The sequence below is a fragment of the Solanum dulcamara genome, chromosome 10 (genome assembly GCF_947179165.1).
Source record: "Solanum dulcamara chromosome 10, daSolDulc1.2, whole genome shotgun sequence".
NCBI classification, from domain to species: domain Eukaryota; kingdom Viridiplantae; phylum Streptophyta; class Magnoliopsida; order Solanales; family Solanaceae; genus Solanum; species Solanum dulcamara.
Window position 1 is genome coordinate 26,906,506 of NC_077246.1, and position 144,179 is coordinate 27,050,684.

General features: G+C 36.1%; 4 protein-coding genes across 5 annotated transcripts; 2 read left to right on the forward strand and 2 right to left on the reverse strand.

Annotated features, from left to right (window-relative positions):
• Window positions 1–2,982: 2,982 nt before the first annotated feature.
• Window positions 2,983–6,242, forward strand: LOC129869728 (uncharacterized). Its single transcript, XM_055944363.1, has 6 exons — window positions 2,983–3,186; window positions 3,316–3,388; window positions 3,563–3,776; window positions 3,864–3,876; window positions 3,922–4,207; window positions 5,992–6,242. The coding sequence occupies exons 1-6, from the start codon at window positions 2,983–2,985 to the stop codon at window positions 6,240–6,242; spliced, it is 1,041 nt and encodes a 346-aa protein (XP_055800338.1).
• Window positions 6,243–31,280: 25,038 nt separating this feature from the next.
• On the forward strand, window positions 31,281–49,038 carry LOC129870906 (probable uridine nucleosidase 2). The gene is made up of 9 exons (XM_055945783.1): window positions 31,281–31,467; window positions 31,708–31,823; window positions 32,015–32,074; window positions 41,365–41,550; window positions 41,881–41,985; window positions 42,081–42,177; window positions 44,259–44,366; window positions 44,455–44,590; window positions 48,490–49,038. The coding sequence occupies exons 1-9, from the start codon at window positions 31,419–31,421 to the stop codon at window positions 48,596–48,598; spliced, it is 966 nt and encodes a 321-aa protein (XP_055801758.1). The 5' UTR covers window positions 31,281–31,418; the 3' UTR covers window positions 48,599–49,038.
• Window positions 49,039–50,074: 1,036 nt separating this feature from the next.
• LOC129871427 (la-related protein 6B-like) lies at window positions 50,075–68,029 on the reverse strand. Of its 2 annotated transcripts, none has more exons than XM_055946336.1 (10): window positions 67,508–68,029; window positions 53,070–53,151; window positions 52,871–52,965; window positions 52,644–52,715; window positions 52,403–52,482; window positions 52,204–52,303; window positions 51,826–51,912; window positions 51,669–51,737; window positions 51,024–51,170; window positions 50,075–50,832 (listed from the first exon to the last, which is right to left on the reverse strand). In XM_055946336.1, the coding sequence occupies exons 1-10, from the start codon at window positions 67,883–67,885 to the stop codon at window positions 50,494–50,496; spliced, it is 1,449 nt and encodes a 482-aa protein (XP_055802311.1). In that variant the 5' UTR covers window positions 67,886–68,029; the 3' UTR covers window positions 50,075–50,493. The 2 variants fall into 2 exon arrangements, with proteins under 2 accessions (XP_055802311.1, XP_055802312.1); XM_055946337.1 differs by having other exon boundaries at window positions 51,826–51,873; window positions 67,508–68,028.
• A 10,968-nt stretch (window positions 68,030–78,997) lies between these two features.
• Window positions 78,998–79,549, reverse strand: LOC129869729 (uncharacterized). The gene has a single exon (XM_055944364.1). The coding sequence runs from the start codon at window positions 79,547–79,549 to the stop codon at window positions 78,998–79,000; it is 552 nt and encodes a 183-aa protein (XP_055800339.1).
• Between the last annotated feature and the right edge of the window lie 64,630 nt (window positions 79,550–144,179).

Genomic DNA, 144,179 nt, shown 5'->3' on the forward strand with positions numbered 1-144,179 from the left:
GCGACCCAAACATCTGCTTTTAATAGAGCCGATAAAATTCTGGGAGTCGCTTTTGCAATCAGGACTTCACTTTAGTGATGGTCACTTTAGCGATAACCTAGTCGGTTTAGCGATGGTCGAGACAATGTTAAGTGCTAATGAAGGAATTTCACATATTTTGACCGCAAATTCTCACAAAAGCTGATGGGGAAAAATAAATATTACATATTTTGGCATCTCGAAATTTTGAAGAATAATTCATAGCTTGAGCTTAGATTTTGATAGGAAGTATCCTTACAATTCGAGATTGAGTTCTCAATTATAATCATTTTTATCCTTTCTTCATTTTCTTATTGCGACGTCCATGAATTGTAGGTGTAATTGATCATAGAAGGATTGGCGTTTTATGCTAGAAAAAGTCATTTAATGGGTTGTTAATTTTATTCTTTTGCTTTCATAATTAATTGAATATTTTCTCATTTATGAAATGGGTCTGATTATCCAATCAATTTTATGTTTTACATCCTTTCCTAATGGATTTAATCACTCTCTGGGCTTACCCATTTACTTTGATTGGCATAAAAGAGTCAATTGAGGTTGAAAAAAGTTGATTGGTGCATAATTTGATGAGTGACGACTCTTATATCAGACTATAGCTAGAGATAGTGAATCCATGCAATACCTATAATTGGATTGATTGTGTTGTCCCTGCTACACTCAGTAAAATTACCAAAGTACCCTTAAGTGGAAGAACGCTCGCACAATGCCTCATTATTAACTTTTTCAGCCAATCTGAGGCCAAAATATCAATCAGGGGGGGAAATCATATGAAAAAGTGGTCTCGATTGAATTTTTGGCCAACCGAATCAAAAGATAAATTTTTGGAGTGAAGTGGCGGAAAATAAAAGAGCGGGCGATAGGTCTGCAATGCAGACCTACTGCGGACTTGGACTTAATCTTATCCTAGTTATTTTCTACAGGGTTAGAATTCAATCGGAAGAATTTTAGAAAAAAATACAATGTGAGGGAACCAGTCCGTGTCGTGGACCTAGTCCCCCACAGACCAACTTTTCCTACCCATTTCTATTTTTAAGAAAGGGGCATTCCGATCTTTTCCCCACCCTTTCTATATTTAACCCATAACTGATATAGGTCATTTTTGACCTTAAAAGACTTTCTAAACATTCCTAAGTCACTTTTACGCTTTCAGGCAAAAGAAATTAGGGCTAAGGAGAGGAGAAAGGGCTAGGATTCAAGGATTTCAAGCCAGAATCCTGCCAGTTTGATTGTTTTTCTTCATTCCAGGTATTTAAGGCTAAAATAAAGCATGGACCTTGTTCTTCCATGTGCCCCATGATTATGATAGATTAATTTGTGAAAGAATTAAATCCTCATGATTGTGTTTCTTGAGAATTTTGTTTAAACTTAACACATTTTTACATAATATTGCGTAATTGATGTTTTCTATGAGCTTGTTCTTGAACAAATAATTTTTGATTATTTAATTCATAAACCCTCATTATATTTTGACTAATATTGGATTAATATGATTAAGGATTGAGTATAGAGCCTTCAACTTGTGAATTTATGATTGTGATTGGGATGTGAGCAAGATAATAGTCTTGATGAATCTTGATAGTCTTTGCATCTTCATTATTAAATGCAAATGAGTGGTATCAACTAAATTTTTTCATAAATTATTGTCCCAATTACTCATAAATGAATGAATTGGGAAAGATTGGTAGATTGACTATCCGAAGAGATTGATAGGATAGAACCAATGCACTGATAAAATTTCATATGAGACTTGTTGATTGGTTTGATTGGAAGTGATTGTCTTATGAGCATTGAGTCTTGGAAGGAATATCGAGCACCGAATTGGGTAAGAGTAAGTAATAACTCGAACTCAATAACTATGTCGCCACACGTAGCAGAGGATTGAACCGTTAAAGTTGGATATTTTCTAAATTATTGTCCTAACATGATAGGACTTGATTGGTTATAGATCCATGATTGTTGATTAGTTATTACCCTAGAGAGGTAATGGACGAATGTGGCAACAACATCGGCTTGTCTCATAAGTGATGGTTGTCAAATAAGAGAAACTCCCATATAGGTCTTCATAGTACTCTTGTTTGAATTGGATTGGATTGTATATGATTAGACTTTTTCTAAATCTTATTCTTACTTTAGACTCTGAATATCTTGATTGTGTTGTTCACCTTTCCGATTGGAAATCTTTGAGTTGATTTGATTCTATCTTGATACATATTTCATTCTGCTATTTTATGATACAGAGACAGGTACTAGAGATCATCAACATGTGGATCGTTGAGGATCTATTTGTATTCAGCTATTTGGTGAGTCCTCCCTGCTTTCGGAGGATACCACATTTCTCTTTCAAGCTTTGAGTTTAGTTTCCTTTATTTGATTTGAGGTAACCATGAACCTATCATTGGCACCACTAAGATTATTGATAGATACATCATAAACTAGATTGATGATGATGTTGATTCATTTCATTTTGACTAGATTCACTCTTACTAGTTCTTGATTGGATAGATGGTTGGCCTTTGTCCTTATTTTTGTAGCATTCTTAATGGGTTGAGTCTTTCGCTGATAAAATGTGATTGAGTGAATATGTGATTAGACTAAGTAGTTCACTTGAGGACCAGCAATGTTCTTCGAGTGTCGTCCACGTCTAACGTGCCCTCTCAGGGCATGACAAACTTGGTATTAGAGCACAAAGTTCAAGCATTCTAGGAAGTCTATAAAGTTGTGTCTAGTAAAGTCTTGCTAATGGGTGTGTTGTGCACCACACTATAATCAGGAGGCTATAGGACATTAGGAATTTTTCCATTTCTTTTATACTCTGAGTTCGTGCTAAAGAGTTAACTCTAAAAGTTCCTTCCTAATTTGTACATTACACGTTTGCAGATAATGCCTCCTAAATGCACCCCTAGTCATAGGAACGCCACCAATACTGATATTCCATAATCTGAGATGCCCCTACCATTTGCAGTGAGGACTAGGGGCCGACCTACAAGGTTTACTGAGGCACGGAAAGAGCCTACTACTCAGCCAGCTCCTACTTTAGAATTTGAGTTCAGAGGTGCCATCATTATGCTCACCCAACTGATAACTGACCAGAGGGGTAACCAGAGTTCACCGGCTCCCAATTCTAGCTCTCAAGAGCCATCAGCTTTGGTGAGAATTCAAGACTTCTTGAGGATGAACCCACCTATCTTCACGGGTTCCAAGGTTGAGGAGGACCCCCAAAATTTCATTGATGAGATGTAAAAGATACTGAAAGCTATGGATACTACTGAGATTAAGGGGTTTGATTTTGTTTCCTATCATCTCAAGGATGTTTCTAATGTCTGGTACAACCAGTGGGAAGAAAGTAGGGGTGAGTAGGCTGAGCCTGCCATGTGAGATGAGTTCGAGGGAGCTTTCCTTGATCACTTCTTTCCCAGAGAATTGAGGGAAGCGAAAGTGGAAGAGTTCATGAATTTGAAATAAGAGGCTTTGAAAGTGAAGGAGTATAGTCTAAAGTTCATCCAATTGTCCTGATATGCTTCAGAGATGATCCCCAATATGAGATCAAAGATGAGGAAGTTTGTCTCCAGCTTGGGAAAACATGTGAAGAAGGAGTGCAAATCATCACTACTTATTTATGACATGGATATTTCTAGGTTGATGGTGTATGCTCAGCAAGTAGAGTATGATAAGAAGAGAGACAAGGAGAAGAACCTGAGCAAGAAGGCAAACTCAGCTGGGCATGAGAATACACAGAGGTAGAGTAAGGGCAACAGGTCCTTCTTTCAGAAGAGGTCCTCCAACTATGCTCCATCAGTGGCAAGTGCACCTATGCCATATAACAGGTATGATCAACAGGTACAGAGTCACTAGAATTCCATAGCTTAGGGTTCTCAATCCCAGGCTAGTGTGGCTCAAGGTTCGAAGGGAAATATGCCTTGTAACAAGATCGGTAAGCTCTACTTGGAAGAGTGTAGAGAGGGGAATAATGGTGGTTATAAATATGGCCAAGTGGTTTATTTTCAAAGAGAGTGTCCAACCTGGGGAAACAAATCCCATTGCTCTACCACAGCACCCTTGGCTAGAGGTAATCAAAGGGGCACTACTTCAGGTATGGGCAGAGGTGTAAACCGTCAATATGCCATAGGTAGTCGCCAGGATCAGGAGAACACCCCTGACATTGTGAAGGGTATGATTCGAGTCTTTACTATTGATTATTATGTTTTGATAGATCCGAGTGCTACCTTATCCTTTGTATCTCCTTATGTGGCTAGTAGATTTGATACAATTCTTGAGTGTATTCTTGAGCCTTTCAGTGTATCTACTCCTGTTGTGATTCTATCTTACCTGAGAGGGTCAATAGAGATTGTGAGGTGTCTATTTATCATAAGGATACCATGACTGACTTAGTTGAGTTAGACATGATTGATTTTAATGTGATTCTTGGCATGGACTGGCTTTATGCATGTTATGCCTCTGTTGATTGCAAGACTCGAATTGTTAAGTTTCAATTTCCAAATGAACCTATCTTAGAATGGAAGGGTAGTCTTATTGTGCCTAAGGGTAAGTTTATCTCTTACCTTAGGGCCAGAAAGTTGATCTCTAAAGGGTGTATTTATAACATTGTTAGAGTTAAGAATGATAGTGTTGAGTCCCCTATTCTCTAGTCAATCCCGATTGTAAATGAGTTTCCTAAAGTGTTTCCTAAAGATATGTCTGAAGTCTCTCATGATTGGGAGATTGACTTTGGGATTAATGTCCTTCCTAATACGCAGCCTATCTCTATTCTGTCATATAGAATGGCTTCTACTGAGTTGAAATAATTGAAAGAACAGCTAAAAGATCTCTTAGATAAGAGATTTATTATGTCGAGTGTCTCACCTTGGGGCGCTCCTATCTTATTTGTGCGAAAGAAAGATGGTTCATTAAGAATGTGCATTGACTATCGTCAACTGAACAAGGTCACCATAAAGAACAAGTATCCTCTCCCTAGGATAGGTAATTTATTTGACCAACTTCAGGATGCCCCCTATTTTTCAAAGATAGACCTTAGATCGAGTTACCATCAGCTGAAAGTGAGAGAATATGATATCCCAAAAATAGCTTTTCAGACCTATTATGGCCAGTTTGAGTTCTTGGTAATGTCCTTTGGGTTGACTAATGCATCTGCAACCTTTATAGATCTCATGAATTGGGTGTTCAAGCCATATATTCATATGTTTGTTATTGTCTTTATTGCTGATATTCTGGTATACTCCAAGAATGAGGACAAGCATGCCTATCACCTTAGAGTTGTCCTCTAAACTCTTAAAGAAAAGGAATTGTACACAAAGTTCTCCAAATATGAATTTTGGCTTGCATCAGTGGCATTTCTAGGCCACATTATATCTGGAGAAGGTATTCGGGTTGATACCCAGAAAATTAAGGTAGTGAAGAATTGGCCCAGACCCACATCCCCAACTGATATAAGAAGTTTTTTGGGTTTGGCTGGCTATTACCGAAGGTTTGTAGAGGGACTTTCACCCATATCATCACCATTGACTAAGTTGACTCAAAAGAAGGCAAAGTTCTAATGGTCCGATGCTTGTGAGGAAAGTTTTCAGAAATTAAAGACCAAACTAACCATTGCTCATATTTTGACTTTGCCTGATGGAATAAAGGGTTTTATAATATATTGTGAGGTATCTAGATTCGGTTTTGGATGTGTGTTGTTGCAAAGGGATAAAATGATAGCTTATGCTTCTAGACAGCTTAAGAAATATGAGAGTAATTACCCAACTCATGCCCTTGAGCTGGCAGCTATAGTATTTGTACTTAAAATTTAGTGCCACTATCTGTATAGAGTACATGTTGATATGTTCACTAATCACAAAATCCTGCAATATGTCTTCAGTCAGAGAGAGCTCAACTTGAGGTAGAGGAGAGGGCTAGAGTTATTTAAAGATTATGACATGAGTATTCTCTTCCACTTAGGTAAAACTAATGTTATTGCAGATGCTCTTAGAAGGTTGTCTATGGGTAGAACTACCCATATAGAGGAGGGAAAGAAAGCATTGTCTAAAGAGGTGCATATATTGGCTCGATTGAGAGTTCAACTTGAGGAGAATAATGAAGGAGGAGTTAATGTTCAGAATGGGCCTACATCATCCTTTGTGGCAGAGGTTAAAGAGAGGCAAGATCAAGATCCTGTCCTTCTTCAGTTGAAGGAATTTATCCATAAATAGAATGAGATAATTTTCTCCAAAGAGCGAGATGGTGTGTTGAGGTACCAGAATAGATTGTGTGTCTCGAATATTGATGATGTCCGAGAAAGGATTATGGTCGAACCTCATAGTTTTAGATACTCTATTCATTCTGGTTCTACAAAGATATACCATGAGTTGAGAAGTCTATTGGTGGAGTGGAATGAAGAGAGATATTTCTGAGTTTGTTTCCAAGTGCCCGAATTGTCAACAGGTTAAAGTTAAGCATCAAAGGCCATGTGGGTTTACTCAGAACATAGAGACCCCGAAGTAGAAGTAGGAAATAATCAATATGGACTTCATTACAGGTTTGTCAAGGTCCCTAAGCAGCATGATTCGATTTGGGTAATTGTGGATAGGATGACTAAATCATCCACTTCTTATCACTTAAGACTACTAGCACTGCAAAAAACTATGCAAGATTGTATATTCGAGAGATTGTCAAATTGCATGGGGTTCCCTTATCTATCATCTTAGACAAAGGAGCTCAATTCACTTCCCAATTTTGGAGATCCTTTCAGAGAGGACTAGGTTCAAAGATGAATGTTAGTACAACCTTTCATCCCCATACAAATGGCCAGGCAGAGCGCACCATTTAGATATTGGAGGATATGTTAAGGTCACGTGTACTTAACTTCAAAGGTAATTGGGATGACCATTTATCTCTCATTGAGTTTGCATACAATAATAGCTATCATGCAAGTATTTAGATGGCTTCCTATAAAGCTTTGTATGGGAGAAGATGTAGATCACCAATTGGATGGTTTAAAGTTGGTGAAAGTGAGTTGATTAGGCCTGATTTTGTTCACCAAGCTATGGAAAAGGTGAAGGTTATTTGAGAAAGGCTAAAGTCAGCCCACAGAAATCATATACTAATGTGAGAAGGAGAGACTTAGAGTTTGAGGTGAATGAATTGGTGTACCTAAAAGTGTCACCCATGAAGGGTTTCATGAGGTTTGGTAAGAAGGGAAAGCTTAGTCCCCGATATATTGGTCCTTACTAGATTATAAGGAGGATTGGAAGTTTCACTTATGAGTTAGAGTTACCATCTGAGTTAGCCACTATCCATTCGGTATTTCACATATCGATGTTGAAGAAGTGTTAGGGAGACCCTTTATTGGTAGTCCCCATAGATAGTATTGGATTTAAAGATAGCATGTCCTATGAGGAAATTCCGATTCAAATTCTTGATTGTCAGGTTCGTAAATTGAGAACCAAAGAGATTTCCTCAGTCAAGGTCTTGTAGAGAAATCAATTTATTGAGGAAGCCACGTGGAAAGCTGAGGATGATATGAAAGTTAAATACCTGCATCTATTCATGCTAATGATGAGAACGTTGAAGTAATATCCCTACTCTTGACTTGAACTGATTTATCTATTCTTGAATTTGAATAGTTGATTGTCTAGATTGTTTGATTTGGTTGATTGGTTGATTTGATTGAGTCTCGATTATTATTCATGTATTGAGTCCTTCTTTAGTTGCTCTTCATTTGAGGATGAATGATTCAAAGGGAGAGATAATGTTACACACAGTAAAAATAACAAAATACCCCTAGATGGAAGAATGCTTGTACAACGCATCATTCTTAACTTTTTTTCGCCAATCCAAGGTCGAAATATCTTGATCAGGGAGAAAATCATGTGGAAAAGTAGTCTCGGTTGAATTTTTGGCCAATCGGATCAAAAGATAAATTTTTGGAGTGAAGTGACGGAAAACAGAATAGTGTCTGACAGGTCATGGACCTGCTGCGGACTTAGACTTAATCTTATCCTAGTTATTTTCTACTTGGTTTGAATTCTATTGGAAGAATTTTGGAAAAAATTACACCATGAGGGGAACCAGTCTGCGTCGTGGACCTAGTGCCCCACAGGCTAATTTTTCCTACCCATTTTTATTTTTAAGAAGGGGCATTCCAATCTTTTTCTCACCCCTTCTATACTTAACCACGACTGATATAGGTCTTTTTCGACCTTAAAAGACTTTCGGAACATACCTAAGTCACTTTTAGGCTTTCAAGCAAAAGAAAATAGGGCAAAGGAGAGGAGAAAGGGCTAGGGTTTAAGGATTTCAAGCCAGAATCTTGCTAGTTGATTTTTTCTCTTCATCCCATGTATGTAAGGCTAAAATAAAGCATGGACCTTGTTCTTTCATGTGCCCTATGATTGTGATAGGTTGATTTTTGAATGAATTGAATCCACATGATTGTGTTTCTTGAGAATTTTCCTTAAATTTAACACATTTTTACATAATATTGTGTAATTGATATTTTCTATGAGCTTGTTCTTGAAAAAATAATTTTTTACTATTTATTTCATAAACCCTCATAATATTTTGACTAATATTAGACGAATATGATTAAGGATTGAGTCTAGAGCCTTGAACTTGTGAAGGTATGATTGTGATTGGGATGTGAGCATGATGATAGTCTTGATGAAACTTGATAGTCTTTGCATCTTCATTATTGAACGGAACTGAATGGTCTCAACTAAATTTTTTCATAAATTATTGTCCCAACTACTCATAAATAAATGATTTGGGAAAGATTGGAAGATTGATTGTCCGAAAGTATTGATTCAATAGAACTGATAAAAGTCCATATGTGATTTGTTAATTGGTTTACTTGAGATTGATTTTCTTATGAGCATTGAGTCTTGGAAAGAGTATCGAGCATCGAATTGGGTAAGAGTAAGTAATAACTCAAACCCAATAACTACTTCACCAAACATAGGAGAGGATTGAACCATTAAAGTCAGATATTTCCTAAATTATTGTCTTGACATGATAGGACTTGATTGGTTATGGATCCATGATTTTTGATTCGTTCTTACCCTGGCAAGGTAATGGACGGACGTGGTAACAACGTCGGCTTGGCTAATAAGTGATGGCTGTTAGATAAGAGAAACTCCCATATAGGTCTTGATAGTACTCTGATTTGGATTGGATTGAATTATATATGATTGGTCTTTGTCTAAATCTTATTCTTGCTTTAGACTCAGAATATCTTGATTGAGTTGTTCAGCTTCCCGATTAGAAATCTCTGAGTTTATTTGGTTCTACCTTGATACATGTTTCATTCTGCTATTTTAAATACTTAAACATTCCATGTACTGACATCCATTTAGGCCTGCATCATGTCATGATGCAGACACAAGTACTAGAGATCATCAATAGGCGCATTATTGAGGATCTTTTTGCATTTTGCTATTTGGTGAGTCCTTCCTACTTTCGGAAAATACCATATTTCTCTTTGAAGCTTTGAGTTTAGTTTCCTTTATTTTATTTGAGATAGACATAAACCTGTCATTGGCACCAATAAGATTATTGATAGAGGCTTCATAGACTAGATTGATGATGATGTTGATTCATTTCGTTTTGACTAATTTCACTCTTACTAGTTGTTGATCGGACATATGGTTAGCCTTTGGCTTTATTTATGAGTAGCATTCTTAATGAGTTGAGTCTTCTGCTGATAGAATCTGAGTGAGTGAATGTGTGATTGGACTAAGTGGTTCTCTTGAGGTCCAACAATGGTCTTCGAGTGTCGACCACGTCTAGGGTGCCCTCCCGGGGTGTGACAGTTACTTAACTAGGTTAGGGAGAACTAGTTAAGAAGTATTTGCCTATGTTCGAAAGAAGTAGGTGAATAATTTAGATTTCAAGAAATATATGATTTAGCCAGCATGAGTTTGGATTGTAGTATCATTTATGGGGAAGTCTTGAGTACCCATTTTGTGTTCCAATGATGTGAAAATAGGTTGTCCACCAAGAGTTAGATAAAATGCTCATGAGAACTCAAATCTGATTTAAGAAATTTTGATGATAAATTGATTGAGTTTTAAAATTGCCTGTTGATTGTTGTTGAAATCGAATTCGTATGGATTGAACTTTGTGTGCAAAATTAAGTGGAAAAAGTTGGAGCTTCATGATTGGGGAATACATGTTGTAAAAGTGGGCCTATATGCGCTAAAGCAACCATCACTAAAGTGGTTTCCCCTCACTTTCATGGTTCTTGCTTAAGCGGCCAACTACCGCTAAAGCGATGTCCGCTTAAGCATACGTCTTGTCGCCTTTGCAACATCGGAGGCCTATCTATGCAGGTTTTCTAAAGGTTGAAATGTGACAATTTTGTTCCGAATTGGTTTCTAATTTATTTCTTTGGCCTCTATCAGTATCATTACATTTTTTAATGCATGTTTCTTACATTTTCATGCTAGTGTGATATTTTCAGGGAGCCCTTCGTATTCTCTTTATGATTTTCATGTTTGTACTATGAGAAAATAATAATTGTCTTTAGTTTGGGGTGATCCTCTTGATTGATGTTTTTGTTTTATGTTTGAATTTATCATTTTGAATTGTTGTTTCGATTTAGATTATATGTGTACCCCTACCGGGCATCAATTATTGTGGGGTTTATACTTAATAATTCACAAAATGACTTCATCGATCTTCAATTGGTTATTAAAAAACTTAGTTTATACTTAATAATTCACAAAATGACTTCATCGATCATCAATTGTTATTAAATGTCTTAGTTTATATTTAATAATTCATGAAATGACTCCATCGATCATCATTTGTTATTAAACGACTTAGTTTATATTTAATTATTCACAAAATGACTTCATCGATCATTAATTGTTATTAAACAACTTAGTTTATACTTAATAATTCACAAAAAGACTCCATCGTTCATCAATTATTATAAAACCACTTAGCTTATACTTAATAATTCACGAAATGACTCCATCGATCATCAATTGTTATTAAACGATTTAGTTTATACTTAATAATTCACAAAATAACTCCATTGATCATCAATTGTTATTAAACAAGTTAGCTCATACTTAATAATTCACAAAATAACTCCATCGATATTTAATAATTATAGAAATTGTCCCAACAACTATTAGAGTTGTTAGACAACTATGCAGAGTTGTTGGACAACTCTCCAATATCATTGGACAACTAATGCAGTTGTTTGAAGGACTTGACCCCTTCAAATGTATCAGTTGTCCAACATTTGAAGTTGTTGGTATACATATTATAAAAAATTCAACAACTATATAAGTTGTTTGAACTAATAATCGTATCATTAAGTACAAATTATAAATATGATAAAAATTCATGAAATACACCATTACTTGTTCCTACAACTCCATTCGATCTTGTAGGACATGTAGTTTTTTTGTGGTCAAATCTTTTAAATAGAGAGCATTTATTTCTCTTCTTTGAAACCACTTCTCCTATAGTAGGTACCCGTTTCATTCCCTTCCTTCTCAATTTAATTTTCTTTTCAGGTGAAGTTATTACTCTCTTTAAAATTTATGAAAAAAGATTCTAAAATTCTTCAGCTGGCACCGGATAAATTGTATTTGCATATGCAAGTATATACGACTCTACCTTATAATATGAAGAAGAGTGCTTGTAAATCATCTTGTCATATTCATCTCCAAACTTATGTTTGAGTGTTGCCATAGCATGTTAACAGGGTATTTTGTTCAAGTCAAACTCTCGACACAAACACATTTTACTTTTAAGATGGACTATTGCGATCCTATTGTCCGCAATAACGTTGAAGGTGTCTTCATCAATTTGATGAATCAATGACTTGTTTCCCAGACTCTAGCCATTATTTTAATTTCAGCTGAAGGGACAAAGGTGGTTTTTAACTTGGCATATGCCATCCGTCTCTCATAAAAATTTTCTAATCATCTCTTACTTATATCATTCAACAAGGCAGTAATGAAAAAATTTCTTGCTTAATTGAACATAGCATTAACAGATTCAACAATATTTGAAGTCAATACATTATACCTGAAATATAAAAATTAAAAAATATCAAGAAACTAAAGTACAAATGATTACAGATTTTCAACAACTGTAGTTTTAGAAAAATTATTTTAATGTCCTACAACTTCTGCAGTTGCTGAAACAACTGTGAAATTTGTTTCAACAACTACAAAATTGATTCAACAACTATATAATAATTGTTTCAACAACTATAATAATTGTTGGGGACTTGCATTATTTATGTTTGAACTAGTATGAAAGTTTTCTTGTTTCTTGGGAACTATGCTCTACTCCATTTGCGAAATCCAAGATTCTCAAGATAATCAAGGACTTCTGCGTTGATAATTCTGAATTTTTTCAAAATGATCATGAAACACATCTCTCCGATATACTTTTGTTGCATGATAATAATGTCCAAGAAAATCTTTAAAATGAAATTTTTTATGTGCATTTTCATCAAGATGCCTCGTGCAACATCCATGGTGTGCCTCAGAGTAAAATTTTATTATTTGTTTTCTTATGCTTGGATACCTATAAGAAATTATGCACAAATCTGAAATATCAGGGACTATGTCTTACAGATTCTCAAAAAAAAAATTGGTATGCGACAGGGACTATGTCGAACAGATTCTCCAAAATATATTTGTATGCGGCATCACACTCCTTATCTACTACACAAAATGCAACAGAAAAAAAATATTTTTTGTATTATGTACGACAGCAGCCAACAAAATTCCATCATAATGACCTCTTAAGAATGTCCCATCAACAACTAAGACTTTTCTCATATGCACAAACCCCTTAATCCAAGCTTCATAAGATACAAAAAAATATTTGAACCTTCCGATGTCATCAAGCTTCAATGATGTCTTGCTTCCTTTATTTACCATCATAAACATACAACGATAACCATCTAAAATTGCATATCCGTGCTTCGGTATCCCTGTTATCATAGCCTTTGTAATTTCACTGCTTTTCCAACACTTTCAGTAGCTAATCTTGCAGCCCAAATCTGCTTGAACTACAATTTTTATATCTTTATGGAGGGGCCTTTTCCATTCAAGAAACTAGATTGCGTGTATTCTGTAATGACCTCCGCTGAAGAATGTGGATGATGACTTGTAAGGTGTTGTACCCCACATGAGTGAATATTGCAATACTTAGTAATTTCAAATCTATTACAACTTTTAAGCTTTATACTCTCAACCATCAATAACAATTTTGATCTACATATATAGTACAATACACATGTTTACAACTCTTCATTGATTTGAGTCTTTGATCTTTCTTCACAAAAGCAAGGTTCAACAATTTAGTTAATTCTCATTTGTCGTTCAAAATTTTATCCTTTTAAAAATTTGTTTCGTCATCATTTATATGGTTTCCTTGTGTTGGTATAGAATGTTGTGAAACTTCTTTGCTTATAGAAATATTCATAATACCAGGATGTTCTTTATCATCTGCAATTGTATTCGTTGTCTCTTCTATCTTTTCAATCACAGATATCCTTAAAATAGGTCTACTTCGATCATGTAAAAAAATCACAAATCACGATCGTCCCTTATCCTAGAAGGAGCTCATTTTTGCTTTTCAATGAAGCCAAGCATGTAACTAATAGAGAGATCATCTTTATCATAGTTTAACTCAATCCTAGAAATAATAATCTCAACCAACTCATCCTAAGTAACATTATCGCTTATCTTTATTGGTATTGTTCTCGACCCTTTGAATGCCAAGTATAACGAGTAGGATTCTCGACCCATTCACCATGTAAATCAACTGCTATCATTATTTGATTTTTCATAGATGGACACAGTACCTGAAGAGATCAAAAAAGGTTTTAGTAACTGGAACAAGTGAGACATTCATCAAACAACTTCAAAATCGCTAAAGAATATTGAGTACTTGTTTTTACACCTATTTCGTTGTTTCATAACTATCAAAAATAGATAGAACTTTTAGTAGCTTTAGGGACTTCTATAATTCTTTAACTATTTATTTAAATAATTAATAATTTATCCACAATAATATTATTTATCCTAACAACTAATTAGTTGGCGAACAACTGAACACAATTGTCGAACAACTACAATAGTTGCTGGGACAACTTTTGTAATCGTCGGACAACTAAAAATAGTTGTTGGACAACTTATGTATCTGACAGACATATTTAGTTATTCCTACAAATAACTTCAGTAGTTTCCCAGACAACTATGAAAGTTATTGACTGCAACCATCAGTTTGAGTTCGTTAAACTCGACTGAAGAATAGACACAATGTAATTTTTATACTTATCAATTATGCTTTTTTGAGTTAATTTCAAATTGAAAAGAAACTAATGCAATGCAAAAATAAATATAAACATATTTTGATATTTTTTTTTCCACAAAAAAAAATTATTGATCTTTTCAGAAGAAGAAGAAGAAGAATTAGAAAGGGATTGAGAAATATACCTGGTGCAGTAGTTGAAGAGGATCCGATTGAAGATGATGAAGCTTAGAAAGACGCACCTTTTATTTTGGTGTATTTTTATAAAATTTTAAATATAAGGTAAAAAAATATAGAGGCAAAAGTGTAAAAATTAAAAATTTGGGACTGCTGAGAAAAGATCTTTTAACCTCATTAATACTAACTATTTATTTATCACTTCTACCCAATATTTAAGACTAGGACTCCTACCTAACTATTTGCCACTTTTAATAGACCTTAAAAAGGCCTCACAAGTCTCCAATCAAAAAAAGGGACAAGCAGGGCCTCCTCTTTTTATCTCTATTTATTTAATTCTTAATTAATATAAAGGACTACATTGGTAATTTTAAAAAACTTAATTTTTTTTGAATTGTTAAGTATACTAGCAGAGCAGAGGGGTTTCTAAGGAATGAAAGTTCATCTTCTTCAATATTTTTTAAGGAGAGGATCTTTTTTAAAAACAATTCTTCTTTGTCTTCAAAATCATCAAATCTTCTCAATTGTGTTTTCTTTTTCAATCATTAGCTTCTAATAGAAGAAATTTTTTCTTCTTTTTTCTATTCCACAGAATTAAAACTAGGGTTTAATAAACAAGAAAATTATCATCATCTACCTATTATATTTTTTTATTTTTTTGCATTACATTTATTCCGTTTGAACTTGAAATTAACACAAAGGGCATTTTTAATAAGCATGCAAATTATTTTGTGTCCATTCTTCAACTGAGTTTAGTGAATTCAATTTAGTTGTTTCAGTCGACAATATTTTTAGTTTTCTGGATAGTACTAGAGTTGTTTGTAGAAATAACTGGATATGTCTGTTAGATACAGAAATTTTCAAATAACTGTCTGTAGTTGCCGGACGATTACAGAAGTTGTCCCAATAATTACTACAGTTGTTAGATAACTATGTTCAATTGTTGGTCAACTGATTAGTTGTAGGATCAATAATTTAATAATTTGTCTATAATGTACTACGATTGCCCCTTTTCTGCTGATCCTATTCAGTTAATTTTTTACTATGTACTAATTTTTAACTATTTTAGTGTAGATATAATGATTCAATATAAGAGGAAGAGAACTAGAAAATCTTCACCCAATTCAGATGCTAGAGAAAATGTTGAAAGTTTAACTGCTGCTAGAAAAAGTGTGTAACATCCCTCAAAATTTGAAAAAAAATTTATATATATACCCTAAGAATTCCTTGGAAATAGGCCACTCATGTAACGCATTATCCTTAATTTTTTTGAAAAATCTGAGTTCAGAATATTGATCAGGGAGTCAAACCATGCGGGAAAATGGTTTCGGTGGATTTTTAGGAACCGTAGAACGGAAGAAAAAATTTCGAAGAAACCACAAAATAGTGTGGTCCGAGATAGGACCACGTCGCAGACCTGGAAAGCCACACAAGACAGAGTAGTCCGCGACAGGACCGCATCGCAGACTTGGGAAGGTGTTTTGGCTGAATTTTTTTTTAGGGTGTTTTAGACTTTTCCCAAATTATTAGTTAATGAACCTAGACATTTTTAGGACCTAATTCAACTCTATAAATTTACCTAAACCTCTAATTCAATTCATTCTTTTACAATTCATCTATCAAATATTTCTCTCTCTACAAAAAGGCTCTCAAGGGTTTCCATTGAAGACTTCAAGCAAATTCACTCAATTTCTCCATCAAAACTCTCAAGTTCTTCCCAATTAATAGGTGTTCTCACTCAAGGTATGTGGATATTGATTCATGGATACTTTCATCTATGAAGCCCAATCAATTTCTCAAAGTTTTCTATCAAATTAATGTATGATATTTTATGGGTTTTGTGATCTCTATCTCAATTGCATGAATTTTGATTGAAAGCATGATCATAAGTCTATTTTGATATAATTTGATGGTTATTGAATTAAATTGAAGAGTTTTTTTCCATTAATTCTCCTACTTTGATTTCTAGGGTTCTTCAAATAAATTTCATGATTTTCAAGTCAATTGAACATGCATTGTAGTCATTCCCTAATTTCAAGATTCAAGTTATGGTCATGAATATTCAAAGTATGAATTATGACTATGTGTTTCCATGATGATCATGAATTCTAAGTATGTTTCAAGGTATGAATTTCATGCAAGTTATGAAGTAAGATGACTTAGGATTCTATGTGGTGACCTAAGGCCTATTGATATGAATTATGCGAAAATGATTATAATGATGAAAGGACAATTCTCACATTACAAGTATGTTATGAAAATGAGTTACTCTATGATTTCAAGCCTATGAACATGACTATGATATATGATATTATGATCTTATGTTATGTATGTATTCCGTGGGATTTGACTTAGTACCAAGTGGACTTGAGGTGGGGGCCCTACCAAAAGCCTTAGTAGTATCCTCATGTCCCATAAACTAAGTTCCACCATAGGTTGCCTTGATGGCCTAGCTAGTGGATCCACAAATAGCACATGTTCATGATTAGGAGTCTACCTTGGCAAAGTAGCCTCTCCCTTCTCGATGTGGGGATCATCGAATTCCATGTTATAGCTCGCATGGTCTTATTGTCAGTTATAGTTCATATCCCACATATGTATGATTTCTTAAGTATGTTATGATTTTGAATTTATGCTTTTAAATGCTTTGATCAATATGATTTTCTCATAACTTTATGTATTCTATCTTATCATGTGATTTACTTGACCCTTTCATTTCCATGATTTACGTTGCATGTCACGCCCTCATACTTAGTACATTCCAACGTACTAATGCATACTTTTTGCCTACATTGTCTCATAATGTAGGAGTTGAGGTTGAAGATCCTAATCATCCACGAAACTAGTAGGCATTCTCTTTTTGACTGTGTTGTGGTGAGTCCTCATTGATCGGGGACTGGTTTTCAAGTTGATTACTATTTTGTTTCAAAAGACTTTTGTTTACGTCGTATATTAAGGGTGAGCTAGGGACATGTCTTAGCCCCCGCCCATACCCATGTTTAGAGGCATCTCGTTGGACATATGTTTGAGTCTATGTTGTCATAAAATATTTTTTTCAGATTTCTATTAATGGTTTAGACTCTCTTATGATGTTTCTGCTTTTATATTTTACCTTATGTATGCTTATGATATATACAAGAGACTTGGTTGAAGCCCTTCGGGGCTTCGATCGCCATGTTACGAATAGGCCCTAGGTCGGGTTATGACAAAGTGGTACCATAACACTTCAAAGTATTGGTGGACAACCATCTGGAGAAGAAAAAAATGATCAAAATGGTGACGAGCAATTTAACGAAATGAAAAAAAATAATAAGAATAGCAGTGACCTATAAGATGAAGAAAAAAGTGATGAAAATAGCAACGAAAATTCAAGTGAAGAGAAAACAGATAGTGAGAGTGATGGAGATAAATCAAGTGAAGAGAAAAATTGTGAAGAAAGTGAAAGTGAGCAATAGGATGAAAAAGAAGATGAAGGAAATGAATCCTCTCCAAATTAAGTCAAAATTATTTCCAATTATAAGTATAAATTTAAGACCCACTTGTATGTGTCTGGGCCTTATAATTCAAGAATCAATGCGAGAGTCAGTTTTGGTGCTCAATTTGTTGAGTTTAGAAAGATTTTAATCGAACAACATATTAAAATTAGTTTCAAAATTTCTTGTTTTGATCACTTTTTCAAGTTGGATAAAGTTGTAGCAGTACAACTGCTAATAAAATTATTACATGACATTTGTCTTCATCGTATATTTTCTGAAAAGAAAAAGGAGGTTTGGTTGATTATAATGGTTTGCCTACTTGTTTCGACATTAATGAATTAGCTATTATAACTGGATTACGATGTTATTTTTCCCTCCTCTAAGTCAGCAGTCAGCAAAAATTGAAAAAGAAGGTGAAATTTTGATTGATATAGTGGGTTAATCTGTAAATATTGTTGCACTCATAGAAAAGATGTGTGATCCAGACTTGACTAAAAGCAAAAGTTTACTATTAGTATAATTTGATTTTTGCATTGTGTATTGTGTTCAAAAAGTGCAGATAAGAAGATAGAAACTCATTGGCTAAAGATAGCGTTGAAAAAAGTGTGTTTGATTCATATTCATGGTGTTGAGTAAGCTTTGATACTATTACCTATCTTTTGAAAGAGTTAGATTCAACCAAATCACAGTATAATTTCCATGGCTTTCTACGGGCATTTGTCGTAAGTAATTAAATTGGTATTTTCATTCTATGATTATTAGTTAAACTATTATTTGACTTTATTATGTATACTAAGCTATTTTTAATATTATATTATAGGCTTGGGTGTTTGAAGATATTTCGACACTTCAACGATTTTGCCAATGATTCTTCACCTAAAAAGATCAATTTCAAGAATGATTAAATGGATGGTTGCAACACCCGCTTACAAGAAAAGTATTAATCCTATTTATCAAACAAAAAAACAAGTAAAATTATATCTACATAATATTATTAATTGTGTTATGCAATAGTTAAACAACAATTATAATTATTGGACAACTGAACTTATTATTTCCACAACCATTTCTGCTATACAACAATAGTAAAAGTTGTTCACGTACCACTGAAATTGTTGTTAGACAATTGAATTAGTTGTTTCAAAAAAAAAAAATATATATATATATATACTTAATATCGATTGTTTTATGTAATAGTTAACTACTACTATAATTATTACACAACTTGTCACGATCCGACCTAGGGCCTAATCATAACATGGCGATCGAAACCCCGAAGGTCTTCAACCAAGCCTCTTGACATATCATAAAGCATTCATAAGGTAAAGTAAGTGCGGAATATAACATAAGAAGGGGTCTAACTAATGAAACATTAAGATTATAAGAAATCGACAATATAGACTCTAAACATATGTCCAACAAATGCCTCTACTACATGAAAATAGCGGGGACTATGACATATCTCTAACTCACCCTCGACATGAAAGAAATATAACAAAATCTTTGAAATGAAAACAACTAACTTATAACTAGTCCTTTATGGATGAGGACTCACCAAAACTTTGTCGGAATAAGCTCTACTAGCCACATGTGGGAATATGGTCCTCAACACCTACATTATGAGACAATGTAGGTAACAATATGTGTTAGTACTTTGAATGTACTAAGTATGAGAGCATGACATTCAACGTAAATAATAAGATGCAATGATCAAGTAAAGTACATGATAAGATGAGATGAGTAAAGTCATGAGAGAATCATAATGATCAAAGCATTTGAAAGCATAGTTGAAATCATGAGAGTACATAAGAGATCATACATATGTGGGATATAATCATAACCGATAATAATATCATATGAGCTATAACATGGAATCTCGGTGTCTCCTCACACAACGCAAGAAAGAGGAATCTACTTGCCAAGATAGAATCTACCCCGCTAGGTGGGTCATGTACATACGATATATGTGGATCCACTAGCTAAGACATGAAGACAACCTACAATGGAAGGTAGTTTAAGAGACTTGAGGTGCTACTAAGGCTTTTGATAGGGCCCCAACTCAAAGTCCACTCGGTGCTAAGTTAAATCCCACAAAATACATAACATAGTAAATGCACTTAGCATATGTCATAACTTGTTCATAAAATTCATAATTCATAGAATAGCTCATGTCATAACATAATTGCAATGTGAGAATTGTCCTTTCATCATTACAAATCATACGTGCATAATTCATAAAATTAGGTCCTAGGTCACCACATAGGGCCCTAAGTCACCTTATTTCATATCTTGTATTAAATTCATATTTTGAACATACTTGTAATTCATGATCATAAATCATACTTGAATTTAGAGTAAAAGTCATATACATAATCAATTTGAAGGAAAGTTAATACCTTGAAATCATTGAATTAATAATCATACTTCATAATATCATCATTGAAAATAGGCTTTTTGTATGGTAAATCATAATTCAACTTAATTAATGTTGGAACATACTTATAATGATCAACTATAAAGATTTAAAACATAATTTAAATAGTCCGATGCAATTCATTAAATTAGGGTTACAAACCCAATTGAAAATAATGAGATTTTGAGTAAAAACCTTGGGACCCCATGGGTGAAAGGTGCCCATGGATCAATCTCTACACACCTTGATTGAATTTGACCTTAGAATTGAAAAATGGGAGTTGTTCTTGAAGAAACCCTAGCCAAACTTGATAAAGAAGATGAATTCTTGAATGAACCTTGAGAGAGAAGTCTTAAAGTTGATTGGGAATTAATGAGGGAAAAGAATGGATTTAGAAGTATTTAGGATATTTTCGTAATGAATCTAGTCCCAAAAATGTCCACATACAATAATAAGAGAATAGAGAAAAGACTGGATTACCCCTTATTAAACTATAACTGGGACTCACTGCGGAGGACCTATCACGGTCAGTGATGCTCATCACATCCCATGGTGGTTTTCATGATGTTGGACTTAGACATGGAATTTCTCAAGTTGCAGGGGAAGATTTCAGAACTTCCTCCATGGGACCCTTCACAGTCCGTGGAGAGCATTACGGGACGTGAAGAATGTGTGTGGTGCAGGACCTGCAGGTGGGTATGCAAGAGTGACCACCATGGTCCGTGAAAAGCTACAGGACTTGTGGTGGCCAATCGTGGTCCTAGCCTTGGTATCATATTTTGAGGTCTTAGGGGAGGGGTCACCACAGAGGGATTCACGGCCTGTGGTGCATACCACGGTCCGTGGTTCCCTATCGTGGACCTTACCTTGCAAGAGTAAACCTCAGGGTCACCACCACGGTGGATCACCATATGGCGTGGTGATCACCACGGTCCGTGATGGCCTTCGAGGTCATCAACTAGTGCCAAAATTGCAGTTTTTCTGTAATTTCATGTTTTTGATCTTTGTTTTCTGACTTTTCAAAATTTGAGGTCTTACAATATCTCCCTCTTGGGAACATTCATTCTCGAATGGAAGTAAAGCTAGCATGAATGGAATAGGAAAGGAACATAGCATCCCAACATGAATGCAAAACATTTCGAAAATGCATAAAACGTGACATCTTTAATCTCAACTCAAAACATAACTTTAAAACTCATTTCATGAACACGAATGCATATAAAACCATGAAAACAACTGAAATGCATGATTTGGGCTGGTTGGATCATGAAGGAGCTAAATACTTTAACTAGGCATGAAAAGAAAGATATGAGGATATCGGGACATCATATCGGCCTCAGCCTCCCATATAGCACCCTCAATCTCTTGATTCCTCTATAACACTTTAACTGAAGCTATTTCTTTGTTTCTTAAATTTCTCACTTGCCAGTCCAAAATCTCAACCAGAACCTCTTCATAAGAAAGACCCTCCTTCACCTCGATGTTTTCCAATGGCATAATGGAGCTAGTATCACCAACAAACTTCCTCAATAATGACACATGGAACATCGGATGCACCGATGCCAAGTCTGAAGGCAAATCAAACTCATAGGCTACTTTACCAATTTGCCTCAAAATCTTATATGGACCAACATAGCGGGGACTTCACTTCCTTTTCTTGCAAAAATGCATCACACTCTTCATGGGTGAAATTTTCAAATAAACCCAATCATTAACTTCAAATTCAAGTTCCCTTCTCCTCACATCTGAATAGGACTTTTGTCGTCTTTGGGCCATTTTCATTCTTTCTCAAATGATTCTAAATTTCTCCATAGCCTCAAATACCAACTTGGGTCCTATTAAAGTAACTTTACCTACCTCAAACTATCCAATAGGGGATCTACACCGCCTACCGTACAAAGCCTCAAATGGAGCCATCTCAATGCTAGAGTGATAACTGTTATTATAAGCAAACTCTATTAACGATAAATGGTCATCCCAACTTCCTTTAAAATCGATCCCGCATGCTCTCAACATATCTCTAAGCTATTAATAGTTCATTTGGCCTAACCACCCATTTGCGGATGAAAAGTTGTACTAAACTTCACTTGGGTACCTAGACCCTTTTGGAAAGATCTTTAAAACTAAGATGTAAATTGAGTACCTCGATCAGAAATGATAGACAATGGGACATCATAAAGCTTCATCAATTCTCGAATATACAATCTAGCATAGTCCTCGGCTGAATATAAGGTCTTAACTGAGAGAAAATGAGTTGACTTAGTCATTTGGTCAACTATCACCCAAATGGAATCATGTTGCCTATGATTACGAGGCAAACTAGTAACAAAGTCCATATTTAAGGCTTCCCACTTCCAAGCAGGAATCTCAATATCTTGAGCCAAACCTCCCAGTTTTTTATACTCAACTATCACTTCTTGGAAATTTAGACACGTAGCCACAAATTCCGCAATATATCTATTCATGCTATTCCACCAATATAATTCTCTCAAATTTCGATACATCTTTATGAAACTGGGATAAATAGAATACCGTGAACTATGAGCCTCGACCAATATCATATTTCTCAAGCCATCAACATTTGATACACACAATCATCCTTGACATCTCAAAACTCCATCCCTCCTTTGGAGAAAGCCTCAATGGCTTCTTCAGCAACCGCTTTCTTTAATTCAACCAAAGCGGGATCATAATCTTGCTTTGCCTTTACATCCGCCACAAAAGATGACTCAGAACCATTTTGCACAATAATACCACCATCTTTGGAATCAACCAATCAAACACCCAACTAGGCTAATCGATGTACATCCCGAACTAACTCTCTCTTTTCATCCTCAATATGAGCAACATTGTTCATGGACAATCTACGAAGAGCGTCAACAACCACATTCTCCTTACCCGAATGGTATAGCACACTCATGTCATAATCCCTCATAATTCAAGTCACCTTCTTTGTCGAAGATTCAAGTCTTTTTGAGTGAACACGCATTGAAAACTCTTGTAATCCATGAAAATATCTACATGGACACCATAGAGATAGCGTCTCCACAATTTCAAAGCAAATACCACTATCACCAACTCCAAGTCATGAGTTGGGTAATTCTTCTCATGCACCTTGAGTTGCCTTGAAGCATAAGTTATCACCTTACCATTTTGCATTAGAACACAACCAATACCAACTCGTGAAGTATCACAATACACAACAAAACCATTGGAACCTTCCGGTAAAGTCAACACTAGAGTGGAGATAAGTCTATCCTTCAACTCTTGGAAGATTTTCTCACATAACTCGGACCATTGGAACTTCACCTTTTTTTAGTCAAAGCAGTCACGGGCGATGCAATAGAAGAGAAATCTTCCACAAACCATCTAAAATAACTGGCTAAGCCCAAGAAACTCCGAATATAAGAAAACTCAATGATCTAGGCGAATTCTTAACTACCTCGGTCTTCTTAGGATCAACCATAGTTCCTTCTTTGGAAATAATGTGACTAAGAAAAGCAACCGACCTTAGCCAAAAATCACATTTGCTAAAATTTGCATAAAGCTGTCGGTCTTTGAGAATTTGCAACACAATTCATAAATAGTTGGCATCCTCTTCCTCACGCTGTAGGTAAATCAAAATATCATCAATAAAGATGATCACAAACATATCCAAATACTGCCTAAACACACTATTCATCAAATCTATAAAAGTTGTAGGGGCATTTGTTAGTCCAAAAGACATAACCACAATTCAAAATAGCCATAAGGAGTTCTAAAATCCGTCTTTGGAATGTCACACTCCCTCACTAGGAGTTGATGATAACTCGATCGAAGGTCAATCTTTGAAAAGTAACTTGCTCCTTGAAGTTGATCGAACAAGTTATAAATCCTTGGGATGAGATACTTATTCTTAATTGTGACCTTGTTTATTTGTCGATAATCTATACACATTCGGAGTGACCCATCTTTCTTCCTAACAAACTACACGGGAGCACCCTAAGGTGAAATGCTTGGCCTTATAAAACCCTTATCCAACAGATCCTTCAATTGCTCTTTCAACTCCTTATTCCGCCGGAGCCATACGGTAAGGAGGAATAGAAATAGGTTGCGTACCGGCTAGAAGATCAATACCAAAGTTTATTTCCCTATCGGGAGGGATGCCCGACAGATCTTTGGGGAAAACTTCCAAAAATTCATTTACAACTGAAACTAACTCAAGAGTAAGAGATTCGGAATCAACATCCCTAACTCGCACTAAGTGATAGATGTACCCTTTGAAAATTATTTTTTGGGCCTTAAGACATGAAATGAATCGACCCTTAACCACTGAATCATTACCCTTCCATTCAAGAATAGGCTCATTAGAAAACTGAAACTTTACTCTATAGGTTCTAAAATCAATGGTTGCATAAGAGGCATGTAACCAATACATACCAAAAATAATTTTGAAGTCAGTTATGTTAAATTCAATAAGATCACAAGGGATAACTTTATACAAGACCGACATAGGACACTTTATATAGACTCTTTTAGTCATAACCAACTCATCTACGGGAGTATAAATGGAAAAAGGATCCATCAATATTTTGGGGCGAGCATAAAATCTCATAGCCACATAAGGTGTCACAAAGGAAAAATTTGTACCCAAATCAAGCAAGGCATAAACATCATAGTGAAAGACCCATAACATACCAGTAACGACATCGGGAGTCTCCTCTACCTCTTGCCTACCATGAAGAGCATAAATTCAGTTGTTGCGTTGACCACTCTTAGGTTGAGCTTGGTCACCTTGTGGAACTTGGCATTCTTGAGCAATTTGGCCTTGAGGATGACCTTTTCTACCCTTGTTGGTAGCATGAGGGCACTCAAATTGCCAATGTCCCATTTTTCCACATCCGAAGAAAGCACCCATTCCCATCAAACATCTCCCTCCATAATTCTTCCCATATTTTGCACACTTGGGAAATGAAGGGCTAGTAGCAATCACACCTCCTCCTTGAACCTTAGGGTATGACACCCTATCATTAACGAACTACTTTCCCGAACTTTGGCCTTATTGAGAACAACTACTACCACCACCAGACTTAGCATTTGAGAACCCACCTTCATACCGGGCTTTCTTAGAATATCTCATTTTTATCACTTTGAGTTTCTCTCCCTTAATTTTCTCAGCAAAAGACATGATCTAAGATATGTCCATCTACTTAATAATCATAGAGGTACGACATTCTTTATCAACTAAGTCGGATACCCCCGATATGAATTGACTTATTCGAGAACGTGGATCGGCAACCAACGAAGGAGCATACTTGGAGAGCTTGGTGAACTTGAGGGCATTGTCCCTCATACCTATGTTGCCTTGTCGAAGGTAGATGAGCTCCAACACCTCGGCTTCCCTTAGATCAAGAGGGAAAAAGCAATCGAGGAAAGAAAGTTTGAACGATTCTCATTCAATAGGTCCTTTATCTACCCTCTCTATCTTTCATTGAGTGTACCAAACTTGAGAACACCCTTGAGTTGGTAAGCCACCAACTCCGCTTTCTCTTACAACGACACCCACATAATGCTAACTATCTTATAAACTTCATCAATGAATTCTTGAGGATCTTCATCAACTTTTGAGCCATGAAACTTTGGAGGGTTCATTCTTGCAAAATCCCTCACCTGAGAAGCTGGAGTGGGAACATTAGAAGGAGCCGCAACCTCTTGATTTACCACAACTTGGCTAGCATATTAATAGCGATCCAAAACTCTGCATTGGTTATTTGGTTAGGTAGGGGGCCATTCTCTTGAGGAGCTAGGAGAGATTGAGCTTTGTAAGTATATTTTCCCCTTGGCAAAGGTGGTCTTCTTGGAGGCATAGTCATAACACGATAATCGAAACATCGAAGAGATCCAACCAAGCCTCTTGACATATCATAAAGCATTCATAAGGTTAAGTAAGTGTGGAATATAATATAAGAAGGAGTCTAAATCATGAATCATGAAAAGTATAAGAAGTTGACAATATAGACTCTAAACATATGTCCAATAAATGTATCTACTACATGAAAATTATGGGGACTAAGACATGTCTCTAGCTTACCCTCAACATGAAAGAAATATAACAAAGTCTTTGAAATGAAAACAACCAACTTATAACTAGTCTTTGATGGATGAAGACTCACTAAAACTTCACCGGAATGAGCTCTATAATCCATGCATGGGAATATGATCCTCAACCCCTACATTATGAAACAATTTAGGAAACAATATGTGTTAGTACTTTGAACGTACTAAGTATGAGGGCATGACATGCAACGTAAATAATAAAATGCAATGATCAAATAAAGTACATGATAAGATGAGACGAGTAAAGTCATGAGACAATCATAATGATCAAAGCATTTGAAAGCATAGTTGAAATCATGAGAGTACATAAGAGATCATACATATGTGGGATAGAACCATAACCGACAATAAGACTATGCGAGCTGGAATCCCGATGTCTCCTCAAACAATGGAAGAAAAGAGAATTTACTTGTCAAGGTAGACTCTACCCTGCTAGGCGGGTCATGTATATATGCTGTATGTGGATCCACTAGCTAAGCCATAAAGGCAACCTATGATGGAACGTAGTTTAATAGAATTGAGGGTACTACTAAGAGTTTTGGTATGGCCCCCACCTCAAAGTCCACTTGGTGCTAAATTAAATCTCACGGAATACATAACATAGTAAACGTACGAAGCATATATCATAACTTGTTCATAAACTCCATAATTCATAGAATGGCTCATTTCATAACATAATTGCAATGTGAGAATTGTTCTTTCATCATTACAAATCATACTTGCATAATTCATATATTTAGGTCCTAGGTCACCACATAGGTCCCTAAGTCACCATACTTCATATCTTACATGAAATTTATATCATGAACATACTTGTAATTCATGATCATAAATCATACTTGAATTTAAAGTAAAAGTCATATACATAATCAATTTGGAGGAAAGTCATGATAATACCTTGAAATCATTGAATTCATAATCATAATCCATAATATCAGCATTGAAAATAGGCTTCATGTATGGGAAATCGTAATTCAACTTAAAATCATATAATTCATGTAGGAACATACTTATAATGATCAAGTATAATAATTTAAAACATAATTTATATAGCCCAATGCAAATTATCAAATTAGGGTTACAAACCCAATTAAAATTCATGAGATTTTGAGTAGAAAGCCTTGGGACTCCATGGGTGAAAGGGACCCATGGATCAATTCCTACATATCTTGATTGAATTTGACCTTAGAATTGAAAAATGAGACTTGTTATTGAAAAAATCCAAGCCAAGTTTGATGAAGAAGATGAATCCTTGAATGAACCTTGAGAGAGAAGTATTAAAGTTGATTGAAAATTAATGAGGGAAAAGAATAGGTTTAGGAATATTTAGAATATTTTCATAATGAATCTACTCCCAAAAATGTCTACATATATTAGTAAAAGAATAGAAAAAAGACCGGATTACCCCTCATTAAATTGTAACTGGACTCACTACGAAGGACCCATCACTGTCTGTGATGCTCAACACGGCCTGTGGTGGTGGCCGTGATGTTGGACTTAGAATTGGAATTTCTAAAGTAGTAGGGGAAGGTTTCAGAACTTCCTCCATGGGACCCTTAACGGTCCGTGGAGAGCATTACTAGATGTGAAGAATAGGCGTGGTGCAGGCCCTGCAAATGGGTTTGCAGGAGTGATCACCACGGAACTCACCACGGTCCGTGAAGAGATATACGGCCCGTGGTGTCCAGTCGTGGCCCTAGCCTTGGGATCGTAATTTGAGGTCTCAGGGGAGGGGTCACCACGATGGGCCTCACGGGCCGTGGTGCACATCAAGGTCTGTGGTGCCCTGTCGTGGACCTCACCCTGCAAGAGTAAACCTCAGGGTCACCACCAGGTGGATCACCATGAGGTGTGGTGATCACCATGGCCCGTGATGGCCTTTGTGGTCATTACCTAGTGACAAAATTGTAGATTTTCAGTAATTTTATGTTTTTGATCTTCGTTTTCCGACTTTACAAAATTTGGGGTCTTACACAACTGAACTTGTTGTTCCCACAACTACTTCAATTGTCCAACAACAATAGAAGGTGTTCCCACAATCACATACAACTAAAGTTGTTGTTGGATAACTGAATTAGTTGTTCTAAATTATATATAACTTATTTTTTTAAATGCAGACGGAAAATCAGATTGTTTATCCTTTTCTTTTTCCAAAAAACATAGAGAAGAAATATATTTTTGTTCAAGATATTGAGCCCTATGAATATAGTTTTGATCTAAAAATTGATGTTTTAAAAAAGAGTTGGCACTTTTAACGGCTATAAAATGAATATAACTGTAAGTGAGGAGGGTCTTGAGACAACTGGTGGAGAGAATAGTGTTCTGAGAGATTATGGCGTTGAGAGACGGTGATGGTCAGATTGCTTTAGATACTTGTAGATCTTTTGGTGGAGTAGAAATAGGTGACTCATATTTAGCTAATATTGTGACATACACAAAGTAAAAAAGTTGGCTCATCACACACATGAATATTGAAATCATAAACTTGAATTAAGCCTTTCTCCATCAAAAATTCCAGTACAATATGAGTCACCTCTTTCTACTCCACCAAAAGAGATAGTATTAAAATAATCTGATCATCACCGTGCCTCTAAACACCATAATCTCTCAGAACACAATTCTCACTACCAGTTGTCTCAAGACCCTCCTCACCAACAGTTAAATTCATTTTTATAGTTGTTACAAGTGCCAACTCTTCTTTTAAAGCATCAATTTTTAGATTCGAACTATTTTCATAGGGCTCAAAATCTTGAATAAAAATCTATTCATTCTTTATTTTTGTTGGAAAAAAAAGGGTGAACATCCTGATTTTGCATCTGCATTTTAAAAAATAAGTTATATATAATTTAAAACAACTAATTTAGTTGTGCTACAACAACTCCAGTTGTATGTGATTGTGGGAACAACTTCTATTGTTGTTGGACAACTGAAGTAGTTGTGGGAACAACAAGTTCAGTTGTCTAATAATTATACTATTGCATAAAATAATTGATATTATGCATATATATATATATTTTTGAAATAACTTATTCAATTTTCTAACAACAATTTTAGTTGTACGTGTACAACTTTTACTGTTGTTGGACAACTTAAATAGTTGTGGGAACAATAAGTTCAGTTGTTCAATAATTACAATTGTTGTTTAACTATTGCATAACATAATTAATAATATTGTGTAGATATAATTTTACTTGTTTTTTTGCTTGATAAATAGGATTAATATTTGTCTTGTAAGCGGGTGTTGCAGGCATCCATTTAATCATTCTTGGAATTGATCTTTTCAGGTGAAGAATTATTGGAAAATCATTAAAGTGTTGGAATAGCTTCAAACGTCCAAGCCTACAATATAATATTAAAAATAGCTTAGTATACATAATAAAGTCAAATAATAGTTTAACTAATAATCATAGAATGAAAACACCAATTTAATTACTTACGGCAAACGCCCATAGAAAACCATGAAGATTATACTATGATTTGGTTGAATCTAACTCTTTCAAAAGATAGGTAATAGTATCAAAGCTTACTCAACACCATGAATATGAATCAAACACACTTTTTTCGACGCTATCTTTAGCCAATGAGTTTCTATCTTCTTATTTCTTATTTGCACTTTTTGAACACAATACACAATGTAAAAATCAAACCATACTAATAGAAAGCTCTTCCTTTTTGGTCAAGTCTGGATCACACATCTTTTCTATGAGTACAATGGCATTTGCAAATTAACCAACTATATCAACAAAAAATTCATCTTCTTTTCCATAACTGTTGACTTAGAGAAGGAAGAAAATGACATCGAAGTCCAGTTATAATAGTGAATTCATTAATGCCGAAAAAAGTAGGAAAATCATTATAATCAATCCAAACCTCCTTTTTCTTTTCAGAAAATATACGACGAAGACAAAGATCATATACTAACTTCATTGAAAGTTGTACTGCTACAGCTTTATCCAACTTGAAAAAGTGACCAAAACAATACTTTTTGAAACTATTTTCAATATGTTGTTCGATTAAAAATCTTTCTAAACTCAACAAATTGAGCTCCAAAACCAACTCTTGCATTGATTCTTGAATCATAAGACTCAGACACATTCAAGTGGGTCTTAAATTTATACTTATCATTGAAAATGATTTTGACATAATTTGGAGAGAATTCAATACCTTCTTCTTCTTTTCATCCGATTGTTCACTTTCTCTTTTTTCACTATTTTCCTCTCCACTTGATTAATCTCCATAGCTCTCACCATTTTTTTCTCTTCACTTGAATTTTCATTGCTATTTTCATCATTTTTTTCTTCACCTGATTGGTTAGTGCTATTTTTACCTTTTTTTTTATTTCGCTAGATTGCTCGTTGCTGCTTTGGTCACTTTTTTCTACTCCAAATGGTTGTCCATCGATACTTTGAAGTGTTGTGGTACCTCTTTTTTTAGCAACAATTAAACTCTCAATATTTTCTCTACTATCTGAATTGGATGAAATGTTCTAGTTCTCTTCCTCTTATATTGAATCATTATATCTATACTAAAATAGTTAAAAATTAGTACATAGTAAAAAATTAACTGAATAGGATCAGCAGAAAAGGAGCAATTGTAGTACATTATAGACAAATAATTAAATTATTGATCCTACAACTAATCAGTTGACCAATAATTGAACACAGTTACTAATTTTGTTCCTTATATTAGTTAAAAATTAAATAAATAAAGATAAAAATGAAGAAGGCCCCACTTGACCCTTTTTTTAAATTGGAGACTTGTGAGCCTTTTTTACCTCATTTTTCCGTCTAACTGTCATTATAGAGTCAAACTTGTTCAGTTTTAAGACTCAAGTAATTAACAATTATATATATATATATATATCAAAATCTCCAATTTCCTCGATTCATCATCACTCCGATTCCAGATCTATTCAAATTCCAATTAAGATTCAGAAAATGGCTGCACAACCCCAGAAGATCATCATTGACACTGATCCTGGCATTGGTATCCGAAAGAAAGATTTTAATATACCTCAGATAAATCCCAATATTTTGAGTTGAAATTTGTCAAGATTTATCTCGGTTTTCGTTTTCTCTAAATTCTGCATTAGGATTGACATGGGTTTTCCATTTCCTATAGAAACTACTACTACTACTTATGTCTTTTCAGCTGAATTAAGCTTTCCAAGATTTATTTTTAGAAATTGTATTGTTGAATTAATTGAGCTATTATGAATATGCCTAGATGATGCAATGGCGATATTTGTGGCATTGCAATCTCCCGAAGTTGAGGTGATCGGGCTTACAACGATATATGGAAATGTCTACACAACTCTAGCTACCAGAAATGCTTTACATCTGGTAAATTTTCATTTTCTTGGATAATTGCTAAATGTGTATGCCTTATTTGTTGTTGTAAGTGTAAATTTTAAAAGGCAAAAGACTACTGAGTCAGCTTTGCTCCTCAGTTGGGCACTATCGTAGTGGTGTATCCGATATCTGTAAACTTTAGCTACACTTATAGTTATTGATTTGAGGTCATAATGATTCAGTTGGACGTAGCTGGGAGGACAGATATTCCGGTGGCTGAAGGCTCTCATGTTACAATCACTGTATGTAATCCTGTCCTTGTTGCTCATTTTAACTTGCCTAGCTGTTACATACTCCAAGCTTTTTAGTTATTCTTGTCACTCTAATTTACTTGTTAAATGGAACTCAACTCTTTGGCACTACTGTGGTGTATCATTTTTGGTTTTTTTATGATGATCCACACTAGATATACTTGCCTTGGTACATACTCTGTCTCTCTATTTCTCTCCTCCTCCCCCCCCCCCCCCCCCCTTTCCTTTTGCTTCCCAGGTGAAACTTTCTTTGAGTTGGTAAAAATAATAAGAGAAAAGGAATAATAGGAAGAATAATCAGTAGTACCCTGTCCCAGAAAAGAAAAAAGGTCGAAAGCAAAGACATTGAGCTTGTTTATCATGGGGTCTGAGACATGTATGTGGTTCTGGGAAGAAAGAAAAGGTTCTAGACTTGTCCTTTCAAATGTTCAGATCTAGGAACAAAGCTAAAAGAAGGAATGAGTGAAGGTGGAATTTGGTATTAGAAACACCTGGTAGTTAGGAATGCAACTATAGTCAATATAAATAAAGAGAATGGGGGAGACAGATGAACAATGAATATATATGAAGCACTTTTGGTATCATTTGAGGCGTGACGAAATGATTTTTCCATGCTGTTAGCGAAAGCCGTTAAAAAGATGCACGAAACATTGAAGTGTATTTCATTCCTTTGCAATATTTTCAGTTTTTTAATCAAAGAACCACTACGTTTTACTCTTTGTTTTTTGGTCTCCTCCACTGTACTCATACAAAACAAATTTGGGACCTCTTCCTGAACTGTAGTGGAGTAAATTGGGTGATGTTATACAGGGTGAGCGGCTTGCTGAAATGTTGGTAGAGTCATAAAGTCATCAAAAACTTGAAGAAAATCTGACATACCATCCCTGTTTGCATCTTTTGGACTATCTGGATAGAAAGAAATGAGAGATGTTTTTGATACTCAGAAAAGTCATGTTTTCTGTAAACAATAAATGTCTTCAGAATTAATATTTTGGTGTAGGAGACATGGTAGATGATATTTCTCAATACTTGTAGTTCATTGAGTCTTTGAGAATGTATCAGCTTTGCTGTGTTTTTTCCTTGTAATTTTTAGTTCCTCGGTACTTGATTAATGAAATTACATTACCTTATCAAAAATAAAAAAACATTTTGCTTTTCGTTCATACCAACTTGCAGTGCTCCCCAGCCATAGTGACCATATATAGTAATGTATTTTATCTTATCGTGGATGTAAGCATACTTTTGCTAAAAAAACTTATATCCTTCTGTCTGTCTTGTTCAGTAATATTTTGTGTTCATTAGTCTTTATAACTTTGCTGTGGTTTTGTCATATATGATTCAACCATGTTAGCACTGTGCTTTTGCGGCAGTCTGAGCCTAGTTGTATAACAAGTGGTATTAAAGTATGCAGTTGAGCTACAGTTGGTAATCCAGTTTGCCCAGAAAATGACTTTGATTAGTTCTATGTTGTCAAACCATTTGATTAAAATGGGCAGGCAGAACCAGGGAGGTATTTTAGGGGAGGGGAAAAAACAAGTTGTAGAATAAAAGAGAAACAAGTCATTGAAATTTGTATGGAAAATATGTTTTCAAATCTTTAAATTTGTATTATATGATCATTGATTTTTGAAAAAAGAGCAGAAGAATGGTCACTGGTCCCAGCAGAATACTTCGATGGAAAAACTAATATTCAACAAAGTGAATATATGTTATGCTAAGTACTTCTATTATCATGTTTAATTTGTGGTCTTTCATTAAAACTGTAAATAGCAATTAATAGTGCATTAAATTGATTTGTACTTCTAGCGAATTTGCCCTAATGATAAAGGTAGCAGAACAAAGAGGAAAAAAAAGAAAAAGGATGGGAAACCTAGCAAAATGGATGGCTAAATAAAAGAGGTAAAAGTGAAGTGAATCGAGCATATAAGCTTCTTTTAGTGATTATATGGTATTTACTTAAAAAAAGCCCGTAACTTTCTTTGGGGAGGGGCAAGGAGCACGAGGACTTGGATTATTATCGTTAGTATTTTGTACACAAAGCACATAACCTTAGCTTATGTGTAGAGGTGGAGGCCAATGGCCTAGCCACCCCTCTCCACTTCCGCCATGTCGATGATGACTTTACTGTGGCAAACTAGAGTGTAGGATATTGTGGTGCAGCAGAGTTCGGCAGAAGCTTTGGGTGGAAAGAAGCCAGCAGAGATCAAATTTGACGAAAGGGAAGATATGGTTGTGCTCAAGCACAAAACTTATATCCAAGTTGTAAATAGCATTATAGATAATAAAGAAATAGATAAGGAAACCTGTTGTGATTGTGGGAGAGCCTGAAGAATCTCTTTCCAGCTAAGAGTTTGTCCAAAAGGCTTTTTCTGCAAAAACAATTTTACCATTATGGAGGAAGGTGTGAATAGCATGAAGCACTTGTACATGATCAATGGAAACTTGCGATCAATTTCAAAGATTGAGAAAGATGATAAGGCGGCTTCTGATTTTTGTGACTAACTTTGTTGCATGGAAAGACATGCAAGTTTGGCGCTGGTGTGTGGAGGAAGACTCTTGATACTAGCTACTAAGCCATCTATTGGTGTGTCAAAGAGAACTCTTGCTTAGCAAGATTGTAATTTCAAAGGATAGCCTGGGCGAAGCAGAACACACTACGGATGATCTCGAGATGTCAAGTGGACAGTTGGCACATTCAAAGACCGAAGGAATGCGTAATTTTCTAGCCAAGGACCTCCATGATCTTCAATTGATGATTCGTGGAAGCTTGGGAGGTTCAAACCATGATAGTATGACTTTGTTCCACAATTGGAATGTTTATGTGGTTGAAGTGTTTGGAGAGGAATGCTTACATCTGGTATCAGACAAGTTCTGTAGCAAAGAAAATGCGAAGGCAAAGGAATAAGCTCCCTATCTGAGACTATCTGAGCTTGGCCAACTTGACCATGTAGGAGATCCAGCATGTTGCACTATCGGAGCATGATCAGCTTGACCATGTAAGAGCTCCAACATGTTGTGCTATCTGACACTATCTAACCATGGTCACACAACTATGTTCCGAAAAATTATTTTATTCATGGGCTATTTTTGAGATTTCTAGCCATACCTCAACCTATATAAAGCTCTAGGCTCGTCCTTAGTAAGTGAATACAAATATTTTTGCATATTTTTGTTAGGAAAAACAAGAGATAACACTAAAATATTCACAGTCAAAATAATGGAGATAAAATGAAAAAATAATGACACCAAGAATTTTACGTGGAAACCCTTTTAAATAAGAAAAAAATCACGGGCCAAGAGGAGCAACAGATATCACTATAGTAAGGAATTTTACATTGTGTAGTCACAAGCTATGTTGCTTGGACTCTCCAAAAAATTGTTGCCACACCCATGTTGGATTCTCCAAAATGCACTACTTTTGGAGTATCCGACACGCACCCGTCAATATTTTTAAACAGTCCGAGCAAGATAGGTCACTAGTACAATACTTAAAGTGACCACTACACACTTAAAAGAAATAATTCTCTTTTGATTTTTCATTTCACTAACATATCACTCACACTCTATTTTTCTTCACAGACTATATCGTGTAATCTATGGTATACCTCACTCTACTCTCTAATATTTTTTCTCATTGTATTAGTGTATATTTAGTGTTGCATTGGATGAAGCGGACGTGGAAGTAAAGCTTGCCACACAGACTATCCCTAAGAGAATTTTTTAAGTATCTTGGGTCTATAATCTAGGGTGGAGGGGACATTGATGATGATGTCACACATCGCATTAGGGCGACTTGGATGAAATGGAGGCTTGCCTTTAAGAGTTTTGTGTGACAAGAAGGTACCACCTAAACTTAATGTCAAGTTCTATAGAGTGGTGGTTTGACCGTTCTTGTTCTATAGGGTGGAGCGGTGGCTAGTGAAAAACTTACATGTTTAGAAGATGCATGTTATGGAGATGAGGGTGTTGAGATGGATGTGTGGGCATTCTATGAGTGATAAGATTAGAATGAGGTTATCCGGGAGAAGGTGAGAGTGACCTCTATGGAGGACAAGATGAGGGAAGTGAGATTGAAATAGTTTGGACATGTGAAAAAGAGGTGTGTTGATGCCCTAGTTAGGAGGTACGAAAGGCTAGCTGTAGGGGGTACGTGGAGGGGTAGAGGTAAGCCGAAAAAATATTGGGTAGAAATGATTAGACATGATATGGTGTAACTTCAGATTAGCGAGAACATGACTTTAGATAGGAATGAGTGGAGGTCGCGTATTAGGGTAGAAGGTTAGTAGGGGTAGAGTGTTGTCTTGCTTTATGAAGGTTTAGACTTGTTAGTGTTGTTGTAGTACTAGTCGTACCTTTGTAGTTCTTGCTATATGTTATTTATTGTGTTTCGATTATCACACTATTTTGTTGTTGCTATTGTTTCTTTCTTGTAGACTTTACAATGTTTTTCTTTACACTGCTATGCTTTTTTTTTTATTGTTTTCTTCTTCTTTTACTTGAGTTTGATGCACTTGTACTGAAGGGCTTTTGGAAACAACCTTCTACCTCCACGAGGAAGTGGTATGGTCTGCCTACCCACTTAGTGGGATTTTACTAGGTATGTTGTTGTTGTGTTGGTGTACATAAACTGGTGTAGAGGTCCCGATTTATATGCACGAAATGTGCCCATTTTTCTACCTTGTATTAATTGGCCGGTAGCCAATTTCAACAAAGGTGTGCCTATTTTTTTACCTCGTATTAATTGGTCAGTAGCCAATTTTAACAAAGATGTACCCATTTTGTTGCAAATCTTGCCAAAGAAAGGAAAAAAAAGTCCTTGAAAGATGGGATCCGGATCCCACAATATGGGTTGGAACCCACATATCTCCCCCTCCAGTCTCATGCACCTGAAGGAGATATCTTTGTCTTCTTAAAGAGAGTTCATGCTGGCAAGTTCTCTACATAGGTCAAACTTGTCTTTTGGTATCGCCTTGGTTAGCATACCCGCAGGATTTTCACTTGTTTTAATATTTTTGACATGAATTGATTCACTCTATACTTGCTTAGGAATCTAGTGATATCTCATGTCTATGTGTTTTGTTCTTACATGGTACATAGAGTATTGGATTTTTTTTATCAAGGTCACCCGCCATATCAACATTTGTATAACCCTTCAAGATTGGATTTGATCATCCAAAAACACAAGCATTTATCTGAACTTCCTCTTAGATACCTAACTATCCACTCCACAGCTTCCCAATGCTCTTTCCCTGGAGTGTCAAGAAACCTGTTGATAACACCAATTGCGTGAGCAATATCAAGTCTAGTACATACCATTGCATATATTTAACTTCCGACGATGGAGGAATATGGAACTCTGGTCGTGCTCTCTTTTTTCCTCCCTTGTTGTAGGACATCTTCTTGCTCAACTTTATATAACTAGTAAAAGGTGTGCTAACAAGCTTAACATTCTTCGTGTTGAAGAGCTCAAGTACACATGCACTGTATTTCTCTTGTGACAAATAAAGCTTCCTTTCGTCTCTAAGACGCGTAATTCTCATGCCTAAAATTGCTCTACATGACCCAAGTCTTACACAACTCTTTCTTCAACTCGTCAATGCCCACAGTTAACATATCATCCACATATAGAAAAAAGATGATAAAATCATCATGAAATTGTTTTTGTACAAACACACAATGATCTGAGGAAGTCTTCCTGTAGCCTTGCTCCCCTATAACAGATTCAAACTTCTTATGCCACCGTCTAGGAGCTTGCTTTAGGCCATAGTCTCTTTTTAAGTTTGCACACATAATTTGTTTTTACCTTTTACCTTAAATCCCTCAGGTTGTTCCATATAAATTACTTCTTCTTGGTCACCGTGAAGAAAAACCGTCTTCACATCCATCTGCTCAATAGCAGCCAAACCAAAAGTACGAATGAAGGACATTTTCATAGCGGGAGAAAATATTTCGTCATTGTAAATACCCTTTCTTTGACCAAATCCCCTAACAAGGCCACTAGTCAATTTCAACAAAGGTGTGCCCAATTTGTTGCCAATCTTGCTAAAGGAAGATTTTCTTCCTTATTAGATGGGATCTAGACCCCACAACTTGAAGCCTAGGTACAAAGTTAGATTGGTTGTTAAGGGATTTGGTCAAAGGAAGGGTATTCACCTAAATGAGATATTTTCTCCAGTTGAAAATGTCCTCCATTTGTACAGTTTTTAGTTTGATTGCTAGTCTTAATTTAGAGATTGAGAAGATGGATGTGAAGACGACTTTTGTTCGCGGTGACCTAAAAGAAGAGATTTATATGGAACAACCAGTGGGCTTCAAGATAAAAGGTAAAGAAAATGATGTGTGCAATCTTAAAAAGAGTCTCTATGGACTAAAGCAAACTCCTAGACAGAGGTATAAGAAGTTTGAATCTGTTATGGGGGAGCAAGACTACAAGAAGACTTCCTCAGTTCATTGTGTGTTTAAACAAAAACAATTTGATGATGGTTTTATCATCCACTTGCTATATGTAGATGATATGTTAATTGCAGGCGAAAATAATTTTAGGATTGACGAGTTGAAGAAAGAGTTTTGTAAGAGTCCGTTTGGATGGGCTTAAAAAAAGTAACTTTTATGTATGAAGTACTTTTAGAACTTTAAAGTGCTGAAAGTTATTTTTATAAATAAGCAATTGAGTGTTTGGATAAAAGTGCTTAAATAAAGAAAATTATGTGAATTTTAGGGTTAAAAGAATAAAAAGGGTAGTTTGGGAATTTAGTTAAAATATAAGGGATATAAAAGTAATTTTCATGGTCAAAGAAAATGACTTTAAGCACTTAGAAAAAAAAAAGTTAGGAATCCTAACTTTTCATTTTTGACTGACTTTAAGAACTTTCTGACTTAAAGTTAGCATTAGGCAAACACGTCCAAAAGCTGAAAAAGGGCTTTAAGTTGGTTTTGACCAACTTAAAGCCAATCCAAACGGGCTCTAAGTCTTTTGCTATGAAAGACTTAGGTCCTGCTAAGCCAATTTTTGGCATGAGAATTACTTGTGTTATAGAGAAGATTTATTTGTCACAAGAGAAATATATTGAACGTGTACTTGAGCGCTTCAACATGAAGAATGTTAAAGCTTGTTATCACACTTCTTGTTGGTCATATGAAGTTGAACAAAATGATGTGTCCTACAACAAGGGAGGAAAAAGAGAACATGGCCAGAGTTCCATATTGTCCTTGAAAGTTTAATATATGCAATGGTATGTACTAGACTTGATATTGCTCACGTAGTTAGTGTTATCAGTAGGTTTCTTGACACTCCAAGGAAAGAAAATTTGGAAGTTGTGAAGCAGATACTCAGCTATCTAAAAGGAAGTTCAGATGAATGCTTGTGTTTTGGAGGATCCAATCTTGAAGTTCTATACAGATTTTGCTATGGCAGGTGACCTTGATTAAAAAAAAATCCAATACTAGATATTTGTTTACTTTTTTTTTTTTGGGGGGGGGGGTTGTATTATGGAAGTCAAAGTTACAAAAGTGTGTTGCACTGTCTGCAACTGAAGCAAAGTATATTGCTGCTATTGAAGTTAGCAAAGAGATGATATGGCTCAAACGATTCCTTAAAGAACTTGGATTGCAACAGATGGAGTATCTTCTCTATTGTGACAGTCATAATGCAATAGACTTGAGCAAGAACTCCATGTACCATGCAAGAACAAAACACATAGATGGGAGATATCATTGGATTCATGAGCAAGTGGAGTGTGAATCATGTCACGTCAAAAAAATTTACCCAAGTGAAAATCCAGTGGATATGCTAACCTAGGGGATACCAAACGACAAGTTTAACTTCTGTGGAGAACTTGTTGGCATGAGCTCTATTTGAGAAGACAAAGATACCTCCTTCAGGTGCATAGGACTGGAGGGGGAGATTTGTGGGCTCCAGATCCTATCTTTTAAAGAAAATATTCCCAAATCGGGCATATCTTTGTTGAAATTGGTTGCCGGCCAATTAATACAAGGTGGAAAAATGGGCACATTGCATGCCTATAAATAGGGACCTCAACGTCAGTTTATGTACATCAACACAGAGAGAAAAAAATATTAGAGTGCTGAGGTATACCATACACTATAAGAAAATAAAGTGAGCGATATTTTAATGAAGTGGAAATCAAAAGAGGGTTATTTCTTTTGAGTGTGTAATGGTCACTTTGAATTTTGTACTTGTAACTACACAATGTAAAATTTCTTAATATAGTGATATCAGTTGCTCCTCTTGGCCCATGGTTTTTTCCTAATTCAAAAACGTTTTCACTTAAAGTTCTTGGTGTCATTTTTTTCCCATTATATTCACGGTGAATATTTTTGTGTTATTCCTCCTTTTTCCTAACAATTGTGAGATCGGAAAACTCCATTTGAGACACGATTAGATCTCTTGGTTTGAGTTGGACTCATGATTGCCTGTTTTCATGAATTAGGATTTCTGAGGGTAATCTTCTTGTTTCTTTATATCTTGGGTTCTATTTTTTCGTTCTTTGGAAGCGATCAAGCTCGTATATCGATTGTTGCCTGAAACGTTCATATAGAGTTCTAGATTTCTTCTTTGTTTTACTATGCAGGTTATTCTCGATTATTTTAATTGACTTCTATCTTATCTTTGCTTTCAATTATTGTTACTTGATATTCCACTGTGGTTTGTATCTCGGATCGTATCAAGAAATCTTGCTTAACGAGCTTGTGAGTAATACTTCAAGATGTATCCTCCATATTCCAAGTGTATGAGGTAACTTTCAAGAGCTTTTTCCATGTACCACTAGCTTTCTTGCTCCATATAACAAGTGGGACTGAAGATGCTCTCTTAGGAAGACCAGAAGGTTGTGGCTCAGAGGAAACTGCTTTCTAAATAGCATCAGAATTTATTTTCTAACCTACAATACCTGACTTAGCAGCAAAATATATCCGCAGAATATCCACAGAATAAGGCATAGGTGGTAAATATGATAAAAGAAATGGTGAAGTGCATGCTGGAGATTCTTATTTTAGTTTCTTGCATTTTCTTCTGTATGAGAAAAAATCAATTGCAACATCAGTCCTGGATGTGATGATTGTTGCAGAATTCTCATATGGTTTACCAATAACATTTCCTTTTTCTAAATTTTATTGTGCTTTTCTTCTGATTACTTGTTCATTTAGCGAATAGGCAGCAAACCTTTTTTGCGAAAAGGTAATAGTCAGAATAGGCAGCAGACTTAGAAATGTCTTTTCCTTATGAATATGCTTCTTCTTACTTTGTTTAATTTAATGTAAAGAAAGGTACGAAACTTCGAATTGCTGATTTTGTTCATGGCACGGATGGACTTGGAAACCAAAATTTTCCTGCACCAAATGGAAAGCCTATTGAACATAATGCTGCTGACTTTCTCATTCAACAAGCCAGCCTATACCCTGGAAAGGTTACTGTTGTAGCTTTGGGTCCCTTAACAAATATAGCTCTAGTAAGTATGTAATCTTCCAGTTAAATATTACTCGATCCATTCCAGTTTATTTGGCATCATTTCTTTTTTTGTCTTCCGAAAAGAATGACAGTTTCTAAATTTGGGAACAAAAATTAAGCCTCTATAGTCGCACAAATGTTATGGCATGATTAAGACCCCAAGTTTTAAAATTCATAAATAGTCGCACAAATGCTATGGCACGTTTAATACCAAAACTTCCCTTCTTTTTTAAGCTCCGTGCTCAGTCAAATTATGCCACATAAATTGGAACGGAATCAGTTGATGATAACCTAATAGAAATCTGGTCACTGAAATGGAATATTGCAACAGGCCATTCAATCAGATCCTGATTTTGTTAAAAACATTGGACAAATTGTTGTTCTTGGTGGTGCCTTTTCTGTAAACGGAAATGTCAATCCAGCTGCTGAGGCGAATGTAAGTTGCTATGATACATCCAAAATCATGCTTTAGTTTTTCAGGTGTATTCTCTATGTTATATTTACACCTGTTTTGTTGCTCATCTGCACAAGATCTTTGGAGATCCAGATGCTGCTGATATTGTATTTACTAGTGGTGCTGACGTTCTAGCAGTTGGAATAAATGTTACACATCAAGTTGTCCTTTCTGGTACTTTCTCGGTTGATTAAGTTATTACAACCAGTTCGTATGGTACTTCAAATATTCTGTTCCTCTTACACTACCATATTCTTGTTCCTCTTACATTTCCTGCATTCATGACTTGAAAGAATGGGTTATGTATTCTGGACCATCCTCATGTCAGTTCTGAAAATATTCTGCAAACGCAGCCAGAAGTTTCCATTTTTCACTGTCTGCTTAAACTATTATAGATATTTGGTTACTGGGAGATAGTAGCACAGTTGGAGGATGGTGAATTAAGGAAGGAAAAGAGAAAATTGAGAAATTAACTTTAAATAAATTACTTTTCGTGTCTCGTGTAACATCTCTTTTTATTTAGCGAGGAACCCTTTCACTCGACGTCAAATGATCAAAGCTAAAAGCTTTAGGCATCTTTTGAGCATGTTCAGCTTCCAAAATTCCTAGAGTCCTACGCTACGGCATTATCACAGAAAGAAAACACTAACTGTCAGCATTCAACAAATAAAAATGTAGATTCATGAGGCAAACATGGAAATGAGGCTCGACAAGAGAGATAGTTTCAAGTATTTTGGATCTTTAATCCAAGGGAGTTGGGAGATTGACGATGATGTCACACATTGTATTGGTGCGGCGTGGATGAAGTGGAGGCTTGCCTCCAGAGTCTTCTGTGATAAAAAGGTACCACCTTAACTTAAAGTTAAGTTCTACAGTGTGGTGGTTAGACTAATTTTGTTGTATGAGATAGAGTGCTGGCCAGCCAAGAACTCTCATGTTCAGAAAATACAAGTTGTGGATATGGATGTGTGGGCATAATGAGAGCAATAAGATTAGAAAAGTGAGCTGAGATGGTTGGGGCATGTGAAGGGGAGATGCACAAATGCCCTAGTGAGGAGGTGTGAGAGGTTGGATATAGTGGGTACGAGGAGAAGTAGAGGTAGGCCAAAAAATATTGGGGAGAGACAATTAGATAGGAAATGACACAACTTCACCTTACCGAGGACATGATCTTAAATATGATGGTGTGGAAGTCATTGATTATAGTAGAAGGCTAGTGGATAGTGGAGTGTTGTCTTGCTTTTTGACAAATTTAGGCTTGGTGGTGTTTGCCGTAGTATTAGCCTTATTCTTGTAGTTTCTTGCTTTTGATATCTAGCATCATTTGTTGTTTAGTGTCTTTCGATTATCGTATTATTGTGTTGTTATTGTTTCCTTATTAGTTGCTATATTTTCTTCATTATCACTTTTCCTTTTCATACCTACTTTGATTTATTATATTTGAGCTAAGAGTTATTCGGAAACAACCTCTTTGTCTCTCCGAGGTAGGGTTAAGGTCTGTGTACACTCTATCCTCCCCAAACCCCATTTGTGGGATTTCAGTGGGTATGTTGTTGTTGTTGGTATAGAGATAGTAACATAGGAGCATTATGAATTAAAGAACAAAGAGAGATTTTCAGAAGAATTTTTACCTGATCCCTCTGCATGTCTCTTGAAAAATTCTTGAGCATTAGCTAAATAATAAGCAAAATACATATGTGTGGATCTTTGATTAAGTAAAGCTGCATGTGCTTTATAACAAACTCTTTTATGCATCCAATCCAGTGGGCATGCTCTGATTTCCAAAGCCATAGTTCCACCTTCCCCCTACGCTTGGGTGAAGAAAAGTTATGAAATTTCGGTTCTTGTTCAGGATTTCCACAGATAACCCAAATTTAACTGGATATTGAAACCTTTGCTTTTCTCTTTTGTTATTGGTGTAGAAGATTTCACTGGCAGATGGGTAGTCACAGTGTTTAACTTGTATGATTTATATTGACATGTTGATCATTCTTTGGGAAAAGAAATCAATTTGTGATATAGTCCAATAACTGTCGGGAAAATAATACGGTATCTCACGTAATGGTGAAATTATTACCACATAAAGTAACAATATATAGAGGAAAGTTTTATACTACTACATCGAGATGTGCTTTATACTTTCTTTTTTCTCCTCCCTTCTTTACATAGATGCTACAATTTGAGCTCCTCTGGACCATTTTATTTCACTTCCCACAAAATTAACTTTCTTATTTATATTTATTTACCTCTGTCAGATTTTGATCGAGACGAGTTGGCGAAGTCTAACGGAAAGTATGCCAAGTACCTTGACAAGATCTTGGGTGTTTATTTTGGTTATCACCATGATGCATACAGCACAAAAGGTCTGTCTCTTGCCAAACTGGCTTTCTTAGTGTATTATTCGGTGCATGCTCATTGTTCTGATTTTATGGGAACTGGGACTCCACATAGGTGTTTACCTTCATGATCCAACTGCCCTGCTTGCTGCTGTTGATCCCTCACTAATCACCTATACAGAAGGTGTGGTTCGTGTCCAAACAATTGGAATCACAAGAGGTCTGACTCTATTTTATAACAAACAAAAGAGGTAAACTGTTGCATTTTTTTTTAGAACAAGTTTATCCTCCATTCCTTTTATTGTGTTTTCAGAGCAACAAAGCTTCTCTTCCCAGCCCTACAAAAGTGTGGTTTGGTACATTTACTATTCTCTAGATTGCTTGCACCATCAGTATCAGATGGTTCTATCATTGGCTGACAATTCCAGCTGGACCTAGACACTTGCCATCTTCAAATAACACTATAGGATAGTACTTTGAGGATTCAACTTCCTTCAGTAAAGGGATAGCAGGAAAGAGAACTTCCGCAATGATGCAGAATGAAAATGGCTGAAGTAAATTGTATTGTGAGCTGTGACAGTGGTACTCAACTGTCACCATCAAGTTAGTTATGAAGTTGTTAACAATTTAGTCCCTGAAGTTACAGTAGTATTATATTTTTGTTTAATTACACATTAGCCATCTTTGTATGAGCTGGCATAGCTCTGTCAGAGGCAATAGGTGAGGACACTGTTTTAGGTAGCATACTCTATGTGAGTCAGCTAGGGTTGTGGTCCTATATATAGTACTGATGAAAATGAAATGGCATTATCTTGTTGGCCATATATCTCTTAGTTGTAAATTAGCTTAGCTAGTACTCTTTCTTCTTCTTTTTCTATTCCCCTGATTCTACAGTTCCATTGATCTCTATTCAGCAGTGTTACTACTTCATTGGATCTGCCTTACGCAACACTTCTCATTTTTGGTCCTCCGAGGATCTTGTCCTCAAGCCCGCTTTAGTTCCATGAACCCAAAAGGGGAGGTTTGTGGTGATGTACCCTAAGGCTGAATGTCATTTATATCTTCGTATGCCTTGGTCTAATGCTCATGTTCTTTCATATGATCAGAAGTGGAATAATTATGTTGTGGTCAAGAGAGGAAACCAACTCTTGTGTGCACCTAAATCTTCTTTCTCATATGTTCATCATGGTGAAGGAAGGTCAAGTGAAATCATCCATGATGATCAAAGTGTAAAGAAAAGTGGGGATGAGAGACAAAAGAAAGAGAACAGTGAAAAAAAAGGTGACAATCCTAGAGTGGAGAAAGGAGAGGATGAGTTGAGTGAGGAGAATATTCAGGGGCAGATCTAAGATCTAAGAGTTGGGAAGTTTAAAGTTCTAATGGGCTTGAGGAGTAAATGCCACTACATCCACTTCTCTCTTGAAGTGGTGTATTTGGTTTGCTTAATATATACCAACTCTATTAGATTTCACAAATATATACAAGGTTGGAGCTGAAAACATTGTGTTCAGATGAACCCGGCTACTTTAACACTAGGTCTGCCTCTAAATATATTGACTCAATGTCTGTTTGACCATTCCTCTCGAGAAAGCAACATGAATATCTTCTTGACTACCTTCGAATTCTTAATAAAGCAGCAGACTATCCTCTGAAATCTCAATCAGGCTGGAGCAGCAAAAACTAAAAAGAGAAGACAGTGTTTGCAGGAAAGTATCATGGAGACAAATGATGAGAGAAGAAGTAAAATCTAATTGGCACAATGCGCTCAGCTAAAAGGAACGGAGCGTAAGATAGCTATGCCAACGTCTTACCCACAAGTAATACAATTCAAATAGTAGACAAGTATTACAACTGTTAAATCAGATATTTTAGATATCAAGTACAGTTGGATAGGCATGATGATAATAACAATGGATAATAAACATGCTCAAATATCATCAACTGTTCAGAACAACTAAATAAGCACGATGGATATCATATACATAGCTAAGCCCTTCTGGCCAATACCGGATACTGAGAAATAACTATCTTGCTCATACTTGCCTCGCACATGAACTAGATTATTTTAAATGCATCAAAGCAACTAAAGTAGCATGCTTTTATTGAAAAGCGAGCAAAACAAGAAACTAAAGTTTCACTTACATCGCGAGCAACTTAGCACCATTCCTTCACTTTCCTTGCTTCACGACTCCAATCTATGCAAGACTAGTGTAGGAAATGTTATTTATGGATGATAAAGTTTTGATTGACGAGACTAGTGGTGGAGTTAATGTTAAGCTGGAGATTTGGAGACAAACCCTAGAGTCGAAAGGGTTCAGGTTGAGTAAGACCAAGACAAGATACTTGGAGTACAAGTTCAGTGACGTAACACATGAGGATGGCATGAAGTGAGGCTTGATGCTCAGATCATCTAAAAGAGAGGAAGTCTCAAGTATCTTGCATTTATTATCCAAGGAAATGGCGAGATGGATGAAGTATGTAACTCACCGTATTGAGGCAAGATGGATGAAGTGGATGCTCGCATCCGAAGTCCAATGTGATTAGAAGGTGCCACCAAAACTCAAAGGCAAGTTCAAAAGATTGGTGGTTAGACCAACTGTGATGTATGTGGCGGAGAGTTGGCTAGTTATGAAATCTCACGTTCAAAAAATGAAGGTGGCGGAAATGAGGATGCTGCAATGGATGTGTGCATACTAGGATATTCGGGACAAGGTGGGAGTGGCTTCGGTGAAGGACAAGATGCGGGAAGCGAGATTGAAATGGTTCGAGCATGTGAAGAGGAGATGCACAGATGCCCTAGTGAGGAGGTATGAGAGGTTGGTTGTGGATGGTTTCATGAGAGCTAGAGATAGGCCGGAGAAGTACTGGGGAGAGGTGCTTAGACAGGATTTGGCGCATTCTCAGCTTACCGAGGACATGACTTTAGATAGGAGGTTGTGGAGGATGGATTAGGATGGTAGGTTAGAAGGTAATAGTACGTTGTCTTGCTATCCGTCCATACTAGTAGTCATAGTATTGCTTCTGTAGTTTCTTGTCCTTCAATTTTTGGTATTATTTGTTGTTTCTTGTACTTCATTCATCGTAGTCTTTTACCTTATTATGCTTTTACTTCCGTCACTTCTTTTTCTGAACTGTTGCTTTGGATTGTTTTTTCTTGAGCCGAGGGTCTACAGGAAACAACCTCTCTACCTCTAAGGTCGGGGTAGGTCTGCGTACACTCTACCCTTCTCGGACCCACTATGTGGAACTACACTGGGTATGTTGTTGTTGTTGTTGTTGTAGTAGTAGTGTACCTTGATTTATAGGTTGGCATTCCACCCTCTTCATCCCAAATCTGAGAGCCTCCTCAAAACCTCTCGAAATAGCTGTTGTTTTTCATCACTGTTGTAAATATACTGATCGGGCCTTTTTTGCGATGAGCTGGGTTAACTTGCCAAGTCTTTGAATTCGCGGCTCGCAGCTCCTTGTGGTTGCATTCGCGTTGAAGGGAAACTAGGCCCATCTGGAAGATGTCCCATTCTTTGTGATTGCGGAGACCAGCCCGCATTAGCAGTGACCAGCTTTCCTCCTCTTCGTGATAGGGGCTGACCCCTCGCGATCGTGAAGCATAATCCTGCACCAGCAAAATCTGCAATTTTGAATGTGGTCTAATGGTACCGAAACTCACTCAAGCCCCTCGGGTCCTTATCGAAATCATGCTGACATGTCCAAAAATGATGTCATTGACTTATACAAGGGGTCTCAAATCATGATTTGGCACAGAAATGCTCAAAAACTGGAGTTGGGTTGTTACAATATTGTTGGATAGGAATACAAGGAATTGGATAGGAATACAAGGACTTGTGGAAGAGAAAAAATTGTCAAACCCAAAGATCTCTTTTGCAACTCTCTTTCCCATTTTTACTGAAACTAGACCATTTTAGCTGTCCTTTTCAGTTAGGCCTCTGGGTTCAAGAACTTGAATATGTTGTTTTGATGAGTTGGATTAGATATGTGTGTTTCAAATGACTAAAATATTCTATGCACCCGTGTTTTGCTCCCTGTTTTGATGCTTTGGGAAATTTATCAATCTTTGTACATATAATGTTTTGAATTGAGGGATATTTGATTGATAAGTAGTACTTACTATGTTTACTGTTGAACAAACAAGGTTTGCTGAATTCACTGAATGGTCTGATAAACCCTCAGTAAAAGTGGCAGTAACTGTTGATGCTCCTAGAGTTCTCAAATTGGTTATGGAACGGCTCATCAATTCTTAGGAGAATCTAGTAGCTGAAAGAGAGCTATTTGACGTATCTCCAGCTGCACTTTCTATTCTTTGTTCGTCTGCAACTCGGTGCTTGAAACATGAACAATTTCCAGAATTCTGTTTTGATGTGAAGGGGAAGATGATAACAAGGTTTTCTTCATACTATGATTATGGGACATATGTCGATCACCAAGAAGAATTTCGTTTTGTTTATTGCTTCGATGCCATCTCCAGACGTAACAAAATCTCCTGCTTCTGAGCTCCTTTTGAATAAGCTGATCTTTAGAACCCATCACTCATCATTATTTTAGTTTCTTTTAAACTGAACGGTCTCATATACTTGTATCTCTTGGTGATCAGAGGTATATGCTGACATTTTCTCTATACAAACAATCAAGGGTTCAAGTTTAACTATAAATATATGATGTCATCTCTGAATTCAGTCACAAATAGCCTATAAATAGAGAAATGCTACTTGTAGAATGGGGTTGAATTATACTCAACCCTCTTGAAATAATGTGTTTGAGACAATTAACCTTAAAGTAATTTTTGCAAGTGATGGTGTTTGAGACAATTAACCTCCTTAAAGTTATTTCTGCCCTCTTTAACCCAAATCCATAAGTCGTATTTTAAGATGTCAGATTCATTATAATGAAAAGAATATGATCACGTATATTGTTGTTTAGCCTTAGTTTTTAAACAAATGAAATTGACAGATTTATCCAAACAAGAACGAGTTCAACTTGTAAATAGCCTGGTTGATCAGATCATCACAAGAAAATGGGACAGCTTGTTCAACAGTAATTCAGATCTATTTATAGTTGAAGATTTTCGAGACAGAATTTGGAACTTGCTATCCTCTTGCCTAGCAGGCAAAGATTTACTTTTTCTTCGATGAATCGTTTTTTTTTTTCAAAAACCACTAGTAGGGATATGGATGGAGTCTCGCTCAGTAAAGAGAGTTGTAGGATTCAATATATGTCATAAACCGTAAATTTAGAAAACAATGTCTATTTACTCTCCAAAACGTCTACTTCTGTCCAAATTTATGGGACTTTTTTCTTTTTAGCCGGTCTCAAAAAAAATAGTTATAACTAACAATTTAATTTTAAATTTGTCATTTTATCCTTAATGAGATAAATTTATAACCACATAAACACTTATGGCTTATTTTAAATTACAAGTTTTAAAAATCTTCTTTCCTTTCGTCGACTCCATTCCTAGTCAAACATCTTTACATAAATTGAGACGGAGATAAATTTTAACATCGAATTATTATTTGTGTGACGGAAGCAATACATGCAAAAGCCAATTTACGACTCCACTTCAAGATGCTCGAGCTTCAATTATTGCCAGAGTCAAAATAGGGAAGAAAATGTTTTTTTGTTTCACATATGAAAGGAGGAATGGAGCGATTTAGGTTTATCATCAAAGCTTTATAAAAGCTTCCTTTCACCTTCTGTGTACTATACTGAGGGCATCCTGGAAGGGGCATATATCCGTTTTCCATTGCATTATATTGAAAAATTACAAAACCGTTTTACCTAAAAACATAAAATTGAGAGTTCCATCTGTTTATTCACAGTATATTATCCAACCAACATCATGTTAGACAAACACTCAGACAGAGATAATCTTTAACCAATTTTGTATTGTTTTATGTTAATCTCAGGTTCAGTGTTCCAAAACTAAATCACAGCACAGGCTCTTTGGTTTAACAACAAACAGAACTTCTTCGAGTTTTGACTCTTGCTGCTAAATCAATCCATGTATCATCTTAACTGGATCGATGGCAGTCTTCAAAACCCTGCCATCAATACCGCAAAGAAAGAAGAAACATTGCCCCCTCTATACTTGGGAAATGTTTGCTTGAACAGAGACCCTTTCCATGAAACTAGAACATCATCACTCAGTTCTAACAGCAACTGGTTTTCCTCGACCCATGGAGAATCCCTTAGTGCCATCTGGCATGCGAGGCACATAAGATTGCTTGCCAGCTGACTGGTCAGAAACTACTGCAGGCAGGCCTGCTACATTAACACCACTAGTACTCGAGGGGGCACTAGCCACACTACTTCCAGTATTCATTTTCATTACAGAACCCCCTGTACGCCCTCCACGATTGCTTTGTCGAAACTGGGGGGTTTCACGTCCCCGACCTCTCGTCTGTCCTGGTCCTGGTCTCTGTACCTTACCCCGACCGCGATTGTGCCCTTTCTTCTTCCCAACGTGGCCATGCTCCTCCTGTCCAAGTGACATTTAAATGAAGCCATAATGAATTAAACTGAATAATCATTCACTACATCCTGAAAGAAGTGTGGTATCTTTTAGAAGACCCGTCTCAGTAGAATTTATCTGGTGCAGATCCCCCCCCCCCCCAAAAAAAAAAAAAGAAATATCTCCTGGTTAATTAAAAAAATGGCAACATCACTTACTGCAACGTCATTGGACTGCACGTCAACATGGTGGGAGGAGTCTCCATCATGTTTCTCATTGAGTTCTAATGCATTTTCATCATCTTCTTTGAAGTTCAGATCACTTTCATGACCAAGCTTCTTCACTCGGGCTTGACCAGATTTGGCCTGTACAATTCAATCAAAATGTGTAAGTACCTAGCAGATCAAAATTGCAGAATACCAACATGCTTTTATGCTAAAGGAAAATCTCTCTTTGAACCTGCCTATAAGTGGAGCTAGACGTTCTATCTTTTCCCGAGTCAGGGAACTCTTCAGTTATCCTAAATGCATCTATTCAGAAACTAAATCTTGTACCCTCATGGAAAGTGTGGAGTCTAGCCCTGTAACCTTATCAGAATGGAGGAGTCAAGCCCTATAAACTCAAGAATACGGAAAACTGAAGCTTACTTAGAATTCAAATAATGGACGAGCGCAACCTGAATGCCGAGAATATCGGAGAATGATCTTTCATATATCAGTAATTTTGATATAAAAGTTAAAACTGATCTTATTATTCACTAATGTCCGTTCTTCTTTTCGCTAAATGAGTAAGTTAGAAACTAGGCCGCTTTTAGGACATAGTTTCAAATTTTATCAACAGGGAGCAGAATAATCAGGACTCACTGCGCGTCTAAGCAACAGATGGACTTTTAGACCATTTCGCCAGTTATCCACGTCATTTAGCTCAAGAACCTGTAAAATCAGGTTGCATAGTGAAAATGATGTCAGAGATAGAGATCACCAAGGAGTAACTTTAGAAAACACACTAGAAATCACTTACCGCCTTCTCAGCAAATTCAACAGCGTCGTACTCCACAAATGCGTGCAACTGCATTGAGCTGTTTAATTCAGATCTAGTAACGAGCAACTGCATCACAAAGTACCAATATAGACAGAAAATGGTGTTTCTTCTGAAGATGTTTTTTTTTTGGGGTAGCGGTAGCAAATTTTCCACTTTCTACTCAAGTTACTTTGCATTTCTTTTTTGGATATAGTAAGTTACTTTGCATTAGCAGTGTACATTATTCAAATTTAGCTCCCAAGTAAGAACTTCAGCAACTCATTACCATTGTTTCTTACTCTAATTCCGAAAGCAATTTCAAAATGTCCTACTTGTGCATAATTTAGTTATTGACATATCAAATCGTCTGATGCTTACCTTGTTACTATACAACGTGCTGTCTGATTTTGCTGATCTAGATGCTGAAGAAGCCCCACCATTTGAAGGCTGAGGGTGGCAGGTGCGTATCATTTTTACCCTGGCACAATTCATTATGCAGAGTCTTAAAAAGGCTGGATATTTTCTCTTAGCAGATTTCTCAGACTATTCTGTATACAACTACAGCAAACCAGTGTACCTTCCAACTGCTGAAAAAATCTTCATGAGGTTCTGGTGGCAGTGGTCCTCAGGCAAATTCTCAGCAACCACTATGCGAGACTAAAAAAGAAAACACACAATGGATCAAATGATAACCAGACATTAAAAGAACAAAGCCTACAAACCGAAAAGATGAACCAGTAGATGAAAAAATGAAATGCTTCACGCACTCATAAATTATTCTTGTTGTAAACCATTATTGCTATAGGAATTAAACATACTTGCAACTCTTCTAAGGCAGCTTCGGTCAGAGGATTTTGCCGTTTAACTTTCTTTCCATCTTCACTAACTACCTAAACACAGAAAAGTCAAACAACAAAATATCAGAAAGAATATTTGCAAGATGAAAATGGTTGCAAGATTTTGCACAAGGGAAGCACAAAGAGTGATTCTCTTTCAAGGGTGGAGAGAGAGATCTGAGGACAGCGAGGAGACGAAGAAAACTCACAAGATTTATTGAGCTGCGTAGAACTTCGGCAAGCTGGGCATGACTTCCTATTAGAGCTTTAATCTTCTTGAATGATGCAACCACTGATATTGGTACTATAGCAAAGCATAAAGTATAAACAAGCAAGACCATGAAAAAATAACAACTTCAAATTATCAATTAAAACATGATTAGTCAAGCAGGGAATGAGAACACTCACCATACCCCTCGGGATCCTTGATCATATGCCTTATCAAATTTTCAGTTGTTGCCAAATTAAGATCGCTGAAATAGAACTCCACCTGTAGAGAATAAGAATGCACCTGAATTAGCTGAGTCCACAAAGAAAATAGAACTTTATCCCAAACAAATTTGTCAAGCTTCCAGCGGCTTATCCCAAACAAATTTGAAAAGCTGCAAGTATATACTCCAATACTTCTTGTCAGACATCAAGAACTTCCAGAAAAAACTCATCAAGACATGTTTTTATTCTTTCCAGTGAATACTTCTTGTCAGACATCAGAACTTCCTCTTATATCAACAGATGTGACAGAGGTATAGTATGTGATGAAGTAAATTAGAGGCACAGTATTTAGTTTCATTACATAGCTCCGACTTGAATGCATAATTAGCGTTGGATAGGGCTCAATAGAAGAAAAAAATTTAGATAGGCGATACCAATTAGTTGGGAATATATTTTAGTCATGCTAATATGCTTATTAGGTCTATTCTTTCTAGGAGTCTTTTAGCCCTATTAGAGATTCTTTGCCAGTAGAACATATAGAGAATCTTTTTTATGACTGACAAATCTGTTTGGGGCAACCCTTAGGACCAACAGTAGACATCAAAACTCGGGGATAATGGGCCACCTCTTTATATTTTTATTTTGCATAATGCTGGCCTGAGATAAATTTGAATTGAAAACATGGTCAATTAGTATTTATATAACTAATCCCAACTTGTCTGGAAATGAAGGATACATTTGTTGTTGTACAAAGTTCTGGCTTCACTAAGTAGACTTATATTCATTGGTGAAAGATTCAGAGACTCACTAATGACATGCCACAATCCATTTCCCATACATTATTGATGATGAATTTCCCGTGTTCATTATCACGGCAAACATCAACCGACCAACACCAAAATACCCAGGTCCCTGAAAATATCAAATACTACTATTGACCTCTTTAAGGGTTATAAGAGGAGGAAATTCTTTTTGAGAAGGGTAATCATTTTTTTGATTGAGAAACATCACTAAGAAAGTGCCAATGGAGCATTACATATGTGCAAGGCACTGAGCAGATCTATAATTAGGTTTGCATCATATACAAAAGTAAGTCAGCACCAAAAAGATAACAAAAGATGGTTCTATTCTAAAGGCTAATTGCATATCCCATTCTCAAAGGCAAAGGTGATGAGAAGGAAAATAATTCACAGAAGTGGCTGGTAAGGAAATGTGGTAGGATATGAGGGGTATAACTATCCTTAACCAAAAACAAAAATGAGAGGGGTAACCATAAACTTTCTTCTTTTTGGTTGGGTGGGCGGAAGGGGGTTATCGTAATAATAATTAGCCAGATGAAAACCAGCACTACAAGGTACACCTGACACAGGCATGCAAAGATGTGATTCAGAAGCTCACCAGACTCCAGAGAATTTTTTTTTAAAAAAAATGGACAAGGTTCCAGATTTGAGAGCACTTAAACTGTGAAAAACACCCAACATTTCCTGTTACACATGTTTTCAGGCTAAACTCAAACAGGAACAGAACCCAGAAATACATTTGTTTTGATAGGTAGGAACCCATATAACTTATTTTGATTAAATGGTAACCCAGATAAATTGTACCCATTAAATGTCGTAAATTTCTTCAGTTGTGAAGTCCAGCAAGAAAGAGAGGGACACAGAACAACACTAAAGAAATAGTTTGTTTCCCTGCACTCTTGTTCCTGAATAATAAATAATACAAACTAAGTACAACAAAAACAACATACCTAGTGAAATCCCACAAGTGGGGTCTGGGGAGAGTAGGATGTACGCAGACCTTACCACTACCTCATGGAGATAGAGAGGCTGGTTCCGAAAGAACCTCGGCTCAAAAGTCACAGTCCCAAGTAAGAGAGAAAAACAATATATATAGCCTAATGAATATATATAACATAATGGCAATAAAACGAAAAGCTATGCAAATTTTACAACACAAGAACCATAACGATATCAAAGTAATATGATAAACAAAGGCGATAACAACACATCTATAAAGGCACGCCTAGACCTACGACCTCTCTAGACAGACACATGGAAAGACACCATTCTATTTCTACTAGCCTTCTACCCTAATCCGCGACTTCCACTCCTTTCTATCTAAGGTCATGTCCTCGGTGATATGGAGTAGCGCCATATATTGTCTAATCACCTCTTCCCAATACTTTTTCGGTCTACCCCTACTCCTCTACATAACCCCCAAATCCAACCTCTCGCACCTCCTAACTGGGGCGTCGACACCCCTCCTCTGCACATGCCCAAACCATCTCAGTCTCGCTTTTCTCATCTTGTCTGTCACAGAGGTCACTCTCACCTTCTCCCGAATAACCTCATTCCTAATCTTATCACTCTTAGAGTGTCCACACATCCATCTCAGCATCCTTATATCCGCAACATGCATCTTTTGAACATGAGAGTTCTTTACTGGCCAGTACTCCGCTTCATATAACAACGCCGGTCTAACGACTATTCTGTAGAAATTACCTCTAAATTTAGGTGGTACTTTCTTATCACACAAGACTCTAGAGGCAAGCCTCCATTTCATCCATGCTACCCCAATACGATGTGTGACATCATCATTGATGTCTCCACTACTCTGGATGATGGATCCAAGATATTTAAAGCTTTTTGTCTAGGGTATAGGTTGAGTGTCAAGCCTCACTTCCATGTCCTCTTCATCCATCTCAACACTAAATTTGCACTCCAAGTATTTTGTTTTGGTCCTGCTCAATCTGAACCCTTTGGACTCTAGAGTTTGTCTCCAAACCTCCAACCTATCATTAACTTTGTCCCGAGTCTCATCAATCAAAACTATGCCGTCTACAAAAATCATACACCATGGAACCTCCTCCTGAATAAACCGTGTCAACTCATTCATCACCAAGGCAAAAAGAAAAGGACTCAGCACAGATCCCTGATGTAGTCCCATCTCAACAGGAAAATTCTCTTGAGTCACCTCCCACTGTCCTAACCCGAGTCTTGGCTCCAGCATACATGTCCTTTATTTCCCTAATATACACCATCGGAACACCTTTAGGCTCCAGGCACCTCCAGAGAATATCCCTCAGAACTTTGTCATAAGCTTTTTCAAGGTCAATAAACACCATATGGAGATCCCTTTTTCTTTCTCTAAATTTCTCCACCAATGTCCGCATAAGATGTATTGCTTTTGTAGTCGACCGCCCTAGCATGAATTCGAACTGATTCTCTGAGATTGACACTCCTCTCCTCACCCTCATCTCCACCACTCTCTCCCAAATATTCATGGTATGGCTTAGCAATTTGATACCCTACCCCTGTAATTATTACAGTTTTGAATATCACCCTTGTTTTTGTACAATGGAGTCGCTCTCCCCCTCTTCATCCTGCTAATAGCACGTCTAACCTCCTCAACCTTAAAACACCTGCAATACCCAAAGTCTAGAAGACTACGAGAGTACGCCAAATTACCGAGTATGATGTCTCTGTCTCCTCTTTCATTTAAGAATTTGTGGAAGTAAGCCTGCGACCTTTGCTTGATAGAGGTCTCATCCACTAACATTTCACCTTCCTCGTCCTTGATGAACTTTATTAGATCCAGGCAGCGGGCTTTTCTCTCTCTCACTTTAGTGAGCCTATACAATCTCTTATCCCCATCTTTTTCCCCTAACTCGACATATAAGCGTTCAAAGGTTGTCGCCTTAGCACTGGTGACCGCGGACTTTGCTTCTGTCTTCACCTTCTTATAAATATCTTTAAGCCTACTCCTCTCCTCCTCATTCACGCACTCCAACCACTCTGTATAGGCAACCTTCTTAGCTTCACTTTGCCTTGTACTTCTCCATTCCACCACCAATCTCCTTGACGACCACCGAAGATTCCTCTCGATACCCCTAGAACCTCGGTAGTTGCTTTTCTAATGCAACCAGCATTCATGTCCCACGTGTTGTTCACATCCCCGCTACTACTCCAAGCCCCTAAACCAATCTCTCCCGAGAAAGGGCGGGAGTTATTCCCCCCATCTAATCCTCGATCGGTCATAAAGAGTCTTCTTTCTCCTATCCCTCTTAATCTCCAAGTCCATCACCAAAAGCTTATGTTGGGTAGTAATATTTTCACTCGAAATAACCTTGCAATCCTTACAAAAGCCTCTATCACCCTTTTGGAGGAGTAACTAGTCAATCTGAGTCCTAGCTACCGTGCTACTAAAGGTAACCAACAGATTATCCCTCTTCAGAAAACACGAGTTAGCAATAACCCACTCAAAAGATTAAGAAAACTCCAAGAGAGATACCCCGCCGCCATTCCTTTCCCCAAAACCAAAGCCTCCATGGACATCATCAAAATCATTGGAAGTTGTACCGATATGACCATTGAAAACTCCACCAATGAAAATATTTTCGGTACTCGGTATACCTCACTACCTCATCCAAATCCTCCCAAAAGTGCCTTTTGACTTCTTCATCCAGGCCCTCATGGGGTGCATACGCACTAACAACGTTCACGATAAGCCTGCCTATAACTATCTTAATAAACATCATCCTATCACTGATCATCTTTATCCCCACCACACACTCACTAAGATCCGTGTCGACTAGAGTACCTACTCCATCCCTATCTCTTGAGCCTTCTGAGTACCACAATTTAGATCCGTCCACATCCCGATCTTTGGAACCTACCCATCTAGTCTCCTGAACACAAGTTATATTAATCTTTCTCCTGTTAAGACTCTTCACTAGCTCTATGGACTTCCCTGTAAATGACCCTATGTTCCACAACCCTATGGACTTCTCTGTAAGTCTATAATTCAAATAATTTCCACTCAGAAGTTTAAGAAGTAATACTAGAGAGGTAGTGGAGGCAAAAACAATAGATGATTTCTTCCCATTTGTCCAAGATTTGGTGGACAAAGTTACCTGATACTTGTGTTGGTAGGAGGTACTAGGTACCTCGAAGAACTAGTCGAGGTGCGTTCAAATTATCCCAGACACACCATGGTTACAACCAAAAAGTAATACTGGAGACATCTGGTACCTACAGGCCTTGGTAAATCGCTTTAAAAAATCCCTAAAGATGTGTTTCTACAAATGAGTACATGAACAACATTTGCAGGAACATCGTTAAGGTTCACAAAAGACTAGCAGAAGATCATGGGAGGCTTCACAATTTAGGGAGCCCCTTAAGTAACAAATCCTCATCATTCTGAAAATAGCATGTTTGGGACTAGTGAGGCTTCATCTGTTGCCGTATTAATAGGAACTGTATAAAAGTATATCATATTGATATACAAGGAGTGGAGCTAGGGAGGAAGAAGAACTAGTGCTAGTCTGAAAGATCTGGAAACAAGCGTGTTATATATGGACATCAAACCAAGGCACATAATCCTTATCACATAATAGTGTTGGCATTTCAAAAAGGTGAATCTTAACCCTTATAAACCAGCTGGCATTATCACTTCAAATTTTTCAGAGAATGTGGACAAATCATTTTTCACATAAATAATCTTCAAACTTTTGATTCCTTGTTTATGCACTCACACAAAAGTCTAAACGAACAGCAACAGTTAAAGAGAATTCTGGCCAACCCATCCTAGAATTACTTAAAACATATCTCTCCACTTTTTTTCATTACCAAAAAAGTGAGATAAAGATATATCAATTATGGGCATAGATATTACAAGTGAAAAGCGAATCAAGTAGGTTGATTCTGCAAAAATATTCAAAGCCTTTGCACGGCATACCTTCTTCTGCAGGCAATTCCAATCAAGTTCTATTACATATAAATAAGATAGAAAGGGCACTCATGAAAGAACAGATCATGTATTGATGGCGGCATTTCAGCATCAAACAGATGAATGTAAGACTTTTTTGCCTCCAACTTGTATAGTTGTCTTCAAATTAAAGGTACTAAACTAAAAGCTCAACTGGAATATCATACTAAAAGTGGGGACAAAAAGTTAATTCACCAAAATAACCTTATAATGTTGACGCGCATTTATACCCTTTAAAATGTATTATCCTTTCATACAACACTGCATTGATTAACCAATAATTCACTATGTTCAGAATACGGAGAATCTAAGGAATTGGAAAAGGTAGTTCAATAAGAACCAATACTGTATATGAATGGTCATTCTTCATTCAACATTTAATGATGCATTAAAAAGAAATCTGACAAACGTAAAGATTGCAACTAGATAAATAGGGTGTGAAGATGAAGCATATTTTCAAGGTCTCCTTATTTTTATGAGTAGTTCTAAAGATAAGACAAGTAGGCAGGAAAGGAAGAATCATGATGTCTTAATTATGCCTCTTCCACTCTTCTAGGTTTGATAAAGGCTTTTGATACTTATTGTCTCTCTTTTTAATTCGGGTATGTTATATAGATGGTTAGGCGGAGATAGCTCGATGTCAACGCTATCCAATTGAAGAGATGGATGAGTGATGTTATTTCTCAGAAGTGAATTGATTAAGTTGAGCAAGTGTTTCTCCTGTAATTAAATTGCATCAGTATTATCAAAAACGCTCTTAAACCCTGAAGCGAGATGCAAAACATATTGAGTGCTTTGTTTCGCTTTATGGACGTTTCAATGACTCCATCAAGGCTCTAAGGCAGATTTTTCCTTGCCAATGAGCGTAATCCTGAAGATGTGTCACTAAACAATTGATATTTCACTTTATCTTTAAAAAAAATCAATTTCTTTCCATATATAATATTCATGCTTGTGATTATTAATCTTGGACTACACATACATATTTGTAATTTTTATCTATTTGTGCCTTTTTTCAATAAAGACCACACTTTATTTGTTTTTTGTGCTTAAAACACCAAAGGACCTTAGAGATTTTTTGCTCTTTTCCTTTTGATAGCACTAAATTGCATGCATTTCTTAACTGATATATAATTAAACAAAATGTAAAAAGTTGCAATAGGGTAAGGTGCCTTCAGAAATGTAAGCCAACTAAGGGGATAAGGACATGAGTTTTCTTCCCTCAAGACTAATATATGACTAGAATCTGATTCACATATAATGGATCTAAAAAGGAATAGAATTAGAGAATCAACATGAAAAACATCGATAATTTGGAAATGAACAGAATTAAAGAATCAGTATGAAAAACATGGATAATTTAGACCTTCTTGGACCTTGTTGCTGGCACCAAAAAGTAGTCGGAAATATATGGAATATACATGCAATTACATAAAATGTTTGAGGCATTATTTGACAACTTGTGGTATTTCTATATTCAACCAATTAAATGTTTGATTTAGTGCATAAAAAAGTTCATGATTACCATGAAAATTCTGTAACGACGACCAATTAGACCAGGAAAATTTGTTGGTACTTTAAAGTCTGTTTTAATTGTTTATAACAAATGAAACAAAAAAATAATAATGGAAGAATGGGCAGCAATTTGATCAGTGATTAATTAAATATTCCATTCAAATGTGAAGTTTGATTGAGACTTCTTATATATGGAAAGTATATAAACCTTTTATGATTTATTTAAGCCAAAACGGTATGTGTTCATTGAAATAAGATAATTTCAATGAGGTAATATTCTTCATTAGTAATTTACAATCACAAACAAAATGACTTAGCAGTTCCATTTTTTTAAAAATACCCTGAATACACATGAATGCTTTTAACTTTTACACAATTAATTTATGTATTTTACAGAGATAAAGCCACTTAGGTTAGAATAAGCTTATGTTTGACAAGTAATTTTTCAAAATGTAAAAATAAATTTATAGTGACTTATAATCAAACAATTACCGTGTCTCATTCTTAATTGAGAATTTGGATATTAAAATCAATTCAAAGATAAAAATTAGTAGAGTCTATCACTTTAAATATGATAAAATAGGAATAGTTATACACAATCCTACTTAGAATAGGAATAGAAATAGTAAATAGTATCCTACTTGGTAAAGGATTTGTATTATAGTGTCTATAAATAGGATCTCTGTGTAATAATATAGATACACTATTCAATAATATTTTTTTCTTATATTTCTCACATGGTATTAGAGCTTCTACGATCTTGGTAGAATAAAAAAAAACTTTCGCTGCTGGCGGGTGGCTATGACCCATATATGCCGCCCGTCTGGCCATTGGTTATGTTAACAAAAGTAGGATCAATGATATATACATGAACCCCACATTCAGGGAAAGAAAACTCATTCAGACAGATCACCGTGCGTTAATTTCTGGTGACTTTCTAGGGCTATTTTGAGTCAACCCCATATCCATCAATGTTTGTGTGGCGCCGTGTCATCTTTTCGATGACTACTTTCTTATATTTAACTTGTGTGGCATCGTGCCATCTTTTCGGTGACTACTTTTTCATATTTAGTTTGTGTAACACCGTGCAATCTTTCTGGTGACTACTTTCTTATATCTAATTTGTATAGCATCGTGCCATCTTTCTGGTGACTACTTTTGCATACTTAATTTTTGTAGCACCGTGCCATCTTTCTGGTGACTACTTTATCATATCTGATTTTCTTAGGAGCATGCATCTCCTCGTACTACTTCTCATATTTAATATGCGTAGTATTGTGTATTTTTTCGAACTAATTTCTCGTATCTAAGTTTCATAGCACCGTGTGTCTTTTCGGTGACTCCTCAGATTTGATTTGCATAGTTTCATGCGTCTTTCCGGTGACTCCTCAAATCTGATTACGTAAGGTCATGCCATCATTCTGACCCTATCCATATAATTCTCTTATTCAGTAGGGTTGTGCCGTCAATCCAACCCTATCCATATAATTCTCTTTCTCAGTAGGATCATGTCATCATTCCGACCCTACCCATATAATTTTATATCTAAAATTGTGATCACTTTCGGCCATCAAATCTAATAATCCAGCACATGAGTATTTTCCAACCAGTTTTACAGTGCCTTTCTTGTTTAAGATCTACTCATCTCTTGATTCGAGATGATCCATATATTTTATATCAGATTTCGAGCAATTTCCAATGAGCATTGCATTGTTTCCGACATATCTGAGTTTTTCTGTAGTGTTTTTCTGTTTCAGATTACTTTTGCCAAAAAAGGATATACTTGGATATTTGAGTTGGATTAGAGTGATGTTTTCTCTTTCGTGGCTAAAATAGCATGTCCCTTTTTTCTATCTATGGTTGTCATTCTCCATTGACCTTTTAATCAGTTGGACATTAAGAATATTTTTCTTCATGATGATCTCGAGGAAGAATATTATCTAGAGCAATCACCTGATTTTGTTGCGCAGGTGGAGTCTGGTAGCCTTCTATGTCAATTATATAAGTCACTATATGGTCTAAAATAGTCTTCTCAAGCTTGGTTTGGAAAGTTCAATATTGCAATTCAGAAATTTATCACTCTGTGTTTTATCGACATTATATATCAAATTCAGTCTTTCATGAGAATACCAAGCACATTGAGATTGATTGGCATTATACATCGAATCCAGTATTAATGAGAAGACTAAGCACATTGAGACTGATTGTCAATTTCGTGAAGTCGAGTGGTCAACTTACAAATATATCACCAAGCCCCTCATCGGTTCTCATATTAATTACATTTATAACAAGCTAGGTACATATGACTTGTATGCACTAGCTTGAGGTAGTGGTAAGGTCTCCGTACATCTTACCCTCCCTAGACCCCACTTGTGGGATTCCACTTGGTTGTTGTTGCTGCACTAGCTTGAGAGGAGTGTTAGAATAGGAATAGGAATAGGGATAGGGATAGTAGTAGGAATAGAAATAGTAAATAGTATCCTACTTGATAAAAGGATTGTATTATAGTGTTTATAAATAAGGTTTCTATTTAATAATATAATTACACTATTCAATAATATTTTTCTCACAAGATAAATGATCAGGAGAAAGTCTCTCTTTTAGTTACACATGTCACTAACTATATAGCAAAATAAATATATAAGATTATTATCTATATGTACTGAATATCCAGCATCTCTTTAACTACTTTTACCGCATCACTTTATTCGGTAATATTTATTCTTTCAACCTAATACACTGTGAGAAATATAGAAGAAAAATATTATTTGATTGTTTGTCTACATTATTACACAGAGACCATATTTATAGACACTACAATACAATCCTTTACCAAGTAAGATATTATTTACTATTTCTATTCCTACTACTATTCCTATTCTTATTCCTATTCTAAGTAGGATTGTAAATTCCTATTCCTATTTTAACATCCCCCTCAAGTTGGTACATACAAATCATATACACTTAGCTTGTTACAAATGTAATTAATACTAGGGCCGGTGAGAGACTTGGCGAAGATATCTGCAAGCTGATCACTTGACTTCACAAAATTGACAATCAATCTCAATGTGCTTAGTCTTCTCATGAAATACTAGATTTGATGTATAATGCAGTCAATCTCAATGTGGTTGGTCTTCTATTGAAATACTGGATTGGATGCATAATATCAATAAAAACCAGAGTGATAAAATTCCTGAACTTCCCAAACCAAGTTTGAGAAGACTATTTCAGACCATAGAATGACTTACACAATTAATACACAAGGCTACCAAACTCCCCCTGAGCAACAAAATTAGGTGGTTGCTCCATATAGACTTCTTCCTCGAGATACTCGGAGAGAAAAACATTCTTAATGTCCAACTGATTAAAAGGTCAATGGAGAACGACAACTATAGATAGAAAAGGGAACATATGTTATTTTAGCCATGAGAGAGAAAACATCACTCTAATCAAGACCAAATATTTGAGTATATCCTTTTTCTTTTTGGCAAAAGTAATCTGAAACATAAAGAAAACACCGCAAAAAAACTCAGATCTATCAGAAACAATGCAATGCTCGCTGAAAAGTGCTCGAAATCTGATATAAAATATATAAATCGTCTCAAAATCAAGAGATAAGTAGATCTTAAATAAGAAAGTCACTGTAAAATTGGTCAGAACATGCTCATGCACTGGATTATTAGATTTGATAGCTTAAAGTGATCACAATATGGGAAATAAAATTATATGGGTAGGGTCGGAATGATGGCACGACTCTACGCAAATCAAACCTGAAAAGTCACCAAAAATATAGCACGGTGCTATGCAACTCAAATATGAGAAAGTAGTTCGAAAAACTTCACGGTATTACACAAATTAAATATGAGTAGTAGTCCGGAGAGATGCACGGTCCTGCGCAAATCAGATATGAAAAAGTAGTCATTGGAAAGATGGCACGATACTACACAAATTAAATATGAAAAAATAGTCACCAAAAAGATGACACTATGCTACATATGAAAAGTAGTCACCGGAAAGATGACACGGTGCTACACAAATTAGATATAAGAAAGTAATCACCAAAAAGATGGCATGATGCTATATAAACACTGATAGATATAGGGTTGACACAAAAAAACCTAGAAAGTCACTGAAAATTGACACACGGTGACCTATCTGACTGAGTTTTCTTTCCCCGAATATAAGGTTCATGTATATATCATTAGCTCTACTTTTGTTAATATAATCAATAGCCAAAAGGCGGCATATATGGGTTATAGCCGCCCGTCGGCAGCAGAAGTTTTTCTGATTTTCTACCAAAATCATAGAAGCTCCAATACCATCTGAGAAATATAGGAGAAAACTATTATTGAATTGTTTATGTACATTATTACACAGAGACCCTATTTATAGACACTATAATACAATCTTTTACCAAGTAGGATACTATTTACTATTTCTATTTCTACTTCTATTCCTATTCTTATTCCTATTCTAAGTAGGATTCTGAGTAGGATTGTAAATTCTTATTCCTATTCTAACATACACAATTAAGGTCTTGTATGGATTATTGATGGACAATACCATTAACCCCAATTCCTACTTCTTGGGAGTAAAAGCCACTTGACTGTAAGGAAAGAAGCGGACATTTATGTATGTGCAGAGCCAATTGCTCAATCTTTTTGATAATTTGAAAATGTGTAAGTTTGCGACATTCAAACTGATCTTTTCACGTGTTTCCTCAAAGAACTCTAAAGGTGACAAATGGGTAGAAATGTTATTGCGAATAATGTGAATACAAGTCAATACATTGTGCCACTATGTCAGGGCTCCTCAAGCAAATACATAACCCATATATATGAAATTCCAATAGACATCGGATGACTGTTTTGGGGGTATGGTTTCTTCCTTCATTGAGTTAACTAAATATGATTAACATTCATCACTTATTTATAACTCAAAACCTAAAAAGACTTTACTTAAGAGCGGGACACTTTTTAATACCGGTGGGGCTACACTTGTATTTGCCTATAGACTAGTGATATTAAGGAGGGCAATAGTAAAGTGATGTGGCATCTGTCATGAGTAGAAATCATATTTATCTTTTATCTCCTTTTTTTGCTTTCTAATCTTCATTTTTCCAACTTGGTGCTCTTTTATGGGTAGATATTGTAATTTGAGAAGTTTTCAGTTGAAAAGTCCAAAAGTTACCTCATTAAATCTTAAATAACTGCACACTCAATGGCTTTTGTAACTTCTCAACAGTTAAGGTATTCACCATTTACTATTTAGATGTTGCTTCTTGTGAGAATGAAGAAAATCAACGAAACAAATGAAGAGAACTAGAAAGAACATGGCTTATAAAAATTCATGGTGTGAAGAAAATTAGTTGATTTGGAGATGCTGCTAAAGCTGAAAACTAGAAATTATCTGTGATCAACATTAATCACTGATACAAGATGGTCAGCAAATTAAAAAAAAGAGCGTGTGTCTCCCGAGATTTTTTTTGGTTGCTGAATCTCTTAAAAGCAATACTAATGGAAATACTCAACTGTATCCTATTCAATGGGCGATTGCTTATTCTGTATTTTGGCATCTATCTATCTTATATTCACGATTTATGGTTTGGATCTGGTGAGAATAGAGTTTCAAGAAGCAAAAGTGGTAGTATTTAACTGTCTTATGTTGCTTAATAAGTTTATAAGTTCATATTTTGCCAAAAAATAGATATTAAAACTAATTTTAAGAACATATTGATGATAGCTACAAAATGTTTGTACAAATATATTCTGTAGGTTGTCAAAACAACCTTCATATTTCTATAAATGGTAAAGGTATGCATCATTCTATATATGTTTTCTAGAATCTTCTATCTCCTGGTTTGTGAAAAGTGATGGTTATGTGGATGATTTTTCCGGTAGATTTCTATCCAAGCAATGGCATAATTTGAAAAATATTTTTCTTGGTAAACAGTGAAAGTAAATTGAAGTTGGAACATTAGTTTTCTCTTTTCATTTTCCTTTTATGATTAAGCATTGTAAGCTTTCATTAGCTTGTGTACCTCTTCGTGAAGTATAAGGTTCAAATGAAACGAATTGACTTAGGAAAATAAAGGTGCTCGAGTAAATTTCCATAGCATTATCACGTGTAAATTTATTGAGAGACGTGTGAAAATTGTTGTCAATGTGGAGTAATTAATTAAGACAGGGAAGAGTAACTAATAGTTAAGACATATACGAGATCAACATAAAAAAAAGGAAACCTGTGCACCATGTTAGTACTGAAATTTTCAAAATTTCCTTCTTTCTTTATATTTTCTCCTTTTTATATTTAATATCTATAGATCAAAAGCTGAATTTGTAAAACAGTGAATACAATAGTTTGTTTGAAACTTCTTAATTTATCTATCAATGCCATCTCCAATTTTCGGTCGAAGAATTTATCAACACTGAAAAAAGTAATGCTATTTTATTTATTTATTTTTATTTATCATTTTTTATTTTTTATTTTATGCTATATATATTATTATTTTCTCTCATACTTGGAACTGTGACTTTCGAGCCGAGGGTGTTTCGAAAATAGCCTCTCTATCTCCGTGAGGTAGTGGTAAGGTCTGTGTACATCCTATCCTCCCCGGACCCTACTTGTGGGATTCCACTGGGTTGTTGTTGTTGAAAAAAGTAAAGCTATTAGTCTAGATGTGAAGGAATATGTGCTCCAACTTAATTAATTATTTTTGTTTTGTCACTAGTTAAGTTTTTAACTCTCCATTCTTAGTGAGATCTTATGTACAGATCAATTTAAGATTTAGGATTTTTTATTTTATTCCAAAGTTAATTGAAATTGATGCTGGAGCTAAGGTTTGGTTAAAGAAAAAAAATGAAATTCTAACATTTAACCCTACTATTAATAATGTCGGAATTATTCAAGACTAACATCTAAATTGATTGTTAGCCTGCTAAATTTGCTTGAATTAGCTATTCAAGATATTAGCAAATTAGCATCAAAATTCATTATTAGCCTGCTAATATGTTTTATGATGGAACAAATTCACTAGTATGAAAATAAAATAGATGTGCTTCCAATCATGTCGTGTTACATATGCAACTTTTACAAGCACTAAAACATACAAATCAAACCTTTTTAAATACCTGATTAACGATTTTCTGAGCAGCTTCTTCAGTTAACCCTCCATTCTTAGCTAAATCATCGACATCAGCAGCAGCAGTAACCTCTTGATCAACAAATCGTCGAGCAACACTGGCATAGTAAGGTGATGGAGGAGACTGTAGTGGTAATTGAGGGGCGTAAAGGAAGTGATTTTGTAGAGGGAGATGAGTTGTGATCTGATGTAGGGGAGCAGCATAGACGCGTCCAGGAGAGGTTCTAGGAAGGAAAGCAGGAGCCTGAGCGTTAAGCTTGCTTGTATTAGAAGAGGAGGATTCAATTGGAGGGTCGAGATTGCTGGTGAGAGATGCAGAGGGTGAACTGTGAGAATCTACAGAAGCTGAAGATTCGTCCAGAGCCATCTAGGGTTTTCAAGTACTCAAGTTGTTCTTAATCCGGTTATTTTGATTATTATTATTATAGTGGTCCACAGGATAGAAACTGAAGTTGAAGAAGAAGAGAATAGAAAAAAGAAAAGAAAAAAAGACAGTGGAGAGGATATTTCGATGGTCTGCTCCTTTACTGATTTATACCGCCATTTTCATTCTACCGCTTTACCCTTTGCGACCAATCATCTCACGCCTTTTTTTAATCCTAAGACCCCATGGGTTAAACCATAAATAATTCAAAAATCACCTAATTAGGTAAATATCTATCAAATTGATTTTTAGGTTTATTTTAATAAAATTGATGATTTTTATATAAATTTATAATCGTATCAAATAATTGGGTAGATTTTTTATTTTGTAAAAATTAACCGAACTATACCGAAATTATATATGTGTAAAATATATTTTATATATATCAAGTTTAAAAATAACAAAACATTAATTTTTTTGCTTTAGACCCGAAATAATGGAAGTGACTACAAGTGTTGACATAATTAACACTCAAAGCCGTAACACTAAAACTTCTTATACTACTTCGATTGAAACTAAATTAGTTCTAACATCTCAACTCTCTAGTAGTAACTAGTAAACTACAAGGCATTCCAATGATCTTGGATAACAAGCTACAAGTTATTAAATATTTTTTGAAATGAATCTCTATTTCTCGTTTTCTTGATTCATCATCTTTTAAAAAATAAAAATATCTAGAAATTTTTGTCAAAGTCATACCAAGTATACATTGTAGTGTGTTCTAACTTTCATATTTATTTTTAGAAAATACGAAAGATTAACAGAAGTGTACTGATACTGAAGAGAAACTGAGATGATGGACGGTTTTAAAAAGTCTAATTTTAATTATAAAAATAAAATAACCAAAAAAAATAATATGGTATAAATTTAATAAAATAACCGCTCAAACCGTACCATTGACACCCCTACTCTCTATCATATCTAACCAGAGTCTGTTTAGATTAACTTAATTTCAATGTTTTCAAGCTAAAATAATTTTTAAACACTTTTGGAGTGCTTGGGTAAGTTAAAAAGTGTTTACAAACACTTAATTTAAGCTAATATATTAAAAATAAGCCAAAAGTCACGTTAGAAATTCTAACTTATGACTTTTGACTTATAAGTCAAAAATGAAAAGTAAATCATATCAGGCTCTAAGTCTCTTATATTTTAAAATAATTACATAATTTCTCTCATCCATTTTCTCTCGCTCTCTCCCTCTTTCTATCTCTCATATTTTTGCTCTCCTCCCCTCACTCTCTCCCTCAACTTTGGATCCAAGGGGTATTTTTATAACACTCTATATCTCGAATTAGTGCATGACTAACTCGAGGTCAATGAATCTATCTAAACTAGAGAAAATGAGATTGTATTTAAGCTTAAAGACTTAAGATCCTAGTATATTAAGTAGATGTGTAACGATCTGTTCTATTGTTACTTAAAAAGTTGCGATAAAATTGAGTAATTTAAACTTTTTGAGAATATTAATTTTTTCATTGACATTCCAAGTCAAAGTTGGCTAGTCAATGGTCTTCGCCATAGGAAAGAAGTCTCATCATAGCAAAGATTGCTATAGTGAAGGCCCTTCGTCATAATGAAGAAGGCCCTTCACCATAGTGAATCCCCGCGAAACAGTAAAGTTGTTTTACATAGCTTGAGAGAAAAGAGCTCAGGAGAGAGGAGATACTCCTTGCAAATCAACTTCAAGTCTTCCTCTGAATTCTTCACCAAGCCATTGGAGTACAGAATAGAAAACAAAGTTGCATAAGGGATTTGGATAGTGGCTCAATCAAGGTAGGTTATGGTTTACTTTCTCCTTAGACTTGATTAGTGATATATTCTACGTCACAGAATTGAAAGGGATAACATGTTTAGGCCTACAAGCATAAAAATTTGAGTGTCTACTTTAAAAATAGCATCAATCCAATATTATTGTTATTGTTATGATTTGTATGTATCTTGACTGTATAAATTAATATCGAAATAGTAAAGCAAAGGATTTGTCTGGGAAGAATGTAGGATTGTAAAGAATCGAACAAACTTGAAAATCAATAGAGTAAGTATGTATGTACTCTGTCTATGCATGTGATTCATGAGTAATGTTGTACTAATGATTATTAGGGTAAAGAAGGTTGCTTAGTGATATTAAGGAAAATCACTGGAACGATATAGAAGCGAGTTCATAATTTGGTAAGTAGAAATGAAGAAGGATCTACTAATAAGAATTTAAATATTATTTTAATAATTAGCTACTTAATATAATGACTAGTCACTGATGAAAACTCAACTATGTCTCGTACTTAGAGCATAGAAGGTCATCTGCAAAATAATACCCAATTTATGAGATTGGGGTCGAACCACAAGAATTGACAAATGAGACTCTTCTGCAATTAATTTAACAATTCAAACAAATTAGCAATTATAGTTCTCAAAAAACACATACATAGATGGTCACTTGCAAAACAATACCCAACTTATGAGGTCAGGATCGAACCATAAGAACTGACAAATGGAACTCTTCTTCAATTAATTTAACAATTAAAACAAATTAACAATTATAGTTCTCAACAAATATATATATATATATATATATATATATATATATATATATATATATAAGTGTGTGGGGGGGGGGGGTTAGCTAACAACTACAATTTATCACTATCAAGTACTAAAAATACAAAATTATGACAACTTTGTTTACCAAGATTGAAAAGGACTAGGGATGTGTGCATAGCGATTGGAACTTCAACTTGAATAGGCTAAAATTAATCTCAACAAACGAGATTGGTATATGAATAGCATTTGGTGTAGGCTATGTTTTGATATTCTCCCGAACTATCAAACTTATGTCCCTCGATTTCTTTCGAATACCAAGACCTTTCAAACAAAACACCAAACATTGCTTGAGTAGATGGACTATCCCTAGCTCATATCATTAAATAAGAAATAACTCGGATTATCCTATCTCTGTCTCAATCCCATAGAGTAATTTCAACAAGTCCTCAGTGTTGAGTCTTACCCAATCCATTTTGCATTTCCAAGTCAAAATGAGTTAGAGATCTCAAACAATGTTTGCAACCACTGATTTTTTGGATTAAAACTTCAAGACAACAATAGATTCATTTCATACAATCAATTTTAGAGAAGATTAATCAAAACCCATTTGAGGTTTTGACAGCCCTATCTAGACCAAACGCTCCTAGCTAAGGATTTAGCTACTCATAAAATAAGGAACAAAGACAATACTCATAAAGAAAATCTTCACTCCAAGCTAAAATGATGAACAAAATCTGAATCCAAGCTTTGGATGATACAAAATTGCAGTTTTTTTGTCTACAAACTAAGAGTTCTTCACTATGGCTATAAAAGTTCTATCTCTCTAGAATCTTCTCTCTACTCTCTACAATTGGTAAAATGGATAATGAAAATAATGGTACATAATTACAAAAATCCACATTTTGGTCCTTGAAACTTTTTAAAGGTAGCAATAATTTCCATAATTGTGTTTTTTGGCTCATCTTCTTCCATGTTGAGACTTGCATTGGAACGACGAAACACCGATCCGTTATTGTAAGACGCCAGTCTCTACCTCGCTTCAACCTTCAATGTTTCCGGAGTTGCTGTGCTGGGGTAGGAGAACTGCCAATCATCCATTGTACTGCGCCAGTTGTAGCACAGGTACTGAGATAGCTAGCTCTAGTCTAGCCGGCATTTAGCCGTCGAGACACCTATCAGGTTCCACGAGGCGCCAATTCCTTCATCGGTGTACTTCAGTTTTTTTTAGCTCCAAAATCTTTAAACTTGTTTTTTTAAGAAATGCCTGCTTATAAGAGAACTAAGTCCTAAAACCTCTTCAATTAACATTAAAATATAACAATAATTCATGAATTTGAGTTCAATGAGTCGGTAAAATACCAACTTATCAAACCCCCAAATTTGAACTATTACTTATCCTTAAGAAAAATACTCACTAAGCATAGGATTCAAGCTAAGTTGCACCCAAGATAGGATTTTCACAATCACATGCTTGACTTAATAGAAGGGGAGCCTTGGAGTAACTGGTAAAGTTGCTGCCATGTGACTAGGGGGTCACTGATTCAAGCGTGAAAACAGCCTATGGCAGAAATGCAAGGTAAGGCTGCGTACAATAGACCATTGTGGTCGGACCCTTCCCCGGACCCTGCACATAGCGAGAGCTTTAGTGCACCGGGCTGCCCTTTGCCCTTTATACTTGACTTAATAACAAACAAAAACAAAAGACTCAAAACAAAATGGTTCTAAAACAAGCAACATTCACTATTGGTTCTACCACTATCCGTTAGGCAAAGGTTAGCGAATCATTTTAAAGCATCATTTTAGGACACTTTTCCATTCAAGCACAATCTCAGAGCATCAAGTCATTGACATCAACCTTCTTAGTTTGCCTAAAGATTCACACGAACTTATCACATTCATGAAACTCAATTGAAATCAAAACATCATTATTCATATGAAGGATGTAATGTCACTCACATAAGAGAGAATCCCACAAACAATTAAGAATATAATTTCAAGGGATTATAGATCATGCAAAAATACTCACTCTCAAAAATGAATTCAAGTATACACATCTTGACCCATAGGCTTGCCTTGTATGTAGATCTCCACTAATATATATTGATAAGACTCGAAATCCCCAAGGACTTGCGGGTTTAGCTTAGGTAAGGTATCATTTGGTCAAGTGATTAAGATGTCTCCCTAATGCTTCCATTTTTCCTTTCAAACATTCGCTCACATTTTTGGTTTTGCCTTCCACCTTATTTCTCCCTTTTTATGATAATCACTACTTTCAACTTCTCTTTTTCTTTCCACTTGAGGTATATGCATATATTGAGTTGACACTGTTATATCCCGTACTTTTGTACCTTGAGACGTATTCTTAAGATTCTTAAAAATTGCCATGTGATCCCTATTATCTATCAAGTTACCAAATAACTCTAAGGAAGGAAGGATGTGATGCCCCGTGATAATGAAGGTTGGAAATAGAGTTATAAGTATTTGAAAGGAGTTGGAGGCCAACTAACAAACGTGGAACTCAACTTGCTTGCGTAAGCTACCAGCTTGGATGTCTTATATAACTAAGCTACTTGAGTACACATCGAGCTTAAGTAGCAAGAAATACATAGGCTTTTAAAGTGAGACGAGATTACAAAACCATGGAAGACAAATAAGGAGACGACGTACCTACTTGAAGCAAGTAGGTGACTCACCTACTTGGGGTGGACCCCACGCTGCCATGTGGCAGCTTTGGGTTGGAGGTATGAATGAGATGGCACCCTAGGAGGCTGCCACATGTCACCCCTAGGGGGATTCCACGTGTCACCTTCTAAAGGAGGGATATATACATGTGTAATATGTTGAAAATGTTTCATTTCTTCATCCTTTCACTTTGGAAAACTTAGACAAACTAGAGAGAAGGCTAGAGGCAGCCACAAATTTTGCCAAGAATAGGTAAGTCCTCTGATTTCATTCCATAAGTTAAGTGTCTAAGGTATTCTTAAGTTAAGCAACGGTGTTTAACAACATAAAATTTATTATTGGGGCAATGAGGAGGTTTTTATTCTTGTTAACAAACTCGTTTTTTAAATAGGACTGCTGTTAGTAATACTAGTATAACTCCTTGTGTAAAGCTTCATTTCAAGTGATTCAAGATATTTTGGAAATCTATTTCATAGGTCTATAACTTTCATTTAGCCTCTAAAATCCAGTTTTGCTTTTATCTGCTCGAAAAAGGGTGATGAAGTATAGGGGAGGTGCTGCCCAGATTTTGTTTTGGAAATCCTACACGGACTGCTGTTGGTATTTTGGACATATTATTTTGTAAAATATTGTTGTAGGGGTGATTTGAAATTACATGCGACCCTAAGATACATGTCTATAACTTTAATGGAGGCCATAAATCCTGTTTCCCTCAATTACCCCTTCGAAACTAAGCAACAATACAAGACAGTAGGCTGTCCAGAATTCATGTGTTGATAGTTTTGGCGAGTTTTGGCCAATTTCGGGTAAGGTAAGGTCTTTACTTTCAATTTGGAGGTTATGTGTTGGTATGAAGTGTATTATATGTTGTGTAAGTGGCTGGAAATGTGAAAATATCATAAAAATACTTGACGTTAATTTCATAAACATGCAAGTATATGAAAGGATGAGAATAACTCAGATGCATGAATCCAAAAAAGTAAACATGAGGAACTAATACCTCACACTAAAACTGAGATGGAGGAAAAGAGATTAGGATACTGAGGCATCACCTTCAAAGCAACATAGGGAGTCATGAAATACAATAAACATAGCTTCTAGATCTAATCAAGGCATAAATATCCAACTAAAAGACTCGTAACATACCGATAACCACATTAGGGGAATCCTTCGGATCCTGTCGAGTATGACAAGCATAAATCCTATTATGATGTTGGTCACCCAAACCAAATGAAATACCCTATTGATCCGGACGTCTTAAAGAAGTAGTCTGAATCTGAATTTGACAATCTCCACCCTTGCTAGCTAGAAAAGGGAAATATCTCACCTTATGACCTGTCTTACCACAACCAAAACATGCATCAGAACCGACTAAACAATCTCCCGGGTAGTTCCTTCCACATTTGATGACCAAGAAGTAGGATTTTTCCTTTTCATCACCCTTCCTAGAATAAGAGCCAGATGTTTCCCCCTGATAAATCTTCTGAGGTTAGAGATATTATACCCCAAAATGGTCCTCTTTCTCTATTTTTCTCATCTTACAACTAGAATTTGTAGGGACTACCACTTGTCGATTCAATTGAGTGGTCATAGCTCGAGCCAATAGTTGGATGGCATCATAGAACTCTACATTAGATATATTAGCAATAAAAGACAGATTAATCGGTGTGAAAAGGTTACCATAATGATCATACTTGGGACTGCTCTCTTCTTGAGAAGACATATTCTGAAGTTTGTATGACATGAGTTAGAAGGAAACCTTATAGAGTTTAACTCTATTGCACGATTTAAGAGTGATGAAAAGAGTGAATTTTCTGAAACATCCCTTAGCCTCCTATTCATATATGTGGCAAGCTTCACACAGATGAAAAAGACTCTACTCAACGCGACTTGTAAGACAACCTAGGACACTTGAACCATATGCTCTGATAACAAGTTTGTGATAACTCAAGCTATACCCTAAATGTGGCACGGCGAATAGAATCACAAAAAATCATAAACAATCCTCTTAGAATAAGCATGACACTAAAATGAGACAACATAAGCAAGTAATATGGGTGACAAAATGTAAGTCTCAAAATAGAAAACTCAACATAAGGGAGAAATTTGAATATAACATCTGAAAATTTTAAAAAATATACTAAGTTTGACATAGCCTCTACTATCATAAATGTGGCATAGGACAAGCCCTAGCTCAAAACAAAACTTAAATTGAATGATGTCAAGACATAAGGAATTCATAAAGTAGCCATGCTCTCAAACCATGAGGACTCACCAAGCAATTAACGTCAATGAGAATCGTGTACTAATAGTGGGCATGAGTGGGAACGTTGTGACCTATATTATAAAACAATATAGCCAAAAGATGTATAAATTGTACTGAGTATGAAGAACATGCAATGACATGACATTATATCCAAAAAATCAAACAACATGACAATTCAAAAAGATAAAAACATGATGTACCTTTATCAATATGAGTTAAAACATAGTACATAGTCAATGCAATATCCTCTTGAGTTGCAATTGTATCTGATGAATTTGTTTGGTAAGAGGAAAGATACAACTATATATGTAATCATTAACATGTCGATTATAAGGTAACAATTTTGAATTTCAGTATAAGTGCTACATTATTTATAGATTTTGGTGTTTAGATTTATATTTATGTGTAAAATTTATTAGTTTTTTTAGCTAGGATTTCGCAATGGAAGCCAAATGTGAACACAACAGTGAAGACTCAAACATAAACAGAAGTATATCAATTTGCTGATAGCATCAATGGTGTTAAAGAAGGAAAATGGAAAAAATACTCTTAGCTTTTATAAACTCAGGCTTAGAGGTATTCCGTTACTAATATATAGACCACATATCCGTAAATACACAATAAAGGGATGACTATCTTTTTCCCCACAAGATTCACTAGAAATATTGACTATTGAAAAGATTTTCTCTTTTGTAAGGAAAATAATTTATAAGGTTTAACACCTCAAAAAATTTTATGCTAACATCTGAGCCTTTCTTCTTATGCTATAGGACCACACCTGATAATTTAAATTTTATATATGTGTTACGATCAATTATTAAGTATTATAAGTTTATTTTGTGTGAATTAGAATCATCAGGAACCTCTAATACTTAGTCGAGTTTAAAGATACTCTATAGATTAAGTTTTTGTGTAAGAAAATACAAAAGTCAACTTCAAACATTCATATCTTTCATTACATAATGAATTAGGTATCCTATGACCTATAAATATAAAGGTATATGAGTCCTCTTTCCAATTCCACAAAATTTGTCTCATTTGAAGTTTGGAGTAAAAAGTAATATATATTTTATCAGAGATTGCCAGATCAGAGTTTTTAGGATCAGTAAATACGGGCTTGACCTACGGATCGTAGGTCAAGTTATGACCCATAGAGTTTACTAGTGTAAAAAGTCTTGCAACTCGTTAGGCCCGTAGAATGAAGTCTAGAACCTTGAATTTCAGCCAAGTTTCTACTATTGGCTTTCTCGTAGATGACTTCGGCAGTGTTTTAAAAAGGGTTATTTTAGTTTTTTCCCACCTCTCCCCCAAGCCTAAACCCTGATGGGTTTGCTTCTAATTAAAGTCATAGTCATTACTATTCGACCTCATTATTCTCAAAAACATTCCCAAATCTTAGAGCAAGATTTAAGAGGAGGAAAACTAGGGTTTCAAGCATATTCTTCAAAGTTCTTCAAGGTATATAAGGCTATCATAACATTGGACTAAGTTCGTTCTCGTGCCCTACATCTTCATACAATTAAATTGAGCTTTGAGTTTGAGTTTCAATTTCGATAAAATGAATTCTTTAGTTATATGTATTAATTCTATTGAGTTCTTGTATATATTTAAATGTACTTTGATGGTTATTATAAGTTTAGTTCTTGAGATATGTGTTCATGTTTGCATTCACATGAATCTTAATCAAGTTTGCATTGATTATTTTATGCATTATTTTGAGTATTAAGGAATGATAATTTTATGTCTTAATTGAGAAAGAAGTTTTTAGAATGATTTAATTCTTGAATTTGTGAAGTCTTTATTTTAACTGATTTTAAGCATGATTTCTATTAAGTCTAAATGAGTGAAAGTATTGAGCATAAACAAGAATTTGAGCATGAGTTTGAGAAAGAAGTTTGATGAGTATGCGTTAAAGATATAAGAAATCTAAAAGAAGTATTTTGAGTTTTGCTCATAGTTTAGTATAAGCATTACATTTCATATTTTGAGAGTAGCATTGAGCACCAAGTTGGACGAGAGTCAAACAACTCTAGTTCCATAAACTATCTATCCAGCATAGGATAGGATTGTACAAAAAGTCAGGCGACTCCTCATTTCCTCTGATAAGGCTCATAAGATGGATCCAGACGTTAAACTTTGTCCGATATCCCGATAAGATATAGGATGGCTCTAGCAACGTGGATAAGATATTATATCATCACGAAGTTTATAGTGGTGGTTATTAGTTAGAGAAACTCCCCAAGAAAAGAAAAGTTGTTATTTTAAGAATTGCATTTATTACATGACTTCAATTATAAAGCTTTGAGGTTTTCATTACACTTGAATGCTTTACTTAAGTCGAGTTATTTTCAGTATTATCTTTAGCATGAGTATTTAGTTAAGTATTTTTATTCAGCTTTATTACATATTATTCATTTCATGTACTGACGCCATTGGGGTTGCATTATTTTATGATGAAGATTCAAGTACTCACGATCGCAGATACTTCAGTAAGATCTCTTCTCATCATCAGTTGGTGAGACCTCCTTTCTTTCGGAGGACTCCAATTTAGTTAATTTATATTACTTGATTTTGAGTTAGTGTTAGTAGAATAGTCAAGTAGTTGTGGGTCCTATCTAGGCAAATATCTCAGTTTAGTAGAGGCTTCATATATAGTTAAAGTTAGTGAGTCAGTTCAGTCTTTTATATTCAAAAGTTTTACATTTTATTATTATTATTATTGTTGTTGTTGTTGTTATTGTTATTGTTATCGTCATTCTTATTCTCAGTGTCATTGTTATTCTTATTATCATTGTTATTCTTATTGACGTTATTCTTTTTTTTTACGAAATATGCCCTTTGGGCTTCTTATTATTGTCAAAAGTTGTCAATGTTTGAGTACACTGTAAACACTTTCCCAATTGACTTCCTAGTGTCTCTTTGTCTTCTTCCATTTTCATCTCCATTTCCTCTGTTTGTGATGATGAAAGGGCCAAATTGATGATGGTTCCCTTCTGATATGCTCTTGATATAGCTGATTTTTGTGGTTTTTAGCCTTGCATGTTGGTGTGTTGACTCGTTTTTCTGAAAGTGATGAAGAGGCTAAATCTCTTCTGATTTGTGTCTGATTTACCTAAATCTTGTGTATTTTAGCCCTGCATGTGTGTTTGCTGCTTTGATTAAAAGAGGGTCCTTCTCCTTGTCGTCTTTCCTCTTTGGTTGTTTAAGCTGGTCCTCTGTTGTTGTGGTGTGCTGATGATGAAGGTGCCAAAAGATGTTGTGTTTTGGTCTTTCTGATGTGCACCCTTCCTCTTTGATGAATCTGTTGTGTCTTAGTGATAAAGTCTGTCTAGTATATGTGTGCCTATTCCTCTCAGTTTGTTTTCCGCCATTGTAGTTACTGGTGTGTCTGACATGTCTTTTAGGAGTCGATTCGTTGTTGTTTAAGTGTATTGCTGTCCTATTCTTTGTGTTGTTTAGTCCTTTTGTGTATACCTACAAAATAAACAAACTGTTATATGAGGAATCATTTTCCTCCTTCTGGTTTTGACTTTCTTCCTGTGTCTCTTTTCCTTTTTCCTCCATCTCCTTCAGAATTTCTTGATTCTTAAATAAGGAATTTGACTTTTATCACTATTTAGGATACTTCTCATTTTTGTATTCAAATCCTTAAACAAGTAGCACTGCATTGGTCCTTTATCTAGCGCATAATTGGCTAGAGCATCAGCTAGTTTATTTGCTTCTCTTAGGGTATGCTTGAAGATGACATCCATATCCCTTTTGTATTCCTCAACTTCCTCTATCCAGCCTGCTATGTTCCATGGAGGTTTCCAATCTCCAGTTAAAATTTTTTGAATGGTTTGAGAGTTTGTCTGGAAAATGATATTATTAAGTCCTTGCTGTTTACAGTACTTCAGGGCTTCCAGTAGAGCCACCATCTCTGCTTCTATATTAGTGGCATCTCTAATTTCATCTGCTTGAGCATATATTAGATTTCCTTGTGCATTTCTCACACAAAATCCATAAGCACTCCTCCCTGGGTTACCTCTAGAAGCTCTATCTGTGTTGCAAGCACACCAACCGAGTGGAGGAAAATTCCATTTAACTTGTGTTACTTTCAATTTTGCCTTGCCTTCCTCCATCATATGCACCAGATTTTTCCAACCAGTAGGGATAGTTCTAATTGAGGGATTTCTGTGTAGTACTAGTCTTTAGATATAATTTAGGACTAGATATATAACTGAGCTATTGATCTCCCTATGTCCATGTTTGATACCATTTCTTCTCTTCCACAATTCCCAAATTATAATTGATGGCACTGCAGCGTATATCTGTTTCAATCTAGAAGTTACTGAGGCATTCCACCATTTCACAATTAGTTGCTGCAGCTGCACTCCCTCCATATTTATTCCTGCAGCCTTGCAGAAATAAGACCAAGTCCTTTTAGCAGTTTCTGATATTAGGAGCACATGATGTATAGTCTCCTCTTTAGGATTTATACAACACCAACACTTAGACACTAGATTAAAGTTCATCTTTTTTAAGACATCATCAGTAGGAATTTTGTATTTCCAGCATCTCCACAAAAAGAATGAAATTTTAAAAGGCAAACCCTTAATCCAGATGAAATTGTATTTGCTCATTTGAGGTCCCCTTAGCCTAATAAACTCCCAAGTTGATTTAATACTAAAAGCTCCACTTGTGTCTAGTATCCACCAGGGTCTATCAGAATCTTTTTCTTCCTTAGGGATGGTTATATTATTAATTATGTGATCAACAATGTCTTCTGTGAGTACTTCCATCAGTTTTCTTCTATTCCATCTCCCCTGTTCTGTCATTTCCTTGACAGTTTGAATTCTTGTATCATAAGTATTCCCTGGATTTACATAGTATAGAGCTCCTAGTCCAGTCCAGTTATCAAACCAGAAATGTGAATCTCCTTTCCTAGTTTGCCACTAAATTTGGTGTTCTACTAGGTCCCTGGCTTCTAGCATTCTTTTCCAGGTCTGTGATCCCTGTTTCCATTGTACCACTGTAGCATGTTCCTTCCTACAATATTTGTTGGTCATATACTCACTCCATAAGGTAGATTTTGTTTTGAAGTTCCACCACAATTTACAAAACAGTGCCAATGACACATCATGTAGTGATCTAAATCCTAGGCCTCCTTCTGTGGTTGGGATACACATCTTATTCCAAGCTACCCAATGTCTACTCTTGCCCCCAATTGTATTGCTCCAAAAATATTGAGCAAACATCTTATGTATTTGTCTGATAATTCCAATAGGGGGTTAATAGCTGATAACATGTGTATTGGCATGCTTTGTAGCACATGTTTAATAAGAATTGCCCTTCCTCCAAAAGATAACATTTTTCCTTTCCATCCTTGCAATCTATTCATGATTTTCAGGGTGAACTCCTTCTTTCTCCTACAGTGATAAATAGGGCAGCCCAAATACATAAAAGGGAATTCTTTTCTATTGATGCCAGTTACAATCTCAACTGTGATACTGATGTCACCTGATACTCTATTATGCATATAGACAGCACTCTTGTCCATGTTAATCTTTTGTCCAGAAGTCTTTTCATATTTTTTCAAAATTCCCATTATTTTTTGCAAAGACACCACATCTGCTGAGGTAAAGATAATCATGTCATCTGCATATGCAAGATGATTGATTTTTGGACTCCATTTAGGCATGTCGAAATTCTTAAACTGACAGTCTTGGTGTAATGCATTTAGGCTCCTTGATAGGACTTCTGCTCCTAGAATAAATAGGGTAGGGGAAAGAGGGTCCCCTTGTTTTACTCCTCTGGTCGATTTAAAGAAGCCTTGTTGTTGTCCATTTATCAACACTGAGTACCAGTTATTGTTGACAATTCTATAGATCATGTCTATACTCTTTTCTGAAAATCCTGTCTGTCTAAGAACTTTAGTTAAAAACAGCCAGGATACCCTGTCATAGGCTTTTGCCATATCCAGTTTCATTATAACATTAGCATCTTTTGTTCTTAGTCTTATGTCAGATACAATTTCTTGAGTCAGTAGAATATTCTCCACTATACTTCTGTTTTTAATAAAACCAGCTTGGTTGATTGATATATTATCAGTTATTTTGGAAACCAGTCTCTCATGGATCAATCTAGAAAAGATTTTGTTCACAAAATTGCTCAAACTAATTGGTCTCATATCCAAAAAAGTGTTAACCAAATCTTTCTTTGGAATTAGTATTAAATTAGTGTGAGTGACAAACCTGGGCAATTCTGCACCACAAAAAAAGGCTTTCATCATATTGGTGACATCCTCTCCAATGATTTTCCAGCAGTCTTGATAGAAAATACCAGTAAAGCCATCAGGTCCTCCTGCACTATTCCTATTTAATTGAAAGACCACTGCCTTAACTTCTTCTTTGGTAGGTTCTGCTTCAAAACACATGTTGTCTTCCTCAGAGATCATTTTGGGAAGGTGGTTTAGAATTTCATAATCTTTTGGTTCTTCTCCCTTTGTGAACTGATTTGTGTAATAGTTGATGGCTTCTGTGATTATTCCCTCTTCCTCCTCTATCCAGTTCCCATCTTCTCCTTGTATTCTTCTTATCTGCATTCTTTTCCTTCTCCCTTATACATGTGCATGAAAGAATTTTGTGTTTCTATCCCCATCTTGAAACCACTGCATCCCAGCTTTCTGTTTCCAGAATTCTTCTTCTAGATGTAAGAATTTTTTTAAATCAGCCTGCACTTTGTGTAATTCCTGTCTATTGGTAGGTGTTGGACAGTTCTGAAATTGGGTTTCCTTTAACTTGATGATCTCTTCGAGGGTTTCAATTTCATGGAATATATTTCCAAAGGCTGTTTTACTCCATTGTGACAAAGCTGCTTTCACCTTTTTCAATTTATGGTGAAAAAGTATGAAAGGGTTTGCCATAAACTCAGCTGTCCAATTTTGTTTAATTATCTCCATAAATCCTTCATGTTTTATCCAAAAGTTTAAAAACTTGAAAGGTTTTTTTATGTTTCTATTGTCTCCTGTGTAGGCGATTAACATAGGGGCATGATCTGAACCATTTCTAATCAAATGTTTGATATCAATACTAGAGTATTTTGTTTGTAGTAGTTGGTTACCCAAACATCTATCCAGTCTCTTGAAGATACAGTCATCCCCATGTTGACCATTCCACCAAGTAAATTTGTTGCCACTAAATCCCAAATCTGATACTCCACAATTTTGGATACATCCCCTGAAATCCATAATTTTATTAATGGTTACTGGTAGGCCTCCAAGTTTCTCCTCTTCTGATGTTATTGTATTAAAATCACCCCCTATCATTCATGGGATATTGACTGAGGTAGCTAAATTCTCCATAGAGTCCCATAACTCCATTCTTTCATTCTGGGTACATTTTGCATATACCAGTGTTACTAGTATCTCCTCTTGACTTCCTCTAATTTTTAATTTTATGGTTAAATATTGCTGATGATTCATTATTATGTGATATTCAAAAGTATCTTCCACAAAAGCCCAGATCTTACCAGATATATTGGCCATTGTATGCTCCATGCCTAGTCTTCTTTTATAATCTTCTATCTTGTCTGTGTCTTGAAAAGGTTCCATTAAACCTATGAATCCAAAATGGTGTTTTTGATTAAGCTTTATCAACCTTGTAAAGGCTTTCATGGTATTGACTGACCTAATATTCCATATAAGAGCATTTATCATGGTTGATTGAGTTTATTAATCTGCCTTCTTGTGTGTACTCCATTCTCAGGTGGTACACTTGTCTCTCTTGAAAATAATTTTTTTTTCTTTTCCCCCTTTTTGAAGGTGTTTGGGTGATATATCTCCTGCTCTTAAAGCTGCTTCCAAGTTTTGCTCTAAGGTATGTTCATCTAAATCTCTGCTACTCCTTTCCATATTTAGTTTTGGTTTTGTTGATATTCCTTGTTTCTGCTGCTCCTTATTAAGCTCTTGAATTTCTTTCCCCTGGTATGATCCTTCTATATTTCTTTGGTTGATTTCCTCAATTTCCATGCTGTTTGTATTATTTTTTCTTTCTTGTTGATTTTGTTTTTGTCTCTCTCCTTCCCTCCAGCTATGAGTTTTGGGAGGCAAATCTTTGTTTCGACTATTGTTTTCCTTTTCTTGTTCTATTTGATTTAGATCAGGGGTCTAAAATTTTACCATATTTTCTTGTACATCAGATGATTGTTCCTCTCTACTTGTGGCTGTAGTCTTGCTGCTGTTCCCACTGGACTGTTTGTTGTTGTTGTTGTTTTGTTCATTCTCTTCCTCTTGGAAGCTTGAAGCTGCAGTTTCTGTTTGGAGGATTCGTTTTGGTGTCTGTATTTGTGGATTCTCAGGTAAGATATCCTCCTCAATGTCATTTACTATGTGTTGATCAGTAAATGATTCCAGGTGGTTGTTGCAGTTTCTCTGTCCTTTTTTGTTGCTATCTCCTTGTGTGTGTTCTGTACCATTAGTGATATTGACTGTTTCCTTTGTTTGATTTTTGTGAGCATAGATACTCTTCTCAATCCATGTTCTAGTATCTTCTTGTGGTAGTTGTGTTTTATTCATATTATCTTGGTTTTCTGGGACCTCTTCCAGTGTTGCAAAAGGGTTGGTGTTTGCCATGGTTATATCCTTATTCTTTTGTATTGGACTCACTTCCCCGATTATAATCCCTGATTTATCCTTCTTGTATTTGCTCCTTCTTTGCATCCATTATTGTTTACCAGTAGTGTACCCTCCCCTTCTTCCATGATTGTCTTTTTTATTTTGTGTGTCTGTGTCATTTCCTTGTGTATTTTCTTTCCGTAGATCTTCTTTAAACTGTTTAGCCAAATCAGGATTAAGACTTCTACATTCTTTTTCCTCATGACCTTGAAGTCTACAGTGTTTGCAATATTTTGGTAGGTAGTCATAGTTTATCCTTACCCATTTTGATTTTAGTATTCCTGATGCATCCTCTTCTGCAATGTTAATCCTTTTTGGTAAAGTTGCTAATAAATCTACCTCGACTTTGATTTTTGCGCAGCTTGGCCTTGTCTTGTTTGCTATAGCTAGATCCACCGTTAGTGGTTTTCCCACTGCAGTTGCTATGGAGAAGACTGCCTCTTTAACAAAAAAATTTGGGGGCAGTTCAGGGAAGCTTATCCAAGCTACTGCCTTTGATGTCTCCTCCTTTGGGTTGAACCATGGGTTCCATATAAAAGATCTCATTTGGCAATATCTATCATGTATCTTGAGGTAGTATATAGGTGTCGACATCATTTTAACATAGTCTTCTAGAAAATTTAGTCGGATCAGAATATGTCTTTCATCAAACAGTCTTATTATTGGTACACCTTTAATTCCACATTGTATTGGAATTACCTTCCTTAGTTCTTTAATATCAATGTTGTCATATGAAAACTTACCTATTATTGCATACTGAAGTTTCTCCTTCTCAATCATCTGCTGAATCTCATTGGATTTCCAAGCAATAAAAGGTTCTCCGTTGATGTATGAAATCTGCTTTGGTGGTATTTTGGCAATATCTGTTTCTGGGTTTGTGGGTTTGAAGAGATTGGCATAGGATTGATTTTGGTTATTGCTTTTTGAGATTTCAGTATGAGGTATAGTAGGTTGAGTGATTAAAGTGTTGATTGTGTTCTGCGTTACCAGAGGAGGTCTTCCCCCGGTTACTTCGGCCATTTCGGCCAGTATCTGCCTGATTTTTGAGAGCCCTCAAAGAGAGAAAAAAGATAGGTGGCGGCTAGGGTTTTTTTTGAGCTACAAAAGATGAAGAGAGAGGGATGTTTTGTGTAATGAGTCTTTCGATTATCATTAGAGATTTGACTTATTGACGTTATTCTTATTGTTATTTATGTTGTTATTATTGTCGTTCTTCTTCTTCTACTACTACTTCTTCTTTTTCTTCTTTTTGTTGTTGTTGTTATTGTTTGTTCTTGTTCTTGTTGTTATTGTTTTTGTAATTATTGTTATTGTTGTTGTTATTGTATTGTTATTATTACTATTATTACTATTATTGTTGTTATTGTTGTTATTAATATTACTATTACTATTATTATTATTATTATTATTATTATCATTATCATTATTATTATTATTATTATTGTTGTTGTTGTTGTTGTTGTTATTGTTATTTGTTAGTGTTATTATTCTTATTCTTATTATTATTATCTGTTATTGTTATTGTTATTATTATTGTTATTGTTATTGTTATTGTTGTTATTACTATTGTTCTTCTTCTTCTTCTTCTTCTTCTTCTTGTTATTGTTATTTTTGTTGTTATTATTGTTGATATTATTATTATTATTGTTGTTGTTGTTGTTGTGGTTTTTTTGTTTTTTTTTCTTCTTCTTATTGTTATTATGATTGTTATTGTTATTGCTATTGTTATTGCTAATATTATTGTTATTGTTATTATTAGTGTTATTATTATTATTGTTATTGTTATTACTGTATTTATTATTATTGTTTTAATTATTATTATTGTTGTTGTTGTTATTGTTATTTTTTATTGTTATTGTTATAGTTAAAGTTAGTGAGTCAATTCAGTCTTTTATATTTAAAAGTTTTAAACATTTTATTATTATTGTTATTTGTTATTTTACCTGTGACGCTTTCATTATTTATTAATTATTTATTTAATCGTTATTTGTTATTAGTCTTTATTTATTTGTTATCTATTCGTTATTTGTTTGTTGTTTTTCTCATAAAGCTTTTAATTTTCTATTCTTATCTAACATTTTTTATGCATTTATGCTTTTACTGAGCCGAGGGTCTCCAGGAAACAGCCGTCCTACCTTGGTAGGAGTAAGGTCTGCGTACATTCTACCCTCCCCAGACCCCATGGTGTGGGATTTCACTGGGTTGTTGTTGTTGTTGTTGTTGTTGTTGTTGTTGTTGTTGTTGCCTCACGTTCAAAAGATAAAAGTTGCCGAGATGAGAATGTTGAGATGGATGTGTGGGCATACTAGAAGCGACAGTATTAGAAATGAGGCTATTCGGGATAAGGTAGGAGTGGCCTCGATAGAAGATAAAATGCGGGAAGTGCGACTGAGATGGTTTGGACATGTGAAGAGGAGAGACACAGATGCCTAGTGCGGAGGTGTGAGAGGTTGGCCATGAATGGTTTCAGAAGAGGTAGGGGTAGGCCGAAGAAATATTAGGGAGAGGTGATTGGACAGGACATGGCATAGTTATAGCTTACCGAGGACATGACCTTAGATAGGAGGGTGTGGAAGACCTATATTAGAGTAGAAGACTAGTACAAAGTCTCATTATTCTTCCTTATTAGTAGGTGCATTAGCGCACTATAATTTCTTTTGCTCTGATTTCTGTTATTATATACTACTCTCTGTACTTTGATTACTCTATTTTATCTGTGTCGCTTTCGTTATTTGTTTTCACATAACGCTTTGAACTTCTTGTACTTCTTAGTAGTATCTCACCTCTTTTTATGCTTTTATTGAGCCGAGAGTCTCTCAAAAATAGCCGTCCTACCTTGGTAGGAGTAAGGTCTACGTACACTTTACCCTCGCCAGACCTCACGTTGTGAGATTTCACTGGGTTGTTATTGTCGTTGTATTATTATTGTTATTATTATTCTTATTATTTTTATTCTTATTGTTATTATTGTTATTATTGTTATTATTACTATTGTTGTTGTTGTTTTATTATTATTACTATTATTATTGTTATAATAATAATAATAATAATATTGTTATTGTTATTATTGTAATTTTTATTGTTATTGTAATGAGCCATTAGGAAATTTTGCGTACTAGAGATTTTTATTTCATAAAAGACTCATTCCGTAAATTTTTAATGAGTATTTTGGACTATTCGGTAACTATGGCTTTTTAGCTGATGGGTAATTTTAGTTAACTAATTTAGTTAATGGGCTAAAATGGTAATTTATTTAATACCCTATACCTCTTGTTCATATTTATTAAAACAAAAAGAGAGGAGGAAATTAGGTTAAGGAGACTTACCTGTGCTACATCGACTACAGAATGAATACCAATTTACTTCAGGTAAACATCCCATGCCTAATCACCTATCATTAATATAGATAGTCATATTATACTTGATATTGTTATTATATGATTGAAAGGAGAGAATGAAGTGGAAGTAAAATTTCAATACTTAAAAATATGGATAAAAGTATTAAGACTTAAGTTGCCTATGTTATTCGTGGTTCTCTAGGCATGGTGGGGGACAAGCATTTAATGCTCATTATTGGGAAATTCTTGGCATTGATTAGTCATTAGGATGTAGATATATAGAATAGATATATGAGTCTGTTCAGCTTGCAATATGTGTTCGTGGTGCAACTTCTGATCTTACAAAGTAATGGATTTTATTTTCTTTAATTTATTTGGTTATCACTTTATAATTCAAGTTTTGATATATCGAGATATGTAATTAAATATTAAGTGTATTATATTATATGAATACTATTAAAGTTATGTTATTTGTAATAATTAAGACTTAACCCAAGACTTGAGATATTAGTTCGTATCAAAATTTAGGAATTTGATTATAGATTTGGATGAGTTGTTGGGTGTAGTTTAAACACATATATATATATATATATATATATATATATATATAATATTGGTGTCTACGGATTCGTTTGCTTACGAATATTGTATAATTGATAGATTGAAAACATGAGGCTTTGAAGAAAGGAAAGGCATTAGTGGATTAACTTGCTTTACTATGGTTCTTCGGTTGAGGTAGGTTATGATTTATCCTACATCATAAATAAACTCTTAATAGTGATTGATAATCATTGAGCAATGTGTCAAGTTTACTATGCATTTGATTGTTGTGGTTTAAATGATTGATATGTTGTTGTAATTGGTCTTCAATCCCAAGACCGTAAAATCCATAATCTTGAACTTACTTTATTCAAAGTGATGCCTTGATGAAAGAAGGCTTGATAAAATTTTGTTAATTAAGTGGAATATGATAATAAAGAATGATAAATTAATTATATTTGGATCGGGTTTCATGTTTCGACATTATATATTTGAATCAGGTGTTACGTTTTGATATAGTATATTTGGATCGGGTGTCACATTCCGACATGGTATATTTAGATCAGGTGTCACATTCTGACACAGTATTTTTGGACCGGGTGTCACATTCCAACATGATATTATTAGATCGGGTGTCATGTTCTAACACGATAATATTAAAGAAAATCATATTAAAATGACTTAATACTATCCAATCTCAAATAACTCATATTTCAAAAGGCCGTGGTGCGGATGCCTGAGTCCTCATGTATACTTTTGATATTGTTGACTGATTAAGTAATGGTTCATTGTGTTATCACTTGATCTTGTTGGTTGCCACCTGTTAAGTGCTATGTTTGATTTTCCGCTATTACTTTTTGCATATTGATTCTAATTTGAGTTGCCCGATGATATCTACTCAGTACATGTTGTCTTGTACTGACCCCTACTTATAATTTTTTGTATTTTATTTTGTGGAGTACAGCGAGTGTTCCATCGACTTTGGCTCGACCTCAACTCTAGCCAGTGTCCAGTACATAAAGTTTCAGGATGACCTATTCCTTCTAGTCGTGTTGAATTCTCTCGGGCATGGCATAATGTAGTTAGATTTCGAACACATTAAGTTATTTATTTGTTCTGGTGCTTGATATTTTCAGACTTACTATTTTACAATTAGATGTCCTTGAAGTGATGACTTTCAGGTTTTGGAAAAATATATCTAATAGAATTTAATGGTTTTATTATTTCTTACTTTCATAAATTGAGTTTCTGCATTATTGTCATATTTTATAAGTTGGAGTTTGTATCATTGGTTCTCCCACCTAGGAGGTTATGTATGGGTTCCACTCATGGCCCATTTTGGGTCGTGATAAACTTGATATCAGAGCTTTAGGTTCGGTGATCTCATAACACAAGGACATGTCTAGTAGAGTCTTGCGAAATAGTACGAGGACTTTTTTTTCCCGAGAGGATACAAGACTTTAGAAAAACTCCATTCATTCTTTCTTTCATGTTATTACTTGAATCCAATTGGTATCTAGGTGATACAAATTGATATCTGACTTTGTTCACTCTATTTCGCTGATGGTTAGAACTAGAGCAAAAACAATGAATGAGCCATTCATTAGAGCTGGTACTAAAGTAGAGTACTATAAGGAGTAGGTGGGATTTGATAAATTGAGTATGTGTACGATTGTAATGGGGACCAATATAGTTGATTGTGGGTAGTTAAAATTGAAAAGATGGAGTTAGATGAATGAAAATTCTTAAATGGGCACTCAGAAAGGAGTATCTTGTATTATTCGACCTTGGTTCCGTATATTATCATATGAATATCTACTTCATTTAGGATATGGCTTAGAGTATGATTCTCTACATATGCCCACCCGTGTTTCAATATCTATAGGTGATTCCTTATTGGTAGACTGAATATACCATTCATGTGATTGTCACCTTGGTAGGGTGACATCCTTAGGTAGATTTGGTCATTTGAGTTATGGAAGCTTTTGTCTTGTTGGGATAGTTGAGGTATACAATGGTTCTACACGCACCATTTTTCTTATGAGAATATATAGAAGATCTACCAGAAATACTTACAATTGTCCGATAGTCTTAAGATTCATCTAGTCATCGGGGTAGCATCCCGACTATGTGTGATTGAATGTACCGATCATTGAGTCTAGTTTTGTCGCTCTTAAGGGTTGTTAACTATCATAGATACTAATCTAACATTTTTGATAGTGTTGTTAGAGGTTGTGTATGACTTGGGCAGCGTCTTCTGACTTCTTCATAGAGAAGTATATCGACCGAACATTAAGGGACAAAAAGAGAGATGAGTTCTTGAATATAGAGAACAAGAAATATGTTTGTTGTAGCCTGTGAGGACAAGTTTCATTCCTTATCCAAACATGCTACCCAGCTTTGCTTCAGTCAAGAAGAACAAATTTCGCCGCTTTATGAAAGGATTAAGATTAGTGTCTCTATGGTGGTTTTATAGATTGGGTGTATATCAGAAAGGGTTATTAATAGTCTAATACTGTGGTACTTGTGTTTACTTTGTTAGGGTTATAGATTGTATTGCTTCTGCTATCCACCTGGCCTACGAAAAAATGTATATCAATTGGGCTAGAGACGAAATAAATTAGATTTGGTAATGTTTTACAGTTATTCAATCGGTAGAAATGTGTGGTCCATTTGGGTACGATCTTCTCGATGAGTATAATATGTTCTAGTGGTGGATCTAACAGACTTTCACGGTGTGGTACTAGTGGTATATGAAAATGGGTACGTCAATTGTCAAGTGTGAATACTAACTACTTAAGGAGTTTTCAGTTGTATCGCATGCTCATATAATAAGATTCGATGTTGCATTCACAGTTGAGAAACTAACTAGTTTGTTACTACTGACTCTTGGGCTAAGCATTGTTTATAAAAAAAGATTTTAGTGGTAGATCTTTCATACGATTAATGCACTTAGGTTGTCAAGTGTATTTCGAAGATTCTAAATGATGATCGGTGATTTCTTCGTAAGCTCCAAGAGAGTAGATCGATATAGGAATGACAAGATTACGGATAAAGAAAGTCCCAATGAGTAAACTTCGGCAAAGGAAATTGGAGATTTTAGTAAGAAAATGCGTATAAAATTGGGTTAGTCCTTTGGATTTGATTGGTATAGATGGGTTTGAGGTGTCATGTAGATGACAAGGTTGACTTGTGGTGATGGAAAGTGCTACTAAGCATGATGGTAACAAGAGTTCATGATAGATTGTGATTGTGATGCAACTATATGATAAGAATTTTCGATTAAATAGATTGGGTATGGTAATAACGACTTGCGAGTATCTAAGGTTGTTCTTTTCTACTATTTGGTGAGTAGCTTGGTCGTATAGAAAGTTATAGGATGTGTTGAAACACCAATCGAATAGAATTGAAAGGAGCTAGAGTCATAAATAAAAAGAATTAGTGGGTTGTAGTTTAACCTTCAGAAGGAGGAAAGAACAAGGATAGTTATCCTGATTGCAAGGCCAAAGATGTATCTTCAGAGAGAGTGGATAATTGGATTCAAAGACACGTGTTTCCATCTGTTTTACTCTGGTTATGGTGATAGTTTTACGTGTCATTTATATGGGTTAAAAACTATTGGATAAGATTTGAGAAAAAAGTCTATAGGCGTTCGACTTGAGTGTGGTGATAAGTTCTTTTGTGGTTTTGAGTTTGATAACTGGTACAGTTGGGTTTTTAACGAATGATATAGTAAGGTTGATGGAGAGGTGATCAATGATAAGCTAAGATACGTGAATTCATAAAGATCTTCAAGGTATGAACTAATGTTGATAGATAAGGGAAATAAGTGACACAGTTGGAATCAAAATTCAAAATTTTCATTATGAGTCTACATTCGTGGTAGTATGTTTTGTCAAGGTATGGACTGATAAGTTAGAAATGATTGATCTCATCGGGTATTAATCATTTAGAAGGACTTGTGCATGGCTTGGCTTGAATAGTAAATTTGGTTTCTTTTGATTGTTAAAGGATCTAAGGGAGGGTTTAACTTAAAGTTTTGGTTTAGAGGATGAGGTAAAATATCATGGGTTGTTGGTCAAAGTATAAGATTAGTAAACAAGTTGGCAGAAGGACCAAGAGTCTAGTATATTAAAGAGTTAAGTATTTGAAATTTACATCATGGGATCAATATAAGAAAGTGAAGGAATAAGACATCTCATATAGCCCTTGGTTCGGAGTTGAAAGTTGTATGTATTTTTGCCTTTGAGTTAACATATGACCATGCGATGTGAACTAGTTCAGCACAAACTTACTAAGGGTTTATTAGCTACTTTTACGAAGTTTGGATTTTGACTTGAGTGACAAGCAGTAATATGTGGAAGATGCTGTATTTTTATGTTGGTTTGGATTGTTTGAATTATGGTAGATGACTTATAGAGGCACTACGGTATGGACCTACAGTTCTACATGGTTATTGAGAATTTTGAGTTAATTGAAACTACTCTATTAATGGGACTAAACTGACTATTTTAATGTGTTACATAGACACTTGATGGTAAATAAAGGTTTTGTGCTCATAATATACAAAATTATTAGGGTGACCAAGAATCTCTTAATCTTTTGGCATGAGGTATATGATGATTTGATTCAGGTTGTTATTATAGAGGCTCATGATTCGAGGTACTTTATACATCATAGTACAACCAAGATGTATCATGATGACATTGTTGATATTTTTGTCCATTATATGAATAGTCAGCAAGTAAAATATGAGCACCAGAGGCCTAGAGGGACAGTTCAGAGAATGCCCATCCCTAAATAGGGAAAGGATTGCAATGGATTTTGTGGTTGGTATTCTAAGGACTTTGGGTAAGTTGATTTGATATGGGTGATTGTTGATAGTTTAACTAAGTCTGTACACTTCATTCCAGTTAAGGTGACTTAACTTGCATAAAAGTTAAACTCTATACTTGCGAGATTGTTCTATTCCATGGAGTTCTGATTTCCATCATATCAGATAGAGGTACATAATTTATTTATAACTTTTAGAGGACCTTACAAGCTGAGCTGGGTAGTAGATTGGATCTTAGTACTGCATTTTATCCTCAGATCAATGGACAGTCCGAGCACACAATTCAAGTGCTAGATGATATGCTTCGTGTGTGCATGATAGATTTTGGGGGTCATTGGGATCAATTTTTACCTTTGGCATAGTTTTCGTACAACAATAACTATCACTCGAGTATTTATATGGCTCTGTTTAAGGCATTGTATGAAAGGAGATGTAGGTTCCCCATTGGTTGGTTTGATGCATTTGAGGTGAGACCTTAGGGAACTGATATTTTGAGGGAATCATTAGAGGAGAAGAAATTCATTTAGGAGAAACTTCTAGCAGCTCAGAGTAGGCAAAAGGAGTACGTAGAACGAAAGGTTAGAGACATGAGGTTTATGGAGAGATAGCAAGTATTGTTGAAGGTTTCACCCATAAAGAGTGTGGTGAGGTTTGGTAAGCGGGGTAAGCTCTGTGAGAGGTATATTGGATCGTTTGAAGTTCTTACGCATGTGGGAGAGGTCGCCTATGAATTGGTTTTACCTCTAGGTTTGTCGGGAGTACACCTGATGTTTCATGTATCTATATTGAAGAAATATCAAGGTGATAGGAACTAAATTATTTGATGGGACTCGGTCCTGCTTAATTTGTGTTTGTCTTATGAGGATGAGCCTATAACTATTTTAGATAGGGAGGTCCGCAAGTTGAGGTCAAAGTAGATCACATCTGTGAAGGTCCAGTAGAGAAACCGTCCTGTTGAGGAGTCCACTTGGGAGATTGAGGTTGATATGCATGGAAGATATCTACATTATCTACATTTGTTTGTCTTATGAGGATGAGCCTATAACTATTTTAGATAGGGAGGTCCGCAAGTTGAGGTCAAAGTAGATCACATCTGTGAAGGTCCAGTAGAGAAACCGTCTTGTTGAGGAGTCCACTTGGGAGATTGAGGTTGATATGCATGGAAGATATCTACATTTATTCATCGAGTAAGGTACCCTTTTTCTACCCTCGCTCTTCTTTTGAACGTTCGGGGACGAACGATGGGTAAATTAGTATCTGTTGTAATGACCCATCAAGTTTTTTTGAGTACTAGATCATTTCATTTCATAAAAGACTCATTCCGTAAATTTTTAATGAGTATTTTGGACTATTCGGTAACTATGACTTTTTAGCTGATGGGTAATTTTAGTTAACTAATTTAGTTAATGGGCTAAAATGGTAATTTATTTAATACTTTATACCTCTTGTTCATATTTATTAAAACAAAGGAGGAAATTAGGTTAAGGAAACTTACCTGTGCTACATCAAGACCAATTTACTTCAGGTAAACATCCCATGCCTAATCACCTATCATTAATATAGATAGTCATATTATACTTGTTATTGTTATTATATGATTGAAAGGAGAGAATGAACTAGAAGTAAAATTTCAATACTTAAAAATATGGATAAAAGTACTAAGACTTAAGTTGCCTGTGTTATTTGTGGTTCTCTAGGAATGGTGGGGGAAAAGCATTTAATGCTCATTATTGGGCTATTCTTGGCATTGATTAGTCTTTAGGATGTAGATATATGAGTCGGTTAAACTGGCAATATGTGTTCATGGTACACCTTCTGATTTCACAAAGTAATGGATTTGATTTTTTAAAAATTTATTTGCTTATCACTTTATAATTCAAGTTTTGATATATCGAGATAGGTAATTAAATATTAGGTGTATTATATTATATGAATACCATTAAAGTTATGTTATTTGGAAGGTTTAAGACTTAACCCTAGATTTGGGATAATAGTTGGTATCAAAATTTAGGAATTTGATTATAGATTTGAATGAGTTGTTGGGTCTAGGTTAAACATATATATAATATTAGTGTCTACAGATTCGTTTGCTTACAAATATTTTATAATTGATAGATTGGAAATATGAGGCTTTGAAGAAAGGAAAGGCATTAGTGGATTAGCTTTCTTTACTTTGGTTCTTCGGTTGAGGTAGGTTATGGTTTATTCTATATCATAGATAGACTCTTAATAGCAATTGATAGTCATTGAGTAATGTGTGAAGTTTACTATGCATTTGATTGTTGTGGTTTGAATGGTAGATATTTTATTGTGATTGGTCTACAATCCCAAAACTGTGGAATCCAAAATTATGAACTTACTCTATTAAAAGTGATGCCTTAAATAAAGAAGACTCGATGAAATATTGTTAATGAAGTAAAATGTGATAATAAAGAATGATAAATTAATTATATTTGGATCGGGTGTCACGCTCCGACACTATATTTGGATCGGGTGTCATATTCCAACACGGTAGATTTATATCGGATGTCACATTCCGACATGGTATATTTAGATCGGGTGTCATGTTACGACACGGTATATTAAGATCGTATGTCACGTTCTGACACGATATTATTGGATCGAGTGTCACATTCCGACACAGTAATATTAAAGAAAAATATATTAAAATGACTTACTACTACCCAATCTAAAATAACTCATTTTCCAAAACACTACGGTGCGATGGCCTGGGTCCTCATTTATACTATTGATATTGTTGAATGATTAAGTAATGGTTCATTTTATTTTTACTTGATCTTGATCTTGTTGGTTGCCACATGTTGAGTGCTATAATTGATTTCCTACTATTACTTTATACATATTGATTTATATTTTGATTCGGTCGATGATACCTACTCAGTACATATTTTTCTATATTGACCCCTATTTGTATTTTTCATTATTTTATTTTGTGGAGTCCAGCGAGTGTTCCATCCACTTCGACTTGACCTCAGCTCTAACCAGTGTCCAGTATATCAGGTTCCAGGGTAAGCTAGTCCTTCTAGCTCGTGTTGGATTCTCTCAGGCATGGTATGATGTCTTAGTTTTCAGACATATTAAGTTATTTATTTATTCCGGTGTTTGATATTTTTAGACTTAGTATTTTAGAATTAAATGTCCTTGAAGTGATGGCTTTGAGGTTTTGGGAAAACGTATCTAATAGACTTTAGTGGTTTTATTATTTCTTACTCTTATAAATTGAGCTTCCACATTATTGTCATATTTTATAAGTTGGCTTTGTATCGTTGGTTCTCCCACCTAGGAGGTTAAGTGTGGGTGTAACTCATGGCCTATTTTGAATCGTGACAGTTATTGTTATTGTTATTGTTGTTATTATTATTATTGTTATTGTTGTTATTATTATTTGTCATGACCTAATCCACTGGGCCATGCAGGCACCTACTATACACCCAAAGTAGAAGAACCCTTATATAAAAACAGTTGCAAAATTTAAGACAACTTTGAATAATTAACTAAAAATTTTCGAAGAAAACTCTACTAAAATCAGTTCATTCAATTATTCTCTAAAATTTCTATCTAGCAAGAGCTCTCAAGGAAGGGCATTTTAGTCATAAAATAAAAATGCCGGTGGACCCACCATCGGACGTCGGAAAATTTTGATCCAAAGATGGGATCGAAGATCCCGTCAATACGAATCCAACGCAAGTTATTACAGCTTCTAATTCCAAGTATAGCTCCTCTAATCAGCAAAACAATGAAGCGATCAATACTTGTGTCACTGCTGAGGAGCTAAAATTTTTTCAAAAAACCAACTATCTTCAAAGTCGTGGATTGATTCAACTAAAAGGAATTGGAGGAAATGAATCCTCATCAAAAGGACAACATACAGTCCAAATTTCACAAGAAAAAATTGATATCAGTGCGCACAATGAAGAGGCGCAATCTGCAAGAACAGCCGCAGCACACACGCACGAACTGCGCCTCCAAATTCGAGCAGATTCCAGCCATGTTGGTGATGGCGCAGTAGCAGGGGTTTGCTCTCCATGCCAAGATGAATCTTTGGGTATAAGTTTTGCCGGAGGAACCATTGTCGGCGAACATAGTGATGGCGGCGCCGGAGCTCCGGTGACCCAAATCGAACAAGATGAATGCCAATATGTTCTACAAGATGCTGCGCATCTTCCCACCCATGAGCGCCATCTCAGTTCCTCACAAAAAGCTTCGAATATCTCCAGGAACACTGACAATACATTTCTCGCCGGACCTCCGACGAACTTTCCGGCACAACATCAACCCCAAAAGAAGCACAATGGGGGTGCGCATCATCCTATCAAGGCAGGGAACTTCGAATCTTCCCCAAATTGTTCAAATTCAAAAAGTCGTCAAGACGACTGTGGTGGTGCCGGAGCTCCGGCGATCCAATTGACTGGCGACCAATGCCAAAAGGTTCATCAACGTGTTATACAGCTTCCAAGCTATCAAGGGTGCCTTGAATCATTGCCAAAAATCTCAAATTCAAAATGTCGTCGAGACACTCCTCAAGCTGAAGAACACTGTAACATGTATGTTCAAGCTGAAACTGTGGATGGTGTGTTGGTTCATGACCAATACCAGAAGAAAAGGGGTAAAGTGCACACATTGGAATGCATTGAGGATCATGATCATGTCCCAAAAGGAGGTGCTGATCAGCAATGCAACAGTAGTCCTACAGTGGCTCCTCCAGGTAAGTCTTCTAACCATACTAATCAAAATGTGGCTCAAAAGTATATTGACACTACTAAACCAAATGAAACTAACTTACTTGATAATACTTTGCAAAATGATGCTATAGCTAAGGTCTCTACTGTTAGAACTTCTGATATGCAACTCTCTATGTCCAAGAACTCTGAGGAAATGCAGGCTCTAGTTCAATATGTTGGCCTTGTGAATAAACACAATGCACAGGGGAATACTTCCACTGGATATGTGCAAAAACAACCTGCACAGTTGAGTGAGGGACCCAACGTGAATCTGCAACCAGTTCAATATGTTATAAATGATCAACCCCCTAGTACTCAGACAGTTGCTGCAGAGATAAACAAACCAAACATACTCCTTACATTCCCAATAACCAACCTTTGATAATTTCTAACAACTTTGAACCTGTAAAAAATAAGTCTGTTAGAACTGAACCTAGTAGACCCCATGTGAATAGAACTAGCCTTGCTGTCCCTAATCATATTAATCATGTGGTGCCTCAGGCCTGGGCTATTGGAAATAATCCTGCCACCAAAACCACAACCCAAATAAGAAATCCCAATCCTAATAATCCCATTCCACCAAATCCTGTGGTCACACATACTCTAGCAACTAGGCTTAGAGCCCAAGAACATGTTCAGAATGCTCCAATACATATCTCACCTCCTGAAATCACAACCAAACAAGGATACCCTGCAGTGTTGTTTGCAGAGGAAGACTTCATGGTTAACCTAGCAGATAGATGTAAATACACTCTAGTTGGAAAATTTACACATACCATGCCTAGAATGGAAGTAATTAGAAAGGAGTTTATCCTCCAAATAGAGCTTAAAGGAGGAGTGAAACTGACTCATTTCAACTCTAGACATTTATACATTGATTTGGAAAATGAGTTTGATCACTCCACAGTTTGGTCAAAAGGTAAAATGTATATCCAAGGCCAACTTATGAGATTGCAACTGTGGACTCCAATATTTAAACTAGAAGAGGAAACTCCTTTGGTTCTAGTATGGGCAATCATACCTGAACTGCCTTGGCACTGCTACTGTATGGAAGTGGTCATACCTCTGTTATCTCCAGTTGGGAAAGTATTGTTCTTAGACTTGGCAACATACAAGAAAACTAGAGGTAGTGTGGCTAAGGTAAAGGTTCAAGTTGACCTTACCAAGCAAAGACCCCAACATGTCTGGATGGGTTGTGAAAAAGATGTAAATGGCAAGGGAAGATGGCAACCTATTCAATATGAAGGAGTGCCTGAGTACTGCCAGCACTGCAAGCACCAGGGTTACAACCATACTGCCTGTACTGTGAAGAGAAGAGAAGAGGAAAATAGACAAAAGAATTCTCAAGCAAGAATTGCAGCAGCCAAGTCTAAAGACCATGAACATCCACAAGTTGACAGGATTCAAGTTCAGAACAACTATTCAGCAGCTAATATACCACCTCAACCACAAAATGCCAATGTTAATAGGGAGGAAAATGGTTGGCAAATTCAAAAAAGAAAGCAAAATAAAGGACTCAATACTATTTAGCAGAACCAGGGCATCAAAACCACAGCAGCACAAGCCAAAGGTAAATATGTGCCAGTGCAACAGAACAACACAAGCTCAGGTAAGTCTTCTAACCCTAAAGCTATTTTTATTATCTCCAATACTTATACTGATCTTGTTCCACAAGATCAGACCACTAACTCAAATGCAGGACCGCAAAGTACTTAAAAAGGTAATGTTATCTCTGAAGTTCAGAGACAACCCCATAGAAATGATGCTACCACCTCCCAACAGCCAAAGAATCAAGGAACTCATGGTAATGAGATCACCAGGCATGCGACTAATTCAATTATCAATGTGGAAGCCAATGAAATCAATGCTACAAACCCAGGTATTGACTTAATGCTCCCACACCCCCATGGCTCCCCTACTACTTTATTGAATGTTTTATTTGCTGATGCTGCTGAAGTAGTTGAAGGAGGTAAGGAAGGGGGAAGTTAGGAGATCCCTACTAACCTATAGGAAGGGGGTACCAAGGGGAGGGAATCTAATTTGATTGACCATAGGCAAGACTATGAAACCCCTGCAACCACTCTTCAAGCTACTCCATTGCTCAGTCAACAAACAGATGTGCAATATACTACAGAGCAAAGTTTGCAAGTCAAGGTGCCAGATAAAGGGGATACTGAACAAAATCAGTGTGCAACACCTCATTCATTGAATAACAAATCTACTCTATCACTGAGTAAAAAGAAAAGGGAGGCACTGAAAAAGAGAAAGACTATACAACCACATCTTGAGACTTAGCCAAGAGTAAATTATGTCCTGGTTGAAAACCAAGCAGGGATTCAGGTGCCTTCTATAGAGCATTGTGAACTTAATCAGAAAACCATATCAGATGATTCTGAAGAAGAGTACTCAGTTACTGATCATGCCATACCTCTGCAAATTCATGATGTATCCAATGAGAGGCAGATGCTGAGTAAAAAAGGCAGTTCAGAAGACTTATCTGATGAATATAGGGTCACTCACTCTGAAGATGAGGAAGACCCTGACTAATGGGAGGATGAACAACAAGAAAACCACCTGGAGGCATTCATATCCACTATAACAGCCTCATTGCATAAGGAAAATCAGCAAGAAAAGGAGAAGAATGTGCCACCATCCAAAAGTAAGCAAGAAAGGAAGAAGAGTAAACAAAGTTCCATCAGCAGTTCAGATAATGTTGCTTTCAAAAGCAACATCAACACAAGGTCCAAATCCCACAAGTTATTATGATTAGTACACTTTGTTGGAATGCAAGGAGTATTGATACTCAAGGTGCCTTAGACAGACTTCAAAGGTTGAAAGACTACCACAAGCTCTCTATGATTGCAGTGCTGGAACCTTTCTCCAACAAATCTCAAATTCAGTTCCACAAAATTCAGCTAGGTATGGATAATGTTATGTCCAACTCCAATAGCAAAATCTAGTTATTCTGGAACAAAGACATTGTTTGCAACATTATGGACCAGGATGAGCAGCAGATCACTTGTGAGATCACTCATGTGGCCTGTCCTAACAGCTACCTCATTACCTTTGTCTATGCAAAGTGCAAGGATTACATGAGAAGAGACTTATGGAACAAGATATTGCAGTTCTCCAGTAAGGAGATGCCTTGGTGCACCATTGGAGATTTCAATATTATTACAGATGTTGAAGAAAAGATGGGGGGCCAGCCATATAATATGAACAAGAGCCTTGAGTTTATTAGTGTGATAGAAGCATGTGGACTCACTGATCTGGGGTTCTGTAGGCAGAAGTTCACCTGGTGCAACAATAGGGACAAAGATGCTAGAATTTGGAAAAGACTTGACAGGGCCATGGTTAATGACTCTTGGTTAGAAGTCATACCTGTAACAACTGTCAATCTCTTGGCCTCCACAGGATCTGACCACTGTCCTCTACTGCTGGAAAGCATGGCAAAACAAGGTAATGTTATCAAGTATTTCAAATTTCTAAACTGCTGGACAGACAATGTTAATTTCATTAGCACTGTAAAAGCATGTTGGGATAATCCTGTGGAAGGAAATCCAATGAGAATCTTCCAACAAAAGATGAAAAGAGTTTCTAATACTCTTAGTAAGTGGTCAAGAAATGAGTTTGGGGATATCTTTGCTTCAGTAAAAGAATATGAAGAGCAGGTGAGACAAGCTGAAGAGAAAATAATCAGTGATAATACTGAAGAGAACAGGTCCAAGCTACATCAGATCAATGCTCAATACATCAAATATCTGAAGATGGAGAAGGCTATCTTAAAGCAGAAAACTCAACTTCATTGGTTCAAAGATGGAGATGCCAATACCAGCTATTTTCATGCTATTATCAGAGGAAGAAGAAGAAAGTTATTCATCCATCAAATTAGTGATGAACAGGGCAATACTATTCAAGGTGAAGACAATATTGTAAGAGCAGCCACAACACACTTTGAAAAAATATTCACTGGAGAAGAGAGACTGATCAGGGAAGATGTTCTTAAATGCATTCCAAAGATGGTTACAGAGGAACAAAATGAGAGCCTGCAATCCTTACCTACTATGGATGAGCTGAAGAAAGTTGTATTTTCTATGAGCCCTACATCAGCTGCCGGACCAGATGGAATGAATGGGAAATTCTTTCATTCATGCTGGGATATCATCTGTGAAGACCTACTGAGATTAGTCCAGTATTTCTTCAATGGACATGGTATTCCCAAGTTTATTTCTCATGCATGCTTGGCTCTACTTCCTAAGAATGAGCATCCTAATAGCCTCTCAGAATACAGGCCTATTTCTCTCAGCAACTTCACTAACAAGATCATTTCTAAGCTGATAAGCCTCAGAATTGCTCCAATACTGCCTCAGCTAATTTCAGATAATCAATCTGGATTTGTTAAAGGTAGGAGTATTTCTGAGAACATAATGTTAGCTCAAGAAATCATCCACAATATTAAGAGACCAAAGGCTGGGGATAATGTGGTGATAAAGCTGGATATGGCCAAGGCCTATGATAGGGTCTCTTGGTCATTCATTTGTATGGTCATGAGGAAAATGGGGTTTGGAGAAGTGTTGATTGATATGGTTTGGAGGATTATGTCAAACAATTGGTACTCAGTCATCATTAATGGTGCAAGGCATGGCTTCTTCCACTCTACAAGAGGACTCAAGCAAGGAGACCCCCTATCCCCTACTTTATTCATCATTGGAGCTAAAGTTTTGTCTAGACTTCTCAACAATCTTCAGCACCATTATTTATATACAGGATTCCAGATGGAAAGAAGAGGTCCTTAAGTAAATCACTTGAGCTTTGCAGATGATGTGATCATTTTCACATCTACCAGCAACTTCTCACTTACACTGATTACCAAAACTCTTAAACTGTATGAAGCTATTTCAGGACAACTTATCAATAAAGATAAGAGTCAAACTATGATGCCACTGAATACTCCCTCTGGTGTGGTGGAAAGGGTCAGCATGATCAAAGGATACAAATGCACTCATGGCCCAATCACTTACCTAGGCTGTCCCCTATATATAGGAAGACAAAGGATCATATATTTCTCTAGTATGGTTTCTAAGGTTCTAAGCAGGATCAGGGGATGGCAGACTAAAATGTTAAGCTATGGAGGTAGAGTCACCTTGGTGAAATCAGTGCTGCAATCCATTCCTATACACCTGCTGTCAGCTATCAGTCCTACCAAGACCACCATGAATCAGATCAAAAGACTAATTGCTGACTTCTTTTGGGGATGGGATACTGAAAGAAGAAAATATCACTGGGCCTCTTGGGATACTCTCAGTTATCCTTATGAGGAGGGTGGTATAGGTGTTAAAAAATTAGAGGATGTGTGCTTATCCTTCCAATATAAACAGTGGTGGACTTTCAGATCAAAGAAGACACTATGGGGGGAATTCCTTAAAGCAAAATACTGCCAAAGGGCTCATCTAGTCATAAAAAAGTGGGACACAGGACAGTCCCTCATGTGGAAGCACATGATGATCAATAAAAAAGATATTGAGCCTTATATACAATGGAGAATCAAGTCTGGAACAAGCAGCTTGTGGTGGGATGATTGGTTAGGGGTAGGTCCATTAGCTTACCACAATGAAAGTCTCCCTAGATTGAATAACACTACTGTCTTTGAACTAATGGAGAATGGAGGATGGAAGGCAGAGGAAGTAAGGAAACATGCACCCCCTCAGCTGGTGTGCAAAATTCTCAGCACTCCCATTAGCTATATTCCAAATATGCAGGATCAAGCCATCTGGAAGCCTAACTCTCATGGTAATTTCACTTGTTCATCAGCATGGGAGTTGGTAAGGAAGAAAAAGACAAGATCACTCACTAACAGCAACATATGGCACAATAGTATTCCTTTCAAGGCCTCTTTTCTGCTTTGGAGAGCTTTCAGAATTAAACTCCCCACAAATGACAGAATAGTAGCCTTTGGACAGGATCCTGCTGCATGCTCTTGTTGTTATAGAGCAGGTCTTGATGATATAGACCATATCTTTGTATCAGGTTACTTTGCACAACACATATGGAAGCACTTCTCAGGATCATAGGGACTTCAACACAGCACCACACCATTAAAAAACCTTTTAATGAGGTGGTGGCTAATCAAAACCAACAGTGATCTGCACAAGCTAGTACTGCAAGCCATACCTATTTTTGTGTGTTGGAATCTATGGAAGAATAGATGTGCATGCAAGTATGGAGGCAAGAAGTCTAATGCAACTAGAGTAATCTTCTCAGTAACCAAAGATCTATATATGCTTATATCTACTGTGTATCCATATATTGATTTGCCAAGTAAGTGGGCAGACTTGGTTACCATGGTTGGAAAAAGCCAGCAGGATTTGAGAGTAACCAAAGTATGCTGGACTAAACCACAGCCTACAATGGTCAAGCTAAACACAGATGGGAGTGCCCTTAATAATCTAGGGAAGATAGGGGCAGGGGGCATTCTTAGGGACCATAATGGAGTGCTGATATATGCCTTTGCATCTCCACTAGGCTTTGGTTCTAATAACCAAGCTGAAGTACAAGCAGCTCTTATTGGTATTCAATGGTGTCTACAACATGGCCATAGTAGAGTAGCCCTGGAAGTAGACTCTGAGCTACTGATCAAGTGGCTTAAACAAGAGATGAAACCACCATGGAATATTCACACCTATCTCACTGAACTGCAGGAATTGGTTAGCAAACTGGAAACTTTCCAGTGCAGGCATATCTTTAGGGAAGCTAATTACACTGCAGATTCACTCTCAAAGGAAAGCCACATGAAAAGCTATACACAACACTACTACAGCTTTCAACAGCTTCCAAGAGAGACCAAGGGACACTACAAAATGGACAAAGCTGGCATGGCTAGCTTCAGGAGAACTAAGATGAAGAAGATCAATCAACCAACTTGAAGGAACTTCTTCATAACTTGTAATATTAGCTGATATAAATAATGATAATCAGGACCATTGTAAAAGGGAGAGTCTCCCTAATTTACTGCTTTTATAGAATAATCTCCATACCATTAGATTTAGGGGTTAGAGTAGCTATCTCTTCCTTTCTTTTCCTTTTGCATATGCAGGTAGTTGCAGGTCTGGAAAATTTTAGGGTGAGCAGCAGCATGTGGACCTGTTCAAAGGCCTCCAATCTTTGCAGGGTTTCAAAAAATACTATATTGACAAGGCCCAAGAAGTTTTAGCCCAAACGGATAATTGGAGACGTTAGGCGAGCGACATTGAAAAATTCAGCTGCCTTAAGCTTAAAGAGAGGGACTTTAGTAATTTGGATCCTCCAACTTGGGAAACAAGCCTTCAAACTTTGCATGGCTAAAGAAAAGGATATATATGCAAACCTCATGAAGTTTCAGCCCAAATGGATAATTAGAGACGTTAGGCGAGCGACATTGAAAAATTCAGCTGCCTTAAGCCTAAAGAGAGGGACTTTAGCAATTTGGATCCTCCAACTTGGGAAACAAGCCTTCAAACTTTGCATGGCTAAGGAAAATGATATATATGCAAACCTCATGAAGTTTCAGCTCAAAAGGATAATTGGAGACGTTAGTCGAGTGACTTAGAAAAAGATAACAGTCTCCAAAGCTCTTACTGAGGTACCATGCAGCTTTGAACATAGCATTGGAGTTGCAGCAGCTGAGAGTGGAATTTTTGGACAAGCATCTTAGCAACATCACCTGCATATCTTAGATTACAGCAGCAGCAGTGAATACAACTGAGTTACAGCAGCAGCTACATTGCAGAGAAGGCAACAACATGGAACTCTAGCAGAACAAGTTGGAGCTACTCACCAGGAACAATTACTCCAGAAGTCACACCATAACACCAACAGCTACAGTGCAGAGATGCAGCAGGTTGTATGCACTGCAAGTAACAACACCATTGGAGACCTTTGCTTGTTTACTTGTTAGTGCAGAACTACACCAACAACATGGGATACCTGGGATGCAGAACTACAGAAGATTGGAGTCTTACAGGGGAACTACAACAGCTGACCTTGGAACTCCTCTAAAGTGTAACAACAACTACAACAACAACACCTACAGCAAATTAGCTGAGATGCAACAAGTGTAGCCTTGCACTTTCACACCTCAGACCTACAACATACAACAACTCTCAACAATAACTTCCAACAACAACAGCTTCAGAAATACAATCCAAAATACAGGGCTGATCTGCATCTTGGCATCTATTGGGCCAACATGTGGAATGGCCTATGGTTATTTCTCTGAGCAGAGTATAAGAACAACAACAATTGGAGCTGTTTCTTCCAACAATCCATGGAGTCACAACCTGAACAGAGGCTACAGCAGATGGTTTCATACTTGTCTTTTGGTGCAACTAAATGTATTTGGAGCAGCAACAGTCTAACAGCAGCAATAACTAAACACCCACAGGTGTTTGTTACTTTGGTTACTTGTCTATGCAGACCCACAGAACTTCAAAAGAAGGGAGACAGCAGCCTGGCATGCAGGAAGCTCATCAACACTCCATCCATGCCAATTACCATGCTGCAACAACATGCAGCAACAATCACAACATCAAGCTACACAACCTACCAACAACAACACTTTCAGAAAGCCTTTTGGTGCAGCTGGATGGTTAGCTCAACAACAACTATTGGGCCTTCTCAATTGGTTAAGTCGTGCAGGTTGTATGCAGATCTTCAAATGCCTGATGCAATCAACAAAAATCCAGACCAGCAACGCAACACCCAATACTTGGAGCCGCACTCAACGGCTATAAAAAATGAAACTAGTTTTCAATTTTGGTCACCGTTGTGTGTCTCCTGGTTTAGTTGTACTGACCTTGAGCCTTGTGTTGGAGTTGTGAGGCTGATTTTGGATTTAGGGAAAATCGATCATCCCTCAATTATGTTTTCTCTTCTTAGTCGCATTGTACCGAGAGGAGTCCTCTCATAGATTTAACGCTTTTCTAGTACATAGATAGCACCTTTGTACCAGGGATAAGTATGCCGACCTTAAAGCCGGCTTCTCATCCATCTTATTTTTGGAGGTAAGGCTTTTCATGTCTCCCTCCTTGTATTTATTCTTTCTTTCTGCTTTATATAATGAGGAAAATTTCGATTAAAAAAAAAAGAAGGTACAAGAGCTACTAAGAGTAGAAATAAAATATAAGGTCAATGACTCAGCTTCCCCAACATGAAGGAAAGATAAAAGCTGCTGGAGGATCTGCTTCGTCTTCGTCTTCATCTACGAAACATAAATGACCCTGCAACCAGTCTATGCCAAGTGGCATAGCAAGAGTAGTATCAGTAGAAACAACACGTACTGATAGGCATCATTGTTTAATCTGATACCCACCGCATAATATATGAACAAAAAGATAAGAGACATCATCATACTTAGCTTCCTAAATTTAGTACCCACATCCCAATAAATGCACTCCTTATTCTCACCCTTAGGGTATTCACCACCCTAGACAACACGGTTCCAGTACCACCTTAGTCACAACTTAAAAACCTGTGGGTTATGGACCTACCTTACCATTATTTCATCACCCCAATAGTCCCTACCTAACAACCTTAACCGTTCAATGATTTTGCCCAACCCTCACTAGTTGGTCTAATTACCTCACAACATAAATAATATCCGTCTCACAACCCCACTCTTCAACTCACTAGAGTTTTAAATGTTCACTATCCCTACCCCAGTTATTCATGGAAATCGTAATGTTAACACTCTCTAGAAACTACAAACCTCGACTCCTAGGGGTATAAATATAGAATACGATTATACCATATAGGTCACATCCAGGCCTAACAGGGCCCATCCTCTTACCCACCAATAGGTGTATTTACGATCACAATCCTCTGAGTTTAGCGCACCTTAACTCAAGAGTTCATTTATAGTTCTATGTCGATGACTCATCTACCACTAACCTTACTAACACATGAATATACATGTATCATCAGGTCCTCTCATGGGACCATCCACAAATACATACTTGGCCCTCTCAGGGGACCCAAACCAGTCATATTTGTGTTGGAACATGACACTCAATCCAAAATATATGTCGAAATATGACACCCGATCCAGATATAATATGTCAAAATATGACACCTGATCTAATTTACGTGTCGGAATGTGATCTCAAAATATCACAATCACAAGAACATTCAATGTTTACAATATTTATACCACCAATAACAAGTTTATCACAAAAATAGGCCAGCCAATACTCATTTATATAAAATCTAACCTGTAACCCTTATTTGTACACTTTTAGGCATATCATAGGTAGTTCAATTACACCTTTAAGATAATTCCGAGAATAATCAACGTCCCCACTACCAACTCTTAGAGGTCTAACCTCAAAGTCTACTGGTTTTACTTTTCTGTATGAGATTTTATGACTGATGTAAATTAACTAGCTGCACACAAACATCACAACAATAACTTCTCAATTCCCCGCAATACTTTTCTACCAAGGTCACATTCTATTTTGACCGTATCATAATCGGATATCTGCCCGTAATCCATAAACCGTAGCTTAGTATAAGATTTCTCATTAATTTTCCTTCTATATTACACAATAGGTATAGGTTTACTACTCAGAAAAGAGAAGCCTAACTTACTTGGGCGCTAAGCAATCCGCGGAGAGATAGTGCTGTTGAAACCATTGATCCTCGACGTCCTACGGTAAGATCGGATTGAATTCCACCAGTTGAAGCCTTCCGAATACAGAGATTCCCTTCCCTTCTCCCCAAGTCAAGAGCAGCCTTTTTAGAGGGTTTTGTAGAAACCCTCGCCTCTAACCTCTACTTTAGAGAAGTGGAGAAAATAAGAAAATTCGCGATTTAAGTTCTGTCCACCGAGTTCCCGCTCTGGCAGCCCCACCCCGGCGGGGACATCCCGCTCTGGCGGGGTAGTGGTACCAGTCACACCAAATTCCTACAATTTCTTTTTAATAAAAAATAATGTTGGTTCGGATCGTTACATTATTGTTATTGTTATTATTATTGTTATCATTGTTGTTATTCTTGTTGTTGTTGTTGTTATTGTCATTTATTATTATTATTATTATTATTATTATTTTTATTGTTATTATTGTTATTGTTATTGTTAATGTTATTATTATTGTTATTGTTATTGTTATTATTGTTATTGTTATTGTTATTATTTTTGTTATAGTTATTCTTGTTATTATTGTTATTTCTTATTATTTTTATCATTGCTATTGTTGTTGTTATTGTTATTGTTCTTGTTATTATAATTGTTATTGTTATTATTATTAATATTATTCGTTATTGTTATTGTTACTTATTCTTATTATTGTTATTTTTTATTGTTATTATTATTGTTATTGTTATTGTTGTATTTATTATTATTGTTGTAAATATTGTTGTTGTTGTTGTTGTTTTTATTATTATTCTTCTTATTCTTGTTATTGTTATTGTTGTATTTATTATTATTGTTGTAATTATTGTTATTTTTATTATTGTTATTATTTTTGTTGCTATTAGTGTAGTTATTACTACTATTATTATTTTTTAAAATTATTTTTATTATTATTGTTATTATTTCTATTGTTGTTGTTGTTGTTATTTTATTATTATTATTACTATTTTTATTGTTATTGTTATTGTTATTGTTATTTTATTATTATAGTTATTGTTATTATTATTATTGTTATTATTATTGTTGCTATTATTATTGTTTTTATTATTATTATTATTGATATTCTTCTTCTTCATCATCATCATCTTCTTTTTATTTTATTTATTATTATTATTATTGTTATTGTTGTTGTTATTATTATTATTATTATTATTGTAATTGTTATTGTTATTATTATTTTTATTGTTATTGTTATTGTTGTTATTGTTATTGTTATTATTGTTATTGTTGTTATTATTGTTATTGTTGTTTCTTTATATTTTTATTATTTTTCTTGTGGTTGTTATTGTTAATTTTATTATTATTATTGTTATTCGTTATTGTTATTGTTATTATTGTTATTGATATTATTATTATTCCTATTATTGTTATTTGTTATTATTATTATTTTTGTTATTGTTATTGTTATTGTTGTATTTATTATTATTGTTGTAATTATTATTGTTGTTGTTGTTGTTGTTATTCAATTATTTTTATTTTTATTTTTTTATTATTATTGGTTTTATTGTTATTGCTATTGTTATTGTTTTTGTTCTAATTATTATTATTGATTAATTATTGTTGTTGTAGACAGTGAAGTTTTATTGAAAAATTCATATTAAATTTGGATTAAATCTTAATATATTGACCTAGTCAAATTATTGGTTAATAAAGTCGTATTAATATTTAAGTTAGAATTATATGATTTAAATAAAGTCCAAATTATATTTGGGTTAGTCCATTAAGTGGACAAGACAAGCCCAACCCCAACTCATGCTCTTCAAGTCAAAGGTCTTCTAAATTATTGGAAGACCAACATACCTATAAAACCCTAGCTCATGCCTATATAAAAGGGTCTTCAGAAGAAAAGAAAGACACACAAGGAATACATAGAGAATCTTTGCTCTTCAGTGGTAATCGGCAAGTCTTCTGCATACAAAGAAGTCTTCATCTTCAAGTGTTGAGCCACAAGTATTCCATCTAATCAAGAATGAAGTAAGACTCTTGAATTTATAATCATGAAGAGGAGAATCAGGCGATTACATCTTTATTTCTTAAGATTTCATGAAGATTGTAACCTTCGCATATATTTGAATATAAATGTTATTGTTTGCTTGCTATTTTTTCTTTCTTGATCATTATATTTCATGAAAAAAACTTAGTCGCATATAAATTGGCACGCCCAGTGGGACAATCCTTACCTCTTATCTCTTCTCTTAAAAAAAAATAATAATCAAAGTTCAAGAATATTGAGATGGCTTCCAAAAAGGTCAACTCGAAATCTGCATCTACATCTGCATCCGCATCCGCAAAAACTGCTGGATCCACATTCTCTACTGCTGTTGAAAACATCCTAGATGTTAATGTGGGAAGCATGAGACCTATCACAAGGAACCAAGACAAAGTACTACGATGAAAAACCTCACAAGTGCAATTTGAATCTGCTGTTGTCTTTGCTTAATCTCCGAAAGATGTGAAGTCTCCTACAAACACCACAAAAGAAGGCATCACTGAAATGGTTGAGAGGGTTCTTTCTCAATTAAGCTTATCTACATCAAAAAATCCCTTATCTTTAGCTAATGATGATGTCTTCAGCACTAGATCTGCTCCGCATAACATATCTGCATCTTATGTTTGGAAAAATCAATGTTATTCTCTATCATCTATGATTGCTATGCATGCGATTGTGACTAACGCTTCATCTGTAGAAGATCAACTTGCTAGCTTGACAAGAGCTATTGAAGGTTTGACCAAATCTTTTCAAGATCAAGATGCTTGAATTGTTAAGTTAAAGGATAGGGTATGTCACGACCTAACCCACTAGGCTATGTGGGCACTATTCTATGACATAAGTAGGAGAACCCTTAACCCCTTATATAAAAGCATTGTGAAATTTAAATCAATAACCTGAGTAATTAAGCCAAAAGTTTATAAAAATATGAAGTAATAAACTTGTATAAGAATAACACATAAAAACCCAAAAAATATTAGCAGTTGGAGGATCACCTTTGTCTTCACCTAAGAGACATAACTGACCCTGAAACCAGACTATGGCAAGTGGCATAGAAAAAGTAGTATCAGTATAAATAACGCATACTGGCAGGCATCATCATTCAATATTATACCCACCGCATAATACATGAACAGAAAAATAAGAGATATCATAATAATTAACTTTATCACTTTATCCACCCCTACTAAATCAGTACACTCCTTACTCCCACTTATGGTGTTCATCACTCCAAACTTCATAGCTCCACTACCACCCTAGTTACAACTTAAGACCTGTGGGTTATGATCCCGACCTTACTATTTCTCAATCAACTAACAGTCTCCACCTAGCAACCTTAGCCATTCAATGGTTCCACCCAAGCATCACTGGACTTAGACCAATTGTCTCACGACACAGGGCCTATCCCTCCCAGAACCACACTTTCTACTCAACTCGGTTTCAGGTAACCACTACTACTACCTCAACTACTCATTGAAGTCTCAATGATAAGTCTCCCGGTCAACAAGAACCTCAACCACTAAGATTATAACTATATAATGCACTTATAATACATATGTAAAATCAAGACCCAGTACAACCTATACTCTTACACACCAATAAGTTGTTCAAGCTTACAATTCTCTATAACCAACACCTCAACTCAAGAGTTCGTTTATAGGTTCTTAATCCATGGCGCACTTGACACTAACCTTATATTACATGGAATTATAGATATCATAAGTTTCTCTCATGGGACCATTCACACATACTTGTCCCTCTCAGGGGACTTAATCGATTCATATTTATGTCAGAACGTGACACCTAATCCAAGAATCATGTCGAAATATGACACCCGATCTAAATATATGTCTAAAAGTGACACCCGATCGATATATGTGTTGGAATGTGATATCCAATCCATTTATAAAAAATAACTATAAAATACCAATAATATATCACATTATATCAACAAAATAGGTTCATCATAAACTAGCCAGCAAATAATCATTTATATAAGAACTAACCTTTTCCCCTATCTGTACACATTTAGGCATGTCATAAGTAACACAATTACACATATTAAGACAACTCCGAGAACCAAACCAACACCCACACAACCATACCCTTAAGGTTTATCATCAATCTCTACTTAGTTTTATATCCCTGTACACAATACTATGCCCATTATAAAATAACCATCTGTATGTAATAATATCACACCCAACACACTTCCCAAATCATTACAGCTCCTTTCTACTCAGGTCACATTTAAATTAGACCCTTACATAATTGAATTTTTTCCCGTGACCCATGACCCCAGCTTAATTATGCGATTTCTCATCACACTTCCTACTATACTACACAATAGGTATAGATTTACTACTCAGAAAAGAGAAGCCTAGCCTACCTATGCGCCAAGTATCATGACCCAACCCCATAGGCCGTGACTGGAGTCCGGCCTGGACCTCTGTATATATAACTATCAAATGTACCAATCGATATAAGAACTATACATAAGAACCCCAGTGGGTCATAGCATTTCCATGTACATATAGCCGCTTTCATTTGTATCTTATCATGAAAGGGCGTGCAAGCCGACAAGGCTTCCATAACGTCTTAACATTTGCCATTCACCATGTGGACATAACTGAATAGAACTTACACGTACAACCTACACACATGTCTATAGACCTCTAAAAATATTAATAGTAACATATAGAGGGACAGGGCCTCACCGTACCCCTAAATAAACAAATGTATACATTAGAAGATTAGCACTAAAAGATGGGCTCCAGAATAGTGGAGCACCTCCGACATAGCTGAGTGGAAACCTTAAGTTGGCAGATCCCTAAAATGAATAGCTATACCTACGGGCATGAAATGCAGCCCCCTCAAGAAAACAGGGGTCAGTACGATATATGTACTAAGTATATAAAGCATAACATAACAGAGCTAACAACTGAAGTAGGGATGCAGGAAATAAATATAACAGTTAACAAATTTCTCTACCTGCATCTTATGACATGAGGGCATGTATATCTTCCTTACATACCATACCTGGCCCACTGTGGGACTTGGTCCTACAAGTGTATCACTATATTTTCACATGCATGTCTATAGACTGTATCCGGCCTTTCAGTGAGGGACTCGGTAAAGCTGTCATTTCATCGTGTATCATGCTCGGCCCTTCATGGGACACAGTGAATAATCATTTCATCATATATCATGCCCGACCCTTCATAGGATGTGGTGAATCAGCATTTCATCATTTATCATGCTCGGCCCTTCATAGGATGCGGTGAATAATCATTTTATCATATAACACGCCCGGCTCTTCATGGGATGCGGTAAATCAGCATTTTATTATTTATCATTCCCAAACCTTCATAGTATGCGGTGAATCAATATTTCATCATTTATCATGCCTGACCCTTCATGGAACGCGGTGAATAATCATTTCATCATATATCATGCCCGACCCTTTATGAGATGCAGTGAATAATGTATTAGCAGTATGTGCGAGCGGAGTAGTGAATAACCATATGCAAATAAATTCATCATTTAAGGCTCAACGAAATGGTCAAATGAACCATCACTTGGAAACCAGGGTAGGAGTCATCTCTAGTACCCTCTAGATGCTATTAGAGACTATGTCAACTGTAGCCTTAACTTCATAGTCATATGTTACTCTAGTATTAACCATCTTATAGAATTTTGAGTATTGGCTATCTCAGAGCCTTTTAAACAGAGGAGCGCCTTTTTGTACCAATCACTATTCAATCATATAGAAGACTTGAGGAAAAGGAGCTTAACTCCTTTAAGAGTCTTAATAGCTATAAGTAAACCAGAAACATGTATCAAGGAAGTGCCCAACAACTTATGGAACCAAGGAAATTTGTTATTGTAGGGTCCTTAGGAATAAGAGCTTATGAATAGAGTTACCCCAAGCTTGGTATACATATCGTTTGTAACCAATATCTAAGACATGCCAAAAAAGAAAAGGGATGGGCTTTACACACATTTGAAACATGCCAAACCAAGGGAGAGATAGGCCTTACATACTTACTACTTTTCTTCATACCGAAGACTTGAGAGGCAATATCTCACTTATTGTAGGAGCTCTAACATCAAGAAATAGGTCAGAGGCATGAATCATTCTCAAAGCTATGGAATTATCCTCAAAGAACATATTACATTCCACTTATATCTAAGACATGCCCAAAAGAAGAGAAGGATAGCTTCACATACCTCATATCGATTGCTTTTAACCCAGCTTGTATCATCGTCCTCCGAACCTATTTAACATAGAGGTAATACTAATATTAATAATATTTAACTCTCCAGCTCCTAAATCCACAATCAAGCACCCATATTAATCAATTCCTTATTCGCCTTTATTGACTAGGCTCGACTAGCCTATTAGTTAGTTAAGAAGTTAACGGAATTCGGGCAGCATCTCCTCTATAACTCGCCCTATCCAAACTTCCAATTAAACTCCAAAACTTAGAAGACATATTAACCACAACAAACAGAAGCCAATACACACTTACATAACTTCAATATTACACAAAATGAGTCCCAAACAGCCCGCTCAAACTATGACTCCAAAATACGGTTTTCAATCTTTATTTTGTAAAATCTTAACCACACGAAACAGGACGTGATATGGCTGCAACCATCAGAAATTATACCTATATTTAGACATGTTTCAATCCCTGCAACACTACAAAACAACTCCCAATACAACCCCACAATAACAACGATACTAGTTAAACTTTAAGCCGACTAGAATACACCAAAATAGTGTCTACACAACTTGCAACCTCCTTCAGTAGTGACATACATATTTTCACATCTACAACTCATATTTACACACCCATAACATTCTTAAACACTTAACCAAATGCGGAACAAGAGAATCAAACCTTACCTTGCTGAAAATTAACTTCAGAAGCTCCTTAATGTGCTAAAAATTAGTGGGGTTGCTCGCTGTACTTCCTGCTGCCCCAAATAATTACTTTATGCTATTAAACACCATTAGGTAACCATAGGATACCTTAAATAATTGATTCACGGAATGAAAGTCTGAGAGCTTACCTTGAATTGAAGCAACCTGTGGCTGCCTTGCTCTTGCTCTCACATTTTTCTCTCATTTTCTAAGTTAAGAATGCTGAAAAGTGATGTTGATCCAGCAATACACATGTATATATGTGTTTCCTTAAGAGGGGACACATGGAAGCCCTTATAGGTGACATGTGGCATCCCCCTAGGGCGCCACCGCATCCATGCGCCCACTCACATGCTGCCACGTGGTAGCGTGGGGTCCACCCCAAGCAAGTGAGTCACCTACTGGGTCCAAGCAGGTGAGTCACCTACTTGGTCCAAGCAGGTGAGTCACCTATTTGGTCCAAGCAGGTGCATCACCTACTTACTTCCAAGTAGGTGCTACGCCTCCTTCCACCTCTTTCATGGGTTCGTAATCTCATCTTACTTTAAGACCCTATGTATTCCTTTCTACTTAAGCTCGACGTGTACTGAAGTAGCTTAGTTATGTAAGACATCCTAGTTGGTAGCTTACGCAAACAAGTCGAGTTCCATGACTTGTTATTTGGCCTCTAACTCCTTTCAAATTCTTATAACTCTATTTCCAACCTTCCCTATTATGGGGTATCACATCCTCCCTTCCTTAGAGTTATTTGATAACGTTTAGATACTCTAGGTCATGTGGCAACTTTTAAGAAGCTTAAGAAAGCATTCCAAGGCACAAAAGTACAGGGCATAAAATCCTTCCCGCCTTTAGAACATTCGTCCTCGAATGTTAATTAATCTCATGACGTCTTATAAGGACTTTGGGAATTCTCTATACCGGTGGTCATCCATAGGCCTCCTACTCATCAACACTATTGATTTAGGAGTTTAGATCACCTGTAGACGTAAGGAACTAATATGGATATTCCTTCTTTATTTTTATCTCATCATTATATGGTATAACTATGAAGGACTTTGGCATCTAAGTGCACCATCTATTAGTAACCAACCAACCCTATCCGTTTTACTTAAGCCCTTTTTCAACTCCCTTGACCCAATTTGTAACATTCTAGATACATGATCTTGTGTCGTTGCTTCATCGTTAGCTCAGACTCTTCCATGGTCCTTTTACTCTGAATTGGCTCCAATTTTCCTGTCACATGTTACATTGCAATCTTTGTAATAATGTGCGAAGGCACTCAACTTAGCCTAAGATTTACCTTAGCGTCGTCTCGTTAGGCTTTAGGTTTCGCTTTGCCCTTTCTTTTTTGTTATCTTGCAACCAGTATCGGGGTAGAGCTTTAGTTTAACCATGGTCATATCCCTTTGATCCCTTGATTTACCTACTCTTTGTATTTCCCTATAACATCTCCAAAATCTCATAACCCCTTTTTATCACGCACTCCTCTGCTTGGTCTTGTGTCATATATGTATATTCATAGGTTGCACAACTATTTTTGTATAACTGGTATGAGGTAGACACAGTCTTTTCGTACTTCGTGTATTATATTCACACTAACACTTGATCGTGTTAGGACTATTTTGTCTTAATTTTTTTCCTTCATCTATGTATTCTATAATCTCCTTATCTTTTATCGTAGGAGATGTTCTGGGCATTACGGCCTATGGTGGTCATCCGTGAGGATGGACTTGGGCTTCAAGTCTGAGGGTCTATGGGAGGTGTCCACCACGAAGGCCCATCATGGCGCTTAGTCCCTCTCGTGATCCTTTTATTATAGGTTTGAGTTTCTGAACTTCTACCATGGTTGAACACCATCAACCGTGGTGAGGATGACGACCCATGATGGCCTTCGTGGTCATCACTTGGTGCTAAAAATTGTATTTTTCTAGATATTCATCTTTAGATCCATGTTTTAGGACTTTCCAAGATTTAGGATCGTACAATATCTCCCCTTTGGGGACATTCATCCTCGAATGGGACTCAAACTTTCTTGAATGGAATAGAAAAGGAACATAGCAGCCCAACATGAATGCAAAACATCTCAATAATGCATAAAACATGAAATATTTAATCTCAAGATGAAATATGATATTAAAACTTATTTCATGAACATGAATGCATATGAAAACATGAGAATGACTAAAATATGTAGTTTGGGCTGATTTGGGTCATGAATGGACTAAATACCTCTACTATGCACGGAAGGAAAGAGATGAAAATATTTGGACATCATATCAGCTTTAGCTTCCCATGTAGTACCTTCAACCTTTTGGTTCATCCATAACACTTTAAATGAAGCTATTTCTTGTTCCTCAACTTCCTAACTTGCCGATCCAAGATCTCAACCGGAACCTCATCATATGTAAGACTCTCTTTAACCTCAATGTTGGTCAAGGTCACAATGGAACTATGATCACCAATAAACATCCACAAAAAAGACACATAAAACATCGGATGTACCGATGCCAACTCGAAAGGCAAATCCAACTCATAAGCCAACTTACTAATCCACCTCAAAATTTGATAAGGCCCAATGTAAAGGGGACTTAGATTTCCTTTCTTACCAAAATGCATTACACCTTTCATGAGTGAAAATTTTAAGTAAACCCAATCATTAACCTCAAATTCAAGTTCTCTTCTTCTCACATCCGAATAAGACTTTTGTCGGCTATGAACTTTTTTCAATCTATCTCTAATCAACCTAACTTTCTCCATAAAATCAATTACTAGCTCGATTCCTATCAAAGCAACTTTACCTACCTCAAACCAACCGATAGGTAATCTACACCTCCTACCATACAAAGCCTCAAATGGAGACAACTCTAGCATACATGTTATTATAGGGAAACTCTATCAATGGCAAACGATCATCCCAATTACCTTTAAAAAAAATAATACATGTTCTAAAAATATCCTCTAATGTCTGAATGGTACACTTGGTCCATCCGTGGGTGAAAAACTATACTAAGCTTCACTTGAGTAACAAGGCCCTTTTGGAAGGATCTCTGAAATTGTGATGTAAACTGAGTACCTCAATCTAAAATTATAGACAATGGAACACCATGAAACTTAAATAACTCTTGGTTATACAATCTAGGATAATCCTCAGCTGAATATGAAGTCTTAACAGGAAGAAAATAAGCTGTCTTAGTCATTCGATCAACAATCACCCAAATAGAATCATGTTATCTATAAGTACGAGGAAAACCAGTAATGAAGTCCATATAAAAGGTTTCCCACATCCAAGTAGGGATCTCAATATATTATGCTAAACTTTCTACTTTTTGATGCTCAACCTTCACTTGTTGATAGTTAAGACACTTAGCTACGAATTATACAATATATTTTTGCATGCCATTCCACCAATACACTTCCATCAAATCACAATACATCTTTATGGAACCCAGATGAATAGAATCTCGCAAACTATGAGCCTCAAATAATATTATTTCCCTCAAGAGATCAACATCAGGAACACATAATCGACCTTAATATCTCAAAACACCATCATCCCCTTGGGAGAAAGCCTCAATGAATTTATTTTTAAACTGTTTTCTTCAGTTAAACCAAAGTAGGGTCATTATCTTATTTTGTGTTAACATCTTCCACGAAAGATAATTCAAAACCATTTTTCACAATAATGCCACCATCATTTGAATAAACCAATCGAACTCCCAAATTGGCTATTCTATGCACATCCCGTACAAGCTCTTTCTTCTCATCATCAATATGAGCAACATTGTTCATGGACAGTCTACTAAGAGCGTCAACAACCATATCTGCCTTACCCAAATGGTATAGCACACCGTGTCATAATCTTTCAACAACTCAAGCCATCTCCTTTATTGAATATTCAAGTCATTTTAAGTAAACACATATTGCAAACTCTTGTGATCGGTGAAAATATCCATATGGACACCATACAAATAGTGTCTCCATAACTTCAAAGAAAATAGTACTGTCGCCACCTCTAAATCGTGAGCTATCACTTTACCAATTTGAAATAAAACACAACCAAGACCAACTAATAAAGCATCCAATATACAATGAACCCATTAGAACCTTCCAGTAAAGTCAACATTGGAGTGGAGGTAAGCCTATCCTTTAACTCTTGAAAACTTTTCTCACATTCCTGATACCATTCAAATTTCACCTTCTTTTGAGTCAAAGTAGTCAAGGGCGATGCAATGGAAGATAAACCTTACATAAATAATCTATAATAATTAGCTAAGCCTAAGAAACTCTGAATATTAGAAGGAAAAAATAGTATAGGCCAATTCTTAACCACTTCGGTCTTCTTTGGATCAACTATAATTCCTTCACCGGAGATGAAGTGGCCACAAAAAGCAACTGACCTTAACCGAAATTCATATTTACTAAATTTTGCATATAATAGACTATCCTTGAGAATTTGCAACGCAATCCTGAAATGATCGGCAAGCTCTTCCCCAGTCTGAGAGTTGATCAAAATATCATCAATAAACATAATAACTAACATATCCAAGTATTGCTTGAACACCCAGATCATCAAATCCATAAAAGCTGCAGGGGCATTTGTTAGTCTAAAAGACATAACCATAAATTCAAAGTGGCCATACCAAGTTCTAAAAGCCGTGTTTGGAATGTCACATTCCCTTACTCGGAGTTGATGATAACCCGATCAAAGATTAATATTTAAAAATTATCTTGGTCCTTGAAGTTGATCGAACAAGTCATCAATCCTTGGAATGAGATACTTATTCTTAATTGTGACCTTGTTTAATTGCCGATAATCAATACACATACGAAGAGAACCATCCTTTTTTCTGACAAAGAGAACCTGAGCACCCCATGGAGAGATACTTGGTCTAATAAAACCTTTATCTAGGAAATCCTTCAATAACTCCTTTAACTCTTTCAATTCTGTTGGAGCCATTTGGTAAGGAGGAATAGATATAGGCTGAGTATCGAGGAGGAGATCGATACCAAAGTCTATTTTCCTTTCTAGAGAAATGCCTAGGAAATCATCGAAAAACACTTCTGAAAACTCATTAACAACTGAAACTGACTCAAGAGTAGGAGTTTCAGAGTTAATATCTCTAACCCAAACTAGATGATAGATGCAACCTTTGGAAATCATTTTTCTAGCTTTAAGGCATGAGATGAATTGACTTTTAAACACAAAATCACTACCTTTCCATTCTATAACTCTCTCATTGGGAAACTAAAACTTGACCATACGAGTCCTACAACATGTGTGTGAATCCAATCCATACTGAGAATAATATCGACATCTATCATATCACGCTCTACAAGATCAAATAAGGTGACTTTATGAAAAACTAAAACTAGGCAATTTCTATACTCTTTTAGCCACAACCAAATCACCAATTGGTGTATAGACAAAAAAAGGCTTGACCAAGACCTCGGAATTGAAAATGAGTCTCATAGAAGATAAGGAGTAATAAATAATAGTGTAGCTCTCAGGTCTATTAATGCATAAACAACAACGTCAAATACTTTTAACATATCAGTCATAACATTGGGGGAATCCTTTAACTCTTGACGAGTCTGAAGGGCATAAAGTTTGTTTTGGCGCTGACCGCCACCGAAAGTAGTAACATACTAATCCGGACGACCAGTAGCCTAAGTCTGAACCTGGAGGCTAGCTCAGCTCCTACACTTCCTTACATGATGACCCGACTTCCCACACTTATAGCAAACATCTACTCCTGCTAATCACTCCCCTTTACGATTTCTTCCACACTTCTTATATGGAGGAATGACATGACCACCTAGAGCTCCTCCTTGTGCCTTAGGATTTGACACATTTTCCTTCTCAAATCTCAAAGAAGGAGTGTTTGAAGAACCTTGGCCTTGAAAGTTTTGGCCCATCGAAAATGACCATTTTCACCACTGGTTTTGTTGTTAGAAAACCCACCTTCCAATCAAGCCCTCCTGGACTCTCTTACATTCCTCTACTTAAGCTTCTCCCCTTCAATTTGATAGGCATAAGTCATGAGCCTAGAGATATCCATCTCCTTGATGAGCATACCGGTTCGACATTCTTTTATAACTAAGTTTGACACTCCCAAAATAAACTTAACATTCGGGCATGAGGATTAGCTACCAACGATGGAGCATACTTGGAAAACTTTGTGAACTTGAGGAAATACTCCCTCACACTCATGTTTCCTTGCTTCAGGTTTATGAACTTTAACACCTTTGCCTCCCTCAACTCAAGTTGGAAGAATTGGTCGAGAAATGCAACTTTGAACTTTTCCCAATCTATGGGACCCTCTTCAACCCTTTAATCTAGACATTGACTGTACCATACTTGAGCGATAACTTTGAGTTAGTAGGCAGCCAATTCCACCTTCTCCTCCAAAGACATTCCCATGATAGTAGCAATCTTGTACAATTCATCCATAAAGTCTTGGGGATCCTCATCCACCTTGGATCCATGAAACTCAAGAGGTTTCATCCTCATGAAGTCTCGAACCCTAGAACGTGGTGTATACACTATTGGAGGAGCATCTACCCCTTTGTTTAATTAGTCACGACTTTGGCTAGCATTTAAAAAGTGGATAGGAACTCCGCATTAGTCACTTGTTCATTTAAAGTGCCTTCAGAGATTGTGGCTCCTCTTCCACATTCATTTAGATGGGAGCTCTTCATGGAGGCATAATTTCGTAATCAAAAAGAGAAAGCATTAGAAATGGCCAACTTCAGAAGAAGAAGGCTTAAGAGAATCAAGAAGCCACCATGACCTTGTCAGCCTCCTTGGTCCAACTTACTATTCAAATTACTTATTGCTATGCATAGTAATAATCAATTTGAAGGTTCTATAGTTAGGACCATGGTAAAAGGGAACACCTCCCTTGGCTTATGCCTTCTTAAAATAACCAATCTTATTTTACAGGTTAGGATTAGAATAGAACCTTTCTTCTTTGTCTTTCTCCTTTTTGGCCTTGTAGGTATAAATACACAGGCACCATATCATCCAACTAGTGGAGGGCCAGTCAGGTGTATACTGGAAATTTACCACAGTTGTTCCAAGGTTGGACTTGCCTTAGAGACTCAGCAGTCATACAACACCTGCACAAACAAGCAATTCAACAACAACAACAAAGGTCAGGCACTCAGAATTCCTGCACATGCCACAACTGCAACAACAAACAAAAGCACCATGCAACATCAAAAGGAATTCATATTGCACAAGATCATAGCAAATATAGTAGAGGCAAAGCCCAAGAAGTCTCAGCTCAAATAGATAATTGGAGACGTTAGTCGAGCGACCTTGAAAAAGTCAACCGACTTAAGTCCCCAAATGGAGCACTTCACAACTTGGAGCTTCCAACTTGTCCAAATGACCTCCAAACTTTGTAGGGATACAGAAAATACTATATTTGCACAACCAAAGAAGTTTCATCTCCAACGGATAATTGGAGACGTTAGTCGAGCGACCTTGAAAATATTAGTCGACTTAAGCCTCCCAATGGTGCACTTCACAATTTGGAGCTTCTATCTTGTCCAAAAGACCTCCAAATGTTGCAGGAACACAACAAATATAGTAATTGCAAAGCCTAAGAATTTTTACCTCAATCGGATAATTGGAGACGTTAGTCGAGCGACTTTGAAAAAATTAACCCATTTAAAGCTAACTAGCTCCAAAGAACTGTTTGAGGTCTTTTCTTTTCTTTGCTTTGTCTTTGTTTTTGTATGTAGGTGCAGGTACCCTAAGGAGCTGATCATGAGTAATGATATCCTCCTGAAGATAGCTTGCAATAACATACAACTGAACAATTCCACTAGCTGGCTACAGGTTTGCAGCAGCCTATACTTCCCCCACATTTGTGTGGGTCTTTGGCTACTTGTTTGTACAGGTCCACAGATATCCAAACAAAGGGAGACAAATGCTAGACATGCAAGAGACTCACCAGCCCCAAACAATAATTCAAACATGCCAGATTCCACCCTTTATTACTTGCATCAGCCCAATTATATCCAAGATACTTGGAATTCCTTGTGTGGTTATTTATTGGTGTGCAGGCACATAATACATCAGCAATGGAACATTCCAAACTGCAAGGCACCATCTCTTAAACACCAGAGCTACATCCCCTATAGCAATATACAACAGAACATGGTGATAACCAAGAACCTACAGCAGACTATGAACAAAATACAGCAGGGTCAGATGTGCAGGGTGTTTTGCAACCTGAGGACCTACACCAAGGAATCCAAACTTTGTAGGAGTGCAGTATATATTATTTTGACAAGGTCCAAGAAGTTTCAACACAAACGGACAATTGGAAACGTTAGGCGAGCGACCTTGAAAAAGTCAGCTGCCTTAGGCCTAAAGAGGGTGCCTTTTTTCCAACTTGTGCAAAAAGCTTCCAAATCTTGCAGAACTAAAGAAAGGGCTGTTTGTGTATACCCCAAGAAGTTTCAACTCAATCGGATAATTGGAGACGTTAGTCGAGCAATGTTGAAACCCAAAGCTCTCTTGGAGGTCCTTTCCTATTTGCTAACTGGTGCAAGTTCCTTTTTGCCTTTGGTTGTTTGTTGTATTGTTGTAGGTTGCTGGATTGACTCATCAACATGCACTAACAACAACTATAGAAAAGACAACACAGATACAACCATCAAATCAAATAGAAAGCCCCCTGCACAAGGCTCCTGTCTGGTTGGATATTTGTCTTTCTGTGATGTTTTTTTGTGCAGGTACAACAACTGCTGGGGAACCTAGGCAAATGAAATGCATCAACATAGAGACTACAGCATTCCAAGAGAGGACCTCACCAACACACCAGCCCTACACCCATACATATTCCATCCCTGCAACACCTGCAGCAGCCCCATTGCATCCCAAAATTCTTGAATCTCCTTAATTTCTTAATTGTTATGTGCAGGAACATAAGATACCTTCAAAGGAGCTGCTCATCTCTCCATTGGAGGCAACAAAAAGCAGCCTACAGGTTTGCAACAACCCCCACTACTATGACACTCGTTTGGTTCTTTGTTTGCTTGTCTATACAGGTAAACAAAGTCACAGACAAAGGGACATAACAGCCACTACTGCAAGGGCCTTTCCTAATCCCACCAACTATCCATGCATACCTGCTGTATTCATCCAACACCTGCAGCAGCCCCCTTTCATCCAAGTCCTTTGGGACTCCTTGACTGCTCTCATTGATGAGAAGACAAGAAGATGGAGCTCCAACAAACACAACTCTCTGTTTGGTTACTTGCTGCTATGCAGGCACATTGAACAGCAACAATGGCCCCTTCCAAAGTCCAAGGCACCTTCAGTCAAACATCTAAGCCAAGGCTGCATTAGAACTCTTGCTTGGCTTATTTGTGGATATGCAGGTACCCCCCGGATCAGTAGACAACACTGGAACCATCCAACCAGCTGTTCAAGTCAGGGCTGCACCACATATAAAATGCATATTACACCTATTCTGTCCCTCAGCTTCCTTAACTACAATCCCAAGCAAGCTGGCTGCTATGGCTACATTTACTTTCTATCATTTCATTCCCCTTAGCTATGATTGTTGTTGCTGCAACTTTCCTTGGACCTACTTGGTACGACATGTCTAAAAAGAGCAAAGATGAAAAGAATTTCCCCAACCCATGCGAGATAGAAGGTTCATATACTTGTTCTTTCTCAATGTAGCTATGCCTGAGTCGTAGCATAATTGAATAGGACTAGTGTAGGCTACTTTCTTGTATTCTCATGGAAGGGGAGAGTCTCCCTCATTTATGCTTTCTTAGTTGATTTGTACCGAGAGGAGTCCTCTCACAGGTTTAATGCTTTCTAGTTATAGTTAGTCTCTTTTTTGTATCGGGGATGAGTTAGCCGACCTTAATAGGTTAGCCGACTTATGAACCACCATAGGATCGGAGGTAAGGTTTATGTCCCCCTTCTTGTATTTTATTTTGATTATTTATGTTAAGGCTTGGGGGTGTTGCTCAACCCCTGACTGTGCACGAGAGGTGGGAGCCTCGTGTAGGGTCTGTTCCCATAAAAAAAAAAAAAAGAGAAAGCATTATAGGAGGAAACCATAGAGTTTAACTCTATAGCATGATGAGATCATGAAAGAAGTGAAGTGTTTCCTAAAATGCCTTATAGCCTCTTATTAATAGATATGGCACACTTTATATTGATGAACAAGACTCTACTCGACGTGGCATGTTAGACTCTCTATGAAACTTGGACCTTTTGTTCTGATACCAAGTTTGGCATAAACCGACCTATAGCCTAGCAGTAACATAGTGACTAGAATCCTGAAGGAATCTAACCAAGACTCTCAGTCTAATCTTCATGAGCATGCATAAGATAAATAAGTAATGGGGCTAAATTAAGATACAGAAACAAAAATCTCTAATAGAACCTAAGTCTCAAAATGAGAAAATGACAACATAGACTATTCACTATCTAACATACCTCAACTATTAGATGGGGGCGTAAAAAAATATCCTAGCTCATCCAAATATAAAATATAAAAGAAATAAACTAATAAAAAATAAAATGTCTCATCCACAAAATCATGAAGACTTACTAACGGTACAATAGTGCTAACTAGAGCCATGAGTTAGAGGAGGATCAATGTGATCGCCAGTCCCTATATTATGATATAACGTAGGCAAAAAGTATGTGTTAGAATATATGGAATGCACTAAGTATGTGAGAAGGTGCATGCACAATAATCATAGGACATAAGCAATATGAATCATGGGATACTAGGTCAATATCTTTAAAACATAATTAAAGTCATGGAAAAATTAAAATATTTATCTCATTTGTCAATACATCAAATACACAACTTTCATAAGAAGTCATAACTTAACTAAAATTGGTGTATGATAGGATGTGTAAATGACATATAAGACCATACGAGCTAATAAAAGAAATTCGATGAATCATATATCAAGACATGGGAGGCTACCTTCTCAGGTCATGCTCTAGTAGTAACTCATCTAACTATGCTATATGGATCCACTAGCTTTGCCAAACTGGCATCTTTAAACCTACGTGGGCAACATAGTTGTGGGATAATGGGATCTCACTACGGGACTCTTTCCCTAAGTATGGGATAGAATGCCTATCATATGGTCCACTCGGTTCTTAGTCACTATCCCAATGAAACTTTCATAAAACATATTCATAAACATCATAGGGAAAGATAATAATAAATATCAATCCATCTTTATAAGATAACATAAGAATAACTCATCTAGCAACATCATAGTAAAACCATAGGATTAGCTCATCTATCTTATAACTCATGTAATATGGGTGTAGGCATTCTATCATTACATATCATTAGCTCATGATAGTATCTTTAGAGTCTAACTTTACCTATCCTTAACTTGCTTAAAACATCATAGAATCATCTTTCATAAACTTCTTTGCATGAAGCATCTTTAAACTCATTCATAAAGCTTTCATTGAAATAACTTGAAAACCATGACCATTTCTCCTAAATCATACTTGAAACTAGAATAGTGCTTGGGTAATTCAAATTCAAATAGAAATAATGCAACATGATGTGAATGATTGATAACTAGGCTAGTAGTATTGACTTAAATCATAATTGAGGAGACCCATTAATAATCATGAAATTAGGGCTTTTAATTGAAAAAATTATCAGAGAATTAGAGAAGCAATCTTTGGGATTCCATGGGTGAAAGGTACACATGGATGAAGTCCTACATACCTTGACCTTTATAAGCCCTAAAATGAAGTGAATGGAAGCTTTACCTTGAAGAGATCCTTTGAATTTCTTTAGGAAGAAGAAGAATCTTGAGAGGAAATGCGGGAAAGAAGGTTTTGTGATTTGGGAAATTATGGTGAGAATGAGACGATTAAGGGAATTTAGGTTAGTTAATAATTAGGAATCTATCCTCTAAAATCATCCATAATAATTAATAAAATAGGGGGAATTAACCAAAATAACTCCAACTTAAAATTGGCTTCGGGCACCTAGATGGACCATCACCATGAACCATTAAGGGCACCATGGCCCCTACATTGTGAGGGACTTAAACTTTTTTGAAAAGGGGTGTTTGGAAGGCTACCCACCATGATACCCACCACAGTCTGTTATGGGCACTATGGCTCATGGTGGTCATCCGTGAGTGTGGACTTTGGCTTCAAGTCTGAGGGTATCTAGGGGAGGTTTCCACCATGGTCCATAGTCCCTCTCATGTTCCTTTCCCTGTAGGTTTGAGTTTCTTAAATTCTACCATGGTGAGACACCACGAGCTATGGTGAGGAATACGGCCCATGATGGCTTTCATGGTCATCTTCTAGTTCCAAAAGCTACATTTTTCTAAAAATTCATCTTTAGATCCTTGTTTTAGAACTTTCCAACTTCTAGGACCTTATAAATAATGGGTTACATGGTGTATGATGATGATGTTGTTACGTCAATCAAGACCAGAACTTATACATCTATTTTATAGAGTGGGTGTACATCATGAATGGTTATGATATTCCAATTGTCACTATACTTGTGTTTACTTAGTTTAGGTTATGGGTTCTGTCGCTTCTGCTATTGAACTAACCTATGCAAGGGTGCATATCATTTTCGTCTAGAGACTAAAATGCTTTTATAATCTATGGATATTACGTAATGTCTAGGAAGGTGTAGACTATCAGGGTATGATCTTTTCAGTTGGTATGATGAGTTCTAGTAGTGGATCTGTCAGCCTCTCACGTTATGGTACTAGTGATATATGGGACCAGAGACAACGATTGGAAAGTGCAAAAACTAGCTACTTAAGAATTATTAGTTGTTTCACCAACTCGGGAGATGAAGTTCAATGTTGCATTCATATTAGAGAAACTAACTGGTTGTCACTATGGACACTTGAGTTAGGCATGGTTTGTAAGGAAAATTATAGTGGTGGATCTTTGGTGAGGTATTAATGTGCTTAGATGTTGATGTGTATTTTGAGGATTTAATTAGGGATTGGTGATTTCTTTATGATATAAAAGGAGTGGAATGACATTGAAATAATAAGCTTATGGGTAAAGATAGTTCTATTAAATATACTTATGTGAAGGAAAGTAAATGTACCAGCGAAAGAATATATATGAGAATTTGTTAATTCATGGGATTAGATGTATAATGAGTTTGAAGTATCATGTGGATGATAAGGTTAACTTCATGATGATGGTAAGGGTTTCTAAGGATGGTAATAAGAGTTTAGGATGGACTATTACTAAAGTGCAGCTATGTGGTAATTACTTTTGGTTTAACGGGTCCAATATGATATTAACAACTTTTAGGTATCTAAGATAGCGGTTGCTACTACTTTATATGTACCGTAGCTATATGAAAAGTGGTATGATGTGTTGGAAACCACTCGAGTAGAATTGAAAAGAGTTTTAACTTATTATGAAGAATTAGTGAGATATAGTTTGGCCTTTGGAATGAGGCAAGGGAAACAATACTTATGTTGAATGCAAGGTTTAAGGATTTAATTTTAGGGATGTTGGAGAGTTAGGTTTGGAAACATGTGACTTCATCCATCTTGCTCTAGATTATAATAATAGTGTTCAATATTCATCAGTCAGGGTGAGTATGCTTTGAGAGTGGGGTCTATGAATATTCGGCTCTAGTATTGTGGTAAGTTCTACGGTGGTTTTTGAGTTTGATGACTAACACAATTTGGGTTACTAACGAAGGATATGGTAAGATCAACATATAAGTATTTGATGATAAGCTAAGGTATGTGATTACATAAACTTTTCAAGATATGGGCTAATATTGATTGATAAGGGGATTAGTTTACATGGTTTGAATTGAAATTAAAGTTCTGCATTGTAAGTCTACATTCATGGTAGTTGGTTTTGTCAAGGTATGGATTAAAAAGGTAAGAAATTTAATTGTGTTGATTGTTAAGTATTTGGAAGGACTGGTGCATGGTTTAGGTTGTAGTGTTTATTACTTTTGATTGTGAAAGAGATCAATGAAGTCTTCATTTGAGTAGCTTGGTTTAAAGTAAAAGGTCACATATTGAGGATTCTTGGCCAAGAAATAATAATGATAAATGAGTTAAGGAAGGGAACAAGATTCTGGTGCATCAAAGAGTTCAGACATTCACAATAGGATCATGAGTATGAGTTAAGAATTTCAATGTCCTAGCCACATTGTGCTGTGGATACAAGTTAAGAAATGCACAGAAATAAGACATCACATGTACATTCATATTTCAAAGTTGAAGGTTGTATGGATTTTTACTTTTGAATTCAAATACGACTATACAATATGGACTATTTCGGTGCAGACTTATGAGGTATATAATAATTTGAATGATAGTTGAAACTTGATAGGTGAAAGATTGCATAGAGTTGATATTGGGCATGATTTAATAACTTTATCTCAATGGGAAAGTATTATGATATTTGGCTTTTGTACTAACAGCATAAGTGGGACTCAGTCATCGAATAAATAAATGGAAGAAGAGAGAGCCATCATTTGAAATTTTTGAGACAACTATGTGTTGCTGAGAAGACCTTGATACTAGTAATGATTTCAGAGTAAAGTAAATAACCAGTGTGGTTATGATGTTTTGTTAGTATTAAGAGTGTTGGCTTTAGTGGATTATTATGAGGAGTATGTATGAGTTGATAAAAGGAGTATGTCTATGATTGTGATGGATATATTTGATATGTGCACTATGGAAGGAGTATCTTGTGGTATTCATGGTTTTGTACGTTCTTATATGATTGTTTACGATATTTTAGACATGGTCTGAAGTATAATTCATTGCATGTATGGTCCTGCATGTTCCCACTTATGTGGATTGATTCCTAGAGGTGGATCGGGTGTACCGATCCTGCGATGTCTTCTTTATGTGTGACTTGAGATCCTTAATGAGATATTTCAATGAACATGTTTTTAAGTATGACTATGAGAAGCTATGATTTTATGCAAGTATGATTTATAACTATGATTATGATTATGTTATTATTCTGTGAGGTTATATAATTAGCACCGAGAGGACTTTGAAGTGGGTGCTTGACCTAAGATTTAGTAGCAACTTCTAATCCCTTAAACTATATTAGCACTATATGATTTCTATTGCCAATATGGCCTTTTAATGATGATAATGTTGGATGGAGTCTACCTTGATAAGTAGCCTCTCCCCTTCTCGATACGGGAATCATCGTATTCTATCTAATATCTCGCATGGTATTAATATCGGTTATTCTTATCTCTAACATATGTATATTCTATTTTATGTTTTTGATAATCTCAATTATGTCTCCTAATGCTATGATCATTATGATTTCTCTAATGACCTTACTTATTCTCTCTTTTATCATGTATATTATTTTGACCATTGCATCTTATGCTCTACGTTGCATGTCATGCCTGCATACTTAGTACATTCAAATATACTAATGCATATTTTCCTACATTGTATCATAATGTAGAGGTTGATGATCACATCCATCCTCCACATGGTTAGAGTTGAGTTGTTACCTTCCAATCTTGGTGAGTCCTTATTTGTCAAAAGCAAGATTATGAGTTTTTTTATATCAAAGACTATTTTCCTTCATTGAGGGTGAGCTTGGGACTTGTCTTAGCCCCCACCATATTGTCTATATAGAGGTTTGTTGGATGTCTTGTGTATTAGTGTATGTTGTCTTTTGACATGTCTATGATACTTCCATAAATTTCTTCTAGTCTATTGAGTTGATGCTTATTATGTCTTGTATGTGTTCATATATGATATGTTAAGAGGCTTGGTTTGAGCCCGTTGGTATTTTAATCGCCATGTCATGCCTTGGCCCTAGTTTGGGTCATAACAAACTTTCTATCATAGCATAAGGTTAAGAGCATCCTAGGGAGTCTAATATGTCGCGTCAAGCAAAGTCTTATTCATAGGGGTGAAGTGCGTCAATCTATGTACAGGAGGTTATAAGGCATTCTTAGGAAATCCTCACTTCTTTTATTGCTTATGTCGTGTGAAAGAGTGTTCTATAAGACTTTCTCTTCTTAACGATTGTTCTTTACAATATTTGGAAAATGCCTCCAAGAAGAGAACCTTTGCTAAGAGTGGTCAATGCTAATGGAGACCAAGCTCCTATGGTTCCTCAAAAAAATGGTCCTTTTCCAACCAAGTGACTAATGTAGAGTTCTGGACCGCTATCACTATGCTAGCTTATTTCATGGACAACCAAGAAAGTGTTACTCCTCCTAATGCTCCTACCCGACATCTAGAGTAAAGGAATTTGTAAGGATGAATCCTCTTGAGTTCCATGGTTCAAAGGTAGATGAAGATTCTCAAGAGTTTATTAATGAGGTATATAAGGTGGTGGACATTATGGGGGAGACTTTGGAAGAGAAAGCAGAGTTGGCAGCTTACCAACTCAAGGGTATTGCCCCAGTTTGGTATACTTAATAGAAGTCTGAGAGAGTTGATAACGGTCTTATTGGTTGGGAAGTCTTCAATATTGTTTTCTTTATCATTTCTTCCCACTGGAGTTAGGGAAACAAAGATAATGGAATTTATTAATCTGAAGAAAGGCCACATAAGTGTGAGGGAGTATTCCTTTAAGTTCACCAAGATATCTAAGTATGATCCTTCATTGGTTGCTGATCCCCGTGCTTGAATGCATCAATTCATATCGGGAGTGTCTGACTTAGTTGCTAAATAATGCCGAACTATTATGCTTATGAAGGAAATGAACATATCTCGTCTCATGCTCTATGCCAAACAAATGGAAGGAGGTAAGGTTAAGGAGAAAAATATGATAGAGTCTAAGAGGGCTCGATTTAAAGGTGCGTTCTCTAATGCTAAGACATGTAGTGTTAATGGTCATTTTCAATAAGGATAAAGATTCCAAGGTCAAGGTTACTCTCAAGCTTCGGGCTAAATATTTGACAAGGATAGGGTGCCATACCCTAAGGGCTAAGGTGGAGGTGTGAATGCTAGTGTTACTACTCTTCATAAGTGCACCAAGTGTGGAAGAAATCATGAGGGTAAGTGTTTGGTTGGAACGGGTGCTTATTTTGGATGTGGTAAAATAGGGCAAAAGATCTCTGAATGCCCTAACAAATGGAGAGAAGTACGTCCTCATGGCCAAGATACTCAAGGTGGACAAGTTTAATAAGTTGGTGGTCAATGCAAAAATAGGTTTTATGCCTTATATGCTAGGCAAGCTATGGATGAGACTCATGATGTGGGTACAGTTATGTTATGGGTCTTTACCTTTGATGTTTATGCATTGCTTGATTCGAGTGTCAACTTGTCTTTTGTTACTCCTTATCTTGCTAAGAGATTTGATGTATTCCCCTGTAAGACCCCAGAAGTTGAAAAGATGGAAAACGAGGAACAAAAAAGGAAATTCCTGAAAAATATAGCTTTTGGCACCAGGTGATGACCCTGAAGTCCATCACAGGCCGTAGTTAGCACCACGCCTCATGGTGCGACTCTGTGGTGGTGGTTCTTAAACTCATTCTTGTAGGAAAGGAACCACGATAATGGACCACAGGCAGTGGTGAGCACCACGAGCCGTGGTACCCTCCGTGGTGACCCCTCCCCTATGGCCCTTAGAAAAGTTTCCAAGGTATGGACCATGCTTGACCATCATGAGACATGTATCCTTTCAAGGACCATGGTAGCTTCCATAGTGGTTTCTCCTGTAGACCGTTTTTGTAGGTCCTGCAACATGCTCCATATTCACGTACAATAGTAACCCCTACGGACCGTGAAGGGCATCGTTGAGGAACTATAGAAACTTCTCCTGCATACCCTGAGATTTACAAGTTCAATTCTACCTTTACAAAAGATCACCACAGACTGTGGTGCCCTACACGGGCCGTGGTGGGTCTCGTGGTAGGTCCTCTGAACAGCCCAGTTTCCAGTTTTAATAAATGGTATTGTGGTCATTTCCTATGTTTTCACTAATGTATGTGGACATTTTTGGGACTAAATTCATTAGGTAATTCTCCTAAATACTTCGAAGTCTATTCTTTTCCCTCATTAATTCCCAACAAACATTAAGACTTCTCTCTCAAGTTCTTTCAAGAGATCATCTTTTTCCTCATGTTTGAGGTAGGGTTTCTTCAATAACAAGTCTACTTTCCTAAATTCTAGATCAATTTCATTCAAGTTATGTGGGGATTCATCAATGGATCCCTTTCACCTATGGAGTCCCTAAATTTTTATTCAAAATCTCATAAATTTTAATTGGGTTTGTAACCCTTATTTGATGAATTGCATTGGGCTATTTCAATTATGTTTTAATCATTATAAATGATCATTATAAGTATGTTTCTACATTAATTGCATGTTTTCAAGATTAATATGTTTGTACATGAATTGCATAATTTCAAGATGAATTATGAATTTCCATGCATGAAGCTATTTTCAATGATGATATACATGAAGTATGATTAAGAGTTTCAATGATTTCAATGTATTCTCATGGTTTTCATCCAAATTAACTAGGTATATGAGTTTACTCTAAATTTAAGTATGAATTATGATCGTGAACTAAAATTATCTTCAAGTTATGAGTTCTATGCAATATATGAAGAAAGGTGACTTAGGATCCCTAATTGGTGACCTGGGAACCTAATGACATGAATTATGTAAGTATGATATTGAGATGTTGAAATATCTTACTCACATTGCAAGTATGATATGAAAATAAGTTATTCTATGAATTATGAAGGTTATAAACAAGTATATGATATATTAAGTATAATTAATATGTTATGTATTCTGTAGAATTTGACTTCGTACCAAATGATGACTTGAGATGGGTTCTCGACCTATGAGGTCATTATATAAAGTCTCTTATCTTATAACTATATGACACCGTAGGATTTTCCTTATGTCTTATCTAGTGGATCCACATATAGCGTATGTGCATGACCCTCCGAGTGGGGCAGAGTCTACCTTAGCAAGTAGATTCCTCTTTCTTCCATTGTATGAAGAGACATCGGGATTCTAAATAAAGCTCGCATGGTCTTATTGTCGGTTATGGTTCTATCCCACACATATATATACTCTTTTCATGTTCTTTTATAATGTCTCTTAAATGCTTTAATCATTATGTTTTTCCATGACTTTTGTTATGCCCTGCACTTTTGGTACATGGGAACACCTATCTAGCTTCTCTAAAGCTATCATGTGATCCAAATTATCTATAACGTTACCAAATAACTCTAAGGAAGAGAGGATGTGATGTCCCATAATAGTGAAGGTTGGAAATAGAGTTATGAGAATTCGAAAGGAGTTGGAGGTCGAGTAATGAGTCATAGGACTCGATTTACTTGCGTAAGCAACCAACTTGGATGTCTTACATAACTAAGCTACTTGAGTACAAGCCGAGCTTACGTAGAAAGGATTACATAGGTTCTTAAAGTAAGATAAGATTACGAACCCTCGAAAGAGGCGGAATGAGGCATAGCACCTACTCGAAAACATGTAGGTGATGATAAATATGGATTGGAAACATGAAAATATACATGGTATGACTAAAGAATGTTGCAGGTTATGTAGAGGCTGGTTTGACGTGATTTTAATGGGTTAAAGTTTGGCTAGAGTCATTGTTATTGTGGTGTTGTGTTGGGAATTGTTTTGTAGTTTTTCAGGGCTGGAACATGACTAAAAATGACTGTATATGCTTCTAGTTTCAGCCACAGGACACCCGATTCGTATGGTTAAAGGTTTTACAAAATAAATACTAAAAATCTTATTTTGGTATTCTGATTTTGGGCTAGTCATTGGGAACTTGTGTTGCATCAAAGTGTAGTAATTCAATGTTGTATAGCTTCTGGTTGTTGTTGATAATATGGCTACTAAGGTTAGAATTTGGATAGGGCAAGTTATAGGAGAGATGTTGTCCGACTTCCGCTAACTTTTGAACTAGTAATAAACTAGTCGAAGGAAATGGATAAGGAAATGATTCCTGTGGGTACTTGGTTGTTGATTTGGAAATTAGAAAGTGAATGGTTATTAACCTTAGTACTACTTTCATGTTAATAGGTTAAAGAGATAACGAGGCAAGTTGGATTACAGTTAGCCCATAAACAGGTATGTAAGGCTATCTCTTCTTTTCTTTGGCATGTCTTAGAGGTAAGTTACGATTGATATGTATATGAAATGTGAGGATAATTCCACTCATAAAACTCCTAGTAGGATTCATAAGTCTTTTCTACTTCTTGATGTTAGAACTCCTGCAATAGTTGAGTTGTTTCCTTTAAGTCTTCTATGTGATGAAAAGTAGTACATGTAAAGCCTATCTCTTCTTTCCATTGAAATGTCTTAATTATAAGTGAAATGATATATGATATGGGTTTAGAGGTAATTCCAATTATGATCTACGAGTATAACTCATGACTTGTAGTCACTTCTGAATATTAAAAGTCTGAAAGTATTTAAACTACTATTCTCGAGCCTTCTATATTGTGAATAGTAAGTGGAGATGCCAGCTCCACTTTCTAAAGGCTCTATAGTGATAAATGTTTCTGATTGCATAAGTTGTGTCTTTGCTTACATAAGCTATGTGGTATTTTTTTGATGCACATCTGTGATTCCTGAGGCCCCAATTGATGTAATCCCTAATGACTTCTAAAGGGCACTTCAAATAATTACTTTCCTCGTCTTCAGATGACGGTTCACGTGACTTTTTCATTGAGTCTTAGAGGGTGAATTAGTTGCATATAGTTTATCACTACTCTACTCGTGCATGCCGTAACCCTTCTTTCTCCACGTCCCATGATGGGCCAAATATTATATCGGGTGAAGCTTTACTACTTCTTCCACCGAGTCCCGGGCCGATTACGTATAGTTCCATGTATGATAAGATGATTCTGTACATGAGGCACGGTAATATATTATGACGATATGATTATTCATCGAGTCCCGAGCCGGCTGTAATATAATGGTATGTGTTGTAATATAATGGTACGTGTGTGATGGTATGTGTGGCGAAATAAGGAAAGAATACCGAGTCCCTCCCTAGAGGGCCGAGTATGGTATGTATATATGATGATGGTACGCTATAGATGTACACCACTCCTTTCACCGAGTCCCTCACTAAAGGGTCGGATACCTTATGTAGGCATGCATATGAAAATATAGTAATATATTTGTGATCCCGAGCCCCATAATGAATCGGAGGTAATATAATGACATATACGATAAGATTATACTGTATACGATGAAATGATACCGTATACGATGATATGATGAAGTAATATATATGATGATATGATGACATGTTAAGATGATTAAAAGATTATGACACCGAGTTCACTAGAGGGTTGGGTACAGTGTATGAGAATGTATATGACTACATGTCCTAAGATGGAGGTACAGTGAGTTGTTAAATGTTATATTTGTTTCCTGCATCCTTGTTTCAGTTGTTATCTCATTTATGATGTGTTATGATTTACATACTCAGTACATATATCGTACTGACCCCCCATTCTTCAGAGGGCTGCATTTCATGCTCGCAGGTATAGATGTTTATTTCGGAGATCCTCTAGCTTAGGATTTCTGCTCAGCTATGTTGGAAGGACTCCATTATTCTAGAGCCTAGCTCTTGGTGCTGGTTATTTAATGTCGGCATTTGTTTATTAAGGGGTACGGCGGGGCCCCTGTCCCGCCATATGTTACCATTCATAACTCTTAGAGGTCTGTAGACATGTGTATGTGGGTTATTTATAAGTTTGTTTCAGCTATACCTGTATGTTGCGTTGTAAATGTTTTTATATTATAGCAGCCTGGTCGGCTTGCGTGCCCTTTCATGATATGGTACGAATGAAAGGGACTACATGTACCTGAAAAAGTTTGGACCCATTGGGGTTTTTGTGTATAGTATCACATCACATATAGTTCAACTTGACTATAGCTGATAGATACGTATACAGGGATCCAGGTCGGACCCCTATCGCGGCCTACGGGGTTGGTCATGACACAAGTGGTATCAGAGCAATTCGTCCTTAGAGTGTCTACAGACTGTGTCTAGTAGAGTCTTGTTTATCGGTGTGTTGTGCACCATATCTATAAACAGGAGGCTATAGGATATTTAGGACATTACCTTTTTTCAGATCTAAGATCGTGCGATAGAGCCGGGTCATAAGGAATGAAATTCCTCATACTAACCTGTGATTTCAGCAGAAGGACAACATCAATAGAAAAAAGTGAATGACAATATTGGAAGTTACAAAGCACGCAGGTAAGAAAAAGCATGAAAGACATGTCAGGTAAGGTATTGAAGTACGATTGACATGTAAGGTTAAAAGGTGAAAGGAAAAGTAGATAGGAAAGTGCAACAGGTGCAGTTTGAGTGGACATATGAGGTAAGTACACCAGTTTATACTCTTATTGATATTAGAAGCCCTGTGTGGCTGTGATATGATATGATATAAATATATGTGTTGGCCATGTGAGGAATTGTTGGCATTTTCTACGTGCAGGTGTTGAGATAGTAAGAAATACAGAGGAAACTCTGCCCAAATTTTCCTAGAAATAAAAGGAAAATAAGATACAGGGTTGTAGTATGCCTTGTCCATAATAAGAATGAGGTTTGACTAAACTTCAAGTACGGCTGACCTCGAGAAATAAGTTAATTATTGAAGTGATGGTAATAGTAATGAAGAGGTAAATATTGGCGTGGAAAAAGAATTTGGAAAAGACTGGTGACACTAAGGGAGGATTTAGACAAAGGTTAAGTGTGTTTACCTCACCGAGTATAATTAACCCATAATAAGAATCGTGAAGATGGTTAAGCAGTGTTATACTATGAGATTGAATGTGAACAGGATATCATGTGAATGTAACAAAGATCGTTATGAGAATAAGTAAATCTTAGTAAGAAAATAACTAAAGGATATGACGTGGTTTGTGGAAAATAGAAAAGCAAATAGAGAATGAATAAGAAGACTTACATAGATTTATAGGGAAGGTTCAGAATAAAAGGGTCAAGTGGTAACGAAAGTAAAGGTGAGCAACAAGACAGAATGAATGCCAGAAATGACTGGTATGCTAAGAACAAGTAGAGGTAAACAGAAGATGTTTTTAAAAAAATGAGAAATGAAAGGACTACTGAAGGAAGTACTCAAGATAGATGTAATTACTTAAGTATGAGTATCGGACACAAAGGGAAACAAACAGCTACGAACTAAAGGTATAGTATGATGAAAAAGTGATAAGAAAAGACCGCTATTGAAATCAAGTTGCTATGATTCTGAGTGAGAGTAGAAGATAGGATCGGGTACATGACAAGGATGAAAGGCATGAGGCATAGAAGGGTACTTCATGCACATAATCTCACCTCAAAATAGGGAAATCCTTAGGGGACAAAGACAAAAGACTTGAGGAACAAGTGGTGCAATATGCATTTGGAAAGTTGAAAATAAACAGACAATGACATGGGTACACCCTAAAGGGGGGGGGGGGGAAGTAGATATAATACATACAAGCGTGAGATGAAACCAACCGATATTACAATGTGTTAACATGAAAACTTAAACTTCAAGTGAGATTCTATGCTGGAATGAGTTAGCAAGATCTAAAAGCCAACAACAGGCAAATAACTAATATGTAAATGCTAAGGCATATTCAGAACTAACTAAGTACCTACATATGCTCTTGTAAGGATTTGAATATGATGCGGGGTAAGAGAATTAGAAAGGAAATCCGAGTAAAGGCACATTGGAATATACCTAGAGTATTATAAGTTGGCATAAGAGAAATTGTGAAATAACTTAAATAAGATCGAGCATTAAAAGCCTAATAACCTATTACAGGAGATAGGAATCCTGACTTGGAAATGGATAGGCGAGATGTGACCCAGCAAGTTATTGATAGAGTGAAGTTTATTCAGGGAAAAACTATTAACGTCCCAGAGTCAACAAAATTCATACACAGATAATTGACGTCGACCTGTAGAGTTTGAAGTTAGAGATTGGGAGTTCTTAAAAGCCTCACCAATGAAAAGAGTAGTGAGATGTGGCCAGAAAGGGAAACTTATCCCAAGATACATTGGCCCTCATCAAATCAGTTGTAGGATAGGCAGAGATGCCTATAAGTTGGACCTACCATCCGATTTTGGAGCAATATATCTAAATTTTTATGGGTCAATGCTCCACAAATATATAAACGACCCTTCTAAAGTATTTCCCATGGATGAGGTCCACCAGAGGAGTTATCCTACAAGGAGAAACCAATCTCCATACTGGGTTGGCAAATTAGCAGGTTGCGAACTAAGGACGTGGCTTCCATGAAAATCTTGTGACAAGATAAAAATATAGAAGAAACGACCTGGGAAGCCGAAAAAGAGATGGAAAAGAAATAGTTGTCCCTATTCCTGATGTCTATAGGTGATCTAAACTCCTAAATTGATTAGGTTGATAAATAAGATCCCTATGTATGACAACTACTATAGAGAACTCTCAAAGTCCTTGTAAGACCTTATGAGATTAATTAACATTCGAGGACGAATGTTTTAAAGGAGGGCAAGATGTTATGCCCCGCACTTTTGGTACATAGGAACACCTATCTAGCTTCTCTAAAGCTATCATGTGATCCACATTATCTATAATGTTACCAAATAACTCTAAGGAAGGTAGGATGTGATTCCCCATAATAGTGAAGGTTGGAAATAGAGTTATGAGAATCTGGAAGGAGTTGGAGGTCAAGTAATGAGTCATAGGACTCGATTTACTTGCATAAGCTACCAACTTGGACGTCTTACATAACTAAGCTTCTTGAGTACATGCCGAGCTTACTTATCAAGGATTACATAGGTTCTTAAAGTAAGATGAGATTATGAACCCACGGAAGAGGTGAAAGGAGGCGTAACACCTACTCGGAAATAAGTAGGTGATGCACATACTTGTACTAAGTAGGTGATGCACCTACTTATACTAAGTAGGTGATGCACCTACTTGGACTAAGTAGGTGATGCACCTACTTATCCCAAGTAGGTGACACATCTACCTGGAGTGGACCCCCCACCTACCACGTGGCAGTATATGGGTGGCTGCATGGCATGAGGTGGCACCCTAGGGTGTGCCACGTGTCACCCTAAGGTGTGCCACGTGTCACCCTAAGGTGTGCCACGTGTCACCCCTAGGGGACTGCCATGTGTCACCTCCTAAGGAGGTGTATATGTGTATGTTATGATGAAGTAAATCTTATTTTCAGCAATATTTCTTAGCCAAATTGAGAGTAAAAACATGAGAGAAAGTAAAGAGTAGCTACGGGTTACTCCAATTCAAGGTAAGGATTTGAATTTTACTCCATGAATTAATTATTTAAGATATACCATGGATACATGATGATGTTTAATAGCATAAAATTACTATTTGGGGCAGCGAAGAAGGGATGCAAACAGACCGTTAATTTTCAGAATGTTCAGAGAACTTCCGATGCAAGTTTTAGCGAGTTTTAGCAAGGTATGACTTGGTTCTCTTCTCTCACATTTTGGTAAGGGTTTTGACATTTTATGAAGGTATAAATACGGATTGGAAACATGAAAATATACATGGTACGACTAAAGAATGTTGCAAGTCATGTAGGGGCTGGTTTGACGCGATTTTAACGGGTTAAAGCTTGGCTAGAGTCATTGTTATTGTGGTGTTGTGTTGGGCATTGTTTTGTAGTGTTTCAGGGATGGAACATGACTAAAAATGACTGTATATGCTTCTGTTTTCAGCCACAGGACACCCGATTTGTATGGTTAAAGGTTTTACAAAATAAAGACTAAAAACCTTATTTTGGAATTCTGATTTTGGGCAAGTCGTTGGGAACTTGTGTTGCGTCGTATTGTAGTAATTCAATGTAGTATAGCTTCTGGTTGTTGTTGATAATATGGATACTAAATTTAGAATTTGGATAGGGCAAGTTATAGGGGAGATGCTTCCCAACTTCCGTTAACTTTGGAACTAATAATAAACTAATCAAAGGAAATGGATAAGGAAATGATTCCAATGGGTACTTGGTTGTGGATTTGGAAATTGGAAAGTGAAAGGTTACTAAACTTAGTACTACTTTCATGTTAATAGATTAAGGAGATAACGAGGCAAGTTGGATTACAGTTAACCCATAAACAGGTATGTAAGGCTATCTCTTCTTTTCTTTGGCATGTCTTAGAGGTAAGTTACAATTGATATGTATATGGAATGTGAGGATAATTCCACTCATAAAACTCCAAGTAGGATCATAAGTCTTGTCCACTTCTTGATGTTAGAACTCCTGCAATAGCTGAGTTATTGCCTTTAAGTCTTATATGTGATGAAAAGTAGTACATGTAAAGCCTATTTCTTCTTTCCTTTGGAATGACTTAATTGTAAGTGAAATGATATATGATATGGGTTTAGAGGTAATTCCAATTATGATCTCCGAGTATAACTCATGACTTATAGTCACTTCTGAACATTAAAAGTCTGAAAGTAGTTAAACTATTACTCTCGAGCCTTCTATATAGTGAATAATAAGTGGAGATGCCAACTTCTCTTCCTAAAGGCTCTATAGTGATAAATGTTTCTGAATGCATAAGTTGTGTCTTTGCTTGCATAAGCTAGGTGGTATTGTCTTACTGTACGTCTGTGATTCCTAAGGCCCCAATTGATGTAATCCCTAATGACTTCTAAAGGGCATTTTAGATAATTACTTTCTTGGTATTCAGGTGATGGTTCACTTGACTGTTTCATTGAGTATTAGAGGGTGAATTAGTTGGAAATAGTTTCTCACTACTCTACTAGTGCATTCTATAACCCTTTTTTCTCTGCATCTTATGATGGGTCGAATATTATATCGGGTGCAGCTATACTACTTCTTTTATCGAGTCTCAGGCCAAGTACATATAGTTCCATGTATGATAAGATGATTTCGTACATAAGGCACGGTAATATATTATGATGATATGATTATTCATTGATTCCCTGGCCGACGGTAATTGATGGTATGTATTGTAATATGATAGTACGTGTGTAATGGTATGTATGGTGAAATAAGGAAGGAATATCGAGCCCCTCCCTAGAATGTCAGGTACAGTATGTATATATGATAATGGTATTCTATAGACGTACACTACTCCTTTCACCGAGTCCCTTACTAAAGAGTTGGATACCTTATATAGGCATGTATATGAAAATAGAGTGATATATTTGTGACCCCGAGCCCCATAATGAACTAGAGGTAATATGATGACATATACGATAAGATTATACCATATACGATGAAATAATGCCATATACGACGATATAATAAAGTAATATATATGATGATATGATGACATGTTAAGATGATTAAATGATTATGACACTGAGTTCACTAGAGGGCCGAGTATAGTGTATGAGAATGTATATGACTACATGTCCTAAGATGGAGGTACAGTGAGTTGTTAAATGTTATATTTGTTTCCTGCATCCTTGTTTCAGTTGTTATCTCATTTATGATGTGTTATGCTTTACATACTCAGTACATATATCGTATTGACCCCCCGTTCTTTAGAGGGCTGCATTTCATGCTCGCAGGTATAAACGTTTATTTCGGAGATCCTCTAGCTTAGGATTTCTGCTCAGCTATGTTGGAAGGGCTCCACTGTTCTGGAGCCTAGCTTTTGGTGCTGGTCATTTGATGTCGGTATTTGTTTATTCAGGGGTACGGAAGGGGCTCTGTCCTACCATATGTTACCGTTCATAACTCTTAGAGATCTGTAGACATGTGTATGTGGATTATTTATAAGTTTGTGCCAGCTATACCTGTATGTCCGTTGTAAATGTTTTTATGTTACAGCAGCCTTATCGGCTTGCGTGCCCTTTCATGATATGGTATGAATGAACGGGGCTATATGTACCTGAAAAAGTTTTGACCCATTAGGGTTTTTGTGTATAGTATCATATCACACACATTTCAACTTGACTATAGATGATAGATACGTATACGGGGGTCTAGGTAGGACGCCAGTCGCAGACTACGAGGTTGGGTTGTGATAACTTTACGTATCCTCTTTGTAATTTATGTTATTTGATCATTGCACCCTATGGTTTGTATCATAAGTCATGCCTCCATACTTAGTACATTCAAATGTACTAACATATATTATTGCTAACTTGGTTTCATAATGTAGTGGTTGAGGATAACATTCCCACAAGTGGCTAGTTGAGATTCCATATTGGTAGAGTATGGTGGATCCTCATCTATTGAGGACTAGTTATGAGTTGTTTCCTCTCAAAAGACTTTTCTTTACATTTTGATGAGGGTGAGCTAGGGACATATCTTAGCCCCCTCCCTTCTCATTTAGTAGAGGCATTTGTTGGATATATGTTGTTGAGTCTATGTAGTCAATATTACTCCTCCCTTATGATTCATGATTTAAAATCTTCCTCTATTATTTTCGCATTTATTTTACCTTATGTATGCTTACAATATGTCAAGAGGCTTGGTTGGAGCCCTTCGGGGTTTTCGATCGCAATTTTATGACTAAGCCTTAGGTCGGATTATGACATCCTCAAAATTTTATTAGAGCCTTTTTGGTTTATACACCCATTAGTGATTCGGTGTTAGCCAAGAGAATTTATAGAAATTTCCCTATGTCGTTCATGCATAAAGTTATTCTATGTGATCTTTTTGAACTTGATATGACCAATTTTGACATTATTCTTGGTATGGATTTGTTACATGTCACTTATGTAACTATTGATTGTAGAACCCATAAGGTTAAGATTCAATTTTCCAATAAGCCTATTCTTGAATGGAAGTGTAACGATACAGTGATTAAGGGCCGATTCATCTCATGTCTAAAGGAATGACAAATGATTTCTAAGGGGTGTATCTATCATATAGTATGGGTTAGGGATGTTGATTGCAAAACTATGATTCTTGATTCGGTCCTTATCGTTAATGAGTTTCTCATTTATTTTCTTGATGTTCCTCTCAAAAGGGAAATTGAATTTGATATAGATCTTCATCCCGGTACTCAACCTATTTCCATCCCTCCTTACCATATGGCTCCAACGAAACTTAAGCAATTGAAAGAGCAATTGA

Excerpts from the sequence above, each read along its gene's own strand:
- LOC129869728 (XM_055944363.1), top strand. The coding sequence starts at position 2,983 with ATGCCCCTACCATTTGCAGTGAGGACTAGGGGCCGACCTACAAGGTTT. Across the intron at positions 3,187-3,315 it reads CTCAAGAGCCATCAGCTTTG|GGGTTTGATTTTGTTTCCTA; the intron begins GTGAGAATTCAA and ends ACTGAGATTAAG. Across the intron at positions 4,208-5,991 it reads CACCCCTGACATTGTGAAGG|GTAAAACTAATGTTATTGCA; the intron begins GTATGATTCGAG and ends TCTTCCACTTAG.
- LOC129871427 (XM_055946336.1), bottom strand. The coding sequence starts at position 67,885 with ATGGCTCTGGACGAATCTTCAGCTTCTGTAGATTCTCACAGTTCACCC. Across the intron at positions 53,152-67,507 it reads CTCAGAAAATCGTTAATCAG|GTGGAGTTCTATTTCAGCGA; the intron begins GTATTTAAAAAG and ends TATTCTCTACAG. Across the intron at positions 51,738-51,825 it reads TTGAATTTGCTGAGAAGGCG|GTTCTTGAGCTAAATGACGT; the intron begins GTAAGTGATTTC and ends CTGATTTTACAG.
- LOC129869729 (XM_055944364.1), bottom strand. The coding sequence starts at position 79,549 with ATGGAGGAAGGCAAGGCAAAATTGAAAGTAACACAAGTTAAATGGAAT.
- LOC129870906 (XM_055945783.1), top strand. The coding sequence starts at position 31,419 with ATGGCTGCACAACCCCAGAAGATCATCATTGACACTGATCCTGGCATT. Across the intron at positions 31,824-32,014 it reads CCAGAAATGCTTTACATCTG|TTGGACGTAGCTGGGAGGAC; the intron begins GTAAATTTTCAT and ends ATAATGATTCAG. Across the intron at positions 42,178-44,258 it reads ACATCAAGTTGTCCTTTCTG|ATTTTGATCGAGACGAGTTG; the intron begins GTACTTTCTCGG and ends TACCTCTGTCAG.